The sequence below is a fragment of the Balaenoptera ricei genome, chromosome 3 (genome assembly GCF_028023285.1).
Source record: "Balaenoptera ricei isolate mBalRic1 chromosome 3, mBalRic1.hap2, whole genome shotgun sequence".
Lineage (NCBI taxonomy): Eukaryota > Metazoa > Chordata > Mammalia > Artiodactyla > Balaenopteridae > Balaenoptera > Balaenoptera ricei.
In genome coordinates, this window is record NC_082641.1 from 27694432 (window position 1) to 27838610 (window position 144179).

Sequence of the window (144179 nt, forward strand, 5' to 3'; positions counted from 1 at the left end):
TGAATGTAGCCAGACCCAAAAGTCATGATCCCTTGCTCAGTTTCCAGACCCCGAGCTGTTTTAAGACCTAGAACCCCTGAATTAAGGGAGAGGCCATATCTCCAGGAGGAAGGACCCTGCAATACCATGGCAAGTGTATATGGTAACAATCCCCCTAGTCCTTTCCCAAGGACACCTATGGCATTTACGCAGATAACCAATCACTGGGGAAAAGGCAATACCCAAACATTACAAGGACTGTTGGACCTGGGGTACAATTTAACATTGCTATCCAGGGAACCAAAACATTTTTGTGGACCACTTTTATAGTGGGGGCAAATGGGAGACCAGGTAATAAATGGAGTCCTGAATCAGGTCCATCTCACAGTGGATCTGAGGGTTCTATAGACTCACCAGTGAGGAAAGTCTTCAAAGGACTTTTCTGTATAACAGGAAAGAACAAAAGGAAAGTAAATACCAAGTTTCAAGAAACCACAACAGCCCAATTTACATAATACAAGTTATTCAACCTATCTTGATGTATTAGTTAGGACTATGTTCATGTGTATTGACCAAAAACTCAAACAAAGAATGGCATAAAAATATGAATTCATTCACTCTTGTAAAAGAAGCCTGCAGGTCTATCACAGGGGACTCAGACACTGATTTTTCTATTCCACCATCCTTAACATGAGGGCTCTATTTTCAAGGTCATTTTATAGTCTGATATGATTGCTGGAGCTCCAGCCATCATGTACATATACCAGGAAGGAAGAACAGAAAGGACCAAGGGCCTTAGTGTAGGCCCTCCCTTTAAAAAGAGCCTTCCTGAAGTTTTTACCCAACTTCTAATGTAACTTGTAGTTACATTTGATTAGCCAAACTTCGTTTCACGTGGCCATGCTAAGTGTCAAGGGAGGATGATCAATAATAGTTTATCAGCAGAGAAGATTGTTTCCTTGAATAAAATGGGGTTCTAAGGACAAAGGGGAGAATGGACATTGGATGGAAAATAGCCCTGTCTGCCATTGCCATAGATGGCATCCATGGCTCAGAAGCTATATTCAGTAAATGTCCTTCAGCTTTAAAGAGCTGGGAAAAATCCAAAGCCACCTTGCCTGTATTTTGTCTGTACCTTGAGCTCCTCTCCAGAATCTATGGGGAGTTTTCATCTTAGAACCCATCACCTCAGTGCTCCCTCAGTCTCCCAGGCTGGCTCAAGCCAGAAGAGATAAATTTTTCTCTGGGCTTGTCCTACTTGGTTTCAGTTTTTGGCCAGGGAGTCATACCTCTTCCCTAGGTGACTCTCAGTAAAACTCACCATTTTAGGGTAGTATGTTGTGGAATTTTCTGTCCTCTAGCATGGTAGATTCTTATTTTAATGGCTGCCAATGAATCATGCATCTGGTACTCACTCCCTTATGTATCGCCTTCCCACACTGACTCTGGCCTTGGCCATGTGACATGCTCTGGCCAATGAGACATCAGCAAATGTCAAGCCAGAGACTTGATATATGCTTTTGTACTGGGGCTTGTATTCTTGGATCACCTGTAAGAAAGTGTAAGAAAGCTAGGCCATCTTGTTGGAGAGGTTGCATGGATGAGAACTGAGACTTAACAGCCAGCAGCCCCAGCTAATCTCCAGGCATGTGAGTGAGGCCCTCTTGGATCGTCCAGCCCTAGATAAACTACCAGATGATTGTAGCCACGTGAGAAATCATAAATGAGAAAAACCCTAGAACCACCTGGCTGAGCTCATTTGCAGAATCATGAGTAAATAAATGGTTGCTGTTTTAAGCCATTATATTTTGAGGTGATCCTTTACGTAGAAACAGAAAACTGAGACATATTGGAAATTGCTCAGAGAAGTTATGGCTAGGGTTAGGGTTATGGATTGGTCATATCCCCTAACCACAAAGCTATGGTTTTAAGAATGTGCTCTTCAGTAAGCACGTGTTGTTTTTGGCCAGCCAGCATCCATTCCTCCCTCGTTTGTTAAGAACACTAGGATTTTACTCAGGGCAATCAATTATTCAATTCTCACATGTGATTCCTTTGGCCACAGTGTTTAGACAGGAAGAAGTAGGTGACTTAATTCAGACAATTAAAGGTCTGGTCCAGGACTTTTGTTCAAACTCTCTTTTCATTTAGAAAGCAGACTCTGAAGTTATGAAAGATCTGAGAAAACTGGTTTGGCCCTCCTCTTTGGTAATGGAGACATACCAAATAGCCACTAGAAACATACTGAATTTTTACTGTAAAGAAGTTCCTAAAGGAAACCCTCATGTAGAGCTGGAGGGAGTATAAATTGATGCTGCCATTCTGCTGTAATCTGGCCATAATAAGTAAAGTAAAAGCACATATACATGTTGATGCAGCAAAATATACCCCAGGGAAACTCTAATATAAGTCCAAAAGGGGACAGATGAAGATCTTCATCAGAGCAGTTTCTGGTAGCAGAGAATGGACACAGGTATCAAAAACTAGGAGAATGGGAGTTCCCTGGTGGCCTAGTGACTGGGATTTGGCACTGTCACTGCAGTGGCCAGGGTTCGATCCCTGGTCAGGTAACTGAGATCCTGTTAGCTGCACAGGGAGGCCAAAAAAAAAAAAGAAAAAGAAACTGGAGGAGTGAACAAGTAAAATATGGTAGAATACTATGCAGCATTCAAAAGTAATGATGTAGGCCAGCAACATGGCAGGCTAGGAGGTCTCAACGCTTGCCTGATCAACAAAAACAACAAAACAATAAATAAACAACTACAAACTGATGAAAATAGCTCTGAGAAAGCTCTGGACTGTAACGAAGAAGCAGTAGAAACTCTACAGGGCTCAAAAATAGAGGATGGCCACATGGAAAAGAGTAGGAAGCATTTCACCTGTGTCACCCATTCCCCCAGTCCAAAGCAGCTTGGCACTGAGCGGGATCCCCTTGGAGGGATTTTACCCCAAGGGGCAAGGGAAAGCAGTAGAAACCCAGCAAGCCTCACTGCTGTGGACTTTTGCTACTGAGGACCCCACAGTCTTCACCAGCACCAAACCCAGCTAATGGAGCTGCCCAGAGTCCCCACTGCTTTGTCTTCCCCAGGGTTGAAACTGTCACTGTGGTGACATAATAAAGGCTATATATGACAAGTCCACAGCTAGCATCATACTCAACATTGTAAAGTTAAAAAGACTTCCCCCCTAAGATCAGGAACAGCAGATGGCCACTCTCACAAGGAAAAGGCAGGGAAAAGAAATAAAAGGCATGCTTAATAGGAAAGGAAGAAGTAAAATTATCTCTGTTTTCAGATGACATGATCTTATATATAGCAAACCCTAAAGGCTCACTAAAAAACTGTTAGAACTGTACATGAATTCGGTAAAGTTGCAGGATATAAAATCAACAAACAAAAATCAGTTATGTTTCTTTACACTAACATTGAACTATCTGAAGAGAAATTAAGAAAGCAATCCCGTTTACAATGGCATCAAAAACAATAAAATACTTAGGAATAAATATAGCCAAGGAGGTGAAAGACCAGTATGCTAAAAACTATGACATTGATGAAAGAAGTGGAAGAAGACACAAATAAATGGAAAAGATATCTCATGTTCTTGGATTAGAAGAATTAATGTTGTTAAGATGTCCATACTACCCAAAGCAATCTATAGATATAATGCACTGCCTATCAAAATTCCAATGGCATTTTTCACAGAAATAGAAAAAACTGTCCTAAAATTGTATGAAACCACAAAAGACCCCCAATAGCCAAAACAATCCTGAGAAAGAAGAACAAAGCTGGAGGCATAATACTTCCTGATTTCAAACTATATTAAAAAACTATAGTAATTAAAATAGTATGGTTCTGGCATAAAAACAAGCATATAGATCAGTGGATCAGATTTAAGAACCTAGAAATAAACCCATGCATATGTGGTCAACTAATCTTTGACAAGGGCACCAAGAATGGAGAGTCTCTTCAATATATGGTGTTGGGAAAACTGGATATCCACATGCAAAAGAATGAAATTGGAACTCTATCTTATACCACTCACAAATAGTGACTTGAAATGGATTAAAGACTTAAATGTAAGACCTGAAGCCATAAAACTCCTAGGAGAAAACAGGGAAAAAGCTCCTTGACATTGGCCTTGGCAATGATTCTTGGATAAGACACCAAAGCACAAGCAACAAAAGCTAAAATAAACAAGTGGAACTACATCAAATTAAAGAGCTTCTACACAGCAAAGGAAACAATCAATAAATTGAAAAGGCAACCTGTGGAATGGGAGAAAATACCTGTAAACCATATATCTGATAAGGGGTTAATATTTAAGATATATAAGAACTCATACAACTTAACAGGAAAAAGGAACTAACGAAAAAGCAAATTATCCAATTAAAAACTGGACAAAGGACCTGAATAGACATTTTTTTCCCCAAAGAAGACATACAACTGGCCAATAGGTATATGAAAAGATGCTCAACATCACTAATCATCAGGAAATGCAGATCAAAACCACAATAAGATTATCACCTCATACCTATTAGGATGACTCTTACCAAAAAGGTAAGAGATAACAAATGGTGAGGATGTGGAGAAAAGGGAACGCATACACTTTTTGGTGGAAATGTAAATTGGTACAGTCATTATGGAAAACAGTGTGGTGATTCCTTAAAAAATTAAAAATAGAGCTGCCATATGATCCAGCAATGCCACTTCTGGGTATATATCCAAAGGAAATAAAATCAGTATCTCAAAGAGATATCTGCATTACCATGTTCATCACAGCATTACTCACAGTAGCAAAGATATGGAAGCAACCTAAATATCCTTCGATGAATGAATGAATAACAAAAATGTGATATATATGTATATGTATATGTATGTATGTATTACAATGAATATACAATGGAATATCATTCAGCCATAAAAAAAGGAAATCCTGCCATTTGCGACAACATGGATGAAAATTCAGGGCATTATGTTAAGTGAAATAAGCCAGAGAAAGAAAAATACTATACACTGTATGGTATCATTTATACATGGTTGATTCCATAGAGAAACAGCGAATAGAATAGTGATTGCCAGGCGCTAGGAGGAGGGGGTTTGAGGAGATGCCAGTCAAAGTGTGTAAACTTTCAGTTATAAGAAGAATAAGTTCTGAGGATCAAATGTACAGTCTGGTATTGTACACTTGGAAGTTGCTGAGAGTAGATTTTAAGCATTCTCACCACACACACACACACATACACAAACAAATGAGTTACCTCTATGAGGTGATATATGTGCTAATCATCTTGATCTTGGTAACTACTCCACAATGTATATCACACCATCACGTTGTACATTAAATATGTATAATTATATTTGACAATTATTTGTCGATAAAGAGATGACCAGTTCTAAAAACTAAACAAAATGAAACTAATGATGTAGATTTTCCCCCTAATAGTTTTGTTAAGATCAATCCTTGACACTCTCTGTGAAAATAAGAAGTAACATAATACAGTTTCTGTATTAGAATAACACATGTATGCACAAGACACACTCTTTTTTAAGAATATAGACTTATCCACAGCATGTATTAAACACGTAAAGAGGATCTTATAGAGTGAAAGGTATATGAAGGGAGCAATGAAGAGGAGAGCTTAAAATAAGACAAGAACCGTACAGATTGATCATGGATGTGCCAAGAATTGAGGATATAGTTAATTAAAACAGTTGTACCTGAGGTTAAACAAAAACCCCAAAATGATTCACTAGAACATGAATGACTTGCAATTTGAGACAATTTGTACACTTATATACACTTGAATATGACAATTTGCTCAAGTGCAAAGTCATTTCCATATCTCACCTCCAGACTTCCAAAAGTCTGCAAAGCAACAGGGTTTATGTTAAAATAATTCTTACTATTTTCCCCAGGCAGTTAGTAAAGGGAAAAAGAACATAAAGGCTGAAAAGGGAATATTTTTGGGGGAAGAATGAAGAGAAAAGGAGAGCATTTAATGTAGAGGAATTACCAACAATTGAAAAGTAACAATGTTAGCTTGATGAAACAGTTTTCTCCACTAATGTCAGGGCGAAATTTGATGTCACAACATGATCACCAAAAATACGAGAGGGCAAATGTCAAGAATTTTCCTGATGTTTTCCTCATGGCATTCTATTCTATTTTAGTCTCATGCATCAGCTTTCCAAGATTTAATACCTCTTGGAATGTACTTGCTGGAAAGAAATAAAAAACTATATCTCACAACATTGTACATGGTGGTACCACAGATTTTCCTCATAATCTTTAATTCCTGTTCACAGCGTTACAAAAGATAGTGTACTGATTTTTTTTTTTTTTTTTAGAATACTGCATTTTTCTCTTAGCGAGGAAATAATCAAGAATTAGGTATGAGTGATGAGGTGCTGGTATGTCAATGTGTTAAGCTCTCTTGAAGTTAGTATTTAGGATCTTTGGCTTCTGATATTGTTTGCATAATCATAACTCCAACATGATATCTGAATATTTAAAAAGTTATTTTAGAAGTTATGTATATGAATATATATGAGCTAATTTCTCTTCGAATTATTTTTTTTCCCTTCACTGCTTTATTATTTCGCTTCTAAATTCTGTTTTATAGGAAACTTGCATTTTTTGGATTTATCATTGGTGAAATGAAATTTCAAATGCCTACTACATCATTTTTTTTAAATTAATTAATTAATTATTTAATTTTATTGCATTATTTATTTATTTAGTTATTTAATTTATTTCTTTTTATATTTATTTTTGGCTGTGTTGAGTCTTCGTTTCTGTGTGAGGGCTTTCTCTAGTTGCGGCAAGTGGGGGTCACTCTTCATCGTGGTGCGCGGGCCTCTCACTATCGCGGCCTCTCTTGTTGCGGAGCACGGGCTCCAGACGCGCAGGTTCAGTAGTTGTGGCTCACGGGCCCAGTTGCCCCGCGGCATGTGGGATATTCCCAGACCAGGGCTCGAACCCGTGTCCCCTGCATTGGCAGGCAGATTCTCAACCACTGCGCCACCAGGGAAGCCCTACATCATTCTTGAAGGAGAGAATGCAGGATTAAAGAAAAGAAAAATATCCCAGCCCTCATGGAGTTTACATTCTAGTGGATTAATGCTGATTAATTTGGAGTATAAACTGCTCAATATTGTGATGTAATAACATCAGGAAAATGAGTTTTATAAGATTTTTACAAAATGTTATGTTTATAAGATGAAATTTGATATATTTTTGTCCTGACAATGTTTCTCTTAAACTTTGCACATTTGACTATTATAACATGATTGACTATCACATAGATTCAAATATAACTTGGGTCAAATCATCTCCCCAAATAAAACAAGTGAATGTCTGATGCAATAGGTTTAAGCTATAGAACACCATTGTCCTTGACACACTGTAGATGTCTAAAAAGGTTTTTTGAATTGGACAAGAGCATTAAGCCCTGGGTCTGACCTTTTTACAGCCTGGGTTTTAATACATTAGGACATTCTACTCTTTTCTCATTACTTATGATAATATCCATGATCTAGAAATTAAATACATTCCTTACAGTACCATCCTCTTTGTGCTTCTATACAGTTTGCATTTGCTCCCCTTTATATTGAAGGTCTGGCCCCTTGCAGGCATCAGCCACTTCTATTTCTTCCATTTTTAAAACTGCTCTCTGATTTACCCCATCTCCCCCTGCTCCCTTTAGCCTGAGTTTCTGGAGGAGCCTTAAAGCTGTGAAGGGCAGTGGTGGGCATGAGCTCTTGCTCTCTTTGCCCCACTATGCAGAGGAAAGAACACTGAACAAGCTCCTGCCTCAAGCTTATCAGGAAATATCTGAGTCTGGGGATCCAGGGACAATATCAAAGTGATTGACAAAACGTTTCCTCCAAAAAAGCCACTGTTAAAGTTAAAAAAGAAGGCTTATTAAATAAAGTCTGTTGTGATCAGGCAATTGATAATTCCAAACAAGGTACGCATAAACCATCTTGGTTTTGGGTTTTAAATTCATTCATTCACTCATTCCATAATGAATTTATGGAACATTGATCGAACACTTACTTGGTATAGTACTCTTCACCAGGCATTGAAGGGAATGTAATAGCAAGAGCTGCCATTTATTAATTTCCTACTGTATATGACGCCCTGTGCGTCTATCAATATTTTTTGTTTTTAAATTTATTTATTTACTATTTATGGGTGTGTTGGGTCTTCGTTTCTGTGCGAGGGCTTTCTCTAGTTGCGGCAAGTGGGGGCCACTCTTCATCGCGGTGTGTGGGCCTCTCACTATCGCGGCCTCTCTTGTTGCGGAGCACAGGCTCCAGACGTGCAGGCTCAATAGTTGTGGCTCACGGGCCCAGTTGCTCCGCGGCATGTGGGATCTTCCCAGACCAGGGCTCGAACCCGTGTCCCCTGCATTAGCAGGCAGATTCTCAACCACTGCGCCACCAGGGAAGCCAATATTTTTTTTTCTCTTACTTCTACAGCACCAGGGCAAGACCATTATCTCCATGTTAGAAGGAGAAAACTGAGGGAAACGAGGAAACTGAAGGGCAAATAGGTGAGGAGATAATCTCGGGACATGTTGTGAGGCTTCCAAATGTGTGCTGTTCCCGCAGGACACTGCTCTGAGGACTTGATTCCTATCCAGACTGCTTCCTCGTAAATGGAAATAAAATTGAGTGTGATCACGACCCCAAGGGATGCTGTGGGAACTCAGATGGGAGAGGTGACTGTTGTTGAGGCTTGCAACTGTTAGTAAAACCTTAAGAAAAAAAGTAGGAGAGTAGGATGCAATGGCTGTGCCTTTTGCCCTGAGAAAAATTCTCTAAAATTCCATTTTATATTTTTACATACCTTCTTAAGTCCTTTTTGGAATAATGCCATGTACAACTAAATAAACCAATTAAATGGAGTCAGAATTGTTATGGATAGAGTTGAGGCACATACACTTGTTTTTGTGAATCTAATGATTTATATTAAATGACTTGTCTATAAATCAACGGTGAGAATTCTTGATGTAGCTTGCAAATCCTAGAAAACCTCATGCCAGCAACTCAGGTTAAATCACAGATGAGTTCTACATTTCTCAGAAGTGTTTCTAATGTCATTTTATCTCAGAACATCTCCAAAGAAATGAAGAGAGATTGCGGTTGATGGAAACCTAGGAGGACAGTAATACAGAAACAAATCTGATCATAAGGAGATAAATCTGCTAGAGCTGCATTTTCAAAAGAATCCCTCGAGGCCACATTTAACTGCATTTTCTGATGAAATTAAATCATAAGTTTAAATAGAAAAAATATGTAATTGCTTTTACTTACAGTGCTGGCAAAAAATTGTAGATTTGTATAAAAGAAGAAAAGGATCAATTAACAGAGTCCCTGCTAAGGAAAGCTAAAACCTAGAGGCAAGGTTTCAATTTAATTTTTTGCCCTTTATTGATTTTCCTTCCATGTCCTGAATGGATGGTTCCCTCTAAAAGATCAACTATATGTTAAAAACAAAATCTCAACACTTATTGAATTACAGAAATGTTCTTGAATTATGTGTAATATTCTTTCATCTTTTCTGCCTCTAGGGGGAAGTGTGTTTTCAACAATTCTGTCCCCAGAGGACACTTTCTCTGTGGGCTACAGGCTTCATAGGGTTATTCTTCAATATGACTTCAGGGCTGGCTTAACAAGGGAGAGGAGATACTCTTTGAAAGGCACTTTAGAGATTGCTGCCTGGATTCTGAGGGAGATCATACAGACCGTGACAGTTGGTGGAGAAAACTTCCTTCTGATAGCATTTCTAACACATTTCAAAGAATCACCGGTTGAGGTTCCCTAAAGAATGTTGTCTTCCCTGGTGGCAAAGGAATGCCATAGAGACATGATTTCATTTCACAGATGGAAAGCAAACAGTTGAATACTTTATAGAAAACTTGCCACTTGATTTTAGTAACAAAGTTAAAAAATATGATTTGTGGATATTGATGAGAGTTCTAAATCCTATAAAAAGTCCGTTATTGATATTTTCTGTAATATCACATTTAGGGCTAACATTGTTTTTTATTTGGCTAATTTTATTTTATTTTGCAGCATTTCCCTGTAACTTTCTTTTGTTTTCATTCAGTAATTGTAGCCAGAAAGAATGCACTCGGTGAAAAGGTTAGCAATCTTTTGAATGTTAAAAAAAGTGCTTCTTTTTTTCCCCATTTCAAGTTTTACAGAATTGAAGGGAACAATATTGAAAAGTTGAGTCCAAGGGATGAGTTATTTCTATTTTTTCTTTTTTCCTACCTTCTTGATTTGATTCATCTTTGTGATTACGATGCTGCAAAAGTTATACTATAATCTATTAGTAATTGTGTTACTATGCTGCATATTTTCAAAACAGCTTCATATAAAATCAAAGTTTGATATAAAGCATGTTACTCCTTAATGAAATTTAACTTTGTTCCCAACACTCTTTTACATGGTGTAATAAATATTTATTTCTAATCCAATCCCATTTAAAAATATTCTCTGGGGATGAAGAGGTATTTAAGTATGCCATTTATATTCTTTGGCCTAGATTCTTCACGTAGAGAGTGAAGGGGCTCAGGCTAGGTGACTTCTAAAATTTTTCCAGCCCTAAGATTGGAGAACTTCATGATATTCATGATACGCACACTTTCAGCTGCCTGGGAAAATCTAATTTGATGGAAAGTGAATAAACTGGTAATGTTAAATCCATATACATATATTACTTGGCAGGTCTTCCTATAATCTTGTGGCTATTTTCATTTGAAAAACTTTCTTCAAAAATCTTAATTTCTATAAAATGATGTCATGGGGATGTAATGTACAGCATGGTGACTATAGCTAATAATACAGTATTGCATATCTGAAAGTGGCTAAGAGCAGATCTTAAAGTTGTCATCACAAGAAAAAAAGTTTTTGTAATTCTATGGTGACAAATGTCAACTAGACTTGCGGTGGTGATCATTTCACAATATAAACAAATATCAAATCATTGTGTTATATCCCTGAGACTAACATAATGTCATATGTCAATTATACCTCCATAAAAAAATCCTGCTCAATGGAACAATGTAAGGGGTGCTTTGAGCATCAGCAAGAGAGGTAACACTGGCTTTTCTGGTTCTGCTGCCTAGTTTGGGGGCTCTCCCTTACACGGTTTGTCAGTGCTCTTGAATGACAAACTGGAAGTTGAGAGCTCTGATCCAAAGGCCACTGAGAGGCTGCGATACTCGCCCTAACATAAATGCACTGACTACCCTGCCCGTGACCCTTGGCGCGAACGGGCAGCGCCTGTTAGGGGAGAGGCGTTCACACCCGGTGCCACTGAAACCCCAGCCTTTCCGACTAAGCCCACGTTACACAGTGTGCGGAATCATATCGCCGTTGGCCAGTGTTCCCCAGACACGGGGCATAGCGAGCAGTAATAGTAAACCTTGGTTCCTTCACGTCTACTGGCAACCAGTTTCGAAATCCATTAAGACCCTTGGAATTCGGGATTTAGCTTGTTTCTCTCTCTCTCTCTTTTCCCTCCCTCCCTCCCTCCTTCCCTCCCTCCCTCCCTCCCTCCTTCCTAGGAGTTAAGGGGGGGTTTCATCGCTGTGAAGCTCTAAATCTCAATTTCCAGTATGTGAGGACTACCCTTTGTGTGGAATTAAATTGTATACAGATGCCTCGTTTGCTACTGGTTAGCAGCTGTAATAAAATAAATGAAAGTTTTCGCAGGAGTAGGAAGGTCCTACTTGAAGATTCAGGGATCACAGTGCATAATCTGAACTCTAAATGCCCCGGAGGATGAGACGTTACTCATAATTACATTTACGGTGCCAGAAAGAGCGATAAGGAGGGTGCTGTTAAAGGTGACGAGCGCTGATGCCTGAAATTGCCACATCTCCGGAAACCCCAATTTGCCTTTTTATCGTCACAAATGAGAGCGACTGCTCTTTGAGGCCTCGGCGTTAAACAAAGAAAAATAAAACAAAGACCAAAAAGCAAACTCAGCGCCTGGGGTGGTGGCATCGGGGTTACAAGTCGGTTACAAGTTTCTGCCGAAAGAGGGCGTTGGTCTAAGACTAATAGAAATTTGTGGACACGGACGCCCAAATGAAAGACCATTTTAAAACATTCTCAATTTATTTTAATTTGTGGGACTTCAGTGTCAGAATTCACCCGTCCAGTGTAGTACGTTCCCACTGCAAATGACCTCGGTATGTTACCACGTTCAGAGGGTCAAGCTCCATTCGGACCTGCCCTGCAGCGCGGCGGACTCCGGCGAGGCTCCTCTGGCCACGGACTTCTCCACGGCCGTTTCCACTCTCGTCTCCACCGCTGCTGTGCCTGTGACAAGTGGCAAGACTGGGTCTTGGATGCAGGACCTTCCTCGGCATTACCGAAGCCGGAGCACAGGGTCTCGCGCTGCCCCTAGGAGAAGCGGTGGGATTTCCGAGCGCACGAATTGGAGCGGAGGACGCGCCTCCACCCGGGGGACCCTCGGGGTAAAGCTTTAGGGAGAAGGTCTCTTTATTTAATTACCTGGCTTAGCAAATAAAGCCCAGAGGACGCCTTGGAGATGCTTTTCAAGCTTTCTGCCACCTTCAGAAGAACTGCTGTCTCGCCTTTGGAAGCAACAAGTTTAGCTTTTCTGCTCGCAGCGCGCCGGCGGAGGTGTCCGTGCGCGGGGACACTGGTTGCCCGGCAGCACTGCGACTCGGGCGCGAACTCGCGCGGCTCAGGGGGAGGAGGCCGGCGGGGCTGGGGAGCGCGGGAAGGAGGGATAGCGGGGACGTCCGGGCTAGCTGGGCGTTCCAGGTCCGCGACCGACCCGTCTGCCCCGGGACCTTGGTCCCTGTTCCCTGACCTTGCGCCAGGGGACCGGGAAGGTCGAGTGCACGCCCCGAGTGGGCGCGTCAGGAGGGAATGTGGCTGGAGTGAGAAAGAGGTGAGAGTCAGCGGGACCTAGGGTGGTTTGTTTTTTTTTCTTTTTGCAACGAAACCACCAATTTCCAGGGCCACCCCCTTCCTTTAATCCTGTTGTTTTTTGCACGGCGTGGTGTGTGTGTGTGTGTGTGTGTGTGTGTGCCTGCGCGCGTTTCTTTACTTTCAAACATATTTCCATTTTTAAAGCCCGGAACTGGAAAGAGAGCTGCCGCTTGCGGGGCCAGGGAGAGGCGGGGACCCCGCTACACCCAGGTGGCGGTGTAGCGCGTTGGGGGCTCCCGCCGGTACAGAAGTGAGCGACTGTGGCTTTAAGGAAAAGGCCCAGGTCTGGCGGGGAGCGGGAGTTAGGGACAGGGGAGGGGTGGGAAGAGTAGGGGTGCGGGGAGGAGTCCTGATGTAAGAATGTTAATGAGAGGCTCCCCTAGCCCAGCCGCCAGCCCCCCCCACCCTCCCCACCCGCTGGAAATACAAGCCGGGCCTCGGCGCGCCTTGTGTGGTAACACGCTCCGCCGCTGCCACGCTATTTAAACGCGGGTTATGGATCCAGGAACCGGCGCGAATCAATGAGATCAAACGCGAGGGAGATGCACCGTCAATTACAAGCACTTGGACAAGTCTAACTTTTTCTTCTTTTACAAATACGCTTTCAAAAGCAACCTTAGCAATGCCCAAATAAGAAGCCACCTCTAAGCAAAATAGTATATATAAAGGGAGGGCGAATATATATATTTATAAAAAGTATATATATAAATATATTACAGGCGTACAGGTTTACACCCGGTGAACTTTTTCTTTTTCTTTTTCTTTTTTTTAAACGAGTGGCATTGCAAAGGAGGACTCTTCCTCTCTATCTTTTGGCGAGTTAGTGAAGGGGGTATTCTGTTTTCTTAGAGCGCCCAAGGGGGCGCAGGGACCTCGGAGAGAAGAGTGGGGAGGAAAGAGGAAGGGTCGGTGGGGGGCAGAGGGCGAGTCCGCAGCGAGGGCAGGCGCTTTCCTGCGGCACGATGCCGTCCCTGCTGGTGCTCACTTTCTCCGCGTGCGTCCTGCTCGGTTGGGCGTTGCTGGCCGGCTGCACGGGTGGCGGTGTCGGCGGGGGCGCGGGCCCGGGCGGCGGGCGCCGGGAGAGAGAGGCGCTGCCGCCGCAGAAGATCGAGGTGCTGGTGCTGTTGCCCCAGGACGACTCGTACCTGTTCTCCCTGGCTCGGGTGCGGCCGGCCATCGAATACGCGCTGCGCAGCGTGGAGGGCAACGGGACCCGGCGGCGGCTTCTGCCACCCGGCACTCGCTTCCAGGTGGCCTACGAAGACTCGGACTGCGGCAACCGCGCACTCTTCAGTCTGGTGGACCGCGTGGCGGCGGCGCGGGGCGCCAAGCCCGACCTCATCCTGGGGCCTGTGTGCGAGTACGCGGCGGCGCCGGTGGCCCGGCTAGCGTCGCACTGGGACCTACCCATGCTGTCGGCCGGGGCACTGGCAGCCGGCTTCCGGCATAAGGACACGGAGTACTCGCACCTCACGCGCGTGGCGCCCGCGTACGCCAAGATGGGCGAGATGATGCTCGCCCTGTTCCGCCACCACCAGTGGAGCCGCGCCGTGCTGGTCTACAGCGACGACAAGCTGGAGCGGAACTGCTACTTCACCCTCGAGGGGGTCCATGAGGTCTTCCAGGAGGAAGGCTTGCACACGTCCGCCTACAATTTTGATGAGACCAAAGACTTGGATGTGGACGACATCGTGCGCTACATCCAGGCCAGTGAGCGAGGTGAGCGGGAGTGCGCCTCGGGCCCCAGGCCCTAACCCAACCGCTCTCCGCGGCTCTCCCTACACGCCCGTCCGCTCCTCTGGGGACCCCACTACCCGCTGCGGCACTGAGGACCCGGGGAGGGCGCGTGCGCTTGGACTCGCCGGGCTGTGCGCTGGCTGGCTGCGAAGACCTTTGACCATCACTCACGGCTGTGGTGGGGTGTACGTAGAGCGTCCCGGGGAGGTGGTGGAGCCTGGGGGAGGGGCATGTGAGCCCGCAACTCGCTAGTGCTCTGGTCCAACAGGTGCTGTCAAACCTCCTGGGGTCTTTCTTTCTCGCTTCCCTGGCTCCGGCGCCGGGCTTGTGGTTAGGGGCTCACTACAGGTGCCCTTCTCCAACCAGGGTCTGAAAGCTCGACGAGGCCGCAAGAACTTGTTACCCGGTCTTTGCCGACGTGCGCCCCCTCCGAGTGCGGAAGCGTACGCTCTACAGCCCACGCTCCGCCTCACGGGCCGCTCCGGTGTCCGGGTTTCCCGGCTGCTCCTTGCACAGATCCCAGCTTTCTTTTAAAGGCTCATTGTATCGCCCTTCTCATTCCTTCCATGGCCCCTCCAGCCCTTTATGAACGGGCTTCTGTGGTTTCCATCAAAAATGCCTCGCAGTGTCTGGACTCTGGCGACACTCACTGCCCCCGGCGCGTTCGGCATCGCGGTCTAAAGCGCCGGCAGCCAGGCTTTGCTAGAGCGCGCGCGCTGGAGAAGCGGGCGCTGAACCTCCTTTCCACGTCCCCCCCGCCCCCGCCCCCTTGTAGTTTTGTCCTTGGGTCTTTGGGGGTTTGAATAACCACCCAACTGGCCAAAGAGCTCAAGGTTGAGGATAGTGTCTATGGCTACAGGGAATGGGAGGAGAAGCGGCTGGTCACGGATACATAATCGCGGACCCCCCCCAGTGCGGCTGGCTCATTGTACTGCAGAGTAGACCTGCGGGATGGCGGGCGGAGATCCCAGCATAGCTCAGCTCCCTCCTTACCGATGTCAGGTTTGGGGTGCATAACGCTCAGGGAATCCTGCCTGCTCCCGCTCGGCGCGCACGCGCCTCGATTGTCAGTGGGATGCAACCCCAGCAAAGCTCCCCACTACCCCACGTGGGGAGACGGAAGGGGAGAGGGGCCGAGCCGGGCGCGGGGCTAGCCCGCGACTTGGCAGGGCTGGGCACCTGGGCGCTGGCCGTGGGAGACAGCGCAAGCGGAGGCAGGGGGCCTCAGGAACAGGTGAGAGTGGGTAAAGGTTCCAAAGAGGATGGCGCTGCGGTCATCCCCCTTCCCAGTTTGACTACTTCGGACTCGGCGTGAACGCACTCTTTAGAGCGAAGCGGCGGGAAGTGTTGAGAGTGGGGATGCACGGCCAAGTTTTGAGCGTTCGAACTCCAGGCTGTCTGCGCCGAGTTCCTGCTAGCCAAGCAGGCAGGGCGCCGGCTTTGCTGATTATGAAAAAGGGCACTTGTATACAATGGCTGCGGATTCGCCACGCCAGGCTGAGAAAGCCACATCTACTCTCCCACACCCAGTCCCCAGGTTACTGCAGACCCCTGCAGACCTCGGGCTGCTCTAGCCCCCGAACCTGATTATTCAGCTCTCACTCTCGAGGGCCTGGAGCGAGGAGTTGGAGACTTCCCAGCTTGGGCTGGGGATGGGGGTGTGTCCCCGGGAAGCTGGGCTGGTCCTTGCTATTTAACTGAGCACGTTATTCACTCAGTCAGTCTCTTCCCCCTACGGGCGAGATCCGCGGTCTCCCAATGCGTCCGAGATGCTACTGCCCTGAAGGTCTCAATGCCGGCGGTGACCTCCTCGCACGAGGCCTGGGATTCGTGGCCGAGGTCAGCCCAGAAGAGGGCAGATCGAGGCCACCGGGGGCCCCTCAGCCTCGCAAGGGTGTGGCTGAGCCAGAGGGTAGGGAGGGCGTCAGGGCCCTAGGGGGCTTCAAAGAGCTTGGGCTACAGTCTTGCTGCTGATTATTTTTTAATTCCGAAAGCCTCGTAGATGTTCCCAAGCCTCTTTACTTTTTTTTTTTTTTTTTTTTTTCCAAGTTTGAATCTAGTGGTGAAAGTTTGCTTGACTGACCGGTATGTTTTACAGGTGATAAGGTTACCATTCTTACTCTAAAATACATTTCCAACAGTGACTTGGCAGTTGTTCAGAAATGTAAAACAAAATAATATCTCCCCTAAGCCCTCCTCCCTCCCCTGAAATTCCCTACTCAGGAGAGAAAGCTGCTTGATAACAAAGCTCTCTCTGGGGGTCTTTTAGTTTTACTAATCACCTTTGTTTCACCATAAGTGGTTAATGGGTTAAATAGGGGTCCAGTACAAAGATTTAATGGAGTTTGAATTTTCAGAGCTCTGGCTGAGGCATTCACTGGGGAGGGAGTTTGGGCTGCTATAAACCTCTGTGCCTCAGGCTTCTCAGGTAAAGTGGGGGGGTGCTGGGAGGAGTAAATGAGCTATCTTACAGGAATGCCCTGAAGCCGTGCAGATGCCTACTGAGTGCTCAATAAAACTAGGTTTTATTATAGTCGTTATAATTATTTTATATGTATGGTGATAATCTTCTTTACCAGAAGGCGAGACCATGTCAAGCGTGAGAAGCAGACCCTCTGGATCTGGCGGCTGCACTCAGCTGCTGCAGGGCCTGCCCAAGTCACTTACTTTCTCAGAGGCTGAATTTCCTCCTCTGTGAAACTGAGGTGGGATGAGAATCAGGCCTCTTCAGACTGGTATTTGGTGGTTCTGATTTCTGCTCACTCAAGTGTAAAATGGAACTGACTCTATTTTTGTCTTTGAAAATTCCATATTAAATATCATAGAACTAGAGAGTCTCCCCCCCTCCTTTGAAGATAATGCTTTTAGCACCTTTTCGGACTTAAGTTCATCTTTAAAACCAGATCACAAAAGTTTTAATCTCTCTTTTTCTAAAAAATTAATTAATTAATTAATTTTTTGGCTGCGTTGGGTCTTCGTTGCTGTGTGCGGGCTTTCTCTAGTTGCAGGAGCAGGGGCTACTCTTTGTTGTGGTGCACAGGCTCTAGGCACACAGGCTTCAGTAGTTGTGGCACAGGGGCTCTAGAGTGCAGGCTCAGTAGTTGTGGCGCACGGGCTTAGTTGCTCCACGGCATGTGGGATCTTCCCGGACCAGGGCTTGAACCCATGTCCCCTGCATTGGCAGGCGGATTCTTAACCACTGCGCCACCAGGGAAGTCCCCAAAGTTTTAATCTCTTAAAGGATAAAACTGATAATGCCACCATCTCTAATAATAATATGACTAACATTTCATTTGGCTATGTGTGTTATAGAATGAAAAACTGAGGGGTATTATTTATTCTTCTTAGGGATTTACTATCAAAATCAATAATTAACATTTTTTCTCTCATGTTTTTAGCTAACATATATCACTAAAATACACACACCTGAGCATATATTATTTTTAAAAAGTCAACTACTACCCTCAATATTCTATACTCAATGATAAATTTATTTTTAAAAAGAGAAGTTTAAAAATAAATATTTTTTTAAGCAATAAAAGCCAGCAGTTGTTTTGTTGATACATCTCATAAGATGCAGAGCTAGAAGTGTGTGCACACAACATTTTTGTATGAAGAACTGTAGTTTTATCTTTTTAGTTATTAATATGTCATTATTCTTGGCCTGCATAACAACTGTAGTGATAACAGTATTTAATCAGTAGAAGAGTCATTTATTTTTAGAATTAGGCTGGGGTAAATGACAGAGAGGTTGATCAGAGTTTTTAAGCAAAGAAACCATGATAAATGTAAAATAACTAATTCACAGCAGCGCGCAAAAGAAGCATTGTAGGCTGCAGTGTAGAAATTCTGAAAGTCTTTGGAGTAGATGGAACTTTGTGAACAAAAAAAATAAAGGTGCAGTCTCTATTTTGCAAATGAAACCTATTGCTTATGTAAAGTAAAAACAGCCAGAGAGAAATATATTTTTTAAAATAATAGATTTTATTTTTATGAAAGTTATACAGCTATGTAGTTTAAAAAGTCAGAAAATTACACAAGTCTTACTAGGAACAAGAGTTTCCTATCCCCTTCTCCCCATATCTCACCTCCCAGAGGCAACTATTTTCAACTCCTGTAGCTATGTCTGTAGGTATTTGACTTCATACCTCTAAATAACATTATTTTTTATTTTTTTCAGGTTTAGGTCTTATTTCTTGCCATCCCAGGGGAAGGTAGTGATTTAGTTTTCTTCTACTGCCTGTTAACCACACACTGAAGCTTTCCTTCCAGTCATCCTTTCAATATGATTGTGTCAGGTTTTTTTTTTGGTTAGCTCAGTATTCAGTGTCTGTATTATTATTACCTTGTAAATGCTATATGTAGTTGAGCCATATAAGCTACTACAGTGGTATTTCTTTATTGCCCTACTTGTTTTCCTTGGGGTTAAAAAAATAGTCTATTTTTGCTTAGTTTCCTATGAACTTATAACTAAATCATTTACCAATTCTCTATTTTAAGCCTCCTGAGTTGCTCCAGTTTGGTTATTTTCTAAGCATACCACATGGTTGCCACTCTGGATTCTTTCTTCAACATCCTCTGCAACTCTATCACCTCTCCCTTTTGAGCTAGATCCCTATGTGTTCCTCTTTCTTGGTTTATGCCCTTCTTTTGGTGGAGCACATCCTCCAGGAGCTTTCTGAGAAAGGATGGATGAGAGCTAAAGTTTGAGACCTTTCATGACTGAAATTTCTTCTTCCTACCCTTATACATAATTATAGAATTCTCGGTTGGAAATAATTTTTCCTCAAAATTTGAAGAATTGTCATTTACATTTCAGTGGTGCTATTGGAAAGCTTGATTTGATTAGGATTCTTGACCTATTGTTTGCTATTTGCTTTTTTTTTTCTGTAAATTTTTAGAATCCCCTTTTTCTCCCAGTGTTTTAACATTTCATTCTGATTGTACTTCTGTGCCCATATTTTGCCATATGCCCTTTAGTGTATTGAAGGGTAAGTCTCTTCCGTTCACAAACTCATGTCTTTTAGTTCTGGGAAAACTTCTTAAATTATTTCTTATATCCCCTCATTTTCTCTGTTCTCTCTTTCTACAATTTGTTTTATTTGGATATTAGGCTTTCTGATTTGGGACTCTGTTTTTCTTATCCCTTTTCTCCTATTTACCACCTGTCTTTTAAAAAAAAGTTCCTCTTACTTAGATGTTTCTTTGGCTACTCCCACAGTTACTATTGAGTTTTAGTTTTAACTTTCTGCTGTCATATTTTCAGTTTGCAGCACATGGCATATCTTGTTTTGCTTCCATGGAATAACCTCTCTTTTCCCTTGTAAGTTTAGAATGAAATAGAAGACGGATGCAAGAGTCAGATGGAGAATATGAAAATGTCATTTTTATTATTGACAAAAACCTATTGGAGAACATGGGTTTAGATCTGTTGCCAAAAGGGCCTGCCTGCTATTACTTCCCCTCATAATTAGCCAGGGTCATCCACTAAATCACAGGTAGTGCTGCAGGCCCCCCTCCAGGACAGGCCCCTTACTACAGGGTGAAAGTTGCCCATAATGTGTACCCTCTGCAAGCAGACACACCCCAAAGAGGAAGGAAGAAAGGGCTGAGTCCAGGATGCCCAGCTGTCTTTTCCAGACTCAGCAATCAGACAATTCCCTCCTTCTCCTCCCCCAGGGGAATGGGGGAGAGGGACAAATGAAGGCACATGGGGAAATGAAGATTGTCCTTCTGTCAGAGGTTGCTCCAAGTGTAAGCCTGAAAGGGGGAAAGGGTATCACCCTAACTCAGGTATGCTTCCTGGATTGTTTCGGGGTCTCTGAATTGACTTCTCTAGCCACCCCTTTGTACTTCTCTCTGCTGTTCTTAGAGTGATTGCAAGAACGTTGCAGTAGGGAGAAGCCACTTAACAGAAGACATTGTGGGAATCAGATAGTGGAGGGTAACATGGAACATCACAAGTTCTTTGGCAAGGAGGAAAAAATAGAGCAGAATGATGAAAAGTCTATCCAGAAACTTGGAATCGCATCATCATTTCCTCTTCTACAAGTTTAACAATTTGACCAAAAAAGTTAGTACTTATATATTTAAATATATATTTAATATACTTAATATATATTTAAATATTTATATATTTAAATATACTTAAGTATAGCAGAAATTATTTTAATTGACCTCCACTTAAGCAGCTTGCAGGATTAGCTGATGCTCTCCTTTTCTCTATAAACTTTATTGGCTGTTGGTGAACGCTGGTAGCTGGTATACTTCTCCCATGTTTGCCAGCACATTTCTCATAAATCTGTTTATACCAGTTGTACTTATTATTATAAGTATGCAATTTAATTAGTTATTATGTAAACTGATGAAACATGAGTAAGAAGAGAAAGCTGTTTCAGTGAAAACTATTATAAACCTTCCAAAAGATTGTATAGAGGCATGTTGCTAAAAATACTTGCTGTTGAATTAGGCATGAATGAAAAAGCCATAAGAGATTAGGGAACATTCTAGAAGGACTCTGCATTCTGACTGCTCAGCCAGTGTCTTTAAGTGCTTGCTCCAACTTAAACTGGGCGATAATGTGCACTAGGGGTTTGTTTTGTGGAAGAAAAACAATACCTGGCCCATGAAGATGGGAGTTAGGATTTCCTTTTGAGAGTTGGACCACATTGTCCACACAAAACAGATGAGATCTACAATAATTCCAGTCTGCTCAGATAGGCCCAGTGCTGCTCCGGGTCACTCTTTTGGTCCAAGCAGGTACTGACATTTAAAGAAAGAATGTGTCTATCACAAGGGGTTGGTCTTAGTGGTGATGGGAAGAGAGAGAAAGAGAAGGGCCAGGGCTGTAAAAATAGAAAAGAAGTGACAGAGAGGCCAGTGTTGGGCACAGCCCACCCGGGACTTGGGGAAGCCTGTGCTCCAGCCTGAGGACACAGCCTGTTCAGGCCTGGGCCAGGTGTAGCTCTTAGACGGATGCTTTGGGTTATCAAGACCTGACGCCTTTGGATGCTTGAACCCTGCAGCTGATCTCCCTGATTCTGACTTCATCCTCACTAACATCCTTCTGCTTATAATTTGGCTCCTCAATTAGCACTCCCAGGTCTCTGTCGGCACAAACATGTTTGTGACCATTTTGGTCCCCATTGAAATTAATCTTCACTTCGGATTATCTAAAAATATCTGAGTTAGGTTGTCGGGACTCTGCTCCCCCAAGCAATGACTGTACTCTTTATGTGCTGACAGAGTCAGGTTCTGTGTCTTAAGGTTTAGAACCAGACTCTGGACTATGGTCAAGTGATCAAAAAATGACGAGTTCTGCCAGTGGAGAGTCAGCCGGAGCCTCCTGGCCCCGCCTGGCGACGCCCACCCTGGGAATCCACACTCTTCAAACTTGTCCAGCCTTAGCCCAGGCTGTTTCGTGAGACACCTTGGCTCTTTTGTCATTTAAAGGACTAGAATCAAATCGGAGCTAAAACAAGTGTCTAGGTCATAGTGAGTAATGAGGAGTTTCTTCAAAAGCTTCCTTACTGAGACATCTTGAAATTTGACTATGTATCCCAAATATATAACTATATTTCCAGGCACAAACAACAGCTACTCCCAAAGTTATAAATCTTCCGGAGTTTTGTATTGTTTTACAAACTTGTTCTGCAGACTTTCAGCCTGTCCTCTGAGCCCTTTTGTCGTAAGAAATGTCAGAGTCATGATCTAACATTCTGAATTAACCTGTGCAGTAAACGAAATGTCAACAAGCGCCTGGCCCTTCCTGCAGGCTGCCAAGGAGGCTTTGGCACAGCCCGAAGTTTGTTCTGCATCTTTCAGCACCCACGCTTTTACAAAGAACATACACAACCTGCAGGGCTGGCACGCATGGTGATAATGTGGTCATGGCACCCAGGCTTCTCCTCTCCTCCATGTGTGCAGAAAAGCACAGCGGGCACTGTCTCGGGGGCCAGGGGCCATCAACAATGATCAAAATAACTGGATGAAGGCCAGGTCCCCACTTCCCTCTAGTCCGTTGCAGCTCTTACGTGGCAGGCAACAATATTCTGCAGCTGCTTAAAGCCTCTCAGCTCTGACAGTGTGGTTGTGAATTGAGAGCACATGGGGAGGGACCTGGAATCTTGGTAACTATTTCCTATATCTGTTGAGACAGCTTGAGAAAAAGGGTTCTACATTCAGACTGCAGAAAGCCTGTAGCACTTGCTGCATCCTCTGATTTGCCAAATGAAAGCTTTCTCAGGAAAATGTGTGTACTATGCTAGTAAAAGCATAAAAAGCAGTTGACAAGCCTCACTATCTTATATTGGGCAAATCTGGGAATTTATTTGAAGTATTTTTTAAAAAAAATCATTTTGAAACAATTGTGTATGTTTGGAAAAGATGTAAGAACGTATAAAGCACCTCCGTATAGCCTTCACCCAGATTTTCACCAATGGTTACCATTCTGCTGCTATGCTTTGTCATTCTAATCTCTCCCTTCCCTCCCTTGCCCCTCCAAATATATACACATGTACATATACATGCACAAATATTACTATCTTTTTATTAACCATTTGAGAGTAAATACAGCTATCATGCTCTTTTACCCCTGAAAACTGAAGTGTGTTTCCTAAGAACAAGGACATTCACTCATATAACCACAGTAGAATTATGAAAAGCAAGAACTTTAACACAAACACAATACTATTACCCAATTTACAGACCTTATTCAAATTTCTCCAGTTGTCTCAATAATGCCCTTTATAGAAAAACTTTTATTATTATTTTTCTAAGGTCCAGGATCCAATCCAGGACCACACACTGCAGTCAGCTTTCTGTTTCTCTAAGTCTCTTTTAGTCTAGAACATTTCCTCAGGCCATCTTTGTTTTGCATGAAAGTGACCATTTTGAAGGGCGCGGGTCCACTATTCTATACACTGTCCCCCAAGCTGGGTTTGCAGCGGCTTCCTTCTGATTAGATTCAGGTCGCCCACTGTGAGGTTTGGGGCCCGGGGTGTGTTACACCAGGGGACTCCTGAGTCTGCTCCCATGGTGGGTGATGTTGACGTCCATCACTTGGTGATGGTGGCGATGGATAGCTTTCTCCACTGTCAAGCTGTTATTCTGCCCTTTGTAATTCATGAATAATTTGTGAGGATTCTTTAGGACTTTAGCCGTGCCCTGTTCCTCGTCAGATGCTGTCCTCCGTGCAGGGGCGTTTCACGCGTCTGTCTGTTCCTCCCCGCAGTGGTGATCATGTGTGCAAGCAGCGACACCATCCGCGGCATCATGCTGGCGGCGCACAGGCACGGGATGACCAGCGGAGACTACGCCTTCTTCAACATCGAGCTCTTCAACAGTTCTTCCTACGGTAACTCTGCCTCCGCTTTCCCCTCCCGCTGCCAGGGTGTCCAAAAGGGATTGTGAGACAGGGCCAATAACTTGAGTCATCTCAGTGGATTTGATTTCCATAGATAGGGTTTTAGAAATTTGTGATTCTGAACACTCCCACTTCTCATAAGTTCTCAAGCTTTTCTTCTCTGAGAACTCAGAGCAAAAAGTTACCACCACCTGTGATGCCAAGGAACTTGGGGAGAACATAGCTCACTCCAGCGCCCCAAAGGATCATAAATCCAGGACCCCTCTCCAGTGCATTTCCAACTTTGGGTTGCCACCATGATGGACTGCTGGAATAATTTTAGAGAGATTTGGGAAGAATTTTTAGTAGCATGGAATAGACTCGAACACATCAACATAATAGAATAGAACAAATCAAAGTGTGTCATACATAGCATATGTATGGTTTCATACAACTTTTATTTTAGTAATATGATTACATGTTTGTGTGTATATATTTATGCATGTTACACATGTATTTGTAATGGGCCACAATGTGAAATAAATAAAATAACCATTACTGTAAATTGAGGTAAAAAATTTTGAAAGTTGCTGCTCCCAGCCCCTCCTCCTTCCAGATGACTGTCTCTTAGCTTCTCTTATAAAAAGTTGGGAAGCCACTAACAGTTACAATCGAAAGTATTTAACTCCTTAAAATGGATCTGGGGAAGTTCCCAGGGTTCCTGTGATGGTGGGTGTTCAAGGAAGTCATCAAGATCGGAGGTATAAAACATTTTCCCCAAATGTGGTTAGGGCTCTCTCTGAAGTAAACAGTGTAGGGCTATGGAACATTGTCTCAAGTACTGCACATTGGCAGTTACAGGGGAACTGTAAGTGTGTGTATCACGAACATCATGTTCATGCTGAGCTCCACTTCTCAGTTATTGTGGTCGAGATATAGTTAGATGGGATCTAAACCTTAAAACATATGCCTCAGTTTCCTGCCCTGATAAGCTCCTGGCTTACTTAAGCAGTAGATCATTGTGCATAAACGTAATGAATCACACTTCTCACGGGTATAAAGCAAAGTTGTTGAAGCAAAAGTAAACTCTGGTTCCTGTAGCGCATAAAATTGAAGATTTGAGGCTTGAAGGATAAACACCCAGTTTTCCCCTGCTTGCTCCCATCACTGTCTTTCCCCCTATCTTTACACAAGCAGAGTGGCAGTTTTGCTTCTTGACCCAAGATCAGAATGTAATTACATCATTGGTTACGGTATTGAATTCATTGAGATAGTGGTAGAGACTGGTGAAAAATGAAAAAAATTTATTCTGAGTTTTCCAAGTTGGCTACTGCAAGCATAGCATTTTAAGGCAATGCATGTGAATGCATATTATAAGTGAGCAAGTACAAATTAGGTACTGGAATTCCTTTCATCCACGGATAAAGCTTGCATTACTTTTCCCTGCTCATTACAATACACAAGTATTATAGAAAATTTGAGAAACATAGAAAAGCATAGGGAAGAAAATAAGTTACTGAAACTCTGCCATGCAGATAAAGGTACATTGATAATATTTAGATGTCCATCTTGTCTATTTTATTACAAATTATATATTTATGAAAAACTTTTCAATAAAATGATCATACTATCTATAGTATGGATACATAGTATTTTATAATGCTGATATGCCATCTTTCTTAATCAGTCTTTTGTTTTTTAATATTTATGTTGTTTCCAGCTTTTTGCTATAAGAGCAATGCTATATTGAGTTGCCTTGCCATGTGCATTCATGTGTGCACATACATACACACATATGTATGTGTGTGTAATCTGTAAGACAAGCTTCTAGAAGTAGAATATCTGGGTCAAATGTTATTATATGCATTTAAATTTTGATAGGTATTGCCAAAGTTGTCCTCTAAAGAGGTTTGCCAATTTACATTTTTGCAACAGTGTATGAGATATTTTGTTTTCCTGCATCTCTGTCAACCCTGTATCATCTAACTTTTAAATTATTTTATTTATTTGAATTTCTTTTTATGTCCATAAGCAAAGTTCTGCAGTTTTCTTTATTTGAATTCTGCACCATTCTTGCTGAGTTCATTCTTAGACATTTTATGTTTTTTGGTTGTTATTATGTTCATGATCTTTTCCTATTACATTTTGTAACTGTAGTTGTTATATAGAAAACAAGAATTCCACATATTAAATCCTCTGTTCTAATAGATTTTTTAAAATCACTTTCAAATAATAACAATAGTTATTCCTCCATTTTGATAGTTGAATGTTATATTTATCTTTCTTTTCTTACTGCATTGGCAGTAGCCTCTAGAATAATATTATATAACAATGGTGATACTTAATTTCTAATATCTTGTCAGAAATAGATGTTAAAATATTCTTTAGTTTATTAAGTGTGGTTTTAAAAATTGGAAGTGAGTGATGAGTGTTATCAAATACATTTTATCTGTACTTTTAATACATTTCCTAATATTGAGCCATTATAGTATTCTTGGAATTAAGCATAGTTTGTCATGATTTTTTTAGATGTATTGCTGATTTTAAGTTTTTAGTGTTTTATTTACGATTTTTGAATCTATACTCATGAGATTGGACAGTTTTCTTGCCTTTAGGTGGTATTGTCAGATTTTAATATCAGGTTAATAGTAGCTTTATAAAATTAATTGGGACACTTTCCATTGTTTTTATGCTCTAGAGCAGTTTATATACCATAAGAATATTCCTTGAAATATGGAAACAATTCAACTCTCTGTCTGGACCTAACTTCTTTTCAGAGGTAATTTTTGGAAAATTAAAAAAACAAATCTATTTTGAAATAATTTTAGATGTACAGAGAACTTTAAAAAAAAATAGAGTTCGTGTATACCTTTTACCCAGATTCCTCTAATGTTAACAATTTAAATGCGCATAGTACAATTATCAAAATAAGAAAATTAACATTGGTACAATACTACTAACTAAACTACAGGCTTTATTTGAAATTTACCACCTTTCCTCCTAATGCTCTTTTTCTGTTCCAGGATCCAATCCATTTAGTTGTGTGTCTTCTTAATCTTCTCCAGTCTGTGATAGTTCTTCAACCTTTCCTTGTTATTTATGACCTGACACTTTGGATAAGTCTGTTATTTTGTAGAATGTCTCTCAATTTGGATTTATCTGGTGTTTTCAAATGATAAGTTGAGTTTACACATTTTTGTCAAGAATTCTACAAAAGTGGTGCTGTGTCCTTCTCAATGCAAAATATGAGTGCATAAGAAGTCATGTATATGTATATACATATGTATATGACTTATTATTGGCTTTATGTATATATGACTTATTGTTGATGATTTTTGGGACAACTTTTTTTTTCTTTTTCTTAATAAATTTATTTATTTATATTTATTTTTGGGTGTGTTGGGTCTTCGTTTCTGTGCGAGGGCTTTCTCCAGTTCCGGCGAGCGGGGGCCACTCTTCATCGCGGTGCGCGGGCCTCTCACTGTCTCGGCCTCTCCCATTGCGGAGCACAGGCTCCAGACGCGCAGGCTCAGTAGTCGTGGCTCACGGGCCTAGCCACTCTGCGGTATGTGGGATCTTCCCAGACCAGGGCTCGAACCCGTGTCCCCTGCATTGGCAGGCAGATTCTTAACCACTGCGCCACCAGGGAACCCCCTGGGACAACTTTTTAAAACTTATTTTTCCATTAGTTCAGTTTTTCTGCTTCTTGAAAACTGAATTGCATGGAGTTATACAATGTGCTCTGATACAATCTACCAAGTATCCTTGGTTTTTCTTTTTTTAAATTTTTAAAAATTTATTTATTTTATTTTATTTTTTAAAACTTTTTACTTTATATTGGAGTATAGTTGATTAACAATGTTGTGATAATTTCAGGTATACAGAAAAGTGATTCAGTTATACATATACATGTGCCTATTCTTTTTCAAATTCTTTTCCCATTTAGGTTGTTACATAGTATTGAGCAGAGTTCCCTGTGCTATACAGTAGGTCCTTGTTGGTTACACATTTTATTTATTTATTTATTTTTTTGGTTATACATTTTAAATATAGCGGTGTGTGCATGTCAATCCCAAACTCGCTAACTATCCCTTCCCCCCACCCTTTCTTTCTGGTAACCATAAGTTCGTTCTCTAAGTCTGTGAGTCTGTTTCTGTTTTGTAAATAAGTTCATTTGTATCATTTCTTTTTAGATTCTGCATATAAGCGATATCATATTTTATTTCTCTTTCTCTGTCTGACTTACTTCACTCAGCTTGACAATCTCTAGGTCCATCCATGTTGCCGCAAATGGTATTATTTCATCCTTTTTAATGAATGAGTAATATGCCATTGTATATATGTGCCATATCTTCTTTATCCATTCCTCTGTCGATGGACATTTAGGTTGCTTCCATGTCTTGGCTATTGTAAACAGTGCTGCAATGAACATTGGGGTGCATGTATCCTTTCAGACCATGTTTTTCTCTGTATATATGCCCAGGAGTGGGTTAGAGGGATCATATGGTAGTCCTATTTTTAGTTTTTTAAGGAACCTCCATACTGTTCTCCACAGTGGCTGTACCAATTTACATTCCCACCAACGGTGTGGGAGGGTTCCCTTCTCTTCACACCCTCTCCAGCATTTATTGTTTGTAGATTTTTTGATGATAGCTGATTTGACTGGTGTGAGGTGATATCTCACTGTAGTTTTGATTTGCATTTCTCTAATAATTAGTGATGTTGAACATCTTTTCATGTGCCTCTTGGCCATCTGTATGTCTTCTTTGGAGAAATGTCTATTTAGGTCTTCTGCCCATGTTTTGATTGGGTTGTTTGTTTTGATGATATTAAGCCGCTTGAGCTGTTTGTAAATTTTGGAGACTAATCCGTTGTTGGTCACATCATTTGCAAATATTTTCTCCCAATCTGTGGGTTGTCTTTTTGTTTTATTTATGGTTTCCTTTGCTGTGCAAAAGCTTTTGAGTTAAATTAGGTCCCATTTGTTTATTTTTGTTTTTATTTCCATGACTCTGGGAGACAGATCAAAAAAGATCTTGCTGAAGTTTATGTCAGAGAGTGTTCTGCCTATGTTTTCTCTAAGAGTTTTATAGTGTTCAGTCTTACATTTAGGTCTTTAATCCATTTTGAGCTTATTTTTGTGTATGGTGTTAAAGAGTGTTCTAATTTCATTTTTTTTACATGTAGCTGTCCAGTTTTCCCAGCACCATTTATTAAAGAGACTGTCTTTCCCCCTTTGTATAGTCTTGACTCCTTTGTTGTAGATTAATTGACCATAGGAGTATGGGTTTATTTCTGGGCTTTCTATCCTATGCCATTGATCTATATTTCTAGTTTTGTGCCAGTACCATACTGTTTTTTAAAAAAATTTATTCATTTTTGGCTGCATTGGGTCTTCGTTGCTGTGCGTGGGCTTTCTCTGGCTGCGGTGAGTGGGGGCTACTCTTCGTTGCAGTGTGCAGGTTTCTGATCACGGTGGCTTCTTTTGTTGTGGAGCACGGGCTCTAGGCTCACGGGCTCAGTAGTTGTGGCTTGCAGGCTGTAGAGCACAGGTTCAGTAGTTGTGGCACACGGGCTTAGTTGCTCCACGGTATGTGAGATCTTCCTGGGCCAGGGCTCAAACCTGTGTCCCCTGTATTGGCAGGCAGATTCTTAACCACTGTGCCACCAGGGAAGCCCAGTACCATACTGTTTTGATGACTATAACTTTGTAATATAGTCTGAAGTCAGGAAGCCTGATTCCTCCAGCTCCGTTTTCTTTCTCAAGATTGCTTTAGCTATTCAGGGTCTTTTGTTTCTCCATAAACATTTTAAGATTTTTTTGTTCTAGTTCTGTGAAAAATGCCATTGGTAATTTGATAGGGATTGCATTGAATCTGCAGATTCCCTTGGGTAGTATTGTCATTTTGACAGTATGGATTCTTCCAATCCAAGAACATGGTATATCTTTCCATCTGTTTGTGTCTTCTTTGATTTCTTTCATCAGCATCTTCTAGTTTTCAGAGTACAGGTCTTTTGTCTCCTTAGGTAGGTTTATTCCTAAGTATTTTATTCTTTTTGATGTGATGGTAAGTGGGATTGTTTCTTCAATTTCTCTTTCTGATCTTTTGTTGTTAGTGTATAGGAATGCAACAGATTTCTGTGTACTAATTAACTTTGTAACCTGCAACTTTACCAAATTCATTGATGAGTTCTAGTAGTTTTCTGGTACCATCTTTGCGATTTTCTATGTATAGTATCATGTCATCTGCAAACAGTGACAGTTTAACTTTTCTTTTCCAATTTGGATTCCTTTTATTTCTTTTTCTTCTCTGATTGCCATAGCTAGGACTTGCAAAATTATGTTGAATAAAAGTGGTGAGAGTGGACATCCTTGTCTTGTTCCTGATCTTAGAGGAAATGCTTTCAGCTTTCTCCATTGCGTATGATATTAGCTGTAGGTTTGTCATATATGGCCTTTATTATGTTGAGGTATATTCCCTCTGTGCCCGCTTTCTATAGAGTTTTTATCATAAATGGGGCTGGATTTTGTCAAAAGCTTTTTCTGCATCTATTGCAATGATCATATGGTTTTTATTCTTCAATTTGTTGATGTGGTGTATCACACTGATTGATTTGTGGATTTTGAAAAATCCTTGCATCCCTGGGATAAATCCCACTTGATCATGGTGTATGATCCTTTTAATGTATTGTTGGATTCAGATTGCTAGTATTTTGTTGAGGATTTTTGCATCTATGTTCATCAGTGATATTGGCCTGTAATTTTCTTTTTTTGGTGACATCTTTGTCTGGTTTTGGTATCAGGGTGATGGTGAGCTCATAGAATGAGTTTAGGAGTTTTCCTTCCTCTGCAATTTTTTGGAACAGTTTCAGGAGGATAAGTATTAGCTCTTCTCTAAATGTTTGATAGAATTCGCCTGTGAAGCCATCAGGTCCTGGGCTTTTGTTTGTTGGGAGTTTTTAAATAACAGTTTCAATTTCAGTGCTTGTGACTGATCTGGTCATATTTCTGTTCTTCCTGGTTCAGTCTTGGGAGATTGTGCCTTTCTTAGAATTTGTCCATTTCTTCCATGTTGTCCATTTTATTGGCATACAGTTGCTTATAGTAGTGTCTCATGATCCTTTGTATTTCTGTGGTGTGAGGGTTTTTCTGATTATATCCCCTTTCTTTTCCCTTTTACTGCCTGGTTGCTTAGGCTTTGCTCTCGGCTGTCAGCCTGCCTGAGAGTCTGTGCCATGTACTAGCTCTTGGCAAATTGACATAACCCTGCCCTTCCCCTGCAAGTCTCAGTTTCTTCTAATGATAATAATAGTACTTATCTCATCGCATCAGGCTGAGTAATAAATGAGGTGGTGTATATGAGAGACACAGAAAGCTTCTTGGAACATGATGAGTGTTTAGTAAATGTTCACTATATTTACTATTAATTTTAGTTTACTTTGACCATTACATATAGTACTTTAAAAATGATAAGTTAAGTTTGTACATTTTCTTGTGGTGCAGTTTTATAGCTTGATTTAGGCCATACATTTTTTTGTTACCAAATTAGTCAACTTTTATCTAGTACATCCTAAGGACCTGGGTGCATTAGGAATTATATCTGCCTGCAAATAACCAAGACTTCCAGCTATAGTAATTTAAACAAATGTAGAGGTTTATTCTCTCAACTGTAAGAAGTGCAGAGGTGGGCAGTCCGGGGCAGAATGATGGTTCCGTAATGTCATCAGGGATCCAAGCGTCTTCTTGTTTTCTGCTCCCTCAATCCTAGTGAATGGCATCCATCCTCAAGATCATAAGATAACGGCTAGGATTCCAGGGATTGTGTCTTAATTCTAGGCAAGACAGAAGGGGAAAGATGAGAGGCAAAAAGGGATCCTTTTCAGTTGACTCAGTTCTGTTTGAAGGGCTCTCTGGAAGCCCCACTCATTAACTTTCGCTTACGTATCATTTGCTACCCGTGGTTGGGAGGGGGGCCAGGAAATGTGTGCTTTTAGCTGGGCTCACTGCTACCTCACATCAATTCAGGAATCTGTTACTAAGGGAGTAACAGAGAGAATGGATGGGAGAATGGATGTAGGGAGGTTTGCCGCAGACCCTGAAGCACTTTTCCTCTTCAGAGTAGAAGCAGTAAATAGAATCTTATGGCAGGCACAGTGACCTAGACCAAGGTTCTGGTGTCTGTTGCTCATAAAGGGCTTCCTCTGAGATTTTTATACTCTAAGAATCAGATATATGTTCATGAAAAGTTCTCCAACATCCTCCTCTGCCTGTGCTTCCTCACATCAAAGTCTACACCAGTTCTAGAAAAAGACTCTGTTTTAAATAATACTTGAGATTGGTTTTTTAAGAAAACATATTGATAGCATGTCCATATTTACTGATTATTAGATTGTCTTGGTGAGCACTCAAAAAAATTCTCGGATCTGCCCCAATTATATTGTTACAGGAGTTCTGAATATATTATGAGGGAATTCAAGTGATGGAAAATAAGATTGAAAGGATAGGTTTTAAAAAAATCCAGAGTGCAGATGATATATATTGTGCTGCAGAGTTTTGAATAGCACCTGTTGGCATTTTCATTCACTGGCATTATGTTCTTTGGATGTAAGTTAGGTGGAAAGTCATTTGCGCAATCTTGTCTGGGACTGTAAGGTTATTGTAGAGCTTTCCTGACTTCCTGAGAACACAGAGGCACTCATTAAGGTGAGGATGGGAGTATTCCAAGGCTGGTAATGCACATAAATTACTTGACTCACTAAAAGTAGAAAAATGGCAGAAAAACTGGGGAAGGATTGGATTTATATTTTGCTATTAAAGTGATATATTCATGTTATAGTCAGTTTAGGGTAATGAGAAAAGAGAAGGAATTCTCACACAATCTTTCAACTGTAACAGTTGTTAAACCACGTTTAGACACTTCTTCCTCTGATCTTTCTTCCTCTGTTACTTTTATTTTTAACATTTTTGTCCTCCACTGAATTTGAAGTCTTAAATCTTCGAACACACCAAACTTGGATGAGATGAATGAACAGCAGACACAGCACTGGAGTTTGGAGGCTGGCTTGAATTTGAATCCTGCTTCTATTTATTAACCAAGTGACTTCGGGCATGTTAATCTCCTTGAGCCTCAGTTTCCTTATCTGTCAGATGGGTATCATACTTAAATATTCCTCATAGAGCTTTCATTAGGATTAAAGAATGAAATGCTCCAGGCAAAGCCATTCACAATGGCATCGCTCAGTAAGTGGTGCTGTTATCACTGATGGGAGAATCTGGACCAGCCTAGCTCAAGGCAAGCATGTAACTCCTGGGTATTTGGAGAGGTTGGGGTGAGGCAGGGTGGCCAATGCTTTTGTCTCACTTAATTGGCTTCCAGAGGTCAAGAGCCACGTACTCTGCAGCCAGCCCAGGTGTACTCCAGGCATCATTTCTTGGATGTAGTCTGTGATGTCTCAGCTCGTCATTCAGCGCACATTTACCGAAGGCTTTCTATGTGCTGGGTCCTTGGTAAGTACTGAGAGCTACAGGATGACACAGTTGTCCCAGTACCGCCGGCTCTCGCCAGCTCCCTGGCCGCAGGATTGCCAAGCACAGGGCTTGGTGCTGAGCAGGTTATTTCCTCTTTCACAAATATTCTGTACCCTTCTCACTCTAAATGCAAGCTTGGGGCTCCATGATGTTTAAAACCAAACAAAACAAAGAAAGCAAATTCACTTTCCCTTATTCCTGAAACAACTGCAAGAATCACCTTCTCTGCCCTACTTCTCATTAGCTGACTTCTTTCTCCTCTTCTTAATCCCTTGTTCAGGACCATTGTAAGAGTATGACAACAAGACCCACCACTCCTCTGAGAATGTTAGGTCACCGCTGCCCTTCCCATCACCAAAGCCATCAACCTTAATGCAGACCGTCCCTACATGCCTCTAAAGCAGTGCTGTACAGGGGAACTTTCTATGATGCTGGCTGTGTTCTACTCTGTGTTGCCCAGTATGGGAGCCATTGGCCACATGTGACTATTGCACATTTAAAATGTGGCCAGTGCGAGTGAGAAACTGAAATTTTAATTTTATTTAATCTTGAGTAATTGAAATGTAAGTAGTCACACATGGCGCTAGCGGCTGCTATAGTAGAGCTATATACAGCTCTAGTCCTTGCCATATTGTTTCCATCCATTTCTTTCTGGAAACCCTGTTTTTCTTAGCTTTGGTGGCACAGCATTCTTCGGGCTTTCTCTTAGCTCTTCTGTCTCCTCTTAGTCCTTTGCCCACTAAAAACAGTGTCCCCAAAGTGTGTGTGCTCACCCTCTGCCCTCTCCTTCCGGGTACTAAGTATAAGACATATGGACGTGACACCCAGCACTCTCTCTAGCCCTCCCTCCTCTTGCTGGCTTCAGACCCCTCTTTCCAACCCCAGCCTGGTGCTGCCACTTGGGTGTTCTGTAGTCAGTCACCTTGGATTGACCATGACCCTAACTGAAATCACTGTCATTTCCGTGTCTACCTAACCCCTCCTCCTCCCTCTGGCTCTGCTATTTCTTCTGACAACCATTTGCTTTTCCTCTCTGGCATCACTGGTGACGCGCGTCCCTCTCGGCTGTCGTTCACTCCCTCACTCTTGTGGAGTCTTCAGATTCCTCTCGCACAGCCCTCTGCATTCATTCTCAAGGGCCCTCCCTCTTTTTATGATTATAAAAGCAGTAAATAAACTGCTGAAAATTTGCTAAAGTCAGAAAAACACATAAAAAAAGAAAAGAAAAGAAAAGAAAAGATGCCTGTAATTCTAACCACCCGGAGAACCATGTTCAAGTTTTTTTGGGGTGTGACTTCCCACATATAACCTCTGGTAACCCCTTGCCTGGATTACTGTGGCTGTGAACCCTCAGTGTCTCCCCAGCCTAATCCATTGCTATTTCCCAAGGCATGAGTCTGATCATGTCATTCTTCTGTTCCGCTCGTAAATCTCCAGAGGCACCCAGTGTCTGCTGAATTAAACTTGTCCCCACTGATGGGGCATCATGCCAAGCTGACCTCTGCTTTTCCTAGGGTTCAGTGGCCCCGAGAGGTTACTGACACGGTACAATAAGAGACACACACAAAGCAGGAAGTCATAGTATTGGTTATGGTTGTGACTAGATACCTATTTAGTTTGGCTTACATTTACTAAGCACTTTTGTTTCCATTCTTCTTTCTCTCTTTTTTAAAAAATTTTTGTTGTTTTTTATTTTCTGGCCATGCCACGTGGCAGTGTGGGATCTTAGTTCCCCAACCAGGGATCAAACCCATGCCCCCTGACCACTGGACTGCCAGAGAAGTCCCTTCATTCTTTTTTCTAGAAAACGAAACTCCAAGATCATTACCTTTTAGATTGTGGTAGACAAATTTATTGTACTGTATTTCACTTCTTTCAAAATGAAAAAAAAAAGTTTTTTCCATATTAGTAACTAAGATAGTTGCCGTTTCCAGTTCTATGTGTACTTTCTAATTACACAGCATAATACCCTATAGGGTTATTTCCTTTCTTGTGCCCGGAGGGGACTCTTACCCAAAGCTGAGAAACTCTGACCCTCTTTGCCTAAGAAACACCATTCCTGCTGATTCTTGATACCTCGGGTCAGTTAAAAAAGAATCAATACATATGGATTGCAAACCTAGAAGAAATGGGTTCCTTCATGGGTTGAAGATGGACATTCTTAGAATTTGGGGTCTTGCTGGCTAATGGATTTGGCCCCTTGACAAAAGGCCACGTTGTCCATGACTTGAGCACCCGGAGGGGTTGGCCCTGGCCGATGACAGTGCCACACAGCTCACTTGCCCTCTGAGCAAGCACCGGCATAGCTGTGGCCTCATTGGTGTTTGGGAGGTTTCATAGTGGAGGAGGAGGAGGAGGAGGACTTCATCAAGTTTTGTTCAGTGGCTTGAAATTTAATCTTGTGCTCATTGCAAATGGATCTAGCCCTTAATGAATTCTGTCCTTGGCTCTGTCTTATTTATCTTTTAACAGCTCCCTGGCACATACTAAGCAATTAATAAATGGCTGCTATTATTAGGATTATGATTAAACAGATGCCTTCACAAGCAAATTCTTTGTCTCTGCCTTTTCTCATGCTCCAGACAGAGGTTCCCAGCTGCCCACTGGATGTCATACACATTTGCACCTCTGCCCGTGCCACAGATTCTGCCAAGCATGCTTTTCCATCCTCTTCTCCTCTTATGAAAATCCTATTCACACATTTAGGGCCAAGCTGATGCCTCTTCCTGGCATGAAACTTCCCTCTTTGGAGCTGGTTACCTCTTCCTCTCTATTCTGCGTGGTTTCCATGTACCACCCCCCGCCCCGCATAGTAAGCTAACTGCTACCCTGTAATGACTTCAGGTGTTTACATGCCCATCTCTAAATCCCTCTCTTGAAGGTGGTGGAGACTGTTCAAAACATTTATGATGCCCACTGTCCCAGCTGTCACAGAAACTTGCACGTAGTTCAGTTAATCCATGTTTGTCTGATTTAAGCTATGATAGAAATTCCAAAACCACAGCTCTTAACTGAACTTTTTCTGTAAGAGTAGAGCAAGGGCCACGGAGCCCTGGCTACACATTCCAGAAGCATCCTCTCTGTTTAGCCGCTGGGCTCTGGGCATCTGGGCTCAGGGCAAACAAATGACTGTGATGTTGGACTCTGGCTGGTTGAATTCCTTGTGGTATTTTCAGAGATCTCAAGGAATCATAATGATAATTCACAGAATTATTATTATTATGGTCAAAAGTTAGAGGTCCATATTTCCTTTTGGGGTCCTGCAAGCCACATGTTTTCTTAAAAATGAAATAATAAAGAGAAGAGGAATGATTCTTATCCATGTAATTTGCCTTTGCTTTTGTGAAAGGGAGAGCCGTGAAGCAGCGGGGTACCCAGCTTCTGAGTGCCTCAGTTTCCTCATCTGTAAAATAGAATAATTGTACCCACAGTCACGGGATCTTGTGAGGATTAAATGAGTTTATAAATATAAAGTGTTCAATAACTAGGCTTTTATTATTATTATAATATATATATATACTCAATAAATGTTAGCAGTTTTTATTTTATTACTATTGATGCACAGATCGACTTGTCCAATAAATAAACTTTTTGATGTTGCCAGCACTAGAGAGATAGAAATCCTCAAGTTCACCTAAGCTACTTTTCAGTCTGAAGAGATTCGAGAAACATTTCAAGAAATATCAGTAATCTCAAACCTTTTTCTTTTAGCACCAACTTTATAATACTTGTGTAAATCTGTTGTCGTAGATAGCCATCCCTGCCTTCCACATCTATGTAGCGTCGGGTTTACTGTAGCGCAGTAACATCTTGGTTGACCTCCACAGTTGATTAAAAAATATTAAAAACTAAGTGTGAATGGAAAGGAATAGACCTACTGCTTACTCCTGCAGTGCTGCAATTCTTGGCGGCTGAAAATTACAGTTACAGGGTTATTATAAGGCAATTAACCCAACAGTGCTTTTCTTTCTGCCTCACATTTCAAAGGAACACGTGTCCAAAGGGCCTTCTTCTCCTTTGAGGATCTTGACATTGTCACTTTCTATCCAAGTGCAACACTGTGACAATACCTCCTGCCCCAGCCACCAAAAGAAACGTGTAGAGACACATCGCAGTTGAAAAGGGAGAATGGCCCCTTTATGGTGACTGGCTTGGAATTATAAATATTTTTACTTCTCCCGTAGGAGATGGCTCGTGGAAGAGAGGAGACAAACACGACTTTGAAGCTAAGCAAGCGTACTCATCCCTCCAAACAATCACTCTACTGAGGACAGTGAAACCTGAGTTTGAGAAGTTTTCCATGGAGGTGAAAAGTTCTGTTGAGAAGCAAGGGCTCAGTGAGGAGGATTACGTAAGTAATTGATTATGAGCCTAGACCTTCAGCATCCTGAAAACAGTCTTCGAATTAAATCAGGTGTGATAAAGCGTCCTGTTCTGAACCATTCCTAGGTTCACATCTGAATGTCACTGTTGCTTCCTGTGTGTGTTTTTTTTTTTTTTTCTGGCCAGCTCTCCTCCCTCCTCCCCACCAGGCGCCCATCACCCCCACGCTTCACTTACACTTTGCCAGCTGCTGAAGGAAGGGAAATTGCTTTCTGTGGGTACTTGTGGTCATGCTGAGCAGAGATCTGGAGACTTCCATCACCTATTCTGCTAGGAGCGTGTTGGGGGAGAAGACGGATGAAGGATTGCCAAAGTTTTGCATGCCTGATTTTTCCAGAGCTTGGTGGAGGACGGTATTTTGGATTCTAGAAGGCTCCTTCTTTTGGCAATCTGTCTTAGCTTCGTGGCCGGTCTGCTTCTCTCCTTTGTGGCCGTGTTGTCGCCTCCTTCTGCTGCAGGCTGTTCCCTACTGAAGGATTCCAGAGCGTCGCACACCATTAGTGCGGTTGTTACTCATGCATCTTCCAAGAGTGGACAGGAGTCAGGAGCTCAGGCCAGGCTCAGGATTAAGTAGAGGGACATCTAACTGTGTGATCTGGGGCAGATTCCTCAGTCTCTCTCATTCAGATGAGGATGGGAGGATTACAGATAATCTAGCTGAAGTCCTTGGCACTGTCTGGTCAAAAAGTTGGAACTCAATGGATGGTGCCTCTTTTGTACTATTGTTATAAGATCATACCTGTCTTTATAGGAATTTGCTACTAAATGACATACAGAGGGTCTTATAAACATGTATTAATGTCTTAAATGCGATTTATATATTATACACATATCATTTAAAATACCTTTTGACTTTCTAAATTAACACTGTCTTCTAGATATGTAATGTGAGCCACAAATGTAATTAAAGTTTTTAGTAGCCACATTAGAAAAAGTTAAAAAAAAACAGGTGAAATTAATTTTAATAATACATTTTATTTCACTTAAATAGAAAAAAATCATTTCAACATTTTATCAATGTAAAATTATGACTGAGATTGTATATTTTTTTTCTTGTATGAAGTCTTTGAAATCTAGTGTGTATTTTACCCTTACAGAGTATCTTAATTCAGTTCAAGTGCTCAGTAGCGATACGTGACCAGTGGCTGCCATGTTGGACAGGGTGTTCTTAATTATGAAAGAAGTAGAGCCCAAGTTTACAGAAACCTATGATAGTATTGTCATCATCCGAATCTTTTGCCTCAGGAATGTGAAAGGACACAAAGGACATTGTAGTTCTCTTCAGTAGTTCTGCCAGAGGTGGCCTGTGTCAATATTGAAAACATACAAGTCTTTAACCTATGCCACTGTATGTTATTTTACTTTACTAGGTTCATATTAATTTTCTGGTTTAAAAACTCAAAAATGGTGTCATTTTGTCTAACCTCTTTCCTAAGGTTGTTGAAGTTCAAGTATTCCAGTATAGGTTGTCCAACATGATGATACTTAGTGGGCAAAAGTTGGCATTCCATTGCACTATCAGGTACATCTTCTTGGTCATTAGTTATACTGTGTTCAGAATATTAAATCTTATTTTAATGGTAGTCTAGGCAAAATCTCCCTGGAAGGGGTACCTACTACAAAGATCCATAATACATGCCAAACCAAATACTGCTGCTTTAGAGATTATTTGTAGTTGTAGATTACAATATCGCTTCCCTCTGATGGTGGGATCATTAAAACGGATTTTATAAATAAATAAAAATGATAATGTAAAGTAGAAATTGGAGCTCCTCATAATGACTTATTCTGTCTTTCATAGTTATGTGTGTTTTAGCTGTGCTCTTTTGAGTGCCACTGCAGCTGTTTATCAGGTTAGTTTAGACAGGTGGTTGTGGTGAGTATCGTGGAAGAAGGAGATACGGGGCCTCGCAGAGGCTAGAGCTTGATCTCCTGCAGTGGGAGATGCTGGAGCGGAGTAACAAGACTTGGTGGTCTTCATCCTAAGCCTCAGTTCTTTCCTCGTTCTTGCTGCTTCTCTTGTTTGTACTAATAGGTTGTCTCATCTACTTAGAATTTCCGTTAGTGACACCCATCGTGAGCTCTTCAGTCCTTGTTACTGGATCTCAAATCCAGCAACTTTGGTGGACTCTATTCTAAATTTTTACCATGCATTTTCTAAACAACCACAAGATGTGTGAATAGTAACAATTTTGTTTCTTTTCAGTTCTTCTTTTAAGTATGCTTAATTAAGAGATATTTAATTACATTGTCTATTAAATTAAGTATAATTAATTAAATTAAAACTTTTAATGCTACTGGCTGGGATCCCAATACAGTATTGAATATAAGTAGTGGTAGTGGGCGTCCTTGCCTTGTTCTGAACTTTAAAGTGAAGAGCATATAAAAGATTTCATATCTGTTCATATCACCATTTAAGTGTGATGTTTACTGTGGGGTTTTGGGGAAAGAGTCTTTATTAGATTGTGGAAGTTCTCTTTTATTTGTTTTTATTTGTTGGTGAAGTTCTGTTCTGGCAAAATGATACCCTTTATTAGGATAACTGAAACAAAAATAGCACAGAAAACATAAAGATTCACATAATGTAGATTAGGAAAGGATCTGGACGCAGGTTTTTTTTTAATTGAAGTATAGTTGATTTACAATGTTGTGTTAATTTCTGCTGTACAGCAAAGTGATTCAGTTACACATATATATATATATTCTTTTTCATGTTCTTTTCCATTATGGTTTATCACAGGACACTGAATATAGTTCCCTGTGCTATACAGTAGGACCCTGTTTATCCATCCCATATATACTAGTTTACATCTGCTAACCCCAAACTCCCACTCCATTCCTCCCCCACCCACCTCCCCCTTGGCAACCACATTTCTGTTCTCTATGTCAGGACACAGCTTTTGATTGTAAGCGTTGTAAACTATATGATATCCTTGACCCCATGTCGTGTATGCTAGTATCACTGTTATCAGATTAGCATGTGGTTGGCGTCTTTGGAAAGCTTGGATCTTCTCAAGATGCAAAAATTTGGAGCTTAAAAAATTTTATAAGGTTATACTGAAACATTAGAAGGATGGAATGGCAATGGTGTTTTTTAATAAAATTATTATTATATATTTTAAACTTACCAAATTTTGTTATTAATGTTAATTTGTTTCTCCCTCCTCCCTTCTTCTCTCTCTCCTTCTCTCTTTCTCCCTACCTTCATCTCCAACTCTTGCCTTCTCTTTTTTTAAAGTGACTTTTTAACTGAGATGAGTGCAAATTTACATGCAGTTTTAAGATGCAATATGGAGACATTCCTCATATATAGTGCCTAGTTTTCCCCAGTGGTAACATTTTGGAAAACTATATGTAAGATCACAACCAGGATATTGACACTGATACAATGCACTAATTTTACTCACATTTCCTCAATTTGGTTTGTACTTATGTGTGTATGTGCATGTGTGTGGGTATTCAGTTCTGTGGAATTTTATCACCTGTGTAGGTTGGGGTGTTTGAATATTATCAAATGCGTTTTCTACATCTATTGAAATAATCAGATATTTTTCTTTATTCTGTTATAATGTGGTGAGTTGCATTACCAGGGTTGTCCCCCTGAACCACAGTTTTATTGAGATATAACTGACATATAACATTGTATAAGTGTAAGTACAACATAAAGATTTGATATTTGTATATATTGAGAAATGATCACCACAATAAGTTTGGTTAACATTGATCATCTCACATAGTTACAAACAAATTTTTTTTCTGGCGATGAGAACTATAAAAATCTACTATCTTAGTAACTTTCAAATATACAATACAGTATTGTTGACTGTGGTCATCTTGCTGTACATCTCATCCTTGGAATGTATTGATATTTATCTTATAATTGGACATTTGTATCTTTGAACCACCTTCATTACTAGAGTTTTCTAACTTTAATAATCTCTGCACTCCTGGAATAACTCTGCTCTCTCTCTATACCAAGTCTTGAACTCCTCGATTTCCCAGTTCATATCTTGGAGAATATAATTGTGGTTGAACCTGTACAAGTTTGCTTGGTGGAGCTTTCCATGCTGGGTTGTCTCAAAGGCTATTGGCAGCCTGTAGATTAGGCTCTCTGGGTTGGAAGTCCACTCTTGTTTCACTCATCTCTGGTGGGTAGTTGGGTGGGTACACGTGTGCGATGCGATGGAAAATAGGATTGCTTAGGGCTGGGCTATCACTGGGGCTCTGGGTATTGCATGTAATGTAATTGTCTCGTTATTACCACATGTATCTATGACAGTGTCTCCGCCATTCCTAGGGGTACTATTATAGTATTTTTTAAAGTATATTTGTCCTTTTACTAGTGAACCTGGTGGAAACCTAATCTATTCTGATGCATCATCTTTTAATAGGGCCCATTACATTGGGAGATGGTATAGCCTAATGGTTAAGTGTGCAGGCTTGGGGTTTCACAGACCTAGCTCTGCGTCTTTACTGCTTTGGTCTTGAGCATGTTTCTGAAACTGTGCCTTAGTTTACTGACTCTAAAATGGGGGTGAATAATTTTTAACTGACAAGGTCACTGAAAGAACTCAAGCATTGTATATAAATAATATTGAACACAATGCCAGGCACTAAGTAAATATTCAATACATGGTAGCCATTATTTCTCTTACTTTTGTTTCTCATATTCCAGACCCATGTAACCAATGTATATGAGGCTCCTGCATGTCAATATCCTCCCCAGCACCCCCGCTCATCCCTCAGATGTTAACTCAAATACCACTTTCTCAGGATGTTTTTTCCTGACACTCCAGATGAATCTCACACACTCTGCTCCTTTCTATCATAGCACGCCTCTCTGGTTGTAACCACAGGTCTATGTGTGGGATTTTTTAAGTTAACCTTGGCCTGACTCCTAGTTAACTAGACCTGACTCCTTTGCCAGACAGTAAGTTCCATGACAGCAGCAACCGTGTCTGTTTCTGTTCACTCTCGCATCCCCCTTACTGTATGCTTAGCACAGAGGACGCAGCCAATAAATGTAAGCTATTATTATTATGCTTATTATTTGGGGTTATTATTGGACCAGAAGACCTCAAATCCAACCCCCTTCCTGTACAGTGGTGAAAACTGAGGCCCAGGGAGGTGAGGTGGCTTTTCCAAATGTAATCACTATATTGCAGTCAGTACAACGATGTTGGGTGGTGACAGAGTCCTATGCTTAGACCTTATCAGGCACACAAAGCCAGGAGTTCAAATCAACTTATACTGTGGGAGATGGTACTGGGGGGTAGTAATGGGTTTTTACGGTGGGGATTCTGAAGACCATCTAGCGGGGGTCATCAGAAATCTAAAGTTAGAAGTAAACCCCTACTGGAGAGGCCCTCAAATATCAGTGGGACTCCCAGCATGGCTCAGACAAGTGCTTGCCAAGTGTCTGTCTAGCCTCCTCTGGTGGTTTTTTTTTTGTAGCCAGGGTGGTTTTATTGCCTTTCCCTTGGGCTAAGCCAGCACAAAGTCTTTCTGGAGACTCAAGCCCCACAGCAGGAATGGAAGGCGAGAGGCCCCACAGCAGGAATGGAAGGCGAGAGGGGCTGGGCCGACAGGAAGCCCTGCTCCGATGTCTGGGTCAGGCAGAAATGGCCCTTGTACCTTGGTCCTCTTGAGGCTTGACGGGCCTGCTTGGCCGTGACCACGGAGCTGAGGGGAAACCTGTGCTGACTGGAGAAATCTCAGGCTCACAGGGTCCAGTAGGCGTAGATGAGGGTCCGAAGGAGGAAGATGGCCACAGACAGCAGCATTTACTTCTGGTTCTCCTGCCGAAGCAACTGCAGCTCCTTCTCATAGTTGGAGGCTTTGTTCATCAGGTGGCTTTTCTCCTTCTCCAGAGACCTCCTGGCCTCTGAGCTCAGCTCCGCCTCATAGAGCCTGGAGTTCACAGCCTCCAGGTCTCTCCGACGTTGTGACAGCTTCTTCTCCAGCCCATCGATCTCTAGAGCGATGCCCAGATTCTCCAGCTTCTTTTTAGTCATGTTACTTGCCGGGTTCCCGGAGTCATTACTGGACGCTCTCTGGTGGTTTATATTGGGTCGCCCACATGTGCAGTGGCTCTCACTCCAGGGTGTCTGGATGGAGCTGTTTGGCCTCTGCCACCGAATGGTTACAATTCTAGAGCACTGGTATTTGGTTTTAGAATGCGCTGTGTGGTGGCCAAGCCAAGATTAGTTGCATCCCCTGACTCCTGGTCAGTGGCTTTCTTTATCCACTACATCAGTCTGACCTTTTTAACAACAATGTGCCCAAGATGGGGGCAAACCCATGACCCGAAGATTAAGTGTCTCAGGCCCTACAAGTGAGCCTGGCAGGCAGCACAGGCAGGAGAACTTCCTTTACCTGCCCCCTGCCTGCCCAAACACACACTTTTAAGATATCAGTTTCTCTTTACTCTTTCACATACTTGACAAAGTCCAGCTAGGACTCTGTCTCCTCTCCATCTGCAGCGATCTATTTTGCCTGTTTTCTTCTGAAGTGTAAACCACCATTTCCTAAAACAGCAGATGCTGTTTACTGAGCACCCCAGGGACCATGGCTGTGAACTTGATCCTGGACCATGTAATGGTCCCATCTTGGGTGGGATCTTCATCACCTAAAAATACTTGAGCAAGTATATAAATATCCATGGCCATGAGCTCTGGGAGGCTACAAGAGCTGCATTCCTGTGCCAGCACGGATGTGAAACATCATTCACTTCAGTGTCAGCACTCTGACACACTGATGGCATTCACACAAGTCTGGACAGTTTATCTTGCAGTAGACCAAATGTGGCACATGTGTGAAAATATCCATGTTTCTAGAGAAATGAAATCAAACACGGTGGAGTGGGTTCACTTAGTTCTTTAGTAGGAGGCTCCCTCCAAATTCATCCAACTTTCTATGACCTCTTTAAGTGGATGAGGGTTTCTTGAGTTAGGGTGCATTAACTCTTTACAATTCTGTGCAAAAATTTGTATGTAAGTGCACATGTGTATATTTCTGGAGAGAGGGGCCAGCACCCTTCATCTGATTTTTAATGGGGCCAGTGTCACAAAAAGGTAAGAATCATTGAACTAGACCAGGGTTGGTCAGCATGCCATTTGAGCAGTTACTGTCCCAGGCCCTATCTACTCATATGGATAGGGTACAACATTGTGCAAACAGGGCTGCATTGAAAAGTCACTCCCCTGGAAGAAAATGAAGAGACACCTGAATGCTCTAATATTTTTTAATCTTATATTCTAAAACCATTAGTTTTATTTCTGAGATGAAAGAGATACTAATTCATTTATTTATTCCTTCATTCTGAACTAGGGAGTCAGTCCAGTCTTTACAACTACCAGTGTTTTCACATGATGTCTTTAAGAGGTAGACTTAAATTTGTCCCAGCTACTATTTCTCAGTTTAGACTGAGCCAATGTTGGAGACCTCTTTTCCCCTCTGGCAGCTGCTCTGACTTCTCGGTCCTGTAAATCCCACTCTTGGCTTTGCCCCATTCTCCTATTGTGTTTGGCACTTCTGAGACCCATTCACGGGCTGGCCCTTTAACAGTTGGCTCTGCCCTTGGGTGAAGCTCACCCTCTTTCCTTGATGTTGTAGTTGTTTAAATCAAAATAATACATGATTTTTAAGATTGAATACAATGAAAGAAGACCCACACTGAATTAAAAATAAATTCATAATACTCTGAGAGTTAAGACAAACACAAGTCTCCGATTCTGCTCTTCTCCACTCCTGACTCCCATTCTTTGAAGTCCATAATCCTTAACGTTTTTATTGGCCTCTGCTGTTTCCCTTTATATTTCTAAAATAGCTTATTTATATTGATGCTTTGAATATTAAAAATTTTGATATTATTTTGTGATTTTGTAAAATGGAAAAAGATTTAGCTCCTTTATACACTCTTCCTCTACCAATACTTCTTTTTCCTCCCATCCTCCCAATATTTTATGACATAATTTTTAGTTAAAGGTATAGTCACAAAATAAAATTTGAAGCTAAAAAAATAGAGCTTTTATTATTATGACATGCATATATATGTATATGTATTTACAACTGAATCATGTAGTGTTCTATGATTATATTTCCTTTCCTGCCTAGCTTTTCGTTTTTTCTGCAGTTAGTGATTTCCTTGGTTTTTTATTTGCTTCCATGTAATTCTCACTATTTCATTCTTATTCCCTCAGCCAAAAAATTTGGATAATGTTTCTTTTTCTCCCCCTTTGTCTTCCTGCTCTAGTTTAGAGTAATTGCTTTCTTCAATATCAACCTTTAGCTCTCTCCTGTACCGGATCCTCTTTTTCTTGGATATCAAATCTCCTTCTTTGTTGAATTTCACCTTAGTTTTGAAGGACAGTGATGCAAGGATTCTTCAGTATATGCAAATTGATCAATGTGATACACCATATTAACAAATTGAAGAATAAAAAGAACCAGCTTTTAGTTTCATTGATTTTTGCTATTGTTTTCTTTGTTTCTATTTCATTAATTTCTGCTCTGATTTTTATGATTTGTTTCCTTCTACTTCTACTAACTTTGGGTTTTGTTTGTTCTTTTTCTCTAATTGTTTTAGGTATAAGGTTAGGTTGTTTATTTGCGATTTTTCTTGTTTCTTGAGGTAGGATTGAATTGCTCTAATCTTCCCTCTTAGGACTGCTTTTGCTGCACCCCATAGGTTTTGGGTCATCGTGTTTTCATTGTCATTTGTTTGTATATATTTTTTGATTTCGTCTTTGATTTCTTCAGTGATCTCTTGGCTATTTAGTAGCATATTGTTTAGCCTCTATGTGTTTGTGTTTTTTTACAGTTTTTTTTTTTTTTCCTGTAATTGATTTCTAATCTCACAGTGTTGTGGTTGGAAAAGATGCTTGATATGATTTCAATTTTCTTAAATTTACTGAAGCTTCATTTGTGACCCAAGATATGATCTATCTTGGAGAATGTTCCATGAGCTCTTGAGAAGAAAGTGTATGCTGTTGTTTTTGGATGGAATGCCCTCTAAATATCAATTAAGTCCATCTTGTTTAATGTATCATTTAAAGCTTGTGTTTCCTTATTTATTTTCATTTTGGATGATCTGTCCATTGGTGAAAGTGGGCTGTTAAAGTCCTCTACTATGATTGTGTTACTGTTGATTTCCCCTTTTATGGCTGTTAGCATTTGTGTTATGTATTGAGGTGCTCCTATGTTGGGTGCATAAATATTTATAATTGTTATGTCTTCTTGGATGGATCCCTTGATCATTATGTAGCGTCCTTCCTTGTCTCTGTGACAGTCTTTATTTTAAAGTCTAGTTTATCTGATATGAGTATTGCTACTCCAGCTTTCTTTTGATTTCCATTTGCATGGAATATCTTTTCCATCCCTTCACTTTGTCTGTATGTGTCCCTAGGTCTGAAGTGGGTCTCTTGCAGGTAGCATATATATGGGTCTTGTTTTTGTATCCATTTGGCCAGTCTGTGTCTTTTGGTTGGAGCATTTAATCTGTTTACATTTAAGGTAATTATCGATATGTATGTTCCTATTACCATTTGCTTTATTGTTTTGGGTTTGTTTTTGTAGGTCTTTTTCTTCTCTTGTGTTTCCCGCCTAGAGAATTTCCTTTAGCATTTGTTGTAAAGCTGATTTGGTGGTGCTGAATTCTCTTAGCTTTTGCTTGTGTGTAAAACTTTTGATTTCTCCATTGAATCTGAATGAGATCCTTGCTGGGTAGAGTAATCTTGGTTGTAGGTTTTCCCCTTTCATTACTTTAAATATATCCTGCCACTCCCTTCTGGCCTGCAGAGTTTCTGCTGAAAAATCAGCTGAAAACCTTATGGGGATTCCCTTGTATGTTACTTTTTGCTTTTCCCTTGCTGCTTTTAATATTTTTTCTTTGAATTTAATTTTTGTTAGTTTGATTAATAGGTGTCTCAGAGTGTTTCTCCTTGGGTTCCCCCATTTTTTCAACTCTTCCAATTTCTTTTATTTTCTGTGATTGCCACAACTTTATCTTCCAACCTGTCTATTGAATTTTTAATTTTTGATATCATATTTTTAATTTACAAGACCTCTTTTTTGTTCTCTGAGTGACTCTCTTTTTAAAAAATAAAACACTGACCTTGTTTCCTGGATGCAATATCTTCTTTTCCTGAATATACTCTTTCATCAGTTCTAGAATATACTTCTTTCACATTTTAACTTATCTAAAGTTGAGATTCATTTTATAATTGGTGGGCTGTCATAATTTTTTCTTTCTAAGGGCACATATAACAAAGGTGCTTCATATAATTGCAGGTATTTCATATTTTTTGAGATTGTTTTCTTTTACTTCCTGCTTGCCTATTTCTTTCAAATTCCTTTCTAAAAATATTCATTTTGAATTCTTTCTCTTTCATATTATAAGCTTTTCTTAAACTGTTGGTAATCCTTATCTAAGTTCTGTGTGCATGGGAACTTGTCTAGTGGTGGACTTTATTGTAGGGTAATAAGGTGTCAAGTTGGCTTTTTCAAAGGGTTATCCCAAATATGATTATGTGAGGGTTGTTTCTCTTAGGCTGGTCAGTTTCAATAAATAATTCTCCTTCAAATAACTTCTTGAGAGTCATAAGTCTGCCCTACATTCTGGGCGCCTAGAAAGGGGGGACTCTCACCTTTAGGATTGAGGACTTTTCACTTACACCTCGATTTTCAGTATTATGCTTCACCCAATCTCCAGCTGTGACTTGTACCCTCCCAGTCCGATCTTTGTGTCAACATATTCAGACAATAAATCTCCTGTCTTCTGCCTGGATAGGAAGGGACAGTTTCTTCTCTGTGTAAGGCTTGGGGGTGCGGGATCTGACATTTAAGTGCTTCTTGTACAAATTTTCAACTAATCCCAGTATTTCCAACCCCACTGCATCCCTACCTCCAGAGGTAACTAGTGTCTCCAGTTCTAGAGCCTCTGGACTGGAGTTCTTTGCTTCTTGTTGGAGCTCCCTGTCATGCTCCCATGCACACTTGGATTTAGGTTTCTCAGGTCTATTGAGTCACCCCTTTCCAACTTCCAAAATTTTGTTGACTTTCCTCATCTACTATTTCCTTCCTGTACTCTTTCAACTTGTAAATTTACACCTTAAAAATTTCATTGTCATTTTAGTGGGGATTTTGCAGGGAATGTATGTTTTAATGGTTGTGACTTACTGGAAGTCTCTCAGTACCATGAAAGTATGCAGAGATGGTGGTGCCATCTTTATTTTTTGGGGGAGGTGGTGGTTGTGGTAATCTAGTTATATTCAAAGCAAAGGAGGAAGAGGAAAAGAGAGAGAGTGTGTGTTTGAGAGAGGGATTCAGTGTATTTCTTTTAGTCCAGAATGCTCTTGCTCCTTTAGAATTTCACATTTGGTTACAGTTTCTCTTCTAGTGGCTACTTAATCTTGATTTATTAGCTCAGTGCTTTCTTTCTTACCCTCACAGATATGCCTGCCCTCTGTGATTCTTCAAAAGCATTTGTACAGAAGCAACATACATTAACAATAATATATACTCACTAAGAAAAGGCTTGTTCTTTTACAGGTTTGTCATACTAGTGTATGAAGACTTTATTTTACTTTATGTCCAGGGCTAAACTGTTTCCTCTAATATAGCTCTTATGCCAGTGTCATTTGAAAAAGGAACACATATAGGAATATCATCTAGGAATCCTGTTGCCAGTGTAGGTAGAAGTTTAGGTTTTAAAGTGGATTTTTTAAAAAGCTAAGATTTAAGGTTAAAAAATGGAGTATTTACATAAAAATAATTGGACCTGTTTGTGTCCTGGTGGGTTATTTGTAATTTATCACAATGCAGTGGTAGCAATTTTGCACCCTTTCTAGAATCTCTTAGGACTCTCTTATTGTACAACAAAATACTTCAGAAAAAAGTGAAAACATTGGAAGACATAAACTTGTATGGAGGGTTCCAGCATGGGACTCAGTCACCTTCCAGTGCAACCTTGGGTAGTAGAGACCATCTCCTCTGAATAGGATCTGTTCCCTAGTAATCTCCAATGTTGCAGACAACATTATTCTAGAACCAAAGGCAATCCAGCTGGGGAAGGAGCTGTAGGAGAGAAGGCAGAGCTCCTGACCCTGGACTTGGGCTGAGAAGGCCCTTGGCTGGGTCCCTTTACTTCTTAGGGCTTCCTCTGTTGTAAAACCAGAGATTGGGGTCACCACCTCAAGGGGCTTTCCCATTCCCAGGTTTCTGTTATTATATGTTGAAAGTGTTTTTCTAACTTTAGTCTTAATTTAGATGTTGTATTTCATTGTCAATATCTGGATATGGAATTTACTTACCCTTTATTGAAAAATCACAATGTAACAATCATCACAACCCACCCACCCCCATTTTAGGAGGATTTTATTCCAATAAAGTATTCTGCTGCTTATAACATTACATCATAAAAGTCTCTTGGAAATTTTCATTACTCCAGCTTTAAAATACAAAGGACCGACTTTTCTTCAGCTACAGACTGGTCACCATTCTGCAGCCTGAAACCCTTTGTATATGCAAAACTCATCTTTGTGTACACAAACTAAGTAATTGCAATGTTCTGCATCCAATTTGCATTTGCAGGGATCCAGCTGCAAGTGTCGTTCTGCAAACACAAAATTAGAGCCTGGTTTTTAAGAGTGGTTTAGATGCATTTTTTAAAAAAGTATTTCTCCAGTTAATCTCAGAGATGGCTTTTTGATGTTGTTGTTAAAGAAAGGTGTTTTAGTTATAGAGAATGTGCAGAGTCCATTTTTTAATGAAATAATGCTGCATCCTTGGTACTCTGGCTTTCAAATTCAGTTTCATACTTCTTAATGCGACCTCTGTTCTTGACTTGGGGTAGAATTTGGTAAATGCTGTTTTTATTTCTAACCAGGTATTCTGAGCAGGGGGTGATTTTATAAGCTTGGATATTTGCTCATTTGAGGTTAGCAGGCCACCCATAGCTTGTTTTTTCTCCTTATTTAAAAGTTGAAATTTTAACTAATTAAACAAATATTCCGGCAGTGTCTGATGCACAGCAGAATTGTTAGGGAGGTAGGATGTGTATTGGGCCATCCCTCCCTCCCAGGTTTCCCTCTGACACTCAAAAATGAAATGGGAGCCTGGAGCCTGCAGCGTATCTAGCCACAGTATTTGAACAGAGACAAGGTTTAATAAAGCATTGTTTAGATAGGCCAGGCATTACATTTTGGAAAGTCCAAAATGTTGAAAAACAACACTCTCATTTCCTTCAATGACGGGAAGACCCAGCAGTAAAGCTGTCTAATCCAGCTTGTGTTTTGACACTGGCTTTGCACAGATGCAGTGTGGGAGGTGATATCAGTTGAGAAGTTATCAGCTCATCAGTGAAATCCTGGCCGGGCGCTTCCCCCCTTATTGTCTTATATAATATCATTTAATTGGAACTGGATACTCTTACTGAAAATTTTCAGTTAGCTCTTCAGTAAAACCAATGAAAGAGAAAAAAAAAAAAATGCAGCCGACCAAGCAGTATTTGCCCCACTTCTGGTGAGGGTGTGCACAGGCAGCCTTTTGTGTCTGCCAGAGCTGCATCAGAATAGGAGAATCCCCCCAACACCACCCTGCCCTGTGCCCTCACCCCCTTTCTTTAAAGTCAGCCAGGGAATAATTTGTCCAAATGAAAAGGCCCTTTCAGGCACTGGAGGGCTTTGCTAATTGTATTTGAAAGAATCAAAGCAAACCACAAGCTGGCTTTTAACAACAGAAAAGTAATGCGTTCACATACCAACATATTAATAAGATTAGTTTTATTAGGAAAATGTAATCAGGCAGAATAAGGACTGCAAGAGGAATGGCTTTTTAAAAGCCATTCTTTTATTTTCTAGCTAAAGAAATATCAGTCGGCTTTCAAAGCGCATTTAAATAAAGATGTACTGAAATCTAAAAAAATACATCAATGTCACTTTCTTGACATAAAAGGGAAAAATGCTTTAAAATTGTTTATTTCTGTAACTTTTAAATAGCTTTAGTTGTGCTAAATTAGAATAGTAAAAAAACTGGAGAATCTCCTGGCTAAAGTATTTTTGTTTGATTGTAAATAGGTATCCATTTGCTTGTGATTTCTACATATTGGCAGGTGTGGATTTATTAATTGCAAAAATGCTGTTGAACTGGTGCAATTGGAAAATGTTCAAGGAGGATCCACAGCACCTATGAGAAATGATTTTTCCAAGCAGTAGACTTCATTTTGACCTTTCAAAAGACAATCACTGCATTTTTTTTTTTCCATTATGTGCGGTGATGTAGTTTCAGTTAGAAAGATATTTTGCAATAATGGTGACAATATACTCAAATGCGCATGACTAAAATAGCAATGCAGTGTGGAAATAAGTTTCACAATCCAAAGGCCAAGCTATTTTCCTTTGTTTTTCTTCCTGTATCGTCACTGAATGGAGTAGAAGGGCATTTCACGCATTTGGCCAAACTCTTTACAGCGGAAGCACATTCTTTCTAGAAGAGTCAGGTCACTTAAAATATGGACTAGAGATGCATTACCAGTTCAGCTTGCAGAAAGAACATACATCAGCTTGAACAATTATACCCATTAGCATAAGTGAAGAAGCATGGGGCAGAACTGTAGAGGATGAAAGCTCAGAGTTCTTTTTTCTACCTTTCTCTTCCCTTCCAACATCTCTGTGCTCTGGGGGCCTCAGCATCCTTCTTTTTCCACTTGGTGAGGAACTCATTTCCACAAAGATATTGGGGGTTCAGTAGATTAGCTTTACCAGGATATTTCATTTAAAGGAGGAACCTGGAAAAGGAAGACAACATAAGTAAACTTAAAGGTGATACTTTTCTGTTCCGTGGAGGAGATGAGTGAGTCTTTCAAGTGCCAGGCTTTAGTCTTTCTACCAGAGAGCTCTGCTCAGGAAACGTTTATTGAGTCAGGCCACCCTGTGGCTAGAGCAGCGTGGTACTTTCTAAACTTACATGAAGCTTTGCATTTTACTAATAGAGCAGCAGCAAAATGGCTGCATTTCACATAATTTGACAGGAACCAGAAAGGAGTGCCCATGTGTTCAGCCTTCCAAGTTGGAAGACGGGAGGGAGGCCGATGGGCCCCATCGGCTTCCTTGGCCGCTGCACTAACAGAGGACTCTGGTGTTTGATGCTGACTGCAGCCACAGTTATGAAAGTCCGTGGGCAGAGTCGGGTTCGTAAGGCCTGGCCATTGATGCTTCTGTCCGTGTGAGTGGATATGGTGGAGGAGCCCAAGGTAGTGGTTCAGTAAATGTTAATTGATAGGCATTAAAACAATCGATGACCCCGGGGCATGCCACCTTGTGTGCCGAAGACGTTAATCTGTGAAATGGAGAAAACCACACCAGGTTGCTCTTGGAAGTTATGAAGAATGATTGTAAAGGGGTTTTTGAAGCTTAAGCGCTTTGACTGATAGTGTCCGAAGAAAACAGCCCCAGCTGCAGAGAGCAGAGCATCTCTGTGGCCCTGTGAGCAGTGTGCAGTAGCAGTGTCAAATGGCATCCTTTCTGGGGTCCAGCCAATTGTTAAAAGGGAGGAACTAGAATAATATATTGCTGGGGGCTCAACCCCTTCCTGGTTATGAAATTCGAAAGTGGCTTAAGCTGTAGGAAATTATTTTGGATTAGTCTTTATCATCTGATTTCCCCCCTGGAGAGAACTTGCTTCATTTTATAAGGTTCTAAAAATCTTTTTTTTTTTTTTTTTAAAACAAGAGGCATCAGCCACCATGTCCCTCTCTCTTCTTTTTTTAAAAAATTTTATTTATTTATTTTTGGCTGCGTTGGGTCTTCATTGCTGTGCGCAGGCTTTCTCTAGTTGCGGCAAGCGGGGGCTACTCTTCGTTGCGCGGGCTTCTCATCGTGGTGGCTTCTCTTGTTGTGGAGCATGGGCTCTAGGCGCACAGGCTTCAGTAGTTGTGGCACACGGGCTCAGTAGTTGTGGCTCGCGGGCTCTAGAGCACAGGCTCAGTAGTTGTGGTGCAAGGGCTTAGTTGCTCCGCGGCATGTGGGATCTTCTCGGACCAGGGATCGAACCCATGTCCCCTGCATTGGCAGGCAGATTCTTAACCACTGCGCCACCAGGGAAGTCCTGGTTCTAAAAATCTTGCTCCCACAGACTGTGGTTTACAGATAAGGAGGAGGTGAGCAGAGAATTTGTGTGTGTATAATGAACAATTTAACAATTGGCCTAATTTTGGGGACCTGTGTAATTTCCTTTACCGTTATCTCTATGTGGGATAATTACTAAATCACTGAAGTAAGCCAGCTCTGTTTTTACCCTATCCTAAAGATCTTAAAGAGATTTCATTTATTGGTAAATAGTCCTGCATCAGGTTGGCACTCTAACTTGCCCATTGTTGCTCTACAAACTACATTCATTTCAATTTGGGGCCATTTTCTCTTTTCGTAACTCAGCAGTGACTGAAATATACTCAACAGTATATTTATGGCAACCCTATGTCTAAGAATTTCCTGGGTAGAACAGATTTCAGATACAGCACATATGCCCTCTAGATGCACATGCGTTTTTGTTGATCATTTGACCCTATGTATCACCAGGCATACAGTTAAGCCTGCAGACAGTTGTTCATTGAAGCTGTATGCCCACCATTGCACACTTACTGAGTGCCTCCTTCAGGCAAGGCACTGTGTCCTGTGAGGACAATTCATCACTTGTGTGGGTGGCTCTTGAAGGATGGGTAAGAAGAGATGGGTACAGAAGAGCCTCCTCAGAGAGGCCAATATAGGGAATCCCAGCTTAGAAGAAGGAGGCAGTAGACACATTTAGGGAATAGTGAGCAAAATCACCTGGCTTGAATGAGGGGATTTTGTAGAGGAGGAGTTTGGAAAGGTCTCTCTTTTTTGAAATTTGCTCCTCCCTTGGCTGCCAAGACACCACCGTGTCTAAGTTCTCTGCCTACATTGTGGACTTTCCTGGTCTCCTTTCATGACTCCCCTTTTCCACTTGCTCCACAAATATTAGTGTTTCCCAGATTCGTTCCTTGGCCCTTTTTCTTCTCTAAACACTTTCTGGGCAGCACATCCACTCGCCTGGGTGGGATGTTCATCTTGATGTGGATAACACCTAAATTTCTATCTCCAACTCCGGCCTATCTCTGAATGGCAGGCCCCGAGTTCCAATTACCCATTGGCACCTCTGCCTGAATAACACTGTGTCTACCTGCCTTATCCTTTCATTCAGAACTGCTCCATTCTGAGCTCTGCTGGACCAAGCCTAGAGGGGGAGTCAAGGAGGATGGAACTCCGAGTTCAAAGAACTTATTCTGCACGCAGAAGAAAGTAGAAAGTAGGAGACTGTAGTCAAAAAGAGATTTTCGGGCTTCCCTGGTGGCGCAGTGGTTGAGAATCTGCCTGCCAACGCAAGGGACATGGGTTCGAGCCCTGGTCTGGGAAGATCCCACATGCCGCAGAGCGACTAGGCCCGTGAGCCACAACTACTGAGCCTGCACGTCTGGAGCCTGTGTTCCGAAACAAGAGAGGCCGCGATAGTGAGAGGCCCGCGCACCGCGGTGAAGAGTGGCCCCCGCTTACCACAACTAGAGAAAGCCCTCGCACAGAAACGAAGACCCAACACAGCCATAAATAAATAAATAAATAAATAAAATTAAAAAAAAAAAAAGATTTTCAAGGATTTGAAAGTAGAGCAGTTCTGGGTGATGATATGATCTTTGCTACTCAAAGGGTGGTCTATGGACCAGTGGCTTCAGCGTCACCTGGGAGACTGTAGAAATGAGGAGGTGTAGTGCTCTATCCCTCAGACCTGCTGAATCAGAATCTGCATTTGAACAAGATTTGCAGGTGAACTGTGTGCACAGTTCTGAGAAGCTTTGGCCTAGGGTATGTGCATGAGCGTGAATTGATGAAGTTCAGCGGAGATGAAATTCATCAAATAATGGCAGTCAGCGAACCAAGAGGCTACAATGTTCAATGAATGGATAATGCACAGGGAGATTGAAATGGTTCAGTACGAATGCAATAATGTGGGTGGAGAGGAAGAATGTGAGCTGACTGCCAACCTCCTTAATGCATTCATTATGCCTTGGGAGTGAGGGAGGGTCCTTGCGTCAGATGACAGTGATATTTGACAGGATTTTTGACATCTTAGTTCTTTGAGAACAGAGCCTCTGATTAGGATTTTTCCCCTTTAAGTTCTGTGCCTTAGCTCTTAAAAAAGATATAGCAGATCCTTAAATAATGATGAATTGACTTTACGAGCAGTGGGCTTAAACAGATTAAGCCTTTTGGTCAATTTACATTTTTTTTAAAGGGAACCTGGAGCTAATTTAAACAATCTGGTATCCAATATCACCTTTTCTCCCCCCTCCTTTGATTATACTTTCCAGACAGTTAATTAAAAATGTGTTTGCTAGGGCAAACTTCTTCGTTCTTTTTTTCTCTCTCTTGATGTGCATATAACATCTTGGAAGTCCTATACATGTTAGAGAACTCATATTGATGCTCTATCCTTGGGTGTGAGTTTGGTCTTTAAGGAGGTGCCTTGCTTGATAGACAGATCAACACTGATGATGCAGGTACTGATTTGGAGCCAGGAGACTTGAGTTCCAGTCGCAGCTCTGTTCTTACTATCTGTGCAACGTTGAGTGAATCAGGCAACTATTACAGGCTTCAGCTTCTCATTTACACAATATGCTGGTTGGACTATATGAGCTCTAAATTCCCTTCGAGTTGTAAACTTGTGATTCTGTAATTCTTTTAGGCTGTTAAGAATGCCTGTGAGGTTAAAATGATGCATCTCCCTAAGATGTGTACCCAAGGGTCTCTCTTGTATTGTGGCCAATATATTTATGGAGCTCAGTGTCATTCTATCCATGATTCAAAATCATGATACATCTGCATCTAGAGTACTCTGCATAGTTCTGGTAACTTTCTTAAGAGAAACAAGTTTCCTCACATTAGTAGAATATGTTAGCCCTAAATGTTTTTAAAAAGAAATAGAGTATCTTTTAATTGCCCAAGGGAGTGAAACAATTTTTTTACGAAATAGACTTAAAAAGATCAATCTCTTTGAAATGTTGCACCATCCAACCTTGTGAAGACCATGGGGCATTTCTTGAAATCTGAAGACTTAACTGAATTCTCAATCTGTAGACCTGAAGGGATACTTTCAGGATAATGACAAGGAATGACTATTTTTCCTGGTAGTTAGTAAGCATATGAAACTCATTACTTGCATAGTTTCCAAAGGCTGTCTTAACATGGGTTCCAGAATGATTTAGTTCAGTTCATTATGCTGGATCCCAAATGGGATTCAGAGCGTGTTGATCTTTTGGTGTGAGGCCCTATTCTTTAAAGTTGATATTTGAGATATACAAATACCTTTAAAGAATTATTTGTTTAAAAATTAAAAATGAATTTAGTTCAATGATAGAAAACAGAACTGGACTGGACAAGACATGAATGTTGATCTTATGATTATGTATTCTCATATATTCTCATATGTTCTTATAGAAGCTACTGTGGAAAGTTTTCCACAATTTTCCAGACTTGGGATATTCATTTAGGGAATTAATAAAGAAAATTTTTATTATGGGAAATTTTAAGTACATACAAAAATGGAGACCACAGTATGTGAAACTCCGTGTCCTCATCACTCAGCTTCAATAATTAACCAAGTCAGTCTAATTTCATCTCTAACTTTTTTCCCACCCTTACCCCTAGGCCCTGGTAATTCTGAAGCAAACCTAAGGCATCCTTGTTTCATCTTAAGCATTTTAATATGTATCTCAAAGATAAGTTTATTATTTTATTTAAATAAAATTTATACACAATGAAATCCATAGTTCTTGATTGTGCTATTTGATCACCTCTGATAAATGTGTATGTCCATGCAACTACTACTCCTGTTAAGATATAGGAGATTGCATGACCACATGCAGTTTCCTCATGTCCCTTTCCAATCAGTTTCTACCCCCATAAGCAACCACTCTCCTCCCCCCACATCTTTAATGAGCTATAATTGACAAATAAAGTCACATAAATTGAAGGTGTACAACATAGTGATTTGCTATATGTATACATTGTGAAGTGATTACCACAATACGGTTAGTTAACACAATCACCTCGTATAGTTACCTTTTCTATTTTTATTTTCTGGTGGCGAGAACATTTTAAGATTTACTCTCTTAGTAAATTACATGTATACAATACAGTATTGTTAACAATAGTCACCGTGCTGTACATCAGAGCCCCAGAACTTATTCATCTTATAACTGAAAGTTTTTACCCTTTTACCAGCATCTCACCATTTCTCCCACTCTCCAGCCTCTGGCAACCACCATTCAACTCTCTTTTTCTATGAATCTGACTTTTTTAGATTCCACACAGGTGAGATCATATAGTATTGTCTTTCTCTGTATGGCTTATTTTACTTAGCATAACGCCCTCCAGATTCATCCATGTTGTCACAAATGGCAGGATTTCCATATTTTTTTATGACTAAATTCTATCTGTCTCTCTCACACATTTTCTTTAATCATTCATCTGCCAGTGGACACAGTTGTTTCCATAGCTTGGCTATTGTGAGTAATGATGCCATGAACACAGAGTGCAGTCATGTCTTCCAGACACTGACTTCAGTTCCTTCAGATATATATCCAGAAGTGGGATTAATAGGTTTAATAGGCCTTTTTATTCACAGATGGGGCAAGGGCCACTTTAGCTGAGTCAGAAATCCTGATTCCCTTGATCTGAGCTGCTGGTTTAAGTATCTGCTTAAGAGTTAGCGTGTTGCCTCACGTCCCGTCTCCTCTTTTCTTCTTCCATCTTCTGCCCTCTCGTTCCATCTCTAGGTGTGCGTTCTGTCCCTCCCTCATCTTCAAGTACGTTGTTAGTCTTCTCTTTTATAGACCCTCGCTGGTCTTTCCAGCCTACGTGCTCAACTTGTAGAACTCCCCAACTATTAGCCAGTTGGAAGCAGAAACCAGAGCACAAAGCTGTTTTACAACCTTAGCTGGCTGAACATATGTGCCAGTTGGATAGACGTCATAACTAGGCAAGCCTGGTTTGGACCCCTACTTAAGAACTTGCCCACCCAACATTTTCTGCAGTTTTGACCCCATCCACCGACAAAGATCTCTCGTTTCTGTTTAGGATGTTAGTCAGAGTGTCTCTTACAGGATAATAACAGTGTCCATCTATGAAGGTTTTGTAAGGACTAAACACAGTAGAACTTAAATTCTATTAAGTTCAGCTCCTAGAATATAGGAGATGTTCAATATCATAGTTAATACCTGGAAGTAAAGAGAACTGCTTGACTTTGTTCAATCTAGCATTTTGTAAACCTGTTTAACCATGATAGTGCTATTTCTAGAGCCATCTGTTAATATTTTAAGGAATGCTGCTCCTGTATGGAATGCAGCTTCGGAAACTCTGAATTAAGAATTGAACAAAATTAAGCTGCTGACTGTTCACAGTGAGTGAATAAACCAGTGCTGCTTGAACTGGGAGTTGGGCTTCTGGATCTTAACTCAATCCTCACCACACCTTGAAACTGCTTGAATAAGAAGGAGAGGTTTCATTTTATGACACAAGACAGAAATGAAAAAAAAAAAGTCATCCTTATACAAAGCCTAGATTTTTGTTTATCTCTTCCTTGTAATCACATCTCCAGGTGACTCAAGAAATTTAAGGAAAGCTATCTGAAGTTCTCAGGATCAGCTTTCAAGGATGTCGTCAAGGTGGATAAAGTAGAGTCTACATGCGTCTTCTGATTTTGGCCTTTCAGAAGGAGTGAGGCCAGAAATTGTCCCCCTGTGTTCCCCGGTCTCCATCTCACTCTGGCTTGGTCACCCCACTTGCAGTCTTGGGGCTGCCTCACCGTCCAGCAGAGTGAGCAGGGCACTTGCTGCCTGCCTCGGCCCTTCCCCCTTGGGTTTGGTGTGTGTGTTTGCCCACCTCGACATTGTGCCCGACAGGAACATAGACCCCTGGAAAGAAGGCCAGCAAGTGTCCAGAGCAGTCTGTGGGGGTCGGGTCCCCAGGCTTTCCGGAGGCACATCTGGTCGGGCACTGGTGGGACATCAAGGCCAAGGACAGACTTTGCTCACCTGATCATCTGAAAGCCAGAGACGATTATGTCATTAGGTATGTGCATTTCTCAACTAAGCCTTCAAGAGTGATAGGTGATGAGAAGCATCCTTATGTGATGTGTGTGTGGGACACATTCAAAGGGCACATGTATCAGATGATCGAGTTCCCTGTATGAGCGCTGGGAGAACTTTAAAAAGTCATTCTCGTGCTTGTGCTCCACACCCACTAATTCCAGGAGTCCAGTTCCACGGAGTTCTCCTCCACCTCGTTTCTCGGGGCGGCTCTCCTGGCTGAGGTTGCCTCATGTAAGTGGATGCCGTCCACCAGCACCGCGGCACCTGCGCGCAGCCTGCACTGCCGTTCCCATCATTAGAAGGGCAGCCGATTGCAGTAGAATGGGAGACACCTGAGGGGTCAGAACTTGACTGAATGATCTTCCCAGGACTGCTTTTGTTTAATGATCCATTTTGTTTTAGGTGATGAGAGAGAGAAAAAATTCTGCTTCTATTTGCAGGCAGCCACACTTTAGGCTAGGAGACCCAAGTTAGTTTCCCAGTCTAGGGCATTACTATAGGGGCAGAGCTGAGCCTGGGATGCAGACAGTCATTTGGGCAACTTAGGGCCCATCCCCACCCCAAAGAAGTCTGCCAGACGATATGGCAATTCTTCGGCCAAGCACAGGGCCGGACCCTGGCTCTCTCCCAGGTCTGCTGCCTGACTGTTGGTAAGCCACTTGCCCTTTGCATTTCCTCAGAGTTACTAGGATAAGGGTAAAAATTTTCAACTTCACTTTCCTCAAGGCTAAAATAAGTCAGCAAGTGACCAAGTGTGAATTCCGTGAAGGTAGGCCCAGTATAGAAGAGCAGACATTGGGGTGTATGCCCGTAAGAGTGAGAACCCCTCTTTTGTTGCTGAAGAATTGGTGATATCACTTGATTTATGGAAGTTCCTGCTGTTACTCTATATTGTAGATTTTTAATTTTATGATTCAAAAGAAAATGGAATGAAAACAGATAGGATCTATATTTTCATTGTATGGAGGTCATGTGTGCAGTGTTCATCAAATGCATAATGTCCTTTAACCTTCTGCCTCCCCATGCAGCATGGCCAGGCCACTTTCTTCTGCGTCTACCATCTCCAGTGGCCTAGAAGGGTGGGACAAGGTTCATTTTCAGGGTCTTATTACTAATCATTCAAGATGAAGCTGCCATTGTTTCTGCTGTGATAGGGAGAGGCAGGTCCTGGACCATCTCTCCTCTTACCTGCCTGCCATCAAAATGTCCTTGTCCCTGATCTCCCCTTTAACTGATGGGGACGTTAAGGGTCATGTCTTTTCAAAAGACTCTTGAGAAACACTGCCCCAAACCCTCTGCTTTCCTCGTTTGCATTTGGAACTGTTGGTTTGTGGTGAGAAAGACAGAACCACCTTACGATATGCTTGAGTACATGTGAATACCACAGTGAAGCCCTGGGATAGCCTAGCCTTGTGCTTAACTTTGGTACCTTTCTCCCACTAGTCTCCATCTGAGAGCTTTACAGGCTTTTTCAGATAGCCAGACGACCCTGGTGGTGAGATTACTGCCGGGTTGTCCACTCTTACTTTACAAGAACAGCTGAGGCATGTAGCATTCTCTGCTGTCTTGTTTGGAGCACAAGCATTGAGGAATTCACCTATGAATCTGACTCCCCAAAGAGAAATGAGAAATTTGTCTCCCCAAAGAGAAATGAGAAAGACTCTGCTCACCGTCACAGATAGGAGCCATGTCAGGAATGGCAACTCTTTACGCTCAGTTAAAAAAGAACTAGATTTCTTTTTTTTTTTTTTAATTGAAGTATAGCTGATGTACAATATTATATAAGTTACTGGTGTACAATATAGTGGTTCATGATTTTTAAAGGTTATATGCCATTAATAGTTATTATAAAATACTGGCTATATTCCCCACATTGCACAATGTATCTTTGTAGCTTATTTTATACCTAATTGTTTGTACCTCTTAATCTCCTATTCCTATATTGCTCCTCCCTCCTTCCCTCTCCCCACTGGTAGCCACTGGTTTGTTCTCTATATCTGTGAGTCCGCTTTGGAAAAGAACTAGATTTGTATTCAGCTTTTCCCATGATAGAGAATTAAAAAGAAACCACACTAACAAATAGACATGGCTGACAGGTGCTATCAGGGAGAAAGACCAAAGGCAAAAATGGCTTTCTTTTACATGGAATAGCTGCCACTGGCCAGCACCAGAGGACAAAATCAAGGGAACTGAGACGAAATGACGGGAGAGCATGCTTCCTTGTTCTGGGCAAACTCCCCAGAATGAGCGGAAGATGGTGAACGATTTCCATCTTGCTTGAACGATAGACACTTTGATGCACAGCACAAATCATTATCACCCTGGAGCTGGTCCCTCATGGGGGTCGACTTCACCAGCTGCCTTGTGTGGAGTCCATCTACGCGCCAGTGGGGGGCGGCGGTGCTGTTTGGTGGAGACGAAACTCCTAGGGCTCACGAACTGTATTTGTTCTCTTAACTCTGGCATCGAGCAGGGGAATGGCTGCATTTAGGAATTTAAGGAAGACTCATGGCTAGTGACAGTAAGGAAGGGCTTTCCGGCTAGAAATGAGGCTTACTACTAGAACAGGTGGGTCAGAAGAGGGAACCCTGTTTTCTTCCTTTAGTGACCACCGCCTGATCTGTCAGGCAGGAGTTTGAGGTCCCAGTGTTGTTCTGGCCAGAGGCGGGGGGACGGACCAGATGACCTCGTTCCTCTCAGCCTGGGGGTCAGCGGAAAGTGTTCCAAAGGCAACTTAATACCCTGGATTTATTTTTCTCCCTCATTTTTTAAAAATTGGCACTTCCAATTTTCAGTGTCTATAATGTGCTAATGGGCTTTCCTCCCATTAAAAAACATGTGTGGATGTGAGAATGTTCTCCTCGAGAAAAGACGGTCTCTGGGGTTTTGCTTCTGGCTTGAGGTCCTATGAGGTAGATGTTATGAAACGTCCCCCGCAGCGGGCTGGGGTGTGAGTGAACCTCAGTGGGGGCCAGCAGCTCTCCTGCTAATTTTGGCAGGAGAGGGAGACACTCAGCCACTTTGAGAGGAAAGAAGGTAAATTTTGTGATTCATTTGCAAACCCAGATAAAATGAGTTTTCGGACGCGGGCATGTATTGAGAGCCTATCTATTCTCTTCTACCATTAAGCCTGTTAGGACAGAAGTAATCCAAGTTCATGTTTTTCAGCCAGGTAATTATTCTTCCCATCCTGATTGTAGAGGGGCAGCTCAGAGGGCATATCAAGAAGGAAGGAAGCTCAAGAGCCAGACAGGGGGTGGTGCTGGGACACGTGTCCAGTGCTTTGGGTGGCCAATGGCAGCGTGGTGGCCCAGGGTTAGGATTTTGAGAAGGAGGAGGGAAAGAGGTGGACAGGTGAGGTCCAGCAGCTGGTACTTCACAGTCTAAGTAGGGGCCGTCTTAGGCTCCCTCAGAACAAGGAATATAGATGGAACAACTCTCACTTACAGAATGCAGGGAGATGGCACGTGAGCGATGTCTTTAGGTTCTCAAAGTAAGGAGTGGATCGGACCAGGGCTTTTCAAAGGCATCGTATGTTTCCCATATTCCACGATTCTATGATGCTTCTCTCTGTAGCAGGGTGGTTTTTATACAATTATCAAAGGGAAGATTGATCTTTTGAAAAAATAGTTTTTATTGTGGCCTGAGGATTAAGTTACACAGCTAAAGTCCACTCATTAAAACTCATTAACTCATCAGCATGCTACTTTCTCAAGCCATGATGACTTCGTTTCCTAAGTGAAAATTTCATATTCCTCTGGAAAATTGAATTAGCATAGCACAATCAGCAGAAAATTATCTTTGACTAGTAGATTTTATTTCTACACCATTCTGCTTTGCCTAAAAAAATAATGACTCTGAGACTTAAGCTTGATGGCTAACAGTAAGAGCTAATGTCTACCATTTGCTTTCACAGTCCCAAGAACTGTTTTAGATGTTTTACATGCACTGGTTCACTTAATCCCCAGAAGACCTCTATGAGATGAGTAGATACTAAACTCCCATTTAGTCGATAAGGAAATTGAAGACTAAAGAGATCAACTAACATGTCAGGGCCAGGATTAGACTTTGGGTCTAGCAGCTAGCTGAGGGGTCTCCTGTAAACCATACTCTTCTGTCCTCTGCCTCTCCCAGAGGGTCAGTGGAATTGACTAGCTTGGGCTGCACCCATTGCAGTTGGGTGGAATTAAGGACGTGACTTTGTGGAAGAGAACTGTTTGGAATATGAAAGCATGAACAAGGAGGCTTAGTTTCCATTAAGTGTAAAGTGGGTCAGTAAGATATGTTGTAATAGTAAGTAGATCCCTTATTTTTTTGAACACTGCTATTAGGAATTAGAAGCTAAGCAGGATTCCTAGGTTTATAATTCTCTGTCTCTAGAAAATAACAACAAAGCTAACAGTGAGTGCTGACTTTTACATATTTTACGTCTATTAGTTCACTTAAACATGACAGCAACCCCTTGAGATAGGCACGAATATTTCCCTCATTTTCCAGATGGGGAAAACTGAGACCCAGAGTGGTGCAAAAACACAGCCAGGAAGTGGCAGAGCTGGGTAGCGAGCCCAGGCTCTTTAACCATTATTCTAGCCTGCCTCTCAGCACTAGGCTTTGGCAATTCTGAAATATTCACTCCTCTGATGCAAACAGGTCTTATTGTCCTTCAGGGTGGGATGAGGCCAAGAAGAACTGGACGTTGAGCCATGTCTTCTGTGAATGTTTGTGTATTTGAACCAGGTGGCTCTCTTCCTCCGGGGTCTCTTTCTAGGACTGGGGCAGGAATGCCTCTCTCAATGCCTCACCGTGGTTGTCTGTGGGATGCCCAATTCACTCTGCTGCATGGAATTCCATTCTTGATGCTTTCTTCTGAAATAAGAAGGCTGGAATTTGGGGGTACTCTTATACCTAATCTGTAAGCTACTAAGTGTTTCAAGATTGTATTTGCTCAGTTCGTGTTCAATGAACGTTACAGTGGGTTTAAATGTGGTATCAGAACTTGCCAAATGGTGCTTATAGAAGGACACAAGGCTCAGAAGGATTAAGTGACTTCTCCAATTTCACATGAAGTTGTATGTTTCTGAGCGCAAGGGCTATCTTACTTGAGCCAGGACTCAACTGAGATAAACCAAGGGCCTGTTTCCGTTCTTGTCCTTGGAGCTTGGCAGGGACTGGAGGTAAGGAGTGGTCAGATGCCCTGGAACTACTCAGAACACAAATTGGAAAGAGAAACTGAGATGAGATGTTGATGCTGGTAGAGGAGAGGACAGAAATGCTGGGCAGGCAGGGATGGCAGCGTCCATTCCTCTTTGCCCCCTTTGCGCTCTACTAGGCGTTCAGTAGTATTGAATATGAATGAATGGATCCCTACTGTTTTTTTAGCCATGCTCCACATTCAGAGCATGGAGATCACAGGGGCTGGTGAAGATGGAGAAGACCTCAGGGGGAAGGTTGGACTCTAGTTGGCTTGAGGTAGAGAGCAGACGTGGGAAGAAGGAGGGCACGTGTGCAGAGGCATCTATGGGCAAAGGCTGATGCACCTGGAATACTTAACCTGGCCCACAGGTACAATGTTCTTGACTTCTGTAATATCTTGTCTGCTCTCCAAACTCCCAAACGGGGGAAGGGTTTTCCTGACTAAGCCAGTGCCAGGAAAATTGTGGCACGAGTCTTGTTAGCTACTCTTTTGCACACCTCTGCCATCGCTTACGGGTCTCGAGTCTAACTTGGATTTGCCCACATTATTCCCGAATGTGAGTCATTTGTTATCCGGGCTCACCCAGCTGGGCTTTCCTTTCCAGGTTAACATGTTTGTTGAAGGATTCCACGATGCCATTCTCCTCTACGTCCTGGCTTTACATGAAGTACTCAGAGCTGGTTACAGTAAGAAGGATGGAGGGAAAATTATCCAGCAGACTTGGAACAGAACATTTGAAGGTGAGGTTTCAGTCTACAAGACAACAACACTCTGCAGCTGATCAAGCTGCTTCTTTCCTGGTTCTGTTTTTCTCTCTTACAACTTTGGGACCATGCCAGTGTCTTACTTTTCTCAGCAGTAGAAGAAGGATAATAAGTCAAGATCAACCCACTTCACAGGCTTGTTGTGAAAATTAAATGAGATAAAGCTTGTGAAAGTGCTTTGAAAGAGTCCCACTGAAATAGGAAGTGCCTTGTCTCCTGATTACTAGACAACTCTAGGCTTCTTAAAATTAATCACAAGCCTCATTCACAGCAAATAATCAGTTTGTGAAGGTTCTGTGATCAATTTTAAAAGGAATAATCCCAGATATACATTCCTCTGTTCAAAACTGGGAGGTTTGAGATGATAAGCAGGTCCATTTGAGCTCTCTGCTTATATTTTATTCTTTAAAATGGTGAATACTAGCTGTTGCTTAAGAACAGAGAAGTATAAGAACAACAACAACAACAAAATGGCTCGTCATCTCATCACTCAAGCAATCTCCATTGACATTTAAACATTGTACAAGAATGAGACCATTCTTGGCTGGAAAATTTGAATGCTACAAAAATGTACAAAATGAAAAGTGAAAGTTTTCCCTTCACACCCTAGTCCCCTGTCCCCAGTGTAATCACTATTAACAATTTCCTATGATTCAGCCTAAAAATATTTTATGCCTTCTGCCAGCACATATGCATTTGTATATCTTATCTAAAAAATTTACACAAAAGGGTCATACTGTGAATGCCATTCCTCATCTTAGCTTTTTCACTTGTATGTCAAGTAGAAGAATTTTCCATATGAGCGCTCATAGATTCAGCACATTTTTAAATGATGGTTCCATAGTTTTCCACTGTTTGGCTGTACAAGTATTTCTTTAGCCAGTCTCCTATTGATGGACACTTCAGTTGTTTACAGTTTTTGCTATTATGCAAAATGCTATTATGATCTTACACATCTTGATGAATTTTTGTGAGTACATCCAATAGGGAACATGCTTAGGCATGGCCTATCTGGGTCCAAAAGTATGTTGGTACCTTTTAAAGTGCATTAGGTATTGCCAAATATCTTCCAGAAAGGTCTACAAGTCCATATTCTTGCTAACAGCATGTGGAGTGCTAGTTTCCTCTCACCTCCCCATCAGTCAAAAAAAAAAAAATGAACATGAGACTCAATATGAGAATGATCCAGCTGCTGGAGCCCTGTGGATATCAACTTCATATTCACTCATTCATTCATTCATCAGATATTCTTGAGCACTTACTATGTGCCAGGCACCGGTCATGGTGCTGAGGATTCAGCAGTGAACTAAAGAAATTCCCTGCAATCAACTGAGCTTCCATGGTAGTAGGGGGAACTGGCGATAAATGAATAAATACACCACTTCAGGGGCTATAAAGTAAAGCAGGTTAGGGAGCTGGAAAGTGATGGGAGGGGTGTGGTAGGACTGCTAATTTAAATAGAGTTGTCCGGGAAGGTCTTTCTGATAAGCGGTGGTTGAGTAGAGACCTCAGAGTAGTGAAAGAAATTATGTAGATGTTTAGGAGAGAATATTCCAGAGGCAGCAGCAAACACAGAGACCCTGAGTGTATCTGGCAGGAGAGTGCTGAGGGCCCCCATAAGAGCAAGGAGGCCGGTGTGGCTGAAGCAGTATGTGAGCCACAGTGTGATGGTAGCCAGAGTCAGAGAGGTAGAGGGGCCAGATCCTGTGGGCCTAGAAGCTGCACTGAGGACCTTGGGTTTCCACCTGAGTGAGATAGAAAGCCACCAGAGGGTGTCGAGGGACAGGATCTGTCTTGAGTCTTTTTTAGACGGGGGCTTTCTGGGGGCTGAGGAAAATAAACTGTAGTATGCTGGTGGGTATCATCTGAGGACCACTGCCATACAGGTCACTGACCAGAGGTCAGGAAACCCACAACCTAGCCACTGGCTGTGACCTCAGTCCTTTGGGCTTCTTCTTTGTCACCAGTACTAAGGGGGTTGGACTATCTGATGACTGACAAAGACCCTTTCAGTTCTGCATCATGCCAACTCGTCCTTTGAGCCCTTTAATGCACTGGGGCTATGCCTATATGTATTTATCAAGACTAGATTTGGGGCACATATTTTTTTTTTTCCTTTGGGACTCCCATCCACTCCACTGCCTCGTCTTGCCCTTGGTTATTAGAAAGGGTAGGGACGGTACAGAGAGGTCAAGTTCCAGCGAGAATTGTCTGGGCAGCAGCTATGGTGACATTTGGTGCATTTCATTTCTCCTTGGTGGTTTCAGTGGATGCCACATCTTACTCCAAACTAGATTGACATCTGCTTTAACTTTGGACAGATTGTAGGACATGAACGAATAAAATAAGCCTCCAGGATTATCTTGCTCAACCTCTGACTGCTTCAGCTGAGGAGCTGGAATCAAATAGGATAAGTCAGGGGGCATATTAGGACTGAGTCAAATTTCCCAGAAGTTGTGTCCTGTGCACTGAGAAGCTGGCATGTGTGGACACGACCTTGGTAGGCCACATCCTGTTCCTAGTTACTCCTCACTACACGACATGGTCATTTGCTCTTGGTCATCTGAGGGATGTTGTTAAGGGAAGGGCAGGTGCCCACAATGGCTGGAACTCAGTTTTGTTTAGAGGGCATGGACTAAATTTTCCCATAGGCCAACCTGATGCTTCCATTCTAGGGCTGGGTCTACGCAGGCAATACGAAATGAGTCCCAAAACAATCAACTGTATAGTTCAGTCTAAACTTAGAATCTCATTTGTCCAAATGTAAAGATAATTGAAGCCAAGGTAAGTTTTGACCTTGAATTGTTTGAAGAGCCCATTTTATTTGCTAAACAATGATCAATCTGAGGGTAGTCCCCAAAAGAACTATAAAAAAATCCCCAACTGTTCTAAAATTAAAAACAATTTAAATTTTAATGGTCACTGTAAGTGACCATAAAGTTGTCAAGGGAAAAATACTCTGGACGTTATTTGACAGATTTGGATTTTATTACCGTGAAACCTATGACCAAATCTCAAGGCTTTCAATAAATGGCCTGGGAAGAAGCTGAATTTCCTCTCTGTGTGAGAGGTCAGAGTGACAAGGTAAATAGGACTGTGGCTCAAACCTTGAGCTCTGCTACAGGCCAATAGAAATGAGGGTGGAAAGTCTCATTACTTATGTACAGGAAAATTCTGCTGTCAGCCTGACGATCTCACCTTATGTACAATACGCTCAGGTGAAGTTTCACTTGCTAATTGGCCACCCTGAGGGTTCACACTCCATTTTTTGGCAGAATTGTAATAGCTTAAAGTGTAATGAGGTCTTGGATTACTAGGGCCACCTTGCCTTATAAAATACTCTGCAAAACACGTAGCAGAACACACCATCATAAACACCACTGAACAGAATGGCATATGGTTTTGGACAGCCAATATGTTTGGAGATAAATGTATATATATTTAAATGACATTAATTACTTAAAAGTTGTTTAGACTGTCAAGGATAAGCTAGCTTGAGATAGGTGTATCCTTTGTAATCAGTCTATGTTAAGAAGACAAAGAAATCAAGATGAATAGTAGCTCTATTCCATTTCCGGCAAAGTAGACCAAAGTCTGGAAAAATCAGTGGGCCTTCAAACAGCAACCCAGAGGACAGTAAACCCAAATACTTGCCCTCTCCAAACCACACTAGAGGATGGAGCTTTCCCTTGGGATCCCTTTTCCCAGACATTCATTTTACTTCCGGAGAGAACCACATCAGTAGAGGTGCCAATTAAGAATTACACTGAACTTTGCCACAGTTTAAATTGAAAGAAAACAAATACTTAGAATGTGGCTGACATATAAATTCTCTTAGTTAATGAAAATTGCAATATAGACATATTTAATATCAACTAACAGTATATACGTATTTGCTTTTCTTGATTAGCTGCTGTAAGCCACCATTGCTAACCAAAGTAAATCCAAATCCTTTGTGTGGCACTCAAGGCCCTCCATGCTCTGGCCACCCTGTTCCAGCTGTTCCAGCTTTACATCTCACCGTTCCCTTCCATACACATGGGCCACCTCCCCCAAAACCTCACCATCCCTTGGGTACCTTTCAGCTTTGTGTCTCTGTAAATACTAACAGGGCTGCCTTTCTGCCTAGAACACTCCCACACTCTGCTGGCTGCTTGTCCGAATCAGAGGCTTCACCAACATTCCTATAAAAGACCTGCTCTTTTACTGAGTCGTCCAGGAGTCTCCAGCTAGATGTGCCAGCTCCTTCTCTGAGCGCTGTGGGCATAGTCAGATGTCCTCTCCCAGATTCCAGGCATAGCGATAGAAGTAATAACAAAATAAGAAGACGACCGACTTCTCTTAAACCCATGTTGAAAGTACTTTACCTATTTTAGCTCACTTAATCTTTTCAGCAGCCTCTTGGCAGGGAGGTACTATTATGCCTCCTTTACAGTCCTGGAGACTGAGGCTCAGTGGGCTAAATCCTTGCCCAAGGTCATAGGCTAGGAAATGTGAAAGCTGGGACTCAGATGCAGGCAGTTGGATTCCAGCGCCACCAAAATAAACCCCTTGTGCAGGCTGCCTCTCTCTTGAGCAGACACTGTGTCCAGATCATCTTTGCCTTAACATTAAATTCAGCCCCTAGTTATCACTGGGTAAACAATGAATGCTTTATTGTATCTATATGAGGTGATGAATGTTAAACTCATTTCACAGTATCTGTAAGTCAAACCTTTATGCTGTACACTTGACACTCACACAATGAGATATGTCAGTTACATCTCCATTAAACTGGAAGACAAAAACAAAACCTCCCAAACAATGAATGAATGAACACAAGTGCGATAAAACTCGCTCGCCTTTGCTCTTGGCTCCCATGACCTGCGAAGCAGGCCCTTTGCTCTCCTGGGCGTCCAAGGAGCCCATAGGCAAGCACATTCACTGAGTCCTGGGCCTGGAATGGGTCTTCTTTTATAATGTTTGCCCAGTGATAACATGAACCCATGACAAGTCTAGGAACTGTACTACAACTCCACTTCTCGCTCTGCATTTTTCAAAAAAATGAATACAAAACTCTGGGATAAGCATACTGCTTTCAGGATTAGCCTTAATCTTTTTTTTTTTCTTTAACATATTCCCCAAAGAAGGTCATTTGTTTCTTTTTCTTTTCATTTTTAAATGGAGAAATGTTAAGAATTTAGGAATGCAGACACAGATGAAATTACAATGTCTTTTCAAATGCCAACAAAAATGCTCCGAGTTTGATGAGATTCCCTGTGGCATGAGTTTGTTTTAAAAAAGTCCCGTCAATTCATTTTCTTGTTTTTGTTGGCGGACAGAGGCATTTTAAGTAACCAACTGGGTTCTTTACATCTCATCCTCTAGGTATTGCCGGGCAGGTGTCCATAGATGCCAACGGAGACCGGTACGGGGATTTCTCCGTGATTGCCATGACCGACACGGAAGCGGGCACGCAGGAGGTAAGCAAACAGGACTTCTGCCACAGCCGCTCCTCTGCTTGTTGAGATTCCAAGGAATGTATTTGTCCTGGTGTCCAAATAGCTGCCGCCAAAGCAGCCTCCAAATAAAAATGAGCTGAACACAGGGCGTTTCCAAGAGGGGGCTTCCTTCTGGTTGAGGGTATCAGGGAAGACTTCAGGAAATGGTTCCACGTTTATCCTAAGTGGGGAAATCCTACCTTTCAAAAGTGGCCAAGAATCACACCTCAGTCCTAAGATGCAGGACAGCATCAACAGCTGAGAGACGTAAAGTGAAATTGTGTATTTATTTCCTCCCTAAAAATTTGAAAAAAAAATTGTTTTTGGCAGGGGGTGTGTACAAACTGGACATGCATTAGTATTGCAAAAGATGATGGAGTTTCAGGATAGCATCACGAAGAGAAAAGGGGGCCCTGGACACCAAGAGGAGTTTCTGATACTTCCTGGGGTGCAAGCTCTTTGCCTCCGCTTCCTTGGCTGTAATGAGGAAATCATAATCTCTCCCTTGCTGATCTCACATGGCGATCATGAGCACCAGATAAAATGGAACCTAGAAAAGTACTATATAAACTTTACATGATAAATCTATAAATAAAGATGATAGGAATATGCAGTGTTTCAGGTCACATAAGCTGCTCCCTCTCTGCTTCTCTGAAGGCTCTCACCCAGAGTTGACGCTCCTGTCACACTTCATGCGACCCTGCATAAAGGACTGGCTCTTTTTCTCTTAGTCCACACATACTTGGCCTTTGTGGGAGGGGCTGAGCCGGCAGGACCCGCACTTGCTGCATTTACTGCACGGTTTTTTACTCTTTGATGGTCTGGGTCTCGTGTATATTCGAGTCTCCCCCTCTATAAAAGGTGGAGAGTAACAGTCTATTATAGATAGGGCTGTGGTGAGGATTCAGGAGTGCATGTGTGTAAAGTACTTGGTATGTGCTCAGGACATGCCAGTGATTGTTAGTTTGGCGATTATCTAGAATTCTTTTCATTCTGACGTGAAATGGGCTACGAGAGCTTGCTGGGCCTCCTTCAGGAGAGAGAGGGGGAGGGAGTGTCACAGCCGCTCAGGAGCAGGGTGCCGGTGTCCAGACAAAAGGGAAACGGATCCCGAGAAGCTGGGTGCGAGGGTACTTCTAGGTCAGGGCTCAGGGAGCTGATGAAAGGGCTGTTGAACCAGAAACTGAGCGTGAACCTTGAACTGACCCATAAAAGAATACTGATTTTTTTCAGGGGCCACAGGAACTAACTGAAAAGGAGTTCAGCTTGGAAGTGGGGTATAAATAGGGTAAATTCATCAGAGAGGAGAATGTAACCCCCGAAGTCAGGATGCGGAATAATTTTGCAACCAGAGGAGGGTGAAGTGGGCAGTTCCTAAAGACCCTCTTTAATGCTTGAACTAGATGCCAAGCTCATTGAGTGGTGTGAGGCCCACTTAGCCTGGGACCCTTAAGATGGGTCCTGACCTCACTCATCCCTGAAAGGAACTGGGGCCTGACAGATGGCTGACCACGTGGGCTGCTCTGCGGCAGGTGGGAGGAGCAGCTCCCTCTCCCGCGAGCAAGGGAAAAGCCGTGCCTTCCCTGCTTATTGCTTTCTGTATAACCACCTTCCCTGCCATGCGGAGCCCGCTCTCCATAAATTACGCTCACCTTAGGAGCGCTGTTGGCGCTTGCAAATCTTGACTTACAAAGTCCTCAGAAACACACCGTTGTAGTCAGTGTGAAGGACAGGGGAGTCCACTCTGTGCCTCCTTTGGAACCGGATAACTTTGACCTTTCAGTGTGTATATGTATATATTTTTTGCCTTTATATAGGTTATTGGTGATTACTTTGGAAAAGAAGGTCGTTTTGAGATGCGGCCGAACGTCAAATACCCTTGGGGGCCTTTAAAGCTGAGAATAGATGAAACCAGGATGGTGGAGCACTCAAGCAGCTCTCCTTGCAAAGCATGTAAGTGTAGAGACTTAATTCGCTCTGTGTTTCATCATCTATGGTATCAGTATAATGCAGGGGTCATGCCCTGAAAGTGCAGATTCCTGTTTCTGATGTGGTAAAACCCATGGGAACAATTCACAAACTGGCATCTGCCTAAAGCAGAGGCTTCAGCAGAGCCTTCTTCCCTTCCATCCTTTTCCAAAATGGTAGAAGGCATCTCCCTATTTTTACATCTCTTACTATAATTTCTTAGTATTTGAGGTTTACACTTTTAGGGAAGATCAAAATATCAAATACTAAATGTCACTCACTTATTCATCTCTAGTTTCAAAGTTTGTATTTATCCTCTTACCCCTCAGAACCAGTGTTCCCTTAGGCACCTGAAAATTTACAAATTGGCAAATAAGTGTGAAATCTGTTATTTATGAGCAGCTTTGTCATAAATATAGAAGCAAGTGGAGGGTCTCATAAGGAGCTTAAAAGTAGGAAAATGGTTGGAAATCATTGCTTTAGCGAGACTCTTTGATAAGCTATTGAGGGAGGGCAAAGTGAGTATAGACCTTTCAGGGAACCTGTTCACTTTAGGCTAATGTATGTGTGCTCCTTATGTTTTGGGAACATTCTTTAAACTATGAGGTATTTGTGTATATGCAATAATTATGGGAAAGCATAAGGCAGAAATATGTTAAGAACACAGTCTCTGGAGTTATTGGGCCTGGATTTGGAATCCCACCGTTGTCACTTACTGGTTTTGTGAACCCAGGAGCGTTCCTTCCATTTCTTTAAGCCTCAGTTTTCTCGTACGTAAAATGAAAGAAATGTACCCCACTCTTAGGACTGCTTTGAGGATTAAACACGAATGCATATAAGACTGTGTCCTAAACTCTTTCTACACAAGCTAGCTATTTATCATTTTTATGTAATAACTGGGACACTACTGAACTTGATTGTTTCAAACTGTTACATTTTCACAAAGCTATATAAGACATTTTGACATGAAACTCTGGCTTTGGTGAGAGAACATCTAAAAACAGAACATTAACGCAATGAATTTTTTCACCAAATCTTCCAGCACTTGGAAGTGTCACCATCCAAGTGACACTGAAATTGAGAAGAGCCCGCTCAGTCCCATGGTCCGCATGGTTGTCTTCTCTGACTGTAAACTCAAAAGAGTGTGGCTAGATCTGAAAACTTCAGTTTCCAGTTTTCTTCAAATCCTCCTTGAACCTGCTTTATTCCCACTGTGCTCACTTTTTTTTTTTTTGTAACAGTCATTCATCTAGTATTTTCTTAAGTGCTTTTTAAGCTTTGCACTTGGTTAAAAACCCCAAAACCCAAAACCGAACCGCAACCACCACTGCCACAACAACGAAGAGGATCCCCTAGAAAATAGTTCTGAAAAAGAAAGGAAAATTGGAAAATTTGCCCCAAGTGGGAAATTGAGAAACACCTTCCAATGAATGAAAGTTTTCAATGAATGAAACGTCAGAATGAGGGATTTCTAGCTATTTCTCAAAATGAACTCAGATTATCTCTGTTTCTTTTTCAAGCAGGTGGCCTAGAAGAGTCAGCGGTGACAGGAATTGTTGTGGGAGCTTTACTAGGAGCTGGTTTGCTAATGGCCTTCTACTTTTTCAGGTTAGGACCACTTTATAAAGTTTTAAAATTCACTCCCCTTAATTGCCTTTGCCACTTGCCTTTGAACGATCCTCCTTGTGACCTGTGCCTCTCTTGCTTTTACCCAAAAAGCATGTGGTGAGAAGAACTGAGCCATTCCTTTGGTGTGACGCTGGTTTGGTGGTCAGTGGGTTAGCATACCAGGCAGTGGGTCAGGGTTTCTATTGCCTCCCCCTATGGGCACAGAGCCACTGCTGTCCTTGGCTCACAAATATTCTGACCCAATTCCTACCACCCACCACATGCATAAGTGGAGAGGGAATCTGGACAAAGGGAGAATCAACTTCCCCAGTCTCAGGCTTCCTCCAGTTTAGAAACAGGTGCTGGGCTCACCTACTCTAGAGGACATAGTGGCTCCAAGCAGTCTATGCTCTCAGGACGTCTGTGCTCAGTATTTGAGAACCCGCATGCTTAGTGACCACTGTGGTTAAGCACCGAGTCTTGTAAAGTTGTAATATTTATGTGTGTTCAAGATACCGATAGTTTTGCATCTTGAGACCAGTTCATTCCTTTGCAATCTTTGGTGGTTGAGTTTGTGGCTTATTCTTAAGTCAGTGGACCATGATTTTTTTCATTTCTGCCTGGAACTGTAACTCCGAGTGTATGTGACTCTTTGTGGGGACAATTGTATTCCTGTACGCTTCATCTGATCTTTATCTAGGGCATATCCTGGGAGCTGGGGAGAGCTTCTGTGGCAGAATAGACAAGACTTAACCCACAAGGCACACAGGAAGAAGGGGAAGGCTTGTTCTATGGCATCTGGGAAAGCAGGCCAATTTTCCTCCTTGAATAAGGGCACAATGCCTTAGGGCACACTACTTTAATCTTTGACCAGGGTTTCATATTGTGTCACTTCTCATTTATTAACCCAAACCCAGATGTCCCTTGAGGGCATTCTTTGTAAGAGAAACCATAGTATTTTGTAGCCAAGCGAGGTTTTATTACTACATTCACTTTCCCTTTACCCAGGAAGAAATACAGAATAACCATTGAGAGGCGAAACCAGCAAGAAGAAAGCAACGTTGGAAAACATCGGGAGTTACGGGAAGATTCCATCAGATCCCATTTTTCGGTGGCTTAAAAGGAAGGCTATTCTTTTGGCTTGAGATTCTTTAAGGAGATAAATGGGATGAAAGACATCAATGGAACAGAAGGGGCGCTCTTGAAAAACTCATTCTTTTAAGCAGTTAGTCATTTTGTTGTAAAATTTCTTCAGAAGCTCAGGAACTGTTATTAATCACCGTATGCCTCCCGGCCTTTCATCTCATGACAAACAAATATAAGAATATAAGGTCACTTTGTTAAATGTTCATACTGTTTCAAGGGCACATGATCAGATTTATGTTTTGAAGGTCTGATGTCTCCATATCTTGATGGCTTTTGGGGGGATTTTATGCAAGGCTATAAAATGTGTTTTTCTTAAATGAAATGTTTTATAGCTAGAATAAAATAATTTTTACAAGTAGAATATTCTTGAAAAGAATTTAACCCCAAGAAGAAGAAAACGTAATGAAAAATCTCAAGGTAGGAAATACATCATTCCTTTCTCTAGCGCTGGTGGACAGATCTGAGGTTGAAAACTGCTCTGTCCGATGTATACATTCAGGTCCTGACTTCATATCTCGAAAAAGAATCCCCCTCTGCCCCCTGTCTCCTTCAGCATCTCATAAAAGCTACTCTGGAAAGTTGTAACTATTAATAAGTTAAGAGGATTTATACAAGAAAAGCAAATCTAAGATGTTTCATTTTTTAATATAAAAAAGCCCTATTTCACACTAACACTTTATTTTTAAGTATTTTAATCTTATATTTTACTATTAGAAAATGTGTCTATTTTTTCATTTTGAAGATTAAATTTCACTTATATTTTAAAAGCATGGGTAAAGTGTACAACAAACCAATAATGATGAAAGATGCCTCTCTTTTTCTCCCTGTTTTCCTCTTCCCCGTGGCTGTAGCCCAATACGAATTGCTGCTTTAATTACAGAGATCTGGAAATGTATTCAGATTATAGACTCTACAGGAATACATCAATTTACCTGTTTTAAATGCAACTTGTTTTAGGGATAGACTCCTTCCAGTTCTGGCCAATGATGAGTATCAAGACCAAGGATGAAATTTAATAGAATTAAGTCAGGTTTTATAAAAGGGAGGCGGTCCTTTTTTCTCAAGAAGAACTTTCTAGAGTTAGAACTTGACAGTAAGCATAGAAACGACATACTTAATAAATGACATTTTACTAAAATTCACAATGATGATTTTGGTTAAAAGAGGGAATCTAAATAGCTACTATATTCCCTTTTAGTAAACTCCAGAGAGCCTCGCAGTCGTCCACTAATAACCCATGTAACAGGGGTAGGGATATGAGGAATTTGGACAGGGTTGAATAAGTATATACCAAATCTCTACTTTGTGCCTAGTTCTCTGCTCATAGGTTTAAACTCAGGTTGCTGCTTTCATGTATAATTTGTGGAGAATATAGACAGTGAGGGAAGAATGGGAAGTTGCCAGATCAGTGTACCACCTTATCATGACTTCGCAAGGGTCTTTCCTCAATAATGTTTTGAGCAGCTGGAAAATAGTTTTAAAAATTATCTTAATGTCTGGAAAAGACCATCTATAGGAGGAAAATAGGGCAGTTTAAGAAAATAGGGGAATCCCGGAATTGGAGCAATTCCTAGGTAGTGATGGAGGCTGTGGCTCACACTGGTAATGGTGGAGGTGAGGCAGGGCGAGTGAGAGCCGCGTGTCCTGGAAGTTGGCCTGAGCTTGCTTCCCTGGAGGCGTCCGCCACTCCTACTTCAGCCAGTCAAAGTGAATGGATTATTTCTGCGTGAGGCACATTTCCCCTCCATTGTTTAAGAATGGAACGCAGGGCTTCCCTGGTGGCGCAGTGGTTGAGAATCTGCCTGCCAATGCAGGGGACACGGGTTCGAGCCCTGGTCTGGGAAGATCCCACATGCCGCGGAGCAACTAGGCCCGTGAGCCACAGTTACTGAGCCTGCGCGTCTGGAGCCTGTGCTCCGTAACAAGAGAGGCCGCTATAATGAGAGGCCCGTGCACCGTGATGAAGAGTGGCCCCCACTTGCCGCAACTAGAGAAAGCCCTCGCACAGAAACGAAGACCCAACACAGCCATAAATAAATAAACAAATAAATAAAATTAAAAAAAAAAAAGAATGGAATGCAGGCAGTTGGAGAACATGATAAAAGAATGAACTCTGATCAACTCAAAGAACTATGTTGCAGTTCTCCATGCTGGGCGTGAATGAAAAAGTGCTGAATTCAAAACAGGATGGAAAAAGAAGGCAAGAGAGGCCAGCTCCAGAAATTCTGACACAGGAAGACAGTTTGGGAAGTAAAATCCAGGAAAGCGACGCATGTAACATCTCAGGACTCCTCAACGTGAAAACAGAATGGAAGAGTTGCATCCATCTTATTTTTGTGAGTTGAGAGACTATTTCTCTCTCATTTATGTTTTTCAGTGATGTTTTCCGTGTATTTTAGAGATACTCATTCTCTATTATCTTGTGTTTGTAAAAAACATTAAAAATTTGAGCCTATGTGCTTATTACAGGGAAAAAACACTCTTACCTGGCTGCAGTCTTTGGGTAGAAACATTTCTAACCTTTCTAGAATTTATATAAGGGCTGTTAACTCTAACCTTTTTAAAGCAAATATCTTTTATTTCTACTTCAGGTAGAGGAATAGTTCTAAACTTAATATTATATTCCCAGGTAAAATCTTAAAGATTTTAAGTGAGAATTTAGTCTTTTAAAAATGGTAGAGCAAATCATGAGGTTTCTGATATGTGGACGCCATTCTCTTCCAATCTTAAAGCGATTCTAGGGTTCTTAAGATTGTTTACTTACATGTCTGTTTTCTATCCTTTCTTCCTTGAAATTGTCACATGAGTTACAAAACTCTATTAAGTTTTGAAAGCTCCCTTAAGTTGGGAAACCTTTGCTAAGAGTGTAGGTGTTTGGCCCAAGGTTACCCTGGGTTAAGACTTCTGGAGATTATAACTCGGGATTGAAATTCTTAACTGCTAACATGTTTGACAACTAGTTATTCATGTGGCAACTTCGCCAGTAGCCACATATCATATGGTAAAATAAATAGGACTTTAGTTCTTAAATCGTTCTATAAATTATTATCCTGAAATCCAGGGCGTTCAGATTTCAAAAGGGATACTTTATCAGTATTTTCTTATCTGGCCAAACATAAGCTGACATTGATACAGGTCAGAATGAGTATATATTTTTGTGTGTATACTCTTGGTGTTGGAAATAAGTATAGGTTTTTATGGTCATCATCATCATCTCAGATCTTTTCTTTTCTGGACTCAGAAATAAAAGCTTTCTCTAAGTGATCACTTCTATCCAGGAAGAACTTTCTGTGTAGAGTGTGGAGCTTTCCCCAGAATGACCACAGGTTCCACAAGGAAGTCCCTGTAAGCACTACATTTCTTGGAAGAACCATCAGCTTGTCCTTTCCTGAACTGCAGACATGGTTCCACAGGCTTTAAAATGGTTCTTTACACTTCAGAAGCTATATTTAATGGAGGAAGGGGAGAAAGGTATGGAAAGTTAATGCCTCCTTTTCTCTTCTTCTTTAAATTCAGTCTTTTGCTTTGGAATGTCAGGCACTTCTCCCTATTCACATGCTCCTGGTATCATTCACTTATTCAAGGCACCTGTGCCCTTCGCTCCCCTAATTGACCACTTTCCTTCTGGTTGCCGCTGATTTGGGGAGTGTGAGATTTGTTGTTGACCGTGAAAGTAAGGCCATTGTATAGACCTTATACAGACAGAGACAGGAATTCAGAGTAGGTCCAGTGGGTTTACCACCTTCTTGTGAGCGAGCATAAAGTAGCTGTTTGTGGAAGTCTCTTAGGAGACCAAATAGAATATTATGCCACTGGTATTAAGGGAGTGTTTATGAACTGAAAGGAAGACATACCTGTGTTTCTTGGGACACAAAGCATTCAGATCCTGAGTGGATGCAGTCATAAAGCCAAACAACAACCAAAATCAGGTCCCTCGGTCTACATTTCATGGGTTTTGTTTAGTTATGCCGTGTGGTTCAGTGCTTCATAAGGAAGCTGAAGATGAGCTGAGTTTCTTCTTCAGTAGAAAAAATGGAAACTAATAACATGGCTTATGTTTTGGGGGGCAGTGCGGAAGCACAGAGAATGAGATGGTGCTGTTCAGAGGAATCTGTTTCTTTTTCAGTGATCTTTAGAACTATAGAATGACCTAGAATTTAGTTCCTCTTCAGTGAGAAGCTTGGGACACACCCAGCAAGAAGACTCAGGATCAAGCTCTTCCGAAAGAAACAGAAGAGGGTAGTGTTGCCAGCTGCCAGCATCTTTGCCACCCTTCCCCCCACCCCCCATCCACTGCCCACCATGGCTCCAAAGATGCATCAGCATCGTGCCGACACAGGTAGCAGCTTGCGAGTAGAGCCTCCATGCTTCCTCAGGGGGGAAGAAGACAACGTGCTGGCTGTAAGAATGTAGCTGGCTTTTGATCAGAACCTTCACCTAACTTGACCACATGCTCCCAGGGCAGTTCAAGCCTCTGATGTGCATATACTCCAACAAACCTGGCTTCGGTTTGCAGCATGTAGAGCTTGCAGGTGTGCCCCCATAGCTAGACTCCAGGATTAAATCGACTTTCAAAAGGTGCTGGATTGGAGTTTGTTCAAATTTCTCATTAACCACTAATGTTAATTCATACCAAAGGCAAAGCAATTCTAAACCAGCTGATGCTGTTAATGTGCATATTCTAAGCCACTTCAAGCACAGTGAAAGGGTTTCAGTGGGAGCTGAGTCTCAGAAGTAAAAATCCGTATGTTACAATAGCTCTTTGATGTATCAGGTGTGGGATGATTCCTAGGGGACATATTTGAACAAGCAGAATTAAGAGTTAGCAAAAGTGCTGCATTGCTTTGATTCACATGTTTAAAGACCTAAATTTCTACGTGCAAGGAATAAAGGGCCCATTCACCAGGGTAAGTCACAACATAGACTACCAAAGTGTTTTCTATTTGCTAGGAGAACAAAGCTGTCATAGCATGTAATAATTGCACAGAGAAGGTTGAGAAAGAGGAAAATTTGGATTTTGAGACAGGATGTCCTATTTATTATTCAATGCCAAGATCTTAAAATGTTCAGTGTGGTGTGTCTTACAAGACAGCAATGAGGTGACCGTAACAGCCTGGAGATGCTGTGAGTTTGCACATCTTTCTGCTGGGTCCTGGGAATCTGAGCTTTGTTCCCTGTGCATGGTGCATAATTGAATCCAAGAGGACACAGAACAGACACGTGGGGGATTACTTCTGCAGCCCTTGTCTTCTGGGCCATATTATTCACTGATAATTTACATATAGGACTACCGAACAATACACACCTACCATGAGTCTGGTAGAAAAGTAAAAGTAAAAGCTGACAACTAAATACAGTTTATTATTCTAATGTAAGTAGAACTATCTGCATATAATGTGATTTAATTTATTGTTGTTTTGTGTAGAAAATGAGAATTAATGACTATGGATATAACCCCTGTTTTGTATAATATATTTTATTTCTGGTGCAAATTGGTCATTTAAGATATCTTCATTTGGTGTTTGGATATAAATGTGTATGTGTTCTTGTAAATGTTTCTGTTAAGCAAGAATGCCACATGCTCACAGTATAACAATGTGTTCTCATTAAAAAAATACATCCCACAGAAACCTTTTCCTGTTTTTAATTCAACCAACATACACTGCACATATCCATATTCTCCGAGGACTTTCTGTTCTCCTAGGACCAGTTTAAGTAAAAGATTAATTAGCAGATGTGATGAATTGTGCTGTCTGAATGGTACCCATGAAAGGACTCAAGAATTTCTTCCCAGGAAAGGGAAATTTGCAGAAATAAGAAAAGAATATATTATTAAAATGAGGAGTAAACCTTGAATTGGCAGGTAAGGGGAGAAATCTTTGTGAATGATATCTTGAGTCTCTACAGCTTGAGGACACCATGTAGCTACACGTTGGCCTCATATTATTATGTCCCTTGCCCACTCTGAAGAGGTCCTAAGTCAGTTTTGTCATTCTAAAGAGCTCCTCAGTTTCTAGGGTACTAAACAAGTCAATAGCCTGGAGCATCTACAGGTGCCTCTGGCTTGTAAAAAGCTGCTTCACTCTCTGGGAAGTTAGTCATGATTTACTTTAAGCCCAAGAAACACATACCAATCCTTAGGGTTGGATCAAGGTGCCCCGGGCCCTGCTGCTGCTGCTGCCACCGCCAGTGAGGTCCCCTGGCAATACCACCAATGACACATTGGGTACTGGAGTTTGAGAAGATTCTGCATCAGGATGCTGACTCTAGGGTTGCAGGTTGGAGTGGGGCCAGAATGTGGGCAGTCCTGGCAGGAATGAAGGGCGGGGCCAGGAAACCTCCAGGAAACACAGGTGTCTCAGTCTACTTGGGCTGCTGTAACAAAATACCACAGGCTCGGGCTTATACAACAGAAATCTATTTCTCACAGTTCTGGAAAGTTTGGTTCCTGGTGAGGGCTTTCCTCCTGGCTTGTAAATGGCTGCCTTCTTCCTGCATCTTCACATGGCCTGTCCTGTGTGTGTGTGTGTGTGTGTGTGTGTGTGTGTGTGTATGTGTGTGTGTGTGTGTGTGGAGAGAGAGAGGGAGGGAGAGAGAGAGAAGGAGGAGGGAGGCTCTTTGGTGTCTCTTCTTATAAGGACACTAATCCTATGATGGGGCCCCATCTTTATGACCTCATTTAACCTTAATTGCTTCCTTGGAGGCAAATACAGCCACACTGGGGTTTGGACTTCAACATATGAATTTTAAGGGGGACACAAATATTCAGTCCATAGCACAGAGTATTATCACTACTTTCCTACATCACTTTGGGGACCATGGCCTCCCTGAATCTTTCCATTCCACATCCTACCCATTTTGAATTTCTTCATGAACACCCAACACCCCACAATAGGCCAAAGATGCCTCATGACTGTGACTAGCGGGGGGTATGTCCCTGGAAGAACCCTTGGGAGCTCCAAATACCATTGATTTAGGGCCTCACCCTAACCCTAAATCATGGGCATGAGGTTGACTTAAATAGCATCTACTATTGGGAGAGGTGCCAATGGCTGCGGGTCTTTAAAAAAATAGCAATTTAATAAACCATCTATCATCACCGAACTAGAACCAAGAAAAATAATTCCTTTTGCGGGCTTTGTGCATCCCTGACTGTCATAGCTGCCAAAGCCCTATCATTCCCATTTCATAGACGATGACACAGTGGAGCCAGACTCCTGGGGTTTATATCCTGGCTCTGATCCTTGCGGCTGTGTAACCTGTGTGACAATGGGGATAATCATAGTGCCGAGTTCATCAGGCTGCCGGGAGGACTTCAAACTTGCCACACAGTGAAGCATTCAATAGAACGATTACCACACTCTCCTGTTTCCTTGGATAAGGAGACAAAACTCTCAGTTGGCCATTTTTGAGCCTTTTCAAGACAATTTGGCTTGATGACACCTAGTCCTGCCTTCTTAGAGGATGAAATGAGAGACTATGAAGAGAAAGAGGTCCCTTGTCTGTACACTGTCTCCCCCACCTGCCAAAAGGTCCAGACAAGGGCCAGGAGGGGACAGTGATGGCCACATTGCCTCCGAAGCTCTCAGAGGGCGTGAGCAGTTTCATTCAAATCTGTTTTCTCCTCAGCTGGACCAGCGTGTCACACCTGCCACACACATCCTGATTTCCGCCGCTGGCTGAGAGGACCTTAAGGACCTCTCCCTGGACCTCATCCCCCCTGGGCAACGACGCTAGCAGCTGTGATCAGTCAGAGCAGCACATTCTCCCCTGCAACATGTGGGACTCTCGTGTGCCCTAAAGAGCATCTTTCCCACCCGGGGCTGCCCTCACCCCAGGCCTCCCCTGAGAATGCTGGGATTTTGTCCCAAATGCAACAGCGGCACCTCATAAGTGTGTTAGTGGATGGGGGGGATTTTCCAGTGTAGACAAAAGGGGGTTCTTATTCCACGGCCACTCCAGTGGGCCAAGAGAGACCAGGCATTATGCAGCCTGCTGGAAAGTGACCTCATCAAAGCCATGAAATCCCTGGTGCTTGTGGGGCTTCTCCCCACGGGACCTAGCGGCCCCAGAGACCAGACGAAGACAGAGCGTTCTTCTGGAAAGCCTGCCACAGTGCAGAGGGTCGGGTGAGGCAGGTCTGGGAGGCTGCATTCCAGGCTGTGGCCCCTCCTCCACATCCCTTCTCGCAGGGGCCAGTGCTGGGCACCCTCTGGCGGGGGTGGACCAGCTCCATAAAATGCTTGAGAAGCACCAGCTGTGCGTGAGGGCTGTGCTCCCCCAGCAGTGGCCGTCTTGGGTGCCGTCTAAGGTATTTTATGCTTTCAGGCAAAAATCCAGCAAGAGGCCCTATCTAAATAGAACTTGCCACCTGGTATCTTAGTCGTATACCCTTGAGGACTATTCTCAGCATTTTATTCGGAAGGAAAATGAAGAATGAGAAGGAGCGTGTGCCCACCTCAATCCAATCCCAGTGGCTGTTTATGGAGAGCTCCCTACATGCCAAGACTGCGCCAGCACCTAAACTGTGCTCGTTTATTTCACCAGACATGGTTATCCATACGTCACCCCTACGGAGCAGGACTATGGTCATCCTCCTCACTTTAGAGGTGTGTCAACTGAGGCACAGAGAGGCTAAGTAACTTGCCCAAGGCCTCCCAGCTACTAGGCGGCAGGGCTGGGGTTTGAAGGCAGACTGGTGGCTCTAGCAACCACGCCAAACTGCTGAATCCCGTGGCTCGTGGTCAGTTCAGTCTCTATCAGTAGACCTCACACCCTTTTCACTTTCCACATCCAATCAGATTCTCATCCATCTCTCCCTCTCCATTTTTACTGCCACTAAACAAGGCCTTTATCACCTCACCCCAAATTAGCAGGGAGCAGCCTCCTAACTCTTATTTCTAAGCTCTCCTCTTTTAACTCATTTGTCTCAGCACTGCCATGTCAGTCTCCCTAAAATACTGCTGTGATAATGCTTCTCTCTTGTTCAGTAACCTATAATGACTCCCAATCCTCAGAGGTCAGCTTCCATATTCGGTTCCTGGTGTCACAGCCCTACCCCCTCAGTCTTCCTTTATTGCCTTATTATTCACTATTCCTTGTTCAGTCAAATTATGCTGAAATTGACTTACTCAAATTGATTTACTTGTCATCCACTAAACATTCCCTGCACTTTCCTGCCAGCAACGTTTTATTCCCAATGTTCCTCCCACCTGGAAAACCCTTTGCTTTCTAATCAGGTCCATCCATCCTTTATCTGCAGTTCACATCCCAACTCCTCTGTAAGCTTCCTCATCCACCCTCGCCTCGGATGAGCGCTGCTCTATTTTGTGGCACTTATTGTCGCAGGGGTTATGAATGGGTGGTCTGCAGATGTGTTTTGTTTGGTCAGCCAGTGTTTAGAAAGGAAAAAAAAACAAAAGGAATTTGAATGTTTTAGGATGGGGCAAATGCTCTCCAGTTTGCCAGATCCCTACACTCTTGATGTTCTTACACCCAGTTTTCTGATTTACATCAGGGCTGATTTACATCAGGGCTTTGGGGCTTGCAAACTCTGCATGTACAGCTAACTGGACGATCACGTGGAGCTTTGCCCCATTTCTTCTACTGCCACCTTACTTATCTTTTCAACATCATAACTTCCAAGGTGCTGGTCTTCAAAGATTTCTCTGACACTTTAGATTTGTTTCTCTTCCTTTATCATCTTTGTCAAGTGCTAAGTGATTCCAAAATAAAATATTTCCCGCCCCAGGGGAATTATTACCCAAAGAGACTCCATGTAGTTTTGTAATGTTAATACTCAATCCATAATCTTTCTGCTTTGTGAAATTTTCTTAAAACTGGGATATTCTTAAATGTCTTCCCACAAGGAGGACTCTAGAGCTTAAATCCCTGCTTTTCTGTTTACTAGCTCTGGGGCCCAGCAAACCACAGGCCTCTCCCAGCCTCAGTTTCGTCCTTTGCACAATCAGGAGAATATTAACTACTTTGTAGGGTTCAAGCGATGTCTGATATGCAGCAGCAGCTCAGTAAATTGGAGCTGTTACTATTTTCATGAGGCAGCTTTACTTATTGCCTCAAGTTCTTGGGTTCCTGGTGTCAAGCCTGGTCCCAAACAGAGGACGTGGGGTCTTTTTGCCATGAACCTTGTGGTAGACAAGCATCCTTCTAACCTTATCCTCATTTCATAGATGAGGATGCGGGGGGGTACCAAGATTATGGCTGTGAGGTTCCTGGCACAGAGCAGCTGCAATAGCTCGCGTCTGTTGCACAGACCCTCTGCCAGAGGCTGTTCTAAGTCCTGTATCTTACGCAGTCCTGTATCCCACCACAGCCCTACGAGGCTGGCACTGTGGTCACCTCTGAGACACAGAGTGCTTCAACACCTTGCCCTGATCCCCAGTCAGGAAATGACAGCACCAAGGCGTGAAAGTAGCAAATCTGGTTCTAGAACCCGAGCTCTCCTCCCTCTGAAATACACCAGAGGCACACCCGGTGTCCTAATGTCCTCAGTGTGTCTACAAGCCCCCAAAGACCCTCCACCTTTAATCCTCTGTCACCTCCTGTCCTACCACACATCAATCACTATGATAAGAAAAGGATAGTATGTTTATAGCAGAATTTAGGACTGTAGCTCAGAGGTTCCCAAGTATCAATACCATCTGCAGACTGGTGTCAATCCATGGAGTTTTACCAGTTTGTGCTGATATAAGAAAAATTAGGACAATAATAGGGAAATGTTCATAAACGCAAGTTGATTCAGTATTTAAAGCACTGGCTCTTTTTCTGAGATTATAACTTAGTGATTTTGCGTCTGAGTTGTGAAAAAAATACCTTTTCTATTATAAAATGGTAGCGACACTAGTAGTGGGTTTTTTTTCTTTTTTCTTTTGGCTGTGTTGGGTCTTCATTGCTGCATGCGGGCTTTCTTTAGTTGCGGCGAGCGGAGGCTACTCTGCGTTGCGGTGCGTGGGTTTCTCATTGTGGTGGCTTCTCGTTGCAGAGCACAGGCTCTAGGCGCGCGGGCGTCAGTAGTTGCGGCATGCGGGCTCAGTAGTTGTGGCGCACGGGCTCCAGAGCGCAGGCTCAGTAGTTGTGGTGCACAGGCTTAGTTGCTCCGCAGCATGTGAGATCTTCCCAGACCAGGGATCGAACCCGTGTCCCCTGCATTGGCAGGCAGATTCTTAACCACTGCACCACCAGGGAAGCCCCGGTTTTTTGTTTTGTTTTGTTTTGTTTTAATGTCTTTATTAGACAAAATAAAAAGTTGGCAAATAATGGTTGAAATTCCTGAAATCCACCAGTCTAGAAACATAATCTGTTGTCTGATGGAATTACAAAATGTCCGCTTGTTTATTCATTGTTACATGAGACTGTATCTTGTCTTCTGGGCCAGCCTTCCCCCCTTTGTGTATCCCACGAGCTTAGAGATATTTTTTGAGTAAATCCCTGCTGGCTGATTCTTTTAAGGGCCACACAAAACCTGTGTCCCAGCCCAGATTCTTTTTTTTTTTAAAGAGATTGGAGTTTATTTATTTATTTATTTATTTTTGGCTGTGTTGGGTCCTCGTTTCTGTGCGAGGGCCTTCTCCAGTTGTGGCAAGCGGGGGCCACTCTTCATCGCGGTGCGCGGGCCTCCCACCATAGCGACCTCTCTTGTTGCGGAGCACAGGCTCCAGACGCGCAGGCTCAGTTATTGTGGCTCACGGGCCTAGTTGCTCCATGGCATGTGGGATCTTCCCAGACCAGGGCTCGAGCCTGTGTCCCCTGCATTGGCAGGCAGATTCTCAACCACTGCGCCACCAGGGAAGCCCCCCAGATTCTTAATAGTTTATCTTTGCCCTTCTTTGAGCGATCCCTCACATTCTGACTAGTCATGATTAAGTCATCTTCAAACCAAAACTGTTTTCAGAACAAACATCTCAGACTGAAGCTCTTTCCTTCAAAGATTTCATAGCTGTTTCTCAAAACCAGTCCCCAATGTTGAACTTTTAGCTACCTTACAAGCAGCTTCTATAGTGAGACAGATCACTACTTATCAGCTTATTATAATAACAACAATAAGGATAGTGACAATACTGTGACAACATATTAGAGACCTCCACTTAGTGTGTCCTTCCAAACCATCACATTGAAACTGTTTTTTCTTACTTCAAGCCCTTGTAAACTTAGCTGCTCTGACTTAAGAGAAAAAAGAATAGCCCCTGATGCCCAAGTCCTGCATATCACTGTGGATGCTTTTTTGCATTTTATTCTCATTTCTACCCATCTTCTCATTCAAGTAAGCCTTGGCTGAAAGCCTTTCTTAGATTTTATTTAAGAATTAATTGCCATTCTCTGGTTCATCTCTGTCATATAAAGAAACCAAACCCACTGGTGGTGTGTTGGAGCTGGCTCCTACTGGCTTGTAAGAACAATTTATTACATTTTCAGGAACTCTGTGAGCTGGTTGGTAAACAAAGCCATTCTTAAACACCAGATCACAATTAAATAAATCTTATTAAAAGCAAAGGAAATAAAGACTCAAACCATCACTTTCTAATTACTACATTTTCCCATTACCTATGCATTTGAGGTTATTTACATTACTCTATCTGTAAGGTATCTGTACGGAAATACAGAATAATGGTGTACATCTCTTCCCAGCTCCAGTAGATGTACATCTCTTCCCAGCTCCACCTTCAGTGACGTCACACAGGTAGCTAGAAATGGGCCATGGTACGAGTATTTACACCACAGAAATCAACAAATACTACAAACCATGGCACGTTCCCTTCAGAGACACGGTTGTTAAATGCTCACCAGCACACCACTGTCTGCCATTCTTGTCTTCCTAGTAGGTGAACCCAGAGCTCAACCTAACAATGACACTTCTCTTTCACAGATAAAGAAATTGATGTTCTGAGAAGTTAAATGATCTGTTCAAAATCTCACAGCTGACAAACAATAATCTCAGGTCTAGAACCCAGGGCTTCAAAAGTCTAGTGCTTTTTTTATACTAGCGGATGAAAGACACCTCAGACCCTAAAAAGAATCTTGAGTGTTAGGATGAACTTCCCAGCTTAACAAGAGACCTGGAGAGAGTTCTGCCCTAAGGGTCTGCTGAGAGAGTAAAGATTTCGATTCTTATAACAGAAATCCTTAAAACATGAAAATGTTTTTGCGGCCTCAGCTAATATTCCCAAATTGTTGTCTCACAAGAAACCCTTAGTATTTTAGTGAGGTTTGTGTATGGATTGCAAGTTGTGGGATGGCAAAGGGAGAATGGCACAAAAGGATGAGAATCCCTGGGGATCTGATAATTGGAAGCTTCGTTGTTGAACTTTTTAGACTCTCCCACCTCCTTAAATGTACACCCAACCCCACTCACCACATGACACACATGGTAAAGTTGGGAACATGATAAAAAATATAGAAAATAAAAATCCAATTCAAGGGACTTCCCTGGTGGCACAGTGGTTAAGAATCCTCCTGCCAATGCAGGGGACACAGGTTCAATCCCCGGTCCAGGAAGGTCCCACGTGCCGCGGAGCAACTAAGCCTGTGCACCACAACTGAGCCTGCGCTCTAGAGCCCACAAGCCACAACTACTGAGCCCCCTTGTGCCACAACTACTGAAGTCCGCATGCCTAGAGCCTGTGCTCCACAACAAAGACAAGCCATCGCTATGAGATGCCTGTGCACCACAACTAGAGAAAGCCTGTGTGCAGCAACAAAGACCCAACACAGCCAAAAATAAATAAATAAATAAATAAATAAATAAATAAATAAATAAATAATAATAAATAAATTCAAAACAATTGAAATATAGTAGGCCTTCCAAGTAAGATCTCAGTTCATACCATTTGCATAACACTATCTTGTGACATTTTAGATATTGTATTCTAATGTAGAAACGATCTAAGCACACTCATAGTAGAGCAGAGAAATTTTTACAGGCTTCCCCAAGAGAAATGAATATAATTTCCTAAATAGAATGAGAAATCCATCATCAGCCTCCATCTTGGAAACCATTTGTGTGAACTATATAAACTCTCAGAGACCGGCTAACATCTTTTTTTAATCTCTTAGAGAACAAACGGTATTTTTAATACACTTAATTTTACTCCTATAAAATCAATAAAATGACTGTAATAGCTGATAATAAGCTAATTTTCAGGTTATTTATCTGCATGGCCCAGCTACTGCCTCAAAGGACTGGCATTTTCCTCTCTCTGCCCTCACTGCTAAGCAGGCTCAGTCCTCCTCAGGCATCATATCTATGCTTCCGTGATGGAATTTCTGACTCAATATTCGACTCTCAATTTCATACCTAACCTCCGACAACCCAAACTTTATCTTCTTTTCTATCTTAGGAACTCAGGTACATTGTAAATGTTTCTGTTGATGAACCCAATATACAGTGTTAATACGGTGTTTACATAGATGCAATGTTATGCTAAATAAAAAAGAGCAGGGAATGTTCTTCACACCAAGCCATAGACTCAGGTATTCAAATTACAATGATTACCTGAATTTTTAAAGTATGAATGACTCTTTCTGCTATATAAATCAAGGACTGTGAATAGGCAAGAAAGAGTGAGTGCATCCAGTGGCCCTCTGGAGGGCTGGGGGCCAGTTAGATGTTCACATGATTCTCCTCTTTACAATTATTACATCCAAACAGGATATGGAGAAGCGTAGGAAGCGTAGTACACTGTTAGTTTAACACAGAACTCGAAGAGAGAAGATCTATCTGGGTAACCTCAATAGATTTTATATTGCTGTTCTCATATATCATGTAGAAGACACAGAGTCCAGGCATGCCTTATCTCAATGAAAATCATTAATTCTTTCACTCCACTTGGTGAGCAGGATTCCTGATGTGACCTGGTCTTCTCACCCCTTGCTTGAGAAGCCCATGGTAACAGTTGAACTGGTCAGTCCCCAAGGGCTTCATTCTTTAAATCCCATTTGAACATGTACAGGAGACATTCCTGCAGCTTTCTTAGGAAACTATTTCTTGAGGAACAGTCATCACATTTCTGAAAAATTATGGAGGCAGCTGATCCAAAATCTTGGCCTTGAACTCCAGCCAATGTTTTCTTGACTCCAAAGTGTCCTGCCAAAACAAAGTAATCGCACAGCTGACAGAACCTCTCTTGTTACCTCTTAGGAATGACCATAATTTACAGCCTGCAATGCCAGTGGGGGTCTCCCAGTGAACGTACAGCTACTCTGGGTGCGTTTCAGTGAGTCATCTCAGGGCTAATAAACTTCTCATGTTTACCTTCTCAGGAAAACACGGAATTCCTTGTTTAAGAACGAACATCACCGATAAGGAGTTCTGTTTTTACTGTAACTGTGCGCTCCTTTTTTCCTTCCAAGGTGCCTACTGGTCTCCTGACCTGACAGTTTGGTGCCATGTCCTGAGACCTCCAAATTTTCTCCCAGATGCTGGTTCCAGACTTGAGGTGGCCATGACCAAAGTTGTCACTATGGAGACTTGTTAAAGTAAACGCATCATATTTGGCTTTAAAAAGACAGGCTCCCGCCTTCTAAAAGGAATAATTGTTTAATTTTTCAGAAAGAACATTCTAGGCTTGACTGCTCATTTTAAGGCAAAGCAGGCTCTGAACTCAGGATCCTCTGGGCTAGAGATTCTAGACTCTAGGTGCCTGGGAGCGAGGCAGGCAGGAAGAGTGGATGATGTAGCCCTAAACTTTGTGAACCTGGGTGAGAAAATGAGGAGCTAAAGGCTCTCAGGTGACTAAATGCCCAGAGCTGGAGGATTCTCAGGGTCTCCAGAGTTTTTAAAATTGTACTTAAGTAGCTTCAGTGTCCTCTGCTTTCTGATAGAGATAAACATATCCAGAAGAACCACCAAAGAAAGTTCACCAGGTTCTTTCTTAGGACCAGTCAATGGGAAGAAAGATCTGGGCACTGGTTCTAACTAGAAGGCTAGAAGTCACCCAGGCTCACCTAAGAGAGACACCTAGTCATGGCACATTTTCTCGGAAACATTCATTCTCTGTTCCTGTCTGGCTAAAACCCAAGTCCTCATTTCTGTAAACTGACAAATCCCCACCTGCTTTGAACCAGGGCTCATGCTTTTACTGCTCTAGTGTTCATTCTGTTCCTCATGCATTTCGGGTTCCTGAGCTTTCCATTGATTTTTTGGTGAGCTCAGGTATGCATTTAAAGGAATGTTTGTTAGAGTTATCCAGCATTTCTAGCTATTCTGCAGTGGGCAGTTTCTAGGTAATCCCATCCTTCATACTGCCAGAAGTGAAGTCTTTGAAATCTGATGTAGAAAGAATGGAAACAGATCAACAACAGATGCACCTTCTTACCCTTAGTAGAAAGTGTCAGGCATTGGTGAAGTCCTGAATCAGGGTCTTCGAGGTGAGGTTAGTTTCTGTACTGGGTGGTCTGTATTACTCCTGGGAAGATCTTCCTGACAGGGGTATAGGTGAGTTTCCGTGCTGGGTGATTTGTATTACTCCTGGGAAGAGCTCTCTGACAGGGGCATCAGTTACATTTTGCTGCAGGGCTTCTGCATCTGCTGCCTGGACCACCTGACTGAGTCCCTAAACCTCTGTTGGTCATACTTCCCACCCGGGGAAGGGAGGCTCCTAGTCATGTCTATGGTCCAGACTACTGGTCTCTGTTTCTTAGGCTCTGACCCACTGGCTGGCCTACTTTTCATTTCTTTGTAATCCTGTGGTTTATTGTGTTAGCCTGTGCCTGAAGGTTTTGAACTACTGCCTTGATCCAACCTAAAGAACCATGTGTTTCCACCCTTAGATGGCTCACCTGCCTCTTGTGCTGTAGCTCTCAGGATGCAGTACTTTCTCTGAGTCTTCTCCCCAGCACGATAGAGGCAAATCATATGAAGACTCTGCTTTGAATTTCAGGTAGTACAGATTCTTAGGAGCACAGAGTGAGTGGGTGTGTGGTATCAAAATATGCAGATCTATCAAGAGATTCAGAATTGAGGAGACCTGAAGTTAGCAGGAAGGAGGTCTTGCATAAGCCTCTTCAATCCCTTTTGTATCCTAAGGTTATTATCTCAGCTCTCTCTTTATTTATTTATTTATTTATGGCTGTGTTGGGTTTTCGTTTCTGTGCGAGGGCTTTCTCCAGTTGCGGCAAGTGGGGGCCACTCTTCATCGCGGTGCGCGGGCCTCTCACCATCGCTGCCTCTCTTGTTGCGGAGCACAGGCTCCAGATGCGCAGGCTCAGTAGTTGTGGCACATGGGCTTAGTTGCTCTGTGGTATGTGGGATCTTCCCAGACCAGGGCTCGAACCCATGTCCCCTGCATTGGCAGGCAGATTCTCAACCACTGCGCCGCCAGGGAAGCCCCCTCTCAGCTCTCTCTTCATTTACGCTCTGTAGCCTCAATAGTTCCCAAGTTACTGGGAAGGACAGACAAATCCAGACCCCTTAAACTCTCCGTATTCTTTCCCCCATCCGTCTTCCCATTACCTGTGAGGAAGTCTCTCACCCAGTCTCTCCTGAAGTTAATTGCCAGTGAAGGAATTGGCAATGTCTTTTTTGTTATGGTGGTGGTAAAAAACACATAACATAAAATTTACCTTCTTAGCCATTTTTAAGTATACAGTTCAGTAGTGTTAAGTATATTCACGTTGTTGTGAAATGTATCTCCAGAACGTTTTTTATCTTGCCAATCTGAAACTCTTTACCCATTAAACAACTCCCCCTTTCGCCCTACCCCTAGCTCCTGGTAACCACCATTCTCCTTTCTATTTCTATGAATTTGACTGCTAGATGCCTCATATAAGTGGAATCATACAGTATTTTTGCCTTTTTGGGACCGACTTATTTCACTTAGCATAACGTCCTCGAGGTTCATCCATGTTTTAGTTTGTGTCAGAATTTCTGTCTTTTTCAAGGCTGAATAATATTCCACTGTATGAATACATCACATTTTGTTTTTAGTTTCATCTGTCAATGAACATCTGGGTTGTTTCCATCTCTTGGCTATTGTCAATAGTGCTGATATAAACGTGGGTGTGCAAATATCTCTTTGAGATCCTGCTTTCAATTCTTTTGGATATATACACAGAAGTGGGATTGCTGGATCATATGGTAGTTGTATTTTTAATTTTTTGATGAAGCTCTGTACTATTTTCTATAGCAGCTGCCCATTTTACATTCCTACCAAAAGGGCACAAGGGTTCCAGATTCTCCACATCCTTGCCAACACTTGTTATTTTCTGTTTTTTTTGACAGTAGCCATCCTAATGGATGTGAGATGGCAATATCTTTCTTATATTTCTTCATAAGGTTCCTGGAATTATGGATGTTTTGAAAATATCCCATCAGTAGATCTCTAGTTGCTTAGTTCAGTTTTCAATGGTGATGGGTATTCAAATGATCTTCAAAATTAAAACAAGTTGTTACAAATTAAGCGTTTTCTGATCAAGAGTAGAAAACATCCAGAAAGTTCATGTTTGCTTTCCATCCAAAATTATCACTCAGTTAATGTTCACTACCAAATTCCACCTGGGTCCATTACATAAGCTTTACAGAGCTCTCCTTTTAAGCCTTCTGTGTGTTTTCCTAATGATGGAAAGACCACTTCATCTTGGCTTCTGCTTTTCTTCTGTGAGCTCATGCTAGGGTCATTGTGCCATGTCTTTTCTATGCTTGGAACAGACTAGACTAGAACTATAGGAGTCCATTCCCTTCTGATTTTCAGTCTCGGTCTCTCCTCAAGCTAAGGTGGTTGGCTTCTTTTTGGAGGTCGCAAAGGTTGCCTTGGCTACCTTTAATGACTACAAGCAACATAGAACTTTTACGCAAATGACTTTCTGTTCATCAGATTTTATTTGCAGTTAATATTGGATTAGAACCCGGTGTATTTAGCTTTGCAAGCTGAGTTCCTGTCAGCATTATGCCATTCCCAAAGAGGGTATCTCATGGTGCATTTCTGCCTGGTGTGCCTCTCCTCAGAGCATGGCTCTAAAATAAGAAATTGTACTTCTTACATTCCCTTTTACTTCCTTATTATCTTTTGAGTTACAGCCCTGTACCCATTTAACACAACAAAGTACATGGCAAGGGGAGAATTTATGACTCACAATCAATGAATATTTTATCTTATTGGGAGGTAGCCTGAAGGAAACACAGTGTGCCAACCTATTCATGACTGAACACTGTTAAACATTTCAGTCCAATACAACTGAATGCTTCTGACCTTGAAACTCATTGGCTGCTGCTGCTTTACAGATAAGTTAGTATGGGACCATGACCCTTTTTGGTCATGTGACCAGGGTGGTTGTTCTCAAAAATGTGCCCCTTGGTGAAGCAACATATCCCATGGACCCTACCTAATCACACTTGAAAGTGCCTTGCAAAATGCCCTCACCATAATTAAAAGACAAAATGAAGACACTTTAAATAACAGTTCAATGAAGGATTGATATGGGAAGAAAATTTTTCCTTCATGACCAAATTATGGTGAACATAAACCAGAAATCTTGAAAAATTTCAATGGCAGAGAAAAAAGATGGAAGAAAATTGGGTCCTTGAAGATGCTGATGATCCATCTGGAGCCACCATTTTAAGGACTTCTTGTTAAGTGACATCATTATTAGTTAAGCTAGTTGAGTGAGGGTTCTCTGTTATTTGCATCCAAAAGCATCCAAAATTATGAAGCCTTGTGTAGGGTTTGGTCTTTAACTAATGAACAATGAGAAGTTGTTAAAAGATCTTAACGAAAGTGTGACATGGTCAGCTCTGAGTTGGAAAAAAGATGATCTAATTTCAGTGTGTGGAGATAGGGTTGTAGGTGTTTAAGGACGGATGCAGGGAGCAACTATAAAGGAGGACCAGGTTTAAGGGGGAAGATTATGAGGTACATCTTGGAAGTGTTGCGTTTTCCTAGTGGAGATGCCTAGTAGGCAGTGAAATATATGGAACTTAGAGATGAGATCTTGACTAGAGAGATTAATTTAGGAATCATTGATATTTATAGCTATTGAAGTCATGGCTATGGATGAATGGGCCTGAGATGAATATTTGAGGGACTTCAATATTTAATGACAGGGTAGAAGAGGGTGAGTCTCCAAAGGAGACAGAGAATGAGAAGCAATGTAGAAGGTCTAAATACCCTAAAGTCAGTCCATGGATTTCTACTTAAGAACCCATGGGATAAAGGATTGGACTTGAAGATTTCTCAGAGAGCCTTGATTCTAAGATAAATCTCATTGCTCCTTATTGTGAAGTCAATGGCAAATACTACTGAATATTTTTTTGACTCCTGCCAATCCCAAATAATCCTTCTGCCTTCAAACTCACATTTTATATTACCTGTATTCCTCTTATGGCATATCTTACCTTGTATTGTGGTTGTACGTGACTATGTCTCATTTCTCCCACCAGGACTAGGCATTCTTAGAGGCCAGGAATTATGTCTTATTTATTTCCTATGTTTCTCTCCAAACTGCTCTCCCTAATTGGCAAGACATTTTGAATGTAGTTGGACACCAATACATTTTTTGGTGGATGAGTATTTGATATGTAATTAAATACACTGAGTTAAATTACTAAAAGTTTTCTTTTATTGAATTCTTGAATGTGAACTAGGAAGTCTGAATGAACTCCAAGGTAAGTAAAAAGCCCATCCTGAAGAGATCTAAGGGTCACGAAACATTTCCCAGAAGTCTTCCATCTGATGAGCATCCAGTTATCTGTTTAAGGTGGTAAGATCACTACCAATCACTGACTTCCAGATTTTTTTTTTTAACTTTGGGTTTGTTTGTTTGTTTGTTTGTTTATTTATTTATTTATTTATTTATTTATTTATTTATTTATGGCTGTGTTGGGTCTTCGTTTCTTGTGCGAGGGCTTTCTCTAGTTGTGGCAAGTGGGGGCCACTCTTCATCGCGGTGCGCGGGCCTCTCATTATCGCGGCCTCTCTTGTTGCAGAGCACAGGCTCCAGACGCGCAGGCTCAGTAATTGTGGCTCACGGGCCTAGTTGCTCCGTGGCATGTGGGATCTTCCCAGACCAGGGCTCGAACCCGTGTCCCCTGCATTGGCAGGCAGATTCTCAACCACTGCGCCACCAGAGAAGCCCCTTCCAGATTTTTGATTCAGTCTAATTAGCAAAATATACAGAAGATAAAATAATCCTTACTCTGACTAGGCATTCTTATGTCCCCAAAGTTACTCATTTTCCTATCTCCTATCTCCTTTCCTATCTCCCATAGTTCTTCCAAATTAGATCCTTCCTCAGTTGAGGAAGAAAGGAATGCTGCATTTGACCAAAGCAAGCTTCACAAATGGATGTAGCATCAGAGATTGGATAGTCAATATTCTCAGCTTAGTCTTACTATAGTCCAGTTTTGTGACTGTGTTTTTAACTGATGTTCATCCAAAACAACACATTTAACATTCAGCTTAGTTCATTACAAAATCTAAGAGTTGGCAAAGAATTCACCCATTATCATGGGACATTTGAATGAAGCACAGAATGGAAGATGAAATGAAACCTATATTTATTTTTACTTTTTAATTTTAAATTTAAAAAATTTTAACCTTTTTAATTGAAGTATAGTTAATTTAAAATGTTGTGTTAGTTTCAGGTGTCCAGCAAAGGTACATACGTATTTATTCAAGAATATATATAAGAATATATAAGATATATATATAAGTATATATATTCTTTTTCAGATTCTTTTCCATTATAGGTTATTACAAGATATTGAATATAGCTCCCTGTGCTATACAGTAGATCCTTGTTGGAAACCTACATTTATTGATACCTTCTATTTGCTGGGCTCTTTAATATTGTTATTTCATTTGACAAGAGGAATAAAGGTATATGTACATTTGCTTTCTGGTTTTACCTATATGTTTCTAAGTAGTTAAGAATTTTGAATATTATTAGACCAATTATATGATAAATTTAAGATAAAAATTAAATTAAATGATTTAAAGTCCTAGATTTTTATGAAATCTAGGTTGGCTCTTCTGCTTTCATACATCCAACAATCCCTCAAAGTTCCCTCTTTCTTAAGATAACAACCATTAAGTTACTCTTAAACCCACACTAAGTGCTATGTAACACAGGGGACAGAAAGCCAGATAGGTCTGGTTTTTGGTATCAGTAGTGTCTTTGTTGTGGACAGATGTCAGTTTCCAAATTCTCACTACACTGTACAGACTTGTGTACTTCAGGCAACTTTATAGCTCAAACCCTACTCCTTGGGGACTCATAGCAACTTGTAAATCCATGAGGAATTTTTCAGCAAAGTTCTATTTCTTAGTTTATTCATGGATTAGACTTGTAAGAGTAGATTCATGCTAAGGCCTTAATGAGCAGGGCTTTTTTTTTTTTTTTCACACTGAAAAGAACACTTGCTTCTCTTTTTCCAACATTCAACTTATGATGGTTTTAGCATTTATGTTCTCAGTTTTACCCCCATTGACTTTGAAATCTTAGAAAATACTCACCATGGTTCTTCCCAGAATCCAGCACTATTCAAAGCCTTTCTTTATGTAGCATTAGAAAATGGAGACCCACAAAACTATTTCACATGAGTTTACTTCTAGGAACATTGGCTCTGCTCTTCCGACTAACAAGAAGTCATGACAGTGGTCTAATAACTGAGTAATGCCTGTTATTAGGGGTGGAGAACATGAAGAGGATTTCCACAGAGTTTCTCAGAGTTGGGTTAAAGGTAAATTCTTTTTTCTTTCACTGGAAAAGATTTGAGCTAGATTAAAAAAACACCCAAACGATGGATGTCTTCAGAATGAAGTCCATAAAACCAAAGGTGGGAAGTACTAATGGTCCCATTGCCCACTTGGCGGGATGTGCCAGCATCGTGTCTGTAATTGGTCTGGGTTGTTTCACTGACTTCTATGGAGCCATCAGTATATGGGCTTTTTAAACTTTCTATTCTGAGCTGAATTTCCTTTTAGTCTTCAATACTTGCTCATTTCTGTTCCATTATGTCCAAACTTCATTCTTTTCTGCTTCACCTCAGCTCAAATGCATTTCAAGGGTATCTTCCTCTTTTTGGGCCATAGGGCAAAAAATACTTGAGCTGTAATGTTCCTTAGAGTTCAACCACTATGATATCCTAATTTTACAGGTGAGAAAAATGAGGCATAGAGAAGGGAAAGAAGTTGCTGGTCACAATTTAATGGAAATTGTCTAATGGGATCCTAGCTCTTCTGAGTTCTGATTCAGCCACCTGACTAAAGGGGCAATATAATCTGAAGCAGAACAAAGGCACATGTCTGAACAGTTTGTTCCCTCACTGTGTGACCCTGTATTAGATTTCTGTGCCATGTCACAAATTGCTACAATCATAGTATCTTAAAACAGTATACATTTACTATGTCACTATTATATGTATATATTTACATACTATATATATTCTATACAATATGTATCTTACTATTTCTGTGGGTCAAGAATATGATCAAGGCTTAGCTGGAGTCTCTGGATTCAGGCTGCAACAATCAAAGTATCAGCCAGGCTGTGTTCTCATGTGGAGGCCTGACTGGAAAAGTATCCTCTTTCAAGCTCTCTCAGGTTGTTGGCAGAATTTATTCCTTGTGGCTGTGAGACTAAGGGCCCTAGCTTCCTTCTGGCTGCTGGCTAGAGGCTATCCTCAGCTCCTAGAGGCCATCCTCACCTTTAGTAAATAAGGTTACAGATTACACTACAATACGGCAAATATATTGAAGACAGCTTACAAAACACTGTGTACAATTCAATGGCTTTTAGTATATTCACAGAGTTGTGCAACCATCACCATAATCTAATTTTAGAATATTTTCATTATCTCAGAAAGAAACCCTGTACCTATTTGCAGGCAACCCCCCTTCCTCCCTCCCCTAGCTCTTGGCAACCACTACTGTCGTCTCTATAGATTTGCCTATCATGGCCATTACATACAAAAGGAATCATACAACATGTGGTCTTTTGTTACTGGATTCTTTCACTTAGCATAGCATTTTCAAGGTTCATCCATGTTGTAGCATGGGTCAGTATTTCATTCATTTTTATTGCCAAATAATATTCCTTTGTAAGACAGGCCACATTTGATTTATCCATTCATCAATCGATGGACATTCCAGTTGTTTCCACTTTTGGCTATTATGGATAATGCTGCTTGAATGTTCCTGAACAGGTTTTTGTGTGGACATATGTCTTATTTCTCCTGGATATATAACTAGGAGTACATTGCTCCTCTTTGGTCTCAGACCATTGAGGTTTATTATAAGTAACAGAGCAGAGGGAACTTAGGTATGATGTCTCAGAAGCCTCTGCCATTAGAGAAGGAAGGAAAGCTCATCCCTTGCAATCTCAGAGGGCTGTGGGAAGGAGGAAGGAGCTAGAGTAAGATATGGAAGTCAGGCGTAAGGGCTTTGGGGACTTTATTCAAGACCAAAAATGCAAGGGCTGAAGAAATATCCAGATAGGTTTCCATAAACCCAGTCATATTGGGATGATTGGTCAGTTCCTTAGATGCAGACTGAGATAACTTGCAAAATTCTGGAACTGGCCTCTCAATGGGTTGGGCAGCCACAGTTTCCAATATGGTGTATCCCTGACAGAGAGGCAGGTCGATGGAAGGACCAGACACACCACTTCCGGCCTCCTATGATCTGTTTATTTCATTTTTAGAGCCCAGACATTCTCCCGTGCCCCAAGGAGGGCACATGGAGAAGCTGAGAGGACTTAGAGTGAAAACAAAAGTTCACAGTTATAGTGTTAGACCTTACCCGAACCCTGTGATCCTGGAAAACAAGTGAAGGATAAGAAATCCCCCATCCTTTTGTGTTCCAGGAAAGGGATCACCACAAAGGACCACCCTCCCTCATAGGACCTAGAAAAGAGTTTCTGATGCCACCTCGTTTACCTATGACAAGACCAGACACACAGTCTCCAAATTCCCATTTTTGCCTCATAAATGATTACCTAAACTGCTTGTGTATACTGATCAATTGGAACAAAATAACTTGTTAAGCAAACTGGTTTAGTTAGAGTTAGGATTCTCTCCTTCTCCCAGGTCTCTGAACTTTGGCCTACCCTCAGCCTGAGCCAGCATACAACCCCTCCTAAGAATAGGCTGGTCTCAGAGTACAATATACTCTCTGCTCTACTATTCCATCACACCATCCTTTCATCCTACTTCCTCACATCCAGTTCTTTTTAGCCCTGTTTACTCCTATCTATAAAAGAAAAATTATTTTTTGCTGAATTCTTGAGAGGCTGGCAGACCTATGGTCACAGGGTCCTCCTATTACAATAGCCCCTCCTCCTTCTGCAATAGCCTTTCCCCCTTTTGCAACAATCCTTTGGATAAAGTCTCATCTTATTAAGTCTGGATTTGTTTTTATTTGACAACAGCATACGGTGAGTTTGTGACCAGAGGCAAATGGCCAGGGCTACTGATCCAGCCGTGGGTGCCAGTATGATAACCCAAGGCTCAGTTGGGGCCATTGATCTCTCAGGGATGAGACTGGACAAGCTGCTCCATGGTTAGACCAGTGAGAACCAGAGGATGCCACTTGGATTTGGGGACCCTTTTCCATCGTCATGAGGTCTCATGATTCCCTCCTTCAGCTAGTTGACATCTTGGAGAAGAAGGGCTGGAGTGCCCCAACGGACTGAAAATTTACTCAAAAGAACTGAGTCAGTTTCTTCTGGCTTAAAAGTCTTCTTTAATGAGACATCATTACTGGAAAATTTATTTTTTTTCCGGCCACCCAGCAGGGTCTTATGAGGGTGACTAGCTCTGTTACCAAGTTTACAAAAGCCACATTTTCTTAGCACAACTGAAGGTAGTGTGTGCAAATTTGTGACCAGCTACACTAGAATTATGAATCAAATAAAACCAGATGATGTTCCATAGCAGTGAATGTAAGATCCTGCTTTTGAGTTCAAAAATCCGTAAGTACAGGTTGTGAATATTTGGTTTAGGAACAGCACAGCAGCACTCAGGAAGAAAAAATTAGGGGTTGTTTTAGTCAGGAATTTTTTGGTTGCAAACTTACAGAAACCCAACTGGAATTAGGCAAAAGGGCAGAAAGGGAATTGATTGGCTCTTGGAATCCAAGAACAACCAGACCGAGGGAAGGAAAGGAGGCTGCTGGGTTTCAGGGGTAAATGGGGCAAGGGACACAAGAGCCCCGGGGCTCTCTCCATTCTAGTCTCAGCTTCCCATTGGGTGGCATTCTCTCCTTTGGGTTTTCTTCTCTCTCACTACAGACCATCCTTTTGCACTAGGCAGGGTCATGGCCCTTAAATGCTTATGAGTCTCACGTCTTCTGACTTTTGCTATTGGACTTGAGAGAGGCTCAGAAAAATTCTGTGGAAGATTTCTGATAGGAAACCTGGTAAGATCTCTCCTGTAACCAGGGAAACAGAACCATATAAAAAAGGACAGCTCTCGAAAGAGCCATTTAAATGTCCTTGAAATTCCAAAATTTCAAGAAGTAAAGGGAGTTTCTGGATAAACAGCCCCCTATAGTCTAAGCATAAGCGTGTGGTCAACACTGTTAATATTAAGTCAGCAAGAGAATGTGTTTTTCAGAGAAGCTGATGTGGCCGGAGACTGGGTCTGTGAATGTGGAGTTGCAGGTGCAGCTGTCAGCACACCTGGAGGCGGGGGTTCTGTTATGGGGATCACGCTCAGAGGAGCTTGTAGACCAAGTGGAGAGAATTTTGAGGGAAGCAAGGAGACTAGTGGGGCAACTCAATCCATTCCATGCTATTCCTGTTGTAGCTATCTCAAGGAGCCCCTGAAAACACTGAGGATGTGTAGACTGGAGAGGAGAAGGCCCAGGGACATAGCAGCTGTCGTCAGCTGCTCCTATTCTTTTATTTTATTTTTTATAAATTCATTTATTTTTGGCTGAGTTGAGTCTTTGTTGCTGCGCGTGGGCTTTTCTCTAGTTGCAGCGAGCGGGGGCTACTCTTCGTTGCGGTGCGCGGGCTTCTCATTGCAGTGGCTTCTCTTGTTGCAGAGCAAGGGCTCTCGGTGCGCGGGCTTCAGTAGCTGTGGCTCGCGGGCCCTAGAGCACAGGCTCAGTAGTTATGGTGCATGGGCTTAGTTGCTCCGCGGCATGTGGGATCTTCCCGGAGCAGGGCTCGAACCCGTGTGCCCTGCATTGGCAGGCGGATTCTTAACCACTGTGCCACCAGGGAAGCCCTGCTCCTATTCTTTATGGACTAATACATAGAAGCTTCAGGGCAACAGACTTTGATTCAACATCAGGACTTCCTCACAGTTAAAGCTGTCCCGGATGACTGGGGGTATATGATGAAGCAGTGAGACAACAACATAAGGCAGTATGGGGTTCATTTATTTGCTCCTTCGACCCTTCATTTATTCTGCAAATATTTATTCATTAATGAACAGACAACATTAACAATTAGACAACAGGTTCTACAAGGCAGCTCATCACTGTACTACCTACACCTGGCCCAGAGTGCTAGCACTATATTAATATCTGTTAAATGAATGAAAGAATACATGAATGAGCGAATAGGTGTGGTCACTGAGCCAGGTACTAGAGATGGCCATAGGACCCTCACCGAGCTGACAATCTCACAACCAAGGCAGCTGATCAAACAGTGGTGACGCCCTGCACACAGCGCTCTGGTGGAGGTATGCACATGCTGCTTTGAAAGGGCAGAGGACTGGTACTGGCAGAAAGTGCTCCTGGCGCCCAGAGAAGGGCTGGCAGAGCTGGAAACTTCTTATTGGAAAAGGTAAGCAAGGTGGAGAGGAATGGGAAGCACATTCCCAGAGGGAGAAAGAGTGGAGCGAAGGGAAGGAGGTGGGGCCACGGGTGGGGTGGGTGGCGCCTGCTCCTGGGCTGCTCCACAGCCTGATGGAAGCCTCACTGCAGCCCCCACGGCGCGCTGGCTCTGCTCTTTCCGCTTCTGCCTTGCACTTCCCGTTCCTGCCCCATGATGCATGCTGGAGAGGAGCGGGGCAGCCAGGGAACTCCGGATGTGCTGAGGAGGCCTTCAGCCTGGTTTCTCCTCACCTTCATACGGGGAGAGTGCAAAGGTCTGGGATCACCAAGGTACCCTCAGAAGAAGCCCTTTACCCACTCCTTCCCTGGAACATACGTGTCCTCACTCCCACCTCCTCCCTTCTCCAACCTGACCTCCTTCATCTGCTGTGGGATGTGATGTGATGGCCGTGAGATGATGTAATGTAATAGACTCAGAATCGTAAAGATGTACATGATGAACCAGATTTAATCTCTTACCCATATAGTGTTCATTTACATTTTAATCAGAGAGAATAGTTTTAGCCAAACCAGTGACATCCTCAATGGGAAATTTTGAACATCTCTAACAGAAGTGAGAGGATTAAGAGGATTTGTGATAGGGATTAACTTCTTTATCCCCCACCCTGAGAGTTTCTTTTCACACTGTGGGTAGTGGATTGGGAAATCAATTTTGTGGGTCACAGCTAACATTTTTTAAAAGAATGAAATAGAATTGAATAGAATGGAATAAAGGAGATGAATATCAGAGTTCACAGCATGTAATAAGGGTAAGTTATGTTTAACAAAATATATTTCAGGCAAATATTTACGTGTGTATAAGTGATGTAAAAAAATATATTTTTGCTGTGGGTTATAGTAAAAACAAAAGTTTGAAAAATGTTGTCTTAAATTTACCCTCTAGAAACTACAATTTGATTTTGTCTGAATGAGTTGTTGGCTTTTTCTTAGAATTGGGACAGTCTTGGCTAGTGCAGCTTGCCTTGTTGTGGATTCTAAGCAGAATATTTTGATTTTTTTCTATGTCCTATATCAGAGGAGCGGAAGTCTCTCAGTTTTTCCAAGTCCTCTCAGGAAATGAATCAAAATGAAATACTAACAATTGTTTCCTGCCTATCTAAGCAAATGATTTTTGCCTGAGATTTCCCCAGGGACCATCATAAGAAATGAAAATTTGACTCAGTGTTTCTAAGAGCCTTTGAGGATTAGAGTCAATAATGCATATCTGCCATCCGCAAGAGTAAACATGGATTTCCTACTGGACTTTTCCATTTGTCGAAGGCAAAAGAATCAATGGGGCTTGTTTAAATCAAACAAGGTCACTGAATAACTAATCTCGAGGAAGAAAAGCTAGACCCACTACGAGTATCACAAAGCATTCCCCTGTCCCCAAAGGCAAAGGCAAGCTGAGCCCTTGAGTCTACAGCACCAGGTGATGGGAGAAGAAGAATGCACAGAAGTGTTTTTATTCATTCTTCCATTTTAAGGTAAATGCACCTGGAAATGATAGTCTGTAGAAACTTTTTTTTTTTCCAGAGAAGCCTCCTGAGCTCTGAAGAGGTACATAGAGAATTCCATTTCACCAGGTCAAGAGGATGACTGAAAATGCTAACTCTATTAGGTTTAAGGTGATATAGATCCCACTGGAAATTTAGAAGGACACGTTTGAGAGTTTCTGCCTCAGGGAAACCACCCAGAATTGTAAACTGGTTGTTTACGTGATGTAATTTGCCCAGATTCTGTGCCACCCAGATGCAACAGCCCCCCCAAAAAACCAACCAAACAAAAAAACCAAAACTGAAAACCAAACAACCCCCCCCAAATAAAACCCCCTGAAACTCACTCCAAAACAAAGAACCACAACTCCCCCCAACCCCCAATTCTTTGGCCAAACTGATGATGAGTAATGATTGACAAAGTGCTCTTTTCTTTGGTTAGACTCCCAGGAGAGAGACTTTGTTCTTCCAGGGGACTTAAAGAGGAGCTTGCCTTTGTGTGTTCTCTGTGTTCCAGGAGGGGTGAGGGCAAAGTGAATGCCTCTCCTACGGTGGAGTTCCCTGTCGTAGGTGGTCTTTACAGATCAGGCTGCTTCCTAACTACACTCTGATCATTTAAAAAGTGAAACCCCATTTTGTTTATGGTTTCCTTTGCTGTGCAAAAGCTTTTAAGTTTAACTAGGTCCCATTTGTTTATTTTTGTTTTTATTTTCATTACTCTAGGAGGTGGATCAAAAAAGATATTGCTGCAATTTATGTCAGAGAATGTTCTGCCTCTCTTTTCCTCTAAGAGTTTTACGCTATCCGTCCTTACATTTAGGTCTTTAATCCATTTTGAGTTTATTTTTGTGTATGGTGTTAGGGAGTGTTCTAATTTCATTCTTTTACATGTAGCTGTCCAGTTTTCCCAGCACCACTTATTTTTTTTGTTTGTTTTTGTTTTTTAAACATCTTTATTGAAGTATAATTGCCTTACAATGGTGTGTTAGCTTCTGCTTTATAACAAAGTGAATCAGTTATACATATACAATATGTTCCCATATCTCTTCCCTCTTGCATCTCCCTCCCTCCCACCCTCCCCATCCCACCCCTCTAGGTGGTCACAAAGCACCGAGCTGATCTCCCTGTGCTATGCGGCTGCTTCCCACTAGCTATCTATTTTACATTTGGTAGTGTATATATGTCCATGACACTCTCTCACCCTGTCACATCTCACCCCACCCCCTCCCCATATCCTCAAGTCCATTCTCTAGTAGGTCTGTGTCTTTATTCCCGTCTTGCCACTAGGTTCTTCATGGCTTTTTTTCCCCTTAGATTCCGTATATATGTGTTAGCATACTGTATTTGTTTTTCTCTTTCTGACTTACTTCACTCTGTATGACAGACTCTAACTCCATCCACCTCATTACAAATACCTCCATTTCATTTCTTTTTATGGCTGAGTAATATTCCATTGTATATATGTGCCACATCTTCTTTATCCATTCATCTGTCGATGGACATTTAGGTTGCTTCCATGTCCTGGCTATTGTAAATAGAGCTGCAGTGAACATTTTGGTACATGACTCTTTTTGACCTATGGTTTTCTCAGGGTATATGCCCAGTAGTGGGATTGCTGGATCGTATGGTAGTTCTATTTGTAGTTTTTTAAGGAACCTCCATACTGTTCTCCATAGTGGCTGTATCAATTTACATTCCCACCAACAGCCAGCACCACTTATTGAAGAGGCTGTCTTTTCTGCATTGTATATTCTTGCCTCCTTTGTCATAGATTAGGTGAACCACAGGTGCATGGGTTTAACTCTGGACTTTCTATCCTGTTCCATTGATCTATATTTCTGTTTTTGTGCCAGTACCATACTGTTTTGACTACTGTAGCTTTGTAGTATGGTCAGGGAGCCTGATTCCTCCAGCTCCATTTTTCTTTCTCAAGATTGCTTTGGCTATTCAGGATCTTTTGTGTTTCCATACAAATTGTGAAATTTTTTGTTCTAGTTTTGTGAAAAATGCCACTGGTAATTTGATAGGAATTGCATTGAATCTGTAGATTGCTTTGGGTAGTATAGTCATTTTGACAATATTGATTCTTCTAATCCAAGAACATGGTATATCTCTCCATCTGTTTGTGTCATCTTTGATTTTTTTTTATCAGCATCTTATAGTTTTCTGAGTACAGGTCTTTTACCTCCTTAGGTAGGTTTATTCCTAGGTATTTTATTCTTTTTGTTGCAGTGGTAAATGGGATTTTTTCCTTAACTTCTCTTTCTAATCTTTCCTCTTTAGTGTATAGAAATGCAACAGATTTCTGTGTATTAATTTTGTATCCTGCAACTTTACCAAATTCGTTGATGAGCTCTAATAGTTTTCTGGTAGCATCTTTAGGATTTTCTATGTATAGTACCATGTCATCTGCAAACAGTGACAATTTTACTTCTTTTCCAACTTGGTTTCCTTTTATTTCTTTTTCTTCTTTGATTTCCATGGCTAGGACTTCCAAAACTATGTTGAATAAAAGTGGTGAGAGTGGATATCCTTGTCTTGTTCCTGATCTTAGAGGAAATGCTTTCAGTTTTTCACCATTGAGAATGATGTTAGTAGTAGGTTTGTCATATATGGCCTTTATTATGTTGATTTAGGTTCCCTCTATGCCCACTTTCTGGAGAGTTTTTTTTTTTCTTTTCAAGAGATATGTTCCCTATACATTCACAGTAATTATTTTGGAATCTAGTCTTTGTTTTTTTTCAGATTCCTGGGGGATATTTTTCTTTTTAAATTTTATTTATTTATTTATGGCTGTGTTGGGTCTTCGTTTCTGTGCGAGGGCCTTCTCTTGTTGCAGCAAGTGGGGGCCACTCTTCATCGCGGTGTGTGGGCCTCTCACTATCGCAGCCTCTCTTGTTGCGGAGCACAGGCTCCAGACGCGCAGGCTCAGTAATTGTGGCTCATGGGCCCAGTTGCTCTGCGGCATGTGGGATCCTCCCAGACCAGGGCTTGAACCCGCGTCCCCTGCATTGGCAGGCAGATTCTCAACCACTGCGCCACCAGGGAAGCCCTGGGGAGTTTTTTTAAAATCATAAGTGGGTGTTGAATTTTGTCAAAAGCTTTTTCTGCATCTATTGAGATGATCATATGGTTTTTACTCTTCAGTTTGCTAATGTGGTGTATCACATTGATTGATTTGCATATGTTGAAGAATCCTTGCATCTCTGAGGTAAATCCCACTTGATCACGGTGTATGATCCTGTTAATGTATTGTTGGATTCGGTTTGCTAGTATTTTGTTGAGGATTCTTGCGTCTATGTTCATCAGTGATATTGGCCTCAGAATGGGAGAAAATATTTGCAAACGATGTGACTGGCAAGGGATTAATCTGCAAAATATACAAACAGCTCATGCAGCTCAATATCAAAAAACCAAACAACCCAATCAAAAAATGGCTGGGACATCTGAATACACATTTCTCCAGAGAAGACATACAGATGGCCAAAAAGCACATGAAAAGATGCTCAACATCACTAATTATTAGAGAAATGCAAATCAAAATTACTATGAGGTATCACCTCACACTGGTGAGAATGGCCATCATCAAAAAATCGACAAACAGTAAATGCTGGAGAGGGTGTGGAGAATTCCCACCAACCTACACTGTTGATGGGAATGTAAATTGGTACAACCATATGGAGAACAGTATGGAGGTTCCTTAAAAATTAAATATAGAAGTACCATATGATCCAGCAATCCCACTCTTGGGCATATATAGCAAAGTTACAGGAATTACATCAAATATGATCCAAGTTTCACTGGAAATGATTTATGGACCAGAGAAGCATGTTTGGAGAGACAGTTGAAGAAAATTCAGTAAAAGCTATGAAATGTAAATGAAGTCTAAGAGGCTGGAGACTTCCATGAATGCCTGTGAGGAGTCTTTCAAGTAGGATTATTTTGGGAATGTAATCCTGCATTCTTGTTTTCTTCACTGGGAGCCTAACCTGTCCATCTCTCCTCTCTGTGAGTTGGATATGTGTATATGTAACATTTCTCCCACTTCCCCACACTGCTTAGCAGGATGCAGGGGTTCTATGGATAAAGGCTGAAAGGAAGGAAGGAAGAATGAAAGGGAAGGGAAAGGGAATACAAGGCAAGGGATACAAGGGAAAAAATGGCAGGAAGGAAAAGAAAGAAAGTAAAAGAAGCAAGTCCTATTAGAGCCTAGAAAAGAGAATGCAGACAGAAATAGAGGCAGGCTTTGTTTATCCTGTTTGACCATTAGGCTGCAGCCAGGACTGATGCCTGCTTCCTTGTCCGGGGAGCAGCAGGGATCTTGTCCATCTGGGATATGACCAGGAGTGGGATTCATAGAATGAGCAGTACCCACAAGTCCCCCTAGGAGGGCTGGTCAGATTGAATGAATTTAAAGAGGTAAGAAGAAGAAGCAAAGGAGAGAAAAAGGCCCAGAGGTGTTAGGCGGGAAAAAAACGAGGCAAGTGAGTTTATTTCCGATGCACAGCAAATGTTTTGCACGTTGTGCAAACTAATAGTAGATACATGAGGTTGGCCTTGGCACAGAGTAGGTACTCTGTAAATGTCACTGGGTGAGGTCTGATGATGGAAACTGGGGGTAGGCAGAGAAGTAGGTGCTAAAAGACTTAAGGGAATAAATTACTTTCAAGCATATTGGAAGCATTTATGTTTTGAATTGATGTGCCAGTTATAAATCATTTTTTTTCTTATTTTTTTTTATGTGAAACAGGATCTTGTTGGCAACACGTTCTTTTGTTCTGCTGTGGTCTTCATATGGACCACTTCCTAATTCAAGACTCTAAAGTATTTACTTCTTGTTTTGGAGGCCAAGCCAGAGGCTCATCTCCCTACGGGCATCACTGCTTCTGTAAGGGGCCACCTTTTCCTCCTCCTGGTTCCTGACTCCCCATTTCCTCCACTGTTGTCATTCAGCAAGGATGGGGACCACCATGTGAAATGTGGACAGCTGCTACTGCTTGCTGATGTTCAGTGAAGACCTCAGCTTCTGTTGCTGCCATCACCCCAAGTCTCCCCCTGGAACTCCCTTTCTGCTTTCTGGGATCCCCATCTCACTGTTGGGAATCCTGCAGACTACTGTGGCTGGAACAGGACAGTCCCAGCAACCACTTCCTGATGTCCTGAGTAGGAACTTGGAATGTTTTAATTTCAAAAGCAGAGTTGAAAGTGGTGATGAGATTTCATGGTACTCTTAGTGGACTGCTACACTCCAGGCACAAAATGAGTTAAGGAAGCATTCTGGGGGTTGGCTCAGAATCTAACCACAATGTTTCCATGGCAAATTGACTACTAATTTGCCAATAATCAACTTAGAAATGACTTTTAGAATCAAGACATATTCACTGAGAGCTAACCTATTTCAGATTTTGCACAAAACTCAGATGGCTCTAACTTGTCTGAATTAGGGCCTTCAAATAAAGTAGATTGAATACATCCTCTTCCAACATTCTTGCCCTCATTACAGGCTGGTTTGCTCATAGGGAAAGAGGCAATAAAGTTTGATATTCTGGTGGTACTAACACCTTCTGGATGTTTATAGAAGGAGCAACCTTGGACCAAGCGAACAAGAAAAGAGGAAGTTCCTGAACCACTTGCAAAGGGTTGAGGCTGAGGAACAGATGTCTCTGGGCTGCCCAGACATCTGCCACATGGCCTAGCAGTGCTACCGCTGCCGAAACCCCAAGCCTACAACTCAGGGTGGTCTGGAAGTGAAGGATTGTTTTCCCGAGAGTGGTTTCAAGAATGTAGCTCCTCACCTAATAAAAGGAATGTGCAACGATTAACCGAGTCTAATATTAGCATCTGCAAAATAAAGAGCAATTGGGCCTGCCATAAAAGAGAGCAAACCTTGCATGCACCCGCTGCCAGGTAAAATCTGTTCTTTTTCAGTCATAAATCTTTCTTGGAAGCCAGAGAAGCATTTCACTTCCGTCAGAAAGAGTGGGTGAACCAAAGAGAAAGAACATGTTGTTTTGGAGATGAAAGCACCTTGAGTTTAAAGCATCTTGTCATTTCTGCCTGTTTTGCTGGTTTCTTTCTGATGGTGTCCTTGACTTGGCCATGACGTGCACTGTTTTTCATAGGATGGAGCAGCAACAGGGAAAGGTCAGGGGGGCCATTTGCTTCCAGATTTAGCTTCAGTCAGAGAACTAGCATCTGACATGGAATCTCACTGTTATCCAAGGTGTGCCCTTGGTTAAGCTTCTTTGAACACCAAACCTTTGGTAATTGTGAAGAATATACTAATAGAATTTATGGTTTTTCTATCTCATGAACACCACTAGTTGAGATGCAGAAGTTGAATTGACTTGTTCTTCACACAAGGTTACCACTCTTGCTGAACCAGAGATTCAAATCAGTGGTAGCCGCTTTACTTACATTATCTAATTTGTCTTCATGAAACCCTTTCATGTAGGGCAGTGGTTCTCAAAGTATGGTCTTCACAATATCAGCATCACCTGAGAACTTGCTAGAAATGTGCATCTTTGGGTCCCACCCCAGACTTACTGGGCCAGCCATCTGTATTTTAGCAAGTCCTCCAAGTGCTTCTGATGCATATTAAAGTTTGGGAACCACTGATGTAGGACACATTATGACTATAGAATTTATTATATGCTATCATATATTGGATCTTTGAAGTCCCTTATAGCTAAAACTTTCAAAGTTAAATGCTAGATTTCCAAGGATCTTCAGTACTATGCATGCAGTAGGCAGTCAATAAATGTTCCCTGTAGATGCTTCATCTCTGAGGTAGTAGTCATCTTTTACTTTCCTCCCTCCTCTCTCCCCTCCTTCCTGCCTTCTTTCCTTCTCCTTCCTTTCTTTTTTTCTTCTGCCGTACGTCACTTTAGAGGACATGCTCTTCCCCTTTATGTATATTTTATTTATTTATTTTTGTTTGTTTGTTTTTCAGTATCTCTCTTAGTAACTCTTGTTCATTCCACAATCCAGAAATTCTTGCATCTGACTTGATTTCTTTCCACATCAGTTTTTTTTTTTTAAACATATATTACAGATAGGGCCAATAATCAAGTGGATCTTATCTCACCTGTCACTTGGTAGCCACTTAACCCAGGCTGGCCAATCAAAGTGTTCTACTCCCTGGACATAGCGATTGGTCCCAGCAGGGCCACTGAGAATCTTCGGGGTGGGAGACAGCAACATGAACTCTATGAAAGAGAGACTCTCCCTATTCCTGACTTTGTGAGCATCAAGAGACCTGGTGCCCCTGGTGCTCACAGATGAACTTGGAACTTCTGGGAGGTATATTTCCTTCCACATGGAGACAGTCTGCCTGGGAATGAAGCCAACTCAGAGGAAGGCAAAGCCAAGTTTTGGAGGGAGAGAGGGCAGGGAGCTGATGTCATCTTCTGAATCTAGAGCTTCACCATGCCTTGAAGCCAGAGTCTGCTCTCTCCATGGACTTCATATTCAATTCAACATTCCCTGTGAATACCTTATCCTAAGATCCTGGGGACGTTTATATCAATGACTTTTTTTCTTTTTGCAAAAGTAAGAAATACACATACAAATCTGAACTTAGAAGAACTGTGTCTTGTAGAAATTTAAAGTCTCTTTTGATCACTCCCACTTCCTTGAAAATCATGATACTATATGGTTTTGTGCATATTCCTTTAGATTTTTCTATCAATACACTAATGAAGTGGGATGTTAACTGAGAATTTTCTTGATGTCTCACTTTTTCTAGAGGCATACAAAATCAAGGATAAAATAAGTGTGGGCTTCCCTGGTGGTGCAGTGGTTAAGAATCCACCTGCCAATGCAGGGAACACGGGTTCGAGCCCTGGCCCAGGAAGATCCCACATGCCGCGGAGCAACTAAGCCCGTGCACCACAACTACTGAGCCTGTGCTCTAGAGCCCGCGAGCCTCAACTACTGAAGCCTGCACGCCTAGAGCCCATGCTCCACAACAAGAGAAGCGACCTCAATAAGCCTGTGCACCACAACGAAGAGTAGCCCCCGCTCGCCACAACTAGAGAAAGCCTGCGCACAGCAACGAAGACCCAGCACAGCCAAAAATAAATAAACAAAATATAAATTTATATTAAAAAACCCCCAATAAGTGTGAATACCTATATTATGGAGTGAGATTATCAGACCATTTTTGCAGGACTTGCAAAGTGAGTGATCCAGATCTGCTGTTATTAGCTCATATAAGAGGTTATATCTTTTTAAAAGGCTATGAATTAATGAGGAGGTTGACAAGATTAATAGGAGCACATTTCTGGAGAAGATTCTCAGCATGACCCTGGGGTGGGGGCAGGGAACACTCCCTTTCACCCTAAGCCAAGTGGGGGGAGGGGACTTCAAGAAAATCACTCCGATGACCTTCACTGCATCCACTGGAATCTGGGGGATGTGGTATCGGGTACCTCATTCATTCCTCATTCCTACCTGCAGGGCAGCAGGGGAAAGAGCAAAACTGAACTCATAATTTGATTTGATTTGACTTGATTTCCTCTCTGACTGCCAACTGTTTCCAATTTGGAACCGATGCAAAACATGACTCATCCAGGCAGAATGCATCTATCTGGTTTGGCTGACACTTGGGAAACCTTCCTCTATCGCATCCAATCATGTATTTCTCCTTCAAACTCATGACCTTTCTTCTCTACTCTCCTGACTCACTGCTCCCATTCTGGGTTGTCTCCACTCAACCCTCAGGCACAGCACAAATGGGAGTTATTATTGTGTGAAGTGATTTTGTAGGACCAGCTACATGTACAATGACTTTAGTTATGAGTGCACAGACAGTGGAGGTTGTTACAACAATTTCCAGGTCTATGTCCCAGTTAACATCAGAACTTTCAGGAACTATAATTCTTTTTCTGGCCTCTACATCTATGTTTTCATCCTCAGTTTCTTCTCCCTGTACCCACATGAACTCTATAAAGTTTTGAATTCTGCCTCTTATCTCTCTCCTCACTGAATCCCCTCTTTCCTGAGGATCTAGCCTTCCTGTTCTACTCCCTTATAAGTAATGCAAGAACACTCTTTATAACAACCGTTTATCAACTTTAAATAAGTACATTTATGCCACATGATCTCATTTCCTCCTCATAATATCCCTGTGAGGTATTACCATCTCCATTTTGAAGATAGGAAAATGGAGGCTCAGAGGAACTGAGTGATTTGCCCAGCATCACACAGCAAGTTAGTAGTGGAAGTAGGACAAGAATTCAGATTTTCCTGCCTCACAAGGTTTATATTCTCTTCCTTACAACCCTATCTCCTCAGCTGCCTACTCTCTGAAGCCACAGGATTACATTCTGGTCCACCAGCTTCAGCTATTTCCCTCTTCTCTATAGCTCTATCATTTCTCTTCAAACTCCCTAGAGTTTCTTAAAACTCTTTCAGAAGTTTCTATTAGAAGAAGTTATATTTCAAGTAGTCTAACCCTCATCAGACTGAGGGCTACTGGTCTACAAAGGAATTTTGGGGAAGAGATTGCCTCTGCTGATCAATCCAACTTGAATATTTGAGTCTTCTGTTCAATTAACTTTTCTTCAGAGGTGTCTTCTTTTTTTTCAAGAAAAATGTTTCCTTCTGAACAGAACAGTCAAAATTCCCATTTACAGGATGAAGGAGGTTTCTTAAAAAAACAAGACTTGTGTAAAAAGCAAGAATTGAGCAAAAAACTGAAAAATGTTGGTAAATTAAAATATTCACTCAGGGACTTCCCTGGTGGCACAGTGGTTAAGAAATCTGCTTGCCAATGCAGGGGACAAGGGTTCGAGCCCTGGTCCAGGAAGATCCCACATGCTGCGGAGCGACTAAGTCCGTGTGCCACAACTACTGAGCCTGCACTCTAGAGCCCGTGAACTACAACTACTGAGCCTACGTGCCACAACTACTGAAGCCCGCGCACCGCAATGAAGAGTAGACCCCGCTCGCCGCAACTAGAGAAAGTCCGTGCGCAGCAATGAAGACCCAATGCAGCCAAAAAAAAAAAAAAAAAAATTCACTCAAAAATCATTGTTTCATTATCACCGTGTATGTATATAACGTATTTACTTTCCTCTTCCCATGTTACTCTTGTCTGCTAGCATCTTTAATGAAATCTTTGTTCTGTGTAATTGTGTTTTGGTAACTTTTCAGTTAAGAAGAGAAAAAAGGATGATCTTTATTAATATTATTTGTTTTTGATGTCATATTATTTAAAAATAGTTGACACTTCATAATAATGGATATAAAGGATAAAAAGGGCTATTTTTACTTGTACGTAACTGCCTGAACAGATGCTAAGTCATTTTTACAGCTGATTTCAGAATTTAAACCTGTCTTTTTAAAAAAATACCCTTTCAAGTACGTTAGTTTTTATCTTAATTTGTTTAAATATTAGGCTTCCTGGTTTATATGTTCACTGAAAGTGGCTTGGATTAACAGTACTTATTCTTGGTTCTTGGATAAAAATGACATAACTTAATTTCATATATTCAAAAACACGAGTCCCAAAACAGCATTTACAGTAAATGTTTACAGACATAACCTCACTTGATCTTCAAAACAACCCAGTGAAAAATTATCATTATTTACAAGGTGAGAAGTCTGAAGGTCAGAAGGCCCTCATTCTGTAAATATTTATTAAGGTTTACAGGGCCAAAGAGAGGAGAGGTTCAATGAGGCCGTTTGGCCCAATCTGCAAGCTTAAGAGGGATGTTCATTTTGGCTGCTGTTAAGTGGAGATTTTGTCTATGGAAACAGGGTCTGTCCTTGTCTTTGATGTGAACTTTAACCTATAATTACTCTTCTATCTTTCTCAAAAGCCACACTGCTGTCATTTCGGAAACTGTGATGGTCACTCAGAGGTCCTGGGAGATGGCAAGATGGTAGGGTTGCCAGATAAAATATAGGACACCCAGTTACATTTGAATTTCAAATAAACAATGAACCTTTTTAAATATAAGTATGCCTCATGCAATACTGGGACATATTTATACTAAAAAAAAAATTCATTGTTTATCTGAAGTTCAATTTTAACTGAGTATCCTGTATTTTTAATTTGCTAAATCTGGCAACCCTACAAGCTAGCTTCCAAGGGCAAGAAACAGTTGGTGGCCTGGTCCGAGCTTTAAGGATAGCGAATCCATTAGTAACACAATGCAAGGCAGACAAATGTAGAAGCTAAAGCAGGACTTTGTTGCTTGGGTTCATATTCTGGTTCCACTGCTTACTAGCTTAGTTCACTTTCTTAAGTCTCAGTTCTCTCCTCTGCAAAACAACAGATAACAGTCTCCATTTCCCTAGAACTGTTGTGAGAATTAAATAATCTAGCATACCTTTCACATGATAAGTGCTCAATAAACTTTGTTTGTTTGTTTGTTTTTAACATCTTTATTGGAGTATAATTGCTGTACAATGGTGTGTTAGTTTCTGCTTTATAACAAAGTGAATCAGCTATACATATACATATATCCCCATATCGCCTCCCTCTTGCATCTTCTTCCCACCTTCCCTATCCCACCCTTCTAGGTGGTCACAAAGCACCAAGCTGATCTCCCTGTGCTATGCGGCAGCTTCCCACCAGCTATCTATTTTACCTTTGATAGTGCATATATGTCCATGCCACTCTCTCACTTCGTCCCAGCTTACCTTTCCCTCTCTCCGTGTCCTCAATAAACTTTGTTTTTAATGTTAGTATCTTCACATATGGCCTCCACTTCCCAGAGAACACAGAGATGATAACACTTTCAATTATCCATAATACATCTTATCTATGTCTATGTCTATCTCTGTATTTACATCTGTACTTATATTCAGAGTTTCTTACTGGCCAGGACACTTGTATGTAGTAACTGCATTGTCTGGTGAATCTCCTTAAAAATATTTTTCTCCATTTGTAGAAGGTTTTGTATTAAGTTGTCTATATTTATTATTGTTGGTTTCAGCTCTGGTTTAAGAAAAAGTATTCCGTTTTAAAATATTTCAACATAGGTATGTTTAACCTCATTTTTTGTTAGCTTCATCATAATATTTGTAAACTTTTAATGTATAATTATTATAAGCTTTTAATATAGTCAGAGTTTTATTTGCCAAATTAAAGTTAAAAACTATTCTTGATTACATATTAAATTTCCTGAATTTAGATATTAATTAGGAAATAATTTAGGTAAAAATGCAACTATTGTGTGCTCTGAATAGTGCAAGTATTTTAGTTTCACAAAATGTCATTCTCTTGTGTGTGTCTGTGTGTATACGTATATATATGTTTCTGAATTTGTCTCTTTATCTTTTAATTCATGGTTATCATAAATTCTACCTGAAACTAATAAATCTAGTAATAGCTACACATGAGGGTGAGAGGATAGGGTGAGGGACCTCAACGTGTATAAGCTGTTTGAATTTTTCTCATGCTTTTAGAAAGTCTGATGATGTCTATGTACCTGTCACTGTGTCATGCAAAGCTGCAGAAAACCCAAGGGGCTTATGATTTGTTTGAGGGTGAAAGGTTGGGGGATAAAACATACATGAGAGTAACCACAGTAAAAGCAGCAAGTGATAAAGGACTTTGGATGAATACTGATAATGAATGTATGAGACCAGATGCGTTTGTCCAATTACAATAACAAGTGATAGCTCCAACTGCTACATGTGACAATGATGACTCAAGGTAAGATACTTTCCTACTGAGGTTTAATTTTCCCTTTCCTTTTCTTTTTTTCCCTTCTTTTTTCCTATCCTCTCCTCTTCTGCTGGATGCAGACTCGCCCATTAAGATCAACTCGAAAGGTGACGTTTTAAAATAGTGTCTGCTGAATGACATCACTAAACAGTATACTTTAATTTTTAAAAATTTTGGTTTTTAAAAATTGCAAAATATTTCAGACATACAAAAAGTACATAAAATAACATTTTAACCCAAATAAGAATAACATTAGGCTAACTTTTTTTTCCCTGTTAAATGAACAAAACTGTTGACTAGCACACAGTACCCGTGTCCACTCCATCCTCCACCCCGTGCCAAAGTGGATATAGTCAACCTGTCCTACCAGGATTTGCTGGTGGCGTTGGAAGTCACCACACCTTTCATTAAAATAGTCTGTCAATGTACACTCAGAATCCCAGCAATGTTTATACCTTTGTCTCAGTAACCCTGCATCTAAGCAACTAGTTTAAGAGAACAATATAGGGAAGAGTCAGTTCTACATATGTAAGTGCATGTGTGCATGTATCCTCTGTTTATCTAAATCTATATGTTTATAGAAACTTGTAATTTTTAGCTTCATATCCATATTTCCTGTATTAGAAGAAAACAGGGCTGGCTCCGTGAGTGGGTGCCCAGTGCAGTTATACAGGGTCCCACATTCACACAAGGGTTCATGCTTGGAGTTTAATGCTCTGTGGTCACCATCTTGAGACCCTTAATTTTATCTTTGAATTTGTGTTTTGTAAGTGAAGTCCAATGGGACAGTGGAGCATGCAGAGGGGGGCTTGGAGCCTTGATTTACTTGTGCTCCTGTCTCCTGCCACCTCTGTTGGATGGGTTCTTGGCCTCCCACTCCCTGAGACTGCCCAGTTGTTGCTGCTGACTTCTATCTCTGGTGGGGGCATGGACGTGGTGGACAGAGGTTTGGTGGTCAAGCATATGCAATCCACATTGTGGGGTGAGGCCCCAGACACCTGTGAGGGTCTCCACTCACCTTGAAGTGCTCTGTTGCATGTGCAACGTTGAATAGCCAATAAAAAAACACCTGAAAAAGGTTGAAAGAGAAACCACAAAGGAAATATCATTTTTCTCTGCTTTTGTGGACAAGGAACCCACATTTGCATTTTACACAGGGACCCATAAATTATGTAGCTGGCTCTGGAAGAAAAATTCTAGTAGGTGAAATTCAGAGGGCTTAGGGTCCAATACAGCTTTACCAAAAAGTTATTCTAGATAAAACCAGACAAAGGCAAACTCATCCCCTTAGCTTCAGACCCAGGCAGCAGGAATCCAGCTGGGAAGAGAGAGAGTGAGCACAGAGCCCATGGCATTCCCGTGGTCAGAGCTTATGGCTTTTCCCACACTGGTAAGAAAATGTCTTCAACTCTTGGCCCTGAGAGTTATTGCCCTTCTGGGGTGTGTGTGCGTGCATGTGTGTGTGTGTGTGTGTGTGTGTGTGTGTGTGTCTGTGTATGTGTGTAGGACGGAGGTGTGGAAGTCAGTGCTTCCTGAGTCACTGTCTGCAATATTTCTTGTGGTTTCCTTCTTTGTTTCCTTTTTCTTCCATTTAAAGAAATCATCCCATTATTTGAGATGAGATTTGTCCCAGAGCTTTAGTTCTTGTGTGTGAAGATTTTTCTTCAAAGAAAAAAAAAAGAGCTAAGGTAGATTTAGCACGCCGGACAGACCCATCAATCTTGCCTGTAATTGAGGCTGCCATTGGTGAGTAGCCACTTGGGAGGAAATTGCTCACCCACGTGGAGTGAATGAACTCTTTCAGGGCGCTGGACTCCGCAGAGGGCTGTGCAGTGGCCTCCTGCCAGACGGTATCCTCCTGGTGCCTGGCTTGGCTGTAGACTCAAGTTCAGACCAGGGAGCAGTTTGTTCCTCTGGTCCTGCAGATAAGCGTCTGTTTGCTCTCCCTCTTCCTGGTTCAGCAGGGCTGAAGTCCCTTTTCAGAGGCATTGACATTTAAACGCATGAGGGCTTTTGGTGATGGGAACAGGAATGTGTACCCACGAAGAGCTTTGAGTCCCTTCGTTTGATGGAGGGAAGAGCAAGGAACAGTAGTTTTATGACGTCAAAGTGAAGGCTGATGAGGCCATTCCTGCTTCCAGTCAATTAATCTCTGGATCATTTGAAGCCAACTGTTTATAAAGAAATGCCAGCTCTATTTACAATAGCCAGGACATGGAAGCAACCTAAATGTCCATCATCGGATGAATGGATAAAGAAGATGTGGCACATATATACAGTGGAATATTACTCAGCCATAAAAAGAAACGAAATAGAGTTATTTGTAGTGAGGTGGATGGAGTTAGAGTCTGTCATACAGAGTGAAGTAAGTCAGAAAGAGAAAAACAAATACAGTATGCTAACACATATATATGGAATCTAAGGGAAAAAAAAAAAAAAGGTCATGAAGAACCTAGTGGCAAGACGGGAATAAAGACACAGACCTACTAGAGAATGGACTTGAGGATATGGGGAGGGGGAAGGGTAAGATGTGACAAGGTGAGATAGTGGCATGGACATATATACACTACCAAACGTAAAATAGATAGCTAGTGGGAAGCAGCCTCATAGCACAGGGAGATCAGCTCGGTGCTTTGTGACCACCTAGAGGGGTGGGATAGGGAGGGTGGAGGGAGGGAGATGCAAGAGGGAAGAGATATGGGAACATATGTATATGTATAACTGATTCACTTTGTTATAAAGCGGAAACTAACACACCATTGTAAAGCAATTATACTCCAATAAAGATGTTTAAAAAAAACCCAAAAAACCAACAAAAAAACCCAAAAAACAAAACGATAAAAAAGAAATGCCAGCTCCATTGGCAGTTTCTCCATAATTGTCCTAAAGAATTAGCTTTACTTTTTCTTTCCTCTAACATATTCCAAATAATGCCTTGTTGCTGGAGAGCTTAAGTAAAATAGTTACCCATCTCAATCAACAATGTGAGATCACCTCTTTTATCTGTCAGAAGCGTTGGAGATAAATCGATAAGGAGGTGGAATTCCTGTGTTTATACTTTCAGATGATTTAACTAAAGGAACATTTAGCTGCCAGTCGTTTCTGTTTTGAAAGAAGCCCCTGCTTAGGGGCCAATGACTGAGTTAACATCTTCAATATTCTACATAAAATCCTTCAAGAGAAAGGCCTCTCCTCCTCTTGAATGAATTCCATGGCACAAAAGCCTTTGTGCTTCCTAGCTATTATTTGGAATGGCATGGTGCCTCGGAGAAGAGTCAAAATCTCCCAATGATCTTTATGATATAGGGACTCTGATGGAACTATAATAGAACAAAAAGCTTTGTGGAAGACACACTTAGACTTTCCAAGCCCATCCATTAGAAAGAATTGAGGATAGGGCTCTCTTCTGGAAAGGACTGGGCTAAAGGAGGTATTTATATTGGGGGCACAGTGAAGAGTCTAAGAAGGCAAAATCACAGAGATGAGTCCATAATTTAGTTGTGGACAAGATTGTTGAAAAATATTCCAAAGCACATTGTTCTAAATCTCTCAGCAATAATCAGCTTGGATTATGGTTTTGTGTGGACTTGTTGACCTCTCCCACTTGCTAAAGTCCTCTAAGCTTAGTATTTGGAACAAACATAATCCTTAAAGGCTTAGTGAAAGACAGAATGGACGAAACGACTCATTTCTATATGTTATGAGGTATAGAATACGGAGGAGCCCTCAGGGTGCGGTGATACCTAGTGCAAAGCACTTGATGTGTTCTTAAGGCCTTTGCCTCAAACAAGCCAAGATGAAAACGTTCAAGGAGAAAAGCGCTCCCTGAAGGGAAGGATGTATTGGCAACACCCAGCTTGTCTTAAGCAACATTAAACAATTTATAGCTCTTGATAGATGAGCTAGGAATTTGGAACATATATGCCCCTGGGAAATCAGCCAAAACCATTGCATGACTGTATATTTTAAATCTATAGCAACAGTGCAGACAAACTGAGGTTGTTCTCAACTCTGACCCTCATGGGGTTCCTCCCTGGCCAAAGCTGCTTTCTTTTTCCCTTGGTGTTCTCATTTTACTCCCTGGAAGAAAGCAAAATGTTCTGTATGGAATTTTCCCTGTATGGAATTTTATCTTTAAATTTCTGTAGCCAGTGAGGAGAGCTCAAGGGCACGTCTCAGGAAAATGGAAGGACCCAAGTGTGCAGCCTCTTCTTTTTCACAGTGACATAAAATTGACATGTGATTAACACTTTAATGGTCTAAATCAAGCACATTGAACTTGGGTCGTTTATCTAACTCAGGGAAAAAAATCATGTTTTGACAAATTCTATACAGTTCAACTAAGATCAAGCCTGTTAACCAGAATTAAGGGCCATAGTCAACTGTCCTTAGTAAATCTAAACCGTCATCTAAATAGACTCTTGAGAAGATGTGGGTGTCTAGAGTAATGTTTTTTCACAGGCCAACCTGACATGACAGGAACGTTTATCAAGGAACGAAATTCATGTCAGGCATGAACATGTTCAGCTGTCTCCTTCAGCGCTAAGCTTGAATTTGTCACAGCACAGGACTGTGCTTGCGCACCTGGTTTACCCAGAGACCTTTTTGTGTTTGACAGTTGCAGCTGTAGAATCCTAACATCCTTCTGATTCCTCAGAGGCAGATTAAATTGTCTTACTCATTTATTTATTTATTTATTTTTGGCTGCTTTGGGTCTTCACTGCTGCACGCAGGCTTTCTCTAGTTGCGGCGAGCAGGGGCTACTCTTCGTTGTGGTGCGTGGGCTTCTCATTGCAGTGGCTTCTCTTGCTGTGGAGCATGGGCTCTAGGCACCCAGGTTTCAGTAATTGTGGCACTTGGGTTCAGTAGTTGTGGCTCGCAGGCTCTAGAGCGCAGGCTCAGTAGTTGTGGCACATGGGCTTAGTTGCTCCGTGGCATATAGGATCTTCCCAGACCAGGGCTCGAACCTGTGTCCCCTGCATTGGCAGGTGGATTCTTAACCAGTGCACCACCAGGGAAGCCTCTCACTCAGTTTTATATCATATAGAGAAGAGCATAGTTTGATGGGCTTGGCTAGCATGGTGAAAGAGCAAAAGCCTGAGAATCAGGAATCCTTCCCTTCTGGGCATCTTAGGTGGGACTGATTTACACCCATGCCATAAAACACAGTGGAATGATGATTCCTCCGGAATGATCAATTCCTTCTGAGTTTCCACTAGCCTCATCCTGCACCTGCCCCCTAGGGCTGAAACTGGATCTGCCTCTGGAGATGAGATATTGTCAAAAGGTGAAGGGGGCAATCAGGTTTACCATTGAATAGCCTCGACTATGAGCCAGGGTAAGAGGCCTGGACTTGAAGTTAACAGATCTGGGTGCAAGTTCTGTTCTTGTCTTTATTTATTAAGTGTGTGTATTACTGGATTTTAGCAGGAAACAGAGGGTACACTCAAATCAGGTGATCTGAGGAGAATTTAATAAAAGGACTGTTTACAAACCAAGAGCCAAGTTCAAGGAAAACAACAAATAAGGCAGTATTTGGGGCTATTGACATGTTACCATCTCTAGGCCAGAAGGGGAGAGGGAAGGGGGCCATATCTGGAATGCAGAGGGGCCACCAGCAAGGAATGGTGCTTGGTTATAGGGATAGAGCTCATGTGCTTGGCTAGAGGGATAGAGCTCATGCACTGAGATCCAGTAAGAAGGGAGCAGGAGAAATAAATGCCCAGGGCCTACTGTCCATTGCCCTCCCCTCTCCTACCAGTGGCTCCCATTGGCCGAGCCCGGTGAGAAGCCAGAAGCCCAGGGGATGGTAGTTGCAGGCTAATGGCTTTCGAGACACAGAGGGCAGAGTAGGAGGAGTGGAGAAGGGAGGAGAATGGGTCTGGAGTGGCACACGGAAGGTACCCAGCACAAGGACCATGGAAAGACTCCAGGTGAGTAATTTTCTTCTCACCCCGGGAAGGGAGCTCTACCTAGCCCACACGGGGAGGGGGAAGGGTAAGCTGAGGCGAAGTGAGAGAGTGAATAGGTGAAATACAGAAAACATGCTTTGTAAACTGCAAACTGAAATATAGTTTAATTGAAAATATTCACTCTTCATTTCCAAGGGTAGGTTTTCATACAATTCAACCCATTTGCAGATCTAGGAAGAACTGCAGTAGACAGTGACACTGATTCAGTAGCAGGAAATCATTCCCATGCTGGCTATACTGCATTTTGATTTATTGGGGGCTGTAGATTGGAAAGGCCAGCTTTCAGAGTTATGAACTTGTGACCTGAAATTTCAGTTCTTTTTCATTTATACATAAGCATGTAGCACATTTTCTTCTGTGAGGGGTTTCAGAATTATAAGCCACTAGTTTAGCATTATTGGGAAGAATGGTGTCACTTGATTTATTTGCTCAATACTCATTAAAAAAAATCTATGTCATAGCTTTGCTAACTCCTACCATAGCTTTCATCTCCCTCCCAGTGGAAATTGGCAGGATTTCAAATCTTCTGGAGTAAAGAAAATGTGCCCAGACTCAATATCATTTGTGGGAAAGGAATATATAAAAAGTTGAATTTTGTTTTAAAAAACTAACAATTCTCTCATTTATTTTTTATTACTTTTAAATTTTAGTTCTATTATTTTGTTTGTGTATATGTATGTGGATGTATTAGACCTAAAAAGCTGGAGAGTTTGAATTTCCTGTGTCCCTTAGTAAAGGGCACTGAGGAATATGTGCTCCTAAAGCAGCTTCATCATTTAATTTCCTTTTCTTTCTCTCCCTTTCTCCTCTCCTTTCCCCTCCTCTCCTTTGTCATTCTCTTCTCTCTCTCCCTCCCTCCTGCTTTCTTCCACACAGTCATGCATGAGCACATTCACTTAATACATATTTACATGTACCAGGCACTTCTTGAGGCTGTAGAGATACAGCAATGAACAAACCAAGAAAAACTGCTGCTTATATTCTTGTGTGGGAGATAGACAATAAACAAGATATACAAGTACAACATGTTAGATGTTGGCAATTGCTTGGGAGAAAAATAAATGAAGAAAGGGAAATAGCGAGAGTTGAGTTGCACCTTTTCGAAGAGTGATCAAGGACTGTTCATATTTAACAGTATAGAGAGCACTTAACCAATGTAAAATGAAGTTGTACTATGTACTACAAACAGAAACAATTTTGGTTCTCAATCCTCTAACACAGAGATTTCTGAAAACTCAGTGAGGTTCTCTGAGTCCTGCATTTCTCACCTACAAAGTAACAGCGGTGGAGTGGGGGTAGGAAAGTAGAAGTGCTCTAACTACAGTGAAATGAATCTAGTGAGATATGTAAACATAATACTCAAAATCGCAGTCAGTTCTCTTGGCTCTGCTGTCAACATCTATCCAGAATCAGATCGCTTCTCCCACCTCCCTGCTACCATCTTGGTCTCAACCACCATCATATCCTGTCTAGTTTATCACAATGAATACCTAATGGCCTCCCAGCTCCTAACCTTACACGCATCAGCTAGAGTGAGCCTTCAAAAAGTTGGATCTTGTTGGTTCAAACCCTGCATTGGCTCCTAAAGTCCTTTTAGTGGCCTTTGAGACCCACTCTGACTTTCCCACAGCCCTGTCCTCACTCACTCCCCTCTGGCCACACTGGCATCTTCCTTCTTTGTTGAATGTCAAGAATCTTCTGCTTATTAGGCCTTTGCTTTATCTTCCCTCTGTCTGGAACTTAGCCACTTCACTAACTGCCTCGTCTTCGCTCAGTTCTTTTCTTTTCAAAGAGGCCTGTGTTGACTACCCTAATTCAACTTCTCAACCTCTCCGCCTCACCATGTCTACCCTTGACCCCCATCTCTGGCTTGACTTTCTTCTTATTTCCATAGTACTCATCATTTTTACACATCTGATAACATTGCTAAATAACTGACTTATTATGTTTATGTGTGTTGCCACCTGCTAGAAATAACTCCATGAGGGCAGCCCATGTGCCAGGAACAGTGCCTGGTCCTGAGCAGGTGCTCAATAAGTATTTGTTAAGAAATAATGAATGCCATATATATATACACTCTTTTCCTACCTCCTCATTTTCTCTCATGCTGTTCTTGTTCCAAACCACTTTTCTCCACCCTCTTTAGTCGTACCCTACTGTTATAGGCTGAATGTTTGTGTCTCCCTGCCAGATTCATATGTTGAAGCCTTAATACCAGTGTGGCTATATTTGGAGAAGGGGCCTCTAAGGAAGTAATTAAGGTTAAATCAGCTCATAAGCATCATAATTCTATAGGATTAGTCCTTATAAGAAGTGACAACAGAGAACTTGCTCTCTCTTTCTATTCTTGCTCAGCAACGGCCATGTGAGCACACAGCAAGGAAGCTACAACCCAGGAAGAGTGCCTTCACCAGGAACTAAATCAGCTAGCACCTTGATCTTAGACTTCTAGCTTCCAGATCTGTGAGAATTAAATTCCTGTTGTTTAAGCCACCCAGTATCTGGTGCTTTGTTATGGCAGCCCGAGCAGACTAATATACCTACCCATATGCTTAGACTCACCTTTAATCTCTCTTCCTCCATTAAGTCATTGCCAACTATATTAGTCCACACGAACATCCATTTTGTGACTTTCAATAGCATTTTTAGATACATGACAATTTTCAGAGTTTGATTAGTTTGCATTGACTTGTTATCTGTTTTATGTGTGCACATTTAATCTCCCCACATGAAGTATAAGCTGTTTTATGAGGGTAGAGCCTGAAACAAATAAAAGTCCATGGTGCCAAGTTCTCTTTGAGGAAAGTAACTGTGCCTTATTCATAGACAGGATTATAGAATTATTTTATTGTCCAAGGTCACACAAATGGTCTTAAAATAGAATCGGGTCCAGTTTTCATAAATCCTAGGCCAGGACTCTATTTTTGAGCAAGTACCATTTTGGAGCACCACAGAAGGTGCCCAAAAGGTAGACACTGAATTTATAAATAAATGAGACCTTTATAAAAATATATTTAGGGCAAAATGTAGTTTCTAAGTAGTTTCTAAGGACACCAAAGCAAGTCTTCCTGACACCAAGCTAAGGAATGAGTCACGGTATAAGAAATAAAATCCTGGATCTCATCTCATCTCTCAATTATCTATAACGTCATGTACCAATTTCATGCTGTGTGAACAAGTGACAGAGTGGGACTGAAATAATGAGGAAGAACAGGAATCTAAGGGAAGGAATGTGAACTATGTGTTCATTGATCAAGCAGGCAGGCAACTGAAAGGGCTAAGAGGATAAACACATTTAGATAATTACCGCTGTGAAAAAAATAAGTGACAGTCCTTTGGTGTATAAGATTATGGGAAAGGGGAGGCTGTTCTCCTGAATTAATCAGGAGCTTGCACAGACTGACTGGAGACATTATACATATATGTTTCCATATTATACATTTCCAGAAACTATACAAACTATCACCAACTAAAACAGGGTTTTCAAAATTCCTTTTCCTGGGTTAACATAGCATGTTCGGTGCTTGAGTTCCCAGGTCAGCCTGCAAAAGTCTCTTCAACCCCAAATAACCTGATTTTAGAGTAAAAACTAGATCAAACTGAAAATAATACAGTTTACTGCTGACGGTTAAGGAGAAAAATACTTCATTTGAGAACGGGGAGAAAATGGATGCACATTCCTGTAGAAATTCTGGAGGAATTTTGGGTATCTCTCAGTCTTTGAATAGTTGTATTGTTTATTATGTCTACTTTTTACTTGTAAAAGCACAAATTTTGTTTTCTTTCATAGGTACCTGCCTAGTACTACTTTTTCACATATCAAACAAGTCAAGCAAAAATGAATGGAAAAAATAAGAGGAATTTTTAACAGGAAACTGAGCAAGAGAAAGCAAAGAGAAAGGGGTCACAGAAAATGTGGCTTAAAAAGAGAGTGTACTTGATGCAAACTATTATATATTGGATGGATAAACAACAAGATCTTACTGTATAGCACAGGGAACTATATTCAATATCTTGTGATAAACCATAATGGAAAAGAATATGAAAAAGAATATATATATGTATAACTGAGTTGCTTTGCTGTATAGCAGAAATTAACACAACATTGTAAATCAACTATACTTCAATAAAATTAATTAAGAAAAGAGAACATACTTAATGAGTGAGCTGGAGATGTGTAAAAGAAAGGAAGAGACTGAGTGTGTGGATAATCCAGTGCAGGTTGATAGAAAGAACAATGCTTTGGAATCCAAATTGACTTGTATTTGCATTCTGGACAAATTGTAATTTGGGACAAATTACTCCCTTTACTTTTATGACTTAATTTTTTTCATCTGTAAAATGACAAAGTCTTTGCCTTATAAGATTGATGTGAAGAAGGAACACTTCTAAACTCATTCTACAAGGCCAGTATTACCCTAATACCAAAACCAGACAAAGACACTACAAAAACACAAACAAACAAACAAGAAAAGAAAATTATAGGCAGCATCCTTGATGAACATAGATGCAAAAATCCTTAACGAAATATTAACAAACGGAATTCAACAATACACCAAAAGCATCACATACCACTATCAAGTAGGATTTATTCCAGGGATGCAAAGATGGTTAAATATCTGCAAATCAATCAATGTGATAAACCATATCAACAAAACGAAGGATGAAAATCATTTGATTGGGAATTCCCTGGTTAAGTGGTTAAGAAGCTGCCTGCCAATGCAGGGGACATGGGTTTGAGCCCTGGTCCGGGAAGATCCCACATGCTGCAGAGCAACTAAGCCCGTGCACCACGACTACTGAGGCTGCACTCTAGAACCCGTGAGCCATAGCTGCTGAGCCTGTGTGTCACAACTACTGAAGCTGGCATGCCTAGAGCCTGTACTATGCAACAAGAGAAGCCACTGGAATGAGAAGCCCACACACTGCAACAAAGAGTAGCCCCCGCTCGCTGCAACTAGAGACAAGCCCGCATGCAGCAACGAAGACCCAACGCAGCCAAAAATAAAAAAATAAATAAATTTTAAAAATCATATTATCATCTCAATAGATGCAGAAAAAACATCTGGCAAAATTCAACATCCATTTATGACAAAAACTCTCAATAAAGTAGGTATAGAGGAAACATACCTCAATATAATAAAGTCTTATATGACAAAACTACAGCTAACATCATACTCAATGGTGAAAAGCTGAAAACTTTTCATCTAAGATCAGGAACAAGACAAGGATGCCCACTCTGGCCACTTTTATTCAACATAGTATTGGCAGCCCTAAACACAGCAATCAGACGAGAAAAAGATATAAAAGGCATCTAAATAGGAAAGGAAGAAGTAAAACTGTCACTATTTGCAGATAGCATGATACTATATATAGAAAATCCTAAAGACTCCACCAAAAAACTCTTAGAGCAGTAAAATTGCAGGACGCAAAATTAATATACAGAAATCTGTTGCATTTCTATACTCCAATAACAAACTTTCAGAAAGAGAAATTAAGAAAACAACCCCATTTACAATTGCATCAAAAAGGATAAAATACCTAGGAATAAATTAACGAAGGAGGCAAAAAAAACTGTACTCTGAAAACTATAAGACATTGTTGAAAGAAATTGAAGACAACACAAATAAATGGAAAGATATATACCATGTTCGTGATTCAGAGTTAATATTGTTAAAATGTCCATATTATCCAAAACAATTTACAGATTTAACACAATCCCTATCAAAAAATCAATGGCATTTTCCACAGAACTAGAACAAATAATCTTGAAATTTGCATGAGACCACAAAAGACCCTGAATAGACAAAGCAAACTTCAGGAAGAAGAACAAAGCTGGTGATATCATGCTCCCTGATTTCAAACTATACTACAAAGCTATAGTAATCAAAACAGTATAGCACTGGAACAAAAACAGACACATAGATCAATAGAGAGAACAGAATAGAGAGCCCAGAAATAAACCCACACGCATATGATCAATTAATTTACAATAAAGGAGGCAAGAATATACAATGGGGAAAAGACAGTCTCTTCAATAAATTGTGCCGGAAAAACTGGACAGCTACGTGAAAAAGAATGAAACTGGACTACTCTCTTGCACCATATACAAAAATAAACTAAAAATGGATTAAAGACTTAAATGTAAGACCAAAACCACAAAACTCCTAGAAGAAAACACAGGCAGTATGCCCTTTGACATCAGTCTTAGTAATATTTTTTGGATCTGTCCCCTCAGTCAAGGGCAACAAAAGAAAAAATAAACAAATGGGACTACATCAAACTAAAAAGCTTTTGCACAGCAAAGGAAACCATCAGCAAAATGAAAAGGCAACCTACGAAATGGGAGAAGACATTTGCAAATGTTTTGTCTGATAAGGGATTAATATCCAAAATATACAAAGAAGTCATACAACTCAGTATCAGAAAACCAAACAATCCAATTAAAAAATGGGCAGGGAACCTAAATAGACATTTTTCCAGAGAAGATTTACAGATGGGCAACAGACACATGAAAAGATATTCAACATCACTAATCATCAGGGAAATGCAAATCAAAATCAGAATGAGATACCATTTTGAAGCTGTCAGAATGGCTATCAACAAAAAGACAATGAATAACAAGTATTGGTCAGAATGCAGAGAAATGGAAACACACTACTGGTGGGGATGTAAATTGGTACAATTATTATGGAAAATAGTATTGAGTTTCCTCAAAAAATTAAAAATAGAACTACTATATGATCCAGCAATTCCACTTCTGGGTATTTATCCAAAGAAAATGAAAACACTAATTCAAAAAGATATATGCACCCCAATGTTCACTGCAGCATTATTTACAATAGCCAAGATACGGAAGCAACCTAAATGCCATCAGTAGATAAATGGATAAAGAAGATGTGGTATATATATATATATATATATATATATATATATATATATATATATACACACACACACACACACAATGGGATATTATTCAGCCATAAAAAGGAATAAAACCTTGCCATTTGGGACAACACGGATATACCTAGAGGGTATTGTGCCAAGTGAAATAAATCAGACAGAGAAAGACAAATATCATATGATTGCACTTATATATAGAATCTAAAACACAAAACAAATGAACAAACAAAACAAAACAGAAATAAACATAGATACAGAGAACAAGCTGGTGGTTGCCATAGGGGAGGGAGGTGGAGGGATGGGTGAAATGGGTAATGGAGATTAAGAGGTACAAACGTCCAGCTATAAAAAAAAAAAAAAATAGCTAGGGGGATGTAATGTACAGCACAGGGAATATAGTCAGTAATATTTTAATAACTTTGTATGGTGACTAGAATTATTGTGGTGATCATTTCGTAATGTATAAAAATATTGAATCACTATGTTGTACACCTGAAACTAATATAATGTTAGGTCAATTATACTTCAGCAAAAAACAAACAAACCCCCCTAAAACACTTAGTGGTTGAAACTAACGACAACAAGATTGGTGTGAGGATTAAATGAGAGAATGTAGCTGAGGCTGAGAGTAGGGGATTTCATAAATGATAGTCAGCAATAAAAGTACTTCTGATGCTGCTGTTGCTGTGAGCCAGCAGGGTGGGAGCAGGCACAGAGGCAGTAGAGACAGAGTACTGGCTGGTTATTGTCTGGAATGAACTGGAAGAGAAAGGTGGGATGGGAGAGGGCATGGGAGGAGAACCAATGGAGGACCAGAGTATGCATATGTTGGACACTATTTCTATAGTACATGCCCACAGTGGAAGGAATAAATGCATAATGGAACGTATTATACTGTGCTCTGTTCTGCAGCGGAACTTAGCCTCAATTTATTTTCATTGAGAAAGCAGTACAATATCTCTGGGGTCTTTATCTGCAAGCACTGTTGTGTTGGTTGTAAATGTTATAAAGAAATTAGGGTTACAGCTCCAGGGCACCATCTCTGAGAAGCCTTGTGCAGTAAGGGAACAATAGAAGCAATGCTCTGTGAAGCATTGTATCTATTTATCATTTCCCCAGGGGACTATTAGAACACAACCAAGTCACAATGAGGTTGTAGTAAACAGTAAAGGACCTTTTCACATGTTTCCTAGGAGCAATTTCAATCTTCCACTTTGTGTCCAGCTTGGCCAATCCACAGCCTTGCTATCCCACAATGATTTGTTCATCTCTTTTTTTTTTTACCATAGGGATTCTCAGTTGGACTTTTTGGGGGGTGGTAGGGAGAGAGGATATTAGAAATAGGAGAGAAGCTTTTTCAAAATAAACACGCCAACAGCCTGTCCAGGTGGGCTTTGGTAACTGGCCCCCCAATGAGAGAAGTAATGATCACATCTAGGCCCAGTTTTTCCTTTCACAACTTGCAGGCAAATCTCTGAATCAGGTTCCTCTCCCTTATACCTGGATCTGTGGAAACCTTCTCTTTGCATTCCACATCATTTCTCATCTGGCCTGAAATCCTCTAAAGAATCTCAGAGACCCTGTTGCATTCAAGGAAAGATGGGCTTATTGATTAATTACTTATATTTTCGAGAGGTGATTGTAAGTAATTTTTAAAAGCTTTATTGAAAAAGAAATTGAAGATTCTCTATATGACAAGAGTCAATCTTCCAATTTTCTGTAGAAGCTAAAACTTATGGGAAAGAATGGAGAATTAGCTTGTGACTTGGTGGTGTGACCAGCACTCTTCTCTGGGAAGGAAAAAAGAAATCAATAGATGCAGGACCTGAAGGGACTTGCCAGGCCCCAGGAAATTCTGCATAGGGACCTAGAGTTATGACAATCTTCCTATTCACTTTTACGGAGGTCCCACAGTCCAAGGCATCGCCTAGATATATTGTTTCCAAGGCAAGAAAAACCCACTAGGGTACTGAACAGAATATTCTAAGAATCTTTTAAATCAACAGCTCTGCCACTTGACCATGAGGAATGTGCCCTCCCCAGGGATGCCTGGAGAAGACGGAATGTGCACCAACAGTGGGGCCTTACCTCATCCTCCACCAACCTCTGTGGGCCCTTGCTCTGCAAGGTGATAGCTGGACCTCCCTGCTTCTTGCTTCTGCTCTCTGGGCCAAACTGCCAAGTGGACTAGTCTTGCCTTCCAGTCTATCCATTTCATCCTCCAATGACAGTCTACACCCTCCTGCTGCCCCCTGGCTGCTCAAAACTTATTTTGGGGAACACAGTATATTAAAGTTTGCAAACCAATAGACAGCCTGTTTACAGATGTTTTATCTCAAGAGTCTTTTAAATTTTTAATTAAAACTAGTAACCAACATTTGCAATTCAGGAGGCAAAATTCCAGATTCCCAGCTTCTCATGAAAAAAAAAAAAATCCAAAGTTCTAGCTTCAAATTGCTACAGTCCTCACCCTTCCCTCTTAATTTATTTTTTTTAATTAAAAAAATTTTTATTTCACATTGAAGCATAGTTGATTAACAATGTTGTGTTAGTTTCTGGTGTACAGCAAAGTGAAGCAGTTATACATATACGTGTATCAATATCTACTCTTTTTCAAATTCTTCTCCCATTTAGGTTATTATGGAATATTGAGCAGCGTTCCCTGTGCTATACAGTAGGTCCTTGGTGTAAATACTCCCACCATGGCTGATTTCAAACTATCCAATGGTTTAACAATTGGCTCTTATAAGCCAGTATGAGTTGGTTCCAGCACGTGGTGTTTGTACAGACTTTTCACCATACAAGGTCCCTTCCCATGCACCTTCTGAGCAGGTACAGTTTGGATTATTATCCATTTCAGAAAGAGAAATTGAGGCCCAGAGGGCTCTGTGGTTTTCCCAAGATCACAGAGATAGTGAAGATAGTACCAGAGAACAAGGCTTCTGACTCAATTCCAGAATTCTTACAAACATACTGTTTTGCACAGTACACCTTCAACTTTTTCAGACATTCAAGAATTCAAAAATTTACTACATATCCATCTTTTGTAAGGAAGCTAGAAGAGCATGTGTTCCACTAAAATGTAGGAGGAAGCATGTGATACAGGGAATAGGAATCCCACACAAGGCAGAAATTAAGGTAATCCCAACGATGGCGAAGGGAGTGATACACCAGGAAGTCATTTTATGAGGATAGCCTTGCAACAGGCTGAATGCTGAACAAATCCAGATTAGAGTATATCAGAGGTTTTGGGAGAGAATTTTTCACGAAGAAAAATTGAATAATGGATTATAAATGTACCCAGAGGGATTTCCAAATTGGGGGAGAGTTGGGTGATAAATAATAAATAGATGGAAAAATAAGTAAATGAAAACAAAATAATTATTAATTCCAGGAAAAATCAAAAGCAGTCCAAATAAGGAAAGCTCCTTACAGCATAATATATCTCAGTTCTAAGTAGCATTTACATTATCAGAATAATGTAAACATTAAATATTGATTCAAGCAATATTATGGTTTAGCTATATTGGGAGAAGAGGAACTAAGGGTGTATCCAAGTCGTGGGGATAAGGTGTGTGTGGCTGTGTGTGTGTGTGTGAAGGGAAATACTTTCTTTTTATGATTAAAATTGAAAAATCAAGAAGTAGCATTATGAGCATGTCATTGAATGATAAGTAATTGAAAATGTTTGCCTCTTGGAACCATAAAATAGTGTATGTGTGCAGTGGAAAGTTGGGGGGGGGAAGTTGGAGGGACTGTAAAATTTCATAATAAGTGTGGTGGAATGGTCTGGTTCTTTGAAAAATATAAAAATACATCTTTGATTAAAAAACAACTAAAATCAAATTACTAATAAATTAATATACTCATATTTTCTTGTAATAAAAAACCTAGTGCAGTAATATTAATACCAGGCAAAAGCAAATCCATGGACTAGGAGTATTAAAAGAGACAGAGAGAGACTTCAGACAAATGGAATAATCTACCATGAAGATGTAGCCATTCTAAACTATAGACCTTATCTCATAGCTTCAGAGTACTTACCAAGAAAAAAAAAAACTACAACAATAATTTTGTAAATTGACAATAATAATTAAACACCTTTATAGAATGTCCCAAAAACTCACAGATCAAGCAAACAAGGTAAGTAAGTATAGAAAAGATGTGAGTAAACTTGATCTGGTAATTGAATGTAGAATTTCAAATTTGACTACACATTATCTTTAAATATGCATAATATATTTACAAAATATTATCTAAATACTAGCCTAAATAGGACATCTTAACATAATATAATAATTTGATATCAAATACAGGCTACGGCAGAGAGAGTCTAAGGTGGTTCCTTTTATAATATCCTTGATGTTTGGTGTTCATGCCTGAATGTAATTCCCTCCCCTTGAGTATGGGCAGGACCTGTGATTTCTTTCTAAATAATAGAATACGGCAAAAGTGAATGGATGTTGCTCCCATAACTATATTACATTATATATGACTATGTCTTACTAGCAGACCCTTTCTAGACATTCTAGCTGCCGGCTTGATGAAGTGAGTGATCATGTTGGAAAAAACCTGTGGACAGTCTATAGGAACTGCAGGCAGCCTCTAGGAGTTCAGGGCCTTTTACCTGACAGCCAACAAGAAGCTGAGCTCTCAGTTCTACAACCACAAAGAAATAAATTCTACCAACCTGAGTGAGATTGGAAACAGATTCTTCTCTAGTTAAGCCTCCAGACGAGAATGAAGCCTTCTGACACCTTGACTGCAGTCTTGTGAGACCTTTGGTATTATCATCCATCTAGAAAACCCAAGATAATCATTAAACAACCTATTAGAACTAATAAGGGAATATAGTCCTGAGTTACTCAGAAAACAAGTTAAACATATAACAACAATATGTACCAGCGATAATCAATTAGAAAATATAATAGAAAAAAAATCTCATTCACAATAGCAACGACTCTACAGTGCCTAGGAATAAGTCTAAAAGTAAGTATGCAAGAAAAACTATACAGAAAAAAACTATAGAGCTTTATTGAAGAACATGAAAAAGATCTGATGAAAAAGAACTATATACCATGTTTGTGAATGGCATGATTCAATACTGTAAAGTTGCCTATTTTCCTCAAATTAATCAGTAAAATCAGTGGGATCCTAATAAAAAATCCTCCAAAAAATGTTTATGCTACCTGACAACCTGAGCATCTTTTCAGTTTTTTCATGTGCTTATTGGTCATCTGTATAACTTCTTTGGAGAAATGTCTATTCAAGTCCTTTGCCCACATTTTTAGTGTGGTAAAATACACATAATATAAAAATTACCATCTGAACCATTTTAAAGTGCATACTTCAGAGGTATTAAGTACATTGATATTGTTGTATAACCATCACCACCTTCCACCTTCAGAACACTTTTCATCTTGCAAAACTGAAACTCATACCCATTAAATGATAACTTCCTATTCCCCCCTCCCCCCAGCCCAAGGCAACCACCATTCTACTTTTTGTCCCTAAGATTTTGACTACTTTAAGAATCTCATATAAGTGGAATCATATTGCCATTCTGAATTGTGTTATTTGATCTTTTGTGGTTGAGTCGTAGGAGTTCTTTATGTATTCTGGATATGAACGACTTATCAGATATATGATTTGCAAATATTTTCTCCCATTCCATAGGTTGCTTTTTCACTCTGTTAATTGTGTTCTTTGATGCACAAAGTTTTTAAGTTTGATGTAGTCCCCTCTGTTTATTTTTGCTTTTGTTGCCTGTGCTTTTGTTGTCATATCCAAGAAATCATTGCCAAGTCCAATGCCATGAAGCTTTCCCTCTATATTTTCTTCTAGGAGTTTTATAATTTTAGGTCTTATATTTAGGTCTTTACTGTTTGAGTTAACTTTTGTATATGGTTTAAGATAAGGGTCAACTTCATCCTTTTGCATGTGGATATCCAGTTTTCCCAATACCATTTATTGAAGAGACTGCCCTTTCCCCATTGAGTGGTCTTGGCAACCTTGTTAAAGATCATTTGACCATATATGCCAGGGTTTATGTCTGGGTTCTATATTCTATTCTATTGAGCTATTTGTCTGTTTTTATCCTAGAACCACATTGCTTTAATTACTGTAGCTTTCTAATGTTTTCAGATCAGGAAGTGTGAGCCCTCCAACTTTGTTTTTATTTTTTAAAACTGTTTTGACTATTAAGGACCCTTTGAGAGTCCACATGAATTTTAAGATGAATTTTTCTACTCTGCAAAAAGAATTGTTAAGATTTTGATAGGGATTGAATTGAATCTGTAAATCAATTTGGGTAGTATGGACATCTTAACAATATTAAATCTTTCAGTCAATGAACATGAGATGTCTTTCCATTTGTGTCTTCTTTAATTTTTTCAGCAATGTTTTGTAGTTTTTAGTGTATGTCTTTCACCTCAATGGTTAGGTTTATTCCTAAGAATTTTGTTCTTTTTGATGCTATAACAAGTGGCATTGTTTTCTTAATTTCCTTTTTGGATTATTCATTGTTAGTGTATAGAAATGCAACTATTTTTTTTGAATTTTTGAATTTTATTTTATTTATTTTTATATACAGCAGGTTCTTATTAGTTATCTATTTTATACGTATTAGTGTATACATGTCAATCCCAATCTCCCAATTCATCCCACCAGCACCACCACCACCCCCACGACTTTCCCTGCTTGGTATCCATACGTTTGTTCTATACATCTGTGTCTGTATTTCTGCCCTGCAAACCAGTTCATCTGTACCATTTTTCTAGGTTCCACATATATGCGTTAATATACGATATTTGTTTTTCTCTTTCTGACTTACTTCACTCTGTATGACAGTCTCTAGATCCATCCACGTCTTGACAAATGATTCAGTTTTGTTCCTTTTTATGGCTGAGTAATATTCCATTGTATATATACACCACATCTTCTTTATCCATTCGTCTTTCGATGGGCAATTAGGATGCTTCCACGACCTGGCTATTGTAAATAGTGCTGCAATGAACATTGGGGTGCATGTGTTTTTTTGAATTATGGTTTTCTCTGGGTATATGCCGAGTAGTGGGATTGCTGGGTCATATGGTAATTCTATTTTTAGTTTTTTAAGGAACTTCCATACTGTTCTTCATAGTGGCTGTACCAATTTACATTCCCACCAACAGTGCAAGAGGGTCCCCTTTTCTACCCACCCTCTCCAGCATTTGTTGTTTGTAGATTTTCTGATGATGCCCATTCTAACTGGTGTGAGGTGATACATCATTGTAGTTTTGATTTGCATTTCTCTAATAATTAGTGATGTTGAGCAGCTTTTCAAGTGTCTTGGCCATCTGTATGTCTTCTTTGGAGAAATGTCTATTTAGGCCTTCTGCCCATTTTTGGATTGGGTGGTTTGTTTTTTTAATATTGAGCTGCATGAGCTATTTATATATTTTGGAGATTAATCCTTTGTTGGTAAATTCATTTGCAAATATTTTCTCCCATTCTGAGGGTTGTCTTTTTGGTTTTTTTGTAGCTTCCTTTGTTGTGCAAAAGCTTTTAAGTTTCATTAGGTCCCATGTGTTTATTTTTGTTTTTATTTCCATTACTCTAGGATGTGGATCAAAAAAGGTCTTGCTGTGATTTATGTCAAAGAGTGTTCTTCCTATGTTTTCCTCTAAGAGTTTTATAGTGTCCAGTCTTACATTTAGATCTCTAATCCATTTTGAGTTTATTTTTGTGTATGGTGTTAGGGAGTGTTCTAATTTCATTCTTTTACATGTAGCTATTCAGTTTTCCCAGCACCACTTATTGAAGAGACTGTCTCTTCTCCATTGTATATCCTTGCCTCCTTTGTCACAGATTAGTTGACCATAGGTGTGTGGGTTTATTTGTGGGCTTTCTATCCTGTTCCACTGCTCTATATTTCTGTTTTTGTGCCACTACCATATTTTGTGCCACTACCATATTCTGTCTTGATTACTGTAGCTTTGTAGTATAGTCTGACGTCAGGGAGTCTGATTCCTCCAGCTCCGTTTTTTTCCCTCCAGACCACTTTGGCTATTCGGGGTCTTTTGTGTCTCCAAACAAATTTTAAGATTTTTTTGTTCTAGTTCTGTAAAAAAATGTCACTGGTAATTTGATAGGGATTGCATTGAATCTGTAGATTACTTTGGGTGGTAAAGTCATTTTCACAATATTCTTCCTTCCAATCCAAGAACATGGTATATCTCTCCATATGTTTGTGTCATCTTTGATTTCTTTCATCAGTGTCTTATAGTTTTCTGAGTACACGTCTTTTGTCTCCTTAGATAATTTTATTCCTGGGTATTTTATTCTTTGTGTTGCAATGGTGAATAGGATTGTTTCCTTAATTTCTCTTTCTGAGCATTTGTTTTTAGTGTATAGGAATGCAAGAGATTTCGGTGCGTTAATTTTGCATCCTTCAACTCTATCAAATTAATTGATTAGCTCTAGTAGTTTTCTGGTGGCATCTTTAGGATTCTCTATGAATAGTATCATGTCATCTGCAAACAGTGACAGTTTTACTTCTTCTTTTCCAATTGGTATTCCTTTTATTTCTTTTTCTTCTCTGATTGCTGTGGCAAGGACTTCCAAAACTATGTTGAATAATAGTGGTGAGAGTGGGCATCCTTGTCTTGTTCCTGATCTTAGAGGAAATGCATTCAGTTTTTCCCCATTGAGAATGATGTTTGCTATGGGTTTGTCGTATACGGCCTTTATTATGTTGAGGTAGGTTCCCTCTATGCCCACTTTCTGGAGAGTTTTTATCATAAATGGGTGTTGAATTTTGTCAAAACCTTTTCTGCATTTATTGAGATTATTGTATGGTTTTTATTCTTCAATTTGTTAATATGGTGTATCACACTGATTGATTTGCATATATTGAAGAATCCTTGCATCCCTGGGATAAATCCCATTTGATCATGGTGTATGATCCTTTTAATGTGTTGTTGGATTCTGTTTGCTAGCATTTTGTTGAGGATTTTTGCATCTATATTCATCAGTGATATTGTAATTTTCTTTTTTTGTAGTACCTTTGTCTGGTTTTGGTATCAGGGTGATGGTGGCCTCATAGAATGAGTTTGGGAGTCGTCCTCCCTCTGCAATTCTTTGGAAGAGTTTGAGAAGGATGGGTGTTAGCTCTTCTCTGAATGTTTCATAGAATTCACCTGTGAAGCCATCTGGTACTGGACTTTTGTTTGTTGGAAAATTTTTAATCACAGTTTCAATTTCATTACTTGTGATTGATCTGTTCATATTTTTTATTTCTTCCTGGTTCAGTCTTGGAAGGTTACACCTTTCTAAGAATTTGTCCATTTTTCCAGGTTGTCCATTTTATTGGAGTTGCTTGTAGTAGTCTCTTATGGTGCTTTGTAGTGCTCCTGAGTCCATTGTAACTTCTCCTTTTTCATTTCTAATTTTATTGATTTGAGTCCTCTCCCTCTTTTTCTTGATGAATCTGGCTAATGGTTTATCAATTTTGTTTATCTTCTCAAAGAACAAGCTTTTAGTTTTATTGATCTTTGCTATTGTTTTCTTTGTTTCTACTTCACTTACTTCTGTTCTGATGTTTATGATTTCTTTCCTTCTACTAACTTTGGGTTTTGTTTGTTCTTTTTTCTCTAGTTCCTTTAGGTGTAAGGATAGATTTTTTATTTGAGATTTTTCTTGTTTCTTGAGGTAGGCTTGTATTGCTATAAACTTCCCTCTTAGAACTGCTTTTGCTGCATCCCATAAGTTTTGGATCATCGTGTTTTTGTTGTCATTTGTCTCTAGGTATTTTTTTATTTCCTCTTTGATTTCTTCAGTGATCTCTTGGTTATTTAGTAACGCATTGTTAAGCTGTCATGTGTTTGTGTTTTTTACCATTTTTTCCCTGTAGCTGATTTCTAATCTCATAGTGTTGTGGTCAGAAAAGATGCTTGATATGATTTCAATTTTCTTAAATTTACTGAAGTTTGATTTGTGACCCAAGATGTGATCTATCCTGGAGAATGTTCCATGCACACTTGAGAAGAAAGTGTAATCTGTTTTTTTTGGATGGAATCTCCTATAAATATCAATTAAGTCTATCTGGTCTATTGTATCATTTAAAGCTTGTGTTTCCTTATTAATTTTCTGTCTGGATGATCTGTCCATTGGTGTAAGTGAGGTGTTAAAGTCCCCCACTATTGTTTTACTGTTGATTTCCTCTTTTATAGCTGTTAGCAGGTGCCTTATGTATTGAGGTGCTCCTATGTTGGGTGCATATATATTTATAATTGTTATATCTTCTTCTTGGATTGATCCCTTGATAGTTATGTAGTGTCCTTCCTTGTCTCTTGTAACATTCTTTATTTTAAAGTCTATTTTATCTGATATGAGTATTGCTACTCCAGCTTTCTTTGATTTCCATTTGCATGGAATATCTTTTTCCATCCCCTCACTTTCAGTCTGTATGTGTCCCTAGGTCTGAAGTGGGTCTCTTGTAGCCAGCATATATATGGGTCTTGTTTTTGTATCCATTCAGGGAGCCTGTGTCTTTTGGTTGGAGCATTTAATCCATTCACGTTTAAGGTAATTATCGATATATATGTTCCTATTACCGTTTTCTTAATTGTTTTGGGTTTGTTTTTGTAGATCCTTTTCTTCTCTTGTGTTTCCCACTTAGAGAAGTTCCTTTAGCATTTGTTGTAGAGCTGGTTTGGTGGTGCTGAATTCTCTTAGCTTTTGCCTGTCTGTAAAGCTTTTGATTTCTCTGTCGAATCTGAATGAGATCCTTGCTGGGTAGAGTAATCTTGGTTGTAGGTTCTTCCCTTTCATCACTTTAAGTATATCATGCCACTCCCTTCTGGCTTGTAGAGTTTCAGCTGAGAAATCAGCTGTTAACCTTATGGGAGTTCCTCTTTATGTTATTTGTTGTTTTTCCCTTGTTGCTTTCAATACTTTTTCTTTGTCTTTAATTGTTTTCAGTTTGATTACTATGTGTCTCGGCGTGTTTCTCCTTGGGTTTATCCTGTATGGGACTCACTGCGCTTCCTGGACTTGGGTGGCTATTTCCTTTCCCATGTTAGGGAAGTTTTCGACTATAATCTCTTCAAATATTTTCTCTGGTCCTTTCTCTCTCTCTTCTCCTTCTGGGACCCCTATGAAGAGAATGTTGTTGCATTTAATGTCCCAGAGATGTCCTAGGCTGTCTTCGTTTCTTTTTGTTCTTTTTTCTTTATTCTGTTCCACAGCAGTGAATTCCACCATTCTGTCTTCCAGGTCACTTATCCATTCTTCTTTCTCAGTTATTCTGCTATTGATTCCTTCTAATGTATTTTTCATTTCAGTTATTGTATTGTTCATCTCTGTTCATTCATCCTTTAATTCTTCTAGGTGTTTGTTCTTTAATTCTTCTCGGTCTTTGTTAAACATTTCTTGCATCTTCTCAATCTTTGCCTCCATTCTTTTTCAGAGGTCCTGGATTTTCTTCACTATCATTATTCTGAATTCTTTTATTCGAAGGTTGCCTATCTCCATTTAGTTGTTTTTCTGGGGTTTTATCTTGTTCCTTTATCTGGTACAGAGTCCTCTACCTTTTTATTTTGTCTATCTTTCTGTGAATGTGGTTTTCCTTCCCCAGGCTGCAGAATTGTAGTTCTTCTTGCTTCTGTTGTCTGCCCTCTGGTGAATGAGGCTATCTAAGAGGCTTGTGCAAGCTTCATGATGGGAGGGACTGGTGGTGGGTAAAGCTGGGTGTTGCTCTGGTGGGCGGAGCTCAGTAAAACTTTAACCTGCTTTTCTGCTGATTGGTGGGGCTAGGTTCCCTCCCTGTTGGTTTTTGGCCTGAGGCGACCTATCAATGGAGCCTAGCCAGCTATTTGGTGAGGCTAATGGTGAACTCTGGGAGGGGTCATGCCAACGGGTACTTCCCAGAACTTCTGCTGCCAGTGTCCTTGTCCCTGTGGTGAGCCATAGCCACCCCCCGCCTCTGCAGAAGACCCTCCAATACTAGCAGGTAGGTCTTTTTCAGTCTCCCATGGGGCCACTGCTCCTTCCCCTGGGTCCCAATGCGCACACTACTTTGTGTGTGCCCTCCAAGAGTGGAGTCTCTGTTTCCCCCAGTGCTGTCGAAGTCCTGCAATGAAATCCCGCTAGCCTTCAAAGTCTGATTTTCTAGGAATTCCTCCTCCCATTGCCAGACCGTCAGGTTGGGAAGCCTGATGTGGGACTCAGAACCTTCACTCCAGTGGGTGGACTTCTGTGGTATAAGTGTTCTCCAGTTTGTGAGTCACCCACCCAGCAGTTATGGGATTTGATTTTATTGTGATTGCACCCCTCCTACCGTCTCATTGAGACTTCTCCTTTGTCTTTGGATGTGGGGTATGTTTTTTGGTGAGTTCCAGTGTCTTCCTGTTGATGACTGTTCAGCAGTTAGTTGTGGTTCTGGTGCTCTAGCAAGAGGGAGTGAGCGCACGTCCTTCTACTGCACCATCTTGAACCCAAAAGCCAAAATGCAACTATTTTTTGCATGTTGACTTTGTATCCCAAAACTTTGCTGTACTTGTTGATTAGTTTCTTTTGTTTGTGGAATCTTTAGGTTTTTTGTGTGTGTGGGTGAGATTTTTAGGGTTTTCTACATATAAGATCATGTCACCTATGAACAGAGATAATTTATTTCTTCCTTTCCCATTCGGAGACTTTTTATTTCTTTTTCTTGCTTAATTCCTCTGGCTAGGAATTCCAATATTATTTTGAATAGAGACATCCTTGCCTTGCTCTCTTAGAGGAAAAGCTTTCAGTCTTTCACAGTGGAGTATGATATTAGCTGTGGTCTTCTCATAAATGGCTTTTATTATGTTGAGTTACATTCCTTCTCTTCCTAGTTTGTTGAGTGTTTGGTCTAAAACTTTGATAATTATATGACGTTTGAAATGCTGTTAAAGATGAGGTGAAATGCATTTTTGAAGGGCCTTTCCGGAGAGCAGTTTGATATTATCTATTGAAACTAAAAATGTGTATAATTTATGCCCCAGAAATTGGCATTTACCCTAGCAAATGCTATCACAAATGTTTAAGAGAATATGTTTGAGGTTCATCGTA

The 144179-nt window shown here is 41.2% G+C and overlaps 1 protein-coding gene, 1 long non-coding RNA gene and 1 pseudogene across 3 annotated transcripts; 1 reads left to right on the forward strand and 2 right to left on the reverse strand.

Moving 5' to 3' along the window:
• Nucleotides 1-12092: 12092 nt before the first annotated feature.
• LOC132362161 (uncharacterized) lies at nt 12093-13334 on the reverse strand. Its single transcript, XR_009502285.1, has 2 exons — nt 12516-13334; nt 12093-12404 (listed from the first exon to the last, which is right to left on the reverse strand). It is a non-coding gene; the product is annotated as an uncharacterized LOC132362161 (long non-coding RNA).
• Nucleotides 13335-13377: 43 nt separating this feature from the next.
• On the forward strand, nt 13378-81892 carry NPR3 (natriuretic peptide receptor 3). 2 transcript variants are annotated; one of them, XM_059916181.1, is made up of 8 exons: nt 13378-14681; nt 23932-24054; nt 37756-37922; nt 65912-66047; nt 71439-71533; nt 73369-73504; nt 75040-75127; nt 76136-81892. In XM_059916181.1, the coding sequence occupies exons 1-8, from the start codon at nt 13925-13927 to the stop codon at nt 76245-76247; spliced, it is 1614 nt and encodes a 537-aa protein (XP_059772164.1). In that variant the 5' UTR covers nt 13378-13924; the 3' UTR covers nt 76248-81892. The 2 variants fall into 2 exon arrangements, with proteins under 2 accessions (XP_059772164.1, XP_059772165.1); XM_059916182.1 differs by having other exon boundaries at nt 75043-75127.
• On the reverse strand, nt 43675-43980 carry LOC132363557 (coiled-coil domain-containing protein 167-like; annotated as a pseudogene).
• Nucleotides 81893-144179: the final 62287 nt, after the last annotated feature.

Bases quoted from the DNA above. Each gene is read 5' to 3' on its own strand.
- NPR3 (XM_059916181.1), top strand. From the start codon at position 13,925: ATGCCGTCCCTGCTGGTGCTCACTTTCTCCGCGTGCGTCCTGCTCGGT. The intron at 66,048-71,438 runs GTGAGGTTTCAG...CTCATCCTCTAG, and splicing joins TTGGAACAGAACATTTGAAG to GTATTGCCGGGCAGGTGTCC. The intron at 75,128-76,135 runs GTTAGGACCACT...CCCTTTACCCAG, and splicing joins ATGGCCTTCTACTTTTTCAG to GAAGAAATACAGAATAACCA.